At 33.5% G+C, this 144179-nt stretch overlaps 6 protein-coding genes and 2 long non-coding RNA genes across 22 annotated transcripts in view; 4 read left to right on the forward strand and 4 right to left on the reverse strand.

Moving 5' to 3' along the window:
• LOC103496949 (uncharacterized) overlaps positions 1–2972 on the forward strand; it is an 8631-nt gene extending 5659 nt beyond the window's left edge. For both annotated transcript variants that reach the window (XM_051084439.1, XM_051084438.1), the window contains 2 exons: positions 775–1780; positions 1905–2972. In XM_051084439.1, coding sequence (XP_050940396.1) covers positions 775–1780; positions 1905–2383 — 1485 coding nt within the window. In that variant the 3' untranslated portion in view covers positions 2384–2972. The remainder of the gene's footprint in view (positions 1–774; positions 1781–1904) is intronic.
• A 996-nt stretch (positions 2973–3968) lies between these two features.
• On the reverse strand, positions 3969–8497 carry LOC103496948 (protein ECERIFERUM 26-like). The gene is made up of 2 exons (XM_008458996.3): positions 7909–8497; positions 3969–5169 (listed from the first exon to the last, which is right to left on the reverse strand). The coding sequence occupies exons 1-2, from the start codon at positions 8344–8346 to the stop codon at positions 4255–4257; spliced, it is 1353 nt and encodes a 450-aa protein (XP_008457218.2). The 5' UTR covers positions 8347–8497; the 3' UTR covers positions 3969–4254.
• Positions 8498–35785: 27288 nt separating this feature from the next.
• Positions 35786–37645, reverse strand: LOC103496947 (chaperone protein dnaJ 20, chloroplastic-like). The gene is made up of 2 exons (XM_008458995.3): positions 36904–37645; positions 35786–36229 (listed from the first exon to the last, which is right to left on the reverse strand). The coding sequence occupies exons 1-2, from the start codon at positions 37354–37356 to the stop codon at positions 36077–36079; spliced, it is 606 nt and encodes a 201-aa protein (XP_008457217.2). The 5' UTR covers positions 37357–37645; the 3' UTR covers positions 35786–36076.
• Positions 37646–51354: 13709 nt separating this feature from the next.
• On the forward strand, positions 51355–73377 carry LOC103496945 (U3 small nucleolar RNA-associated protein 20). Its single transcript, XM_051084440.1, has 32 exons — positions 51355–51741; positions 51875–51998; positions 52399–52521; positions 52953–53110; positions 54736–54780; positions 56949–57027; positions 57140–57213; positions 57752–57858; positions 58072–58254; positions 58416–58619; positions 58982–59195; positions 59290–59364; positions 59446–59774; positions 60079–60271; positions 60383–60635; positions 60714–61041; positions 61373–61553; positions 61668–61808; positions 61970–62231; positions 62638–63096; positions 63547–64010; positions 64655–64791; positions 64892–65073; positions 65198–65587; positions 66056–66181; positions 66500–66565; positions 66653–68415; positions 68500–68779; positions 70211–70450; positions 71456–71977; positions 72062–72194; positions 72946–73377. Exons 2-32 carry the CDS (start codon positions 51930–51932, stop codon positions 73200–73202), a joined length of 8037 nt encoding a protein of 2678 aa, XP_050940397.1. The 5' UTR covers positions 51355–51741; positions 51875–51929; the 3' UTR covers positions 73203–73377.
• A 7217-nt stretch (positions 73378–80594) lies between these two features.
• On the forward strand, positions 80595–84860 carry LOC103496944 (uncharacterized). Of its 11 annotated transcripts, none has more exons than XR_539292.3 (7): positions 80595–80828; positions 80950–81887; positions 83035–83112; positions 83354–83818; positions 83919–84086; positions 84277–84374; positions 84493–84860. It is a non-coding gene; the product is annotated as an uncharacterized LOC103496944 (long non-coding RNA). The 11 variants fall into 11 exon arrangements; XR_001763656.2 differs by having other exon boundaries at positions 84277–84365; XR_539293.3 differs by having other exon boundaries at positions 84282–84374.
• Positions 84861–99872: 15012 nt separating this feature from the next.
• On the reverse strand, positions 99873–104891 carry LOC107991528 (uncharacterized). Of its 4 annotated transcripts, none has more exons than XR_007820703.1 (10): positions 104411–104891; positions 104113–104190; positions 103351–103371; positions 102389–102534; positions 101441–101557; positions 101097–101351; positions 100791–101006; positions 100524–100715; positions 100089–100442; positions 99873–100005 (listed from the first exon to the last, which is right to left on the reverse strand). XR_007820703.1 is itself a non-coding variant. In XM_051084441.1 (8 exons), the coding sequence occupies exons 2-6, from the start codon at positions 104154–104156 to the stop codon at positions 101149–101151; spliced, it is 531 nt and encodes a 176-aa protein (XP_050940398.1). In that variant the 5' UTR covers positions 104157–104193; positions 104411–104891; the 3' UTR covers positions 100453–100715; positions 100791–101006; positions 101097–101148. The 4 variants fall into 4 exon arrangements, 1 of the variants encoding a protein (XP_050940398.1); XR_007820701.1 differs by having other exon boundaries at positions 104113–104193; XR_007820702.1 differs by having other exon boundaries at positions 104108–104193.
• An 886-nt stretch (positions 104892–105777) lies between these two features.
• Positions 105778–107841, reverse strand: LOC127149284 (uncharacterized). Its single transcript, XR_007820704.1, has 6 exons — positions 107386–107841; positions 107232–107254; positions 107026–107082; positions 106878–106920; positions 106126–106190; positions 105778–105993 (listed from the first exon to the last, which is right to left on the reverse strand). It is a non-coding gene; the product is annotated as an uncharacterized LOC127149284 (long non-coding RNA).
• A 492-nt stretch (positions 107842–108333) lies between these two features.
• LOC127149285 (salicylate carboxymethyltransferase-like) lies at positions 108334–113739 on the forward strand. Its single transcript, XM_051084442.1, has 4 exons — positions 108334–108423; positions 108519–108938; positions 109466–109723; positions 113204–113739. The coding sequence occupies exons 1-4, from the start codon at positions 108364–108366 to the stop codon at positions 113537–113539; spliced, it is 1074 nt and encodes a 357-aa protein (XP_050940399.1). The 5' UTR covers positions 108334–108363; the 3' UTR covers positions 113540–113739.
• The last annotated feature ends 30440 nt before the right edge of the window (positions 113740–144179 follow it).

Consider the following 144179-nt stretch of genomic DNA (forward strand, 5'->3'; position numbering starts at 1 on the left):
CGCTAGGAAGGGTAGTTTGAGACTTTCTCAAACCTTTCTCTATTTTTCTTCAGGAAAGTTAAGGGAACTCACAGATAGAGATAGATAAACAAAGAAGGAAACAAAGTAGAATCAGAGAAGAAACCCCCAAATTTGCACACTTAGTAGACTCAAATCTCTGCACACATAAGAAGAGAGAATCTAGAGCTAGAAAGAGCTTTTTACCAGTAGACGTCAATGCCTTACCATAGTCCCATATTTGTAGCCTTCACAAGTTTACATATTTTTGTTTTGCTCTTCTTGTGTCATAAGCGTCAATTTGAACATTCATTGTGATGTGCTCCGTGCTTGAGCTGGAGTTGGTATTGAATAAAATTTTAGTCCTTTGGGAGATTCAAAGGATTTTATTTGAAGCAACACAGATGCTTGATGTTTTGTAAAATTGTAAGAGATGATTGGATATAGCACAAACGTCTGGTTATCTATTGTGCAGTAGTGATATCACTACTCCACTCTGATGAGGTGGTGTTCTGATTTTTAACAATTTTCCTTTAATCTTAACTTTTTTCTTTCCTTTTAAAAATTTCTTGTAGCTCCTTTTCATTTAAGTTAGACATGCAGAAAGGTTTCTATTTGATCTTGTTTCAAGTCCAATTTTTGTAACAATGGCAGCTATGTTTCATCATTTCACAAGTTATCAACATATCATATAGAAATGGAATGAAAAAACATGGTTTTCTACTCATTTTGAAATGTTTTTGCTCTGATAGTCCGACTTTTCTTTCTGATTGGCAGGAGAAGAGCAAAGAGAAAAAGCATAAAAAGGAGAAGAAAGAGAAGGAAAAGAGAGAGGGCAAAGAAAAAAGAGACAAGGATAAAAGTGATGAGAAACGCCGGGAAAAGAAAGACAAAAAGAAAGACAGGGACAAAAAGAAGGATAGGAATAAGGAGAAGGAGAAAGCACATGCTTCGGAGGAGAGTAAACATTCAGGGAAAATTGGGAGTCAAAATGGAGAAGAAGTTGTTAGAGTCAAACATAACAATGTCCAAGAGGAGAAGCATGCTGGGCAATTTGATTCTTACATTGGAAATAAGATTAGTCAGAATTCTTTTCACTCTAAGGAGACAAAGAACACAAAAATGGTGCTGGAGGTGGGGAGGAGAATTGAGGACAGTGGAACTGCAAAGGTCGAGAAGTTTGCTGTTGCACAACCAAGAAGGGATGATGGAATGGTCGCACAGGTGGGTAGGATTTCTGAGACCTTGCTTGAAAGTAAGGACCAAAGCAAGAACAAGAAAATTGATGAAAGAAAATACAATGGTCAAGGACTTAGACACGAGGAAAGATTCGGTGGCAGTTCTGCAGTCCCAAGTTCAGCCACAACTGCAGCTGCAGCTGCGACCGCAACTGCAACTGCGACTGTTGAACCTGGAGTTCCAGGAATGTTCAAACAATTGGAGAAAAGTGCCGAGAGAAGGAAAGAATCAAATGATAAAACTAGACAGAAAGAAGGTGAAGAAAAACGGAGCAAACACAAGGATAAAGATAAGGAGAAGAAAGGACGGTCAAATGATAAAGAGAGCGATAAAGAGAAGAAAAAAGAAAAGAAAGCAAAGGAGAAGGTGGAAGAGAAGAATGCCATGGTAGATAAAACAAAGGAGATCAATAAGGATAACCTATTAGGTAGACATTCTACAAATACGAATACATCACAACTTCCTGACAGCAATATAGGTGCTGCAGTTGAGGAAAACATAATTAAGAAACGGAAGGATTTTGAGCCTAATGGAGTCTTGCATGGTGAGTTAATTTGTATAAATGAACCACGTAATTATTTGGCTATGGATCTATTAATTGAACTTGGTTGTAGTTTATACTGGTAACTCTTTTAGCTCTCAAAATAGTTTTCTTAATTTTCTTTCAGCAATTGACAACAGATCCAGTAAGTTGTTGAGGCCTACTTCTCATTCATTGAAGGAAAATGGTAGGATACTGGAACCGTGCTTGACTTCCACCTTGCCTCCTTCAGAGAGACAGGCTGTGTCAAATGACCTTATTTTGGTTGGTAAAGAACGCAAGATTAATGGCATTATTGACGCTCACCACCCACCTGCCTCTTTGAAACACAAGTCTGGACAAGTCGATCATCCTCAACCTACTGCAATCCATAAAAAATCACCTCATCCAGATTCCAAGCACTTGAGTCAGGTATATTCAGTACCCAAAATGGAGGAATTGTCAGATTCTGATAGCCAAGATTGGCTATTTTGTGGCAATTCTTCCCTAGCGATGAAGCCCAAGTTGGAAGCTTCGGACGCCACAGAAATGCCAAACGTATGGGCCGATGCAATGCAGATAGAATCCGCTGATGTTTATGCTCTGCCTTATGTTCTTCCATACTGATGGTCTCACATGATTGGGCTTGATTTACCAACTTGACTCTATCTGACTCAGGGTAGGTGCCGCCTTGAAATTGTGTTGGAGTGGTGATTCACTGGCAGCCACGTCACAGCAACTCCCTTGATCACATGGAAGCACATATCCTTTCTTCTTCCACTGCTGCTCTTGCAGCTGGGGCTGGACGTGTGATTTGATAATCTTGCTATCAAATTGTTGATTGGAACAGCATCATCTGGATTGCTCTTGATCGTTGAGGGGTGGGGGGTAGGTATGGATGGTGGTTTTTGGCTTAGGACATTAAATAACTAATTCATTGAAATGAGAAAAATTCATAAAGGCTGCTGTGGGAGGTTTGCCTGCAGAGAGAGAGAGAGTGTGAGAGAGAGAGAGAGAGAGAGAGAGGAGGTGTGAGCTTGTGGTATTTTATTTAATTTGCTTGGAGCTGAAAAAAGCACTTTCTAATTGAGAATGTGAAAGGAATTAGATGTGGTCTTTACAACTCCACCACAATTTTGATTTGTATCATAGAACTTTTTTATTTACAGAAATGTAAGATAGAGGGAAAAGGAAAATTAGTGCAATTCATTTATAAGGCTGCGGATTGGTTTTCATATCTTCATTTTTCATTCCTAGATGGTGTGGTAAAAAGACTCTGGTTTGCTTTTTGAAGATACTAAAAGCTTACTACCCTTATTATTAGGCTCAAGAAATTTTCTCCTCTTTTTTACCTTCCTGTTCTTCTATCAAAACACTCATATGGTGGCCATTGAAGTGTGATTTGTTAGCTTTTAAGATCCTCTTCATAGATTAGTTTACTGTCAATTAGAATAAAACAGAGATGGAGGCTGTAGAAGTTGATAGGTAGCAGGTGTTGCTGTTCCTCACAATCATTGAAACCAATGTTGGCAAGTTGAAGAATCCTTTGTAAATCCTTCATCTTGATTCTTTCTGCCTTATCTTCTTTTAGTTTTATGACACTTTGATTTGGGAAGTTTGAGATTATTGGATACTTGATAACTATGAATCAATAGCATAGGAACTTTTTTCCCCCTCTTTAAGGTTGGGTAGATTTAGGGTTTGGTTTTAGTTATTTATTTGATGAATAGTTTTCTTAATTTCAATTGATCACAGAAAGGTGGTTAGTGTTGGAGGTAAAGATTCTTGGTCTATTTAAACAATTTTCTTTGAAAATATCAATTCAACCCAAACAAATCATTTATTAATCACTACTTGTTTGAGTAATAACTCTTTATTATTTTAAGAGTAAAAGTCAAACACCTGCATGAGTAATCAAAACAAGTTGGTGCTCAATGATTTCCATTTTCAATTGAAACTGGTATTTTCTTTTAATTATTATTATTATTTGTTTACCTTCTTTTTTCCACTTTCTACTCCAATTTTATTTTTAACTAAAATATTTAACCAGCAACTTGAAAACTTTTGCATGTACCAAAGCAATATTTTCTTAAATGGTTTAAGGTATGAAACTTTACCATGCAACCTTGAATACAAATCTTATTTATTTCTTCACGAATTCCTACATATGCATAGTGGGTAAAAGTTTCAAAGCACTTTCTAATAAGTCACATTTTCATCCAATAATATTTTTAAGTATTAGATACATCTAATAATGTATTACATTCCATTGAAATTAATTAACTTACTAGAAATGCACTATATGATGAGAATCTACTAAGAACTTTTGCTCATCATTATGTTGATGAGCATTATTCTTTCCAAGTATTTTTACTATTCTAGTACCTCTCTTAACACACAACGAAGTGAAAAATATCTCGATGTTTATCATCTTAACTTTGACACAAAAGAAAAGGATAACTTCTTTTCTTAATTTCGTTCCAAAATATCTTGTTGACTCATTCCTTGTGTTTCTCAAGGAACATTCCATTGGCCATCAACTCAGCTTTCAGCCCCACCACTTCATTTTCCGGCAGAATCACAGTCACAAACCTCCCGCGGTCGTCCCGGCCACTGATCCCATCGTCTACTGGCCCAGGAATGACCACCACTGCTCCACCGTCTCCCACGCCGTGCAAGGTGTAGTACACAAATTTGGGTTTCTCATGATCCAATTCCATGATCCCATCTCCGTACAAATTGGCTTCATCCCATTTCACAAATGTCAAATTCGCCCCGTAAACAATAAAATCACTCACTCCATCGTCCCTGTCCACAGCCTCTTCAATGAGCTCCCCTTCGTCCTTCGCCGCGCTATCTACCAACAGAGCCGCCAGATCCCTCTGGTCGACGTCGGAGACAGCGGCCGCGGAAGATCTAACTGTAGAGACCTTCTGGGTGTTCCCAATTACTTTCCCCTGTTGTTTAACTGAATCAAGTTTACAGAGAGTTACCGTCGTGGGTTCGGAGCCTCGCCGGAGCTTGGCTATAGAATGCCAGAGAACGGCGGAGATGGATTCGAAAGGTGGGGTTTGGTGGGGCATTTGGGTTTGTAAATTGGCCAATTGGGTTGGGTTTAATTTGAAGGAAAATGATTCCATTTTGTACTTGTTGGTGGGGATCCAGTGGTCGCCGACCGGGTCGACTCGACGGAGGGAAAGTGGGGGCTTGGCGGAGGCGGAGACTGGAGGTTTGGGCGGTGGGGTGGTTGTGATGGTGGCGAGGGAAGGTAGTGGGGGGGATGTAAGGGCGGTGGGGGCGCCGAAGAGCATATTGGTGAGGGAGTTCATGAAAGCGGCGGGGGAGAAGGCGTCACTGAGGACGTGGGCCCAGGTCAGCCCAATGGACATTCCTTTGCATTTGAATCTCGTTACCTGTAGTATACAAATACATTACATGGCACTATCAACTTCAAACAATGTTGATACATCACATGCTATAAATTCAAATTTACTAAACACAATGTTTTACTGTCATAACATGCAATTGTTTACAGAAAAATATTTCGTACAATATGATGATGACATGCACGTGACAGGCTCAAGAGATGGGAAAGGGACAATATATGTATCATCACACCAATTAATAAAATTATGGTGACATTATACTGGTTTTCATTCAATAATCTCACAACTCATACCCCCCCCCCCCCCCCCCATCATTTTCTACTTTTCTTAATAATTAATTTTACTTTACTAACTAATCAAAATTTTATGGCCATGATAATAGGACAATGACTGGGGTCGTACCTAGTCCAGCAATTCCTTTTCTTGCACACTGAAAATAGTTCAATTCAATTTAAACATTAAAAAAAAATAAAAAAAAAATTACTTCCTCCAACAGATTTTTATTGCAAGTAGTTTGTGTCGTGGGTGCACCAACTTATGTTGCACTTAAAAAGGTTTCTTTTTAAATAGTAATGATACAAATATAATTAACCTTCAATTTAGTCCCAATACTGGTCTTTCGTTTTTTTTTACTTTAATTGTTACCCATTAACGTTTATACTATATAATCATATATATTATATTCTTTTGGATGAAAATTATTATTATTGTTATTATTATTATTCAAACAATTTATCTGAAAAATTAATTATTTTTTTTAATAGAGCAAATTTTAAAGTATAGAAATGAAAATATTGAAACGCAACTAAAAAAAAAAGTTAAATGACCCACCTTCAACAAGAAACCACTCACCATTTACTACCGTCATTAAAGCAAAATTAAACTCTCTACTCTGTCTCAGAGCCATTTCTCCCCTTACTGACTTTCCAATAATTGATGAAAGAATGGGAGAATCAAAACTAGAGAAAAGTATCCAAAGCATAATTTTGTTAGATACAAATTTCAATCGATCGAGATATATGTTCTCGTTCATTTATTCTTATGATTATTGGACTCCAATTCCATAGACATGTTTCTTTTTTGTGATTCCAATAGTTTTATGTATATACAATGATCTTTTACGCATATAACTTTTGACCTAATTTTGTTTGGTAATTAAAATGTATATATTAGCTATCTAAGATTCATATTGAATTGTTTACAATTCTTTGAATCATGGTTCTAATGCTCCTTAGTTTTGTTGTATTTCATTCCTAGTTTTTTGTTGTTGGAAAAGAAATTTCATATGCAATAATAATGATAGATGAGTATATATGAAATATTTATTTATTTTTGAAAAAGATGAAAGGTTTACTTCACACCGTTGGAATGAAGCTTTCAATCTCTGGCAGAACAAGGTTTTTATACAAAAGAAAAAGTTACACTTACACCCATGCTTGCATTCATTTCTGAAATTGATATATACTTTTTTTATTAGTAAAAGATGAGGATAACACTTAACTAACGTGACACAAATATATAATACTTTATGTCATAGGTGAAACATTTTAGAGTCTAATTTGCGTTTGGTATATAATTCTAAAGCTTTACAAATTTATTTATGTTTCGAGTTTGGTTTTAAATTAATCTTTGATATATGTTAATTCAATTCTTAAATTTGTAGATTTATATTTTTAATATTGATTTCTCGTCCAATAGTCACTTTTTAAAATTAGTAGTGATATTTATTAATTTATTTTTAGCTAAAAAGCTTAATTAATTATAATTATTTAAACTAAACTCAAAATCAAAATCAAAGAACAAAATTGCTTTTTTCTTTCCATAATATTTGAATAACTAAACTAGGGGTTAGATGTTTGATTAAAAGAAAGATCTTTTAATAGGACTTACTATCTAGAGATAACTAAAAAGTAATTTTAAAGAGATTTATTAAGAGAATTATTGAAGAGGATAAAATTATTGAAAATATTCAATTATTATTATTATTATTAAAGTGGTGAGATGCAAAGCCACATTTTGATTAATATTTTCACATTTTTCTTTTATTTTTTTGGAGTTGGATCAATTATGTAAAAACTAAAAAGATAAATGAAAGAACTTTTATTAGTAAATATTATTCCTAATTAAGATTAAAAATGGTTATTTTCTGATACTTTTGCAGAGAGCCTGGAGGCTCTACTATTCACTTTTAAAATTCAATATCCACGTGAATCAACATTTTTCTTTTATTATACTTGTAAAACAAATCATGTACCACAACAAAAATATTTCTTTTTATAAACAATTATTGATATCTCTATATATTTTATCATTAATTCTCGACTTTAAAAACTGATTTAGTTAAATATTACTCACTTTTTAAAAGCTCAAGTGAAAAACATTTTGTTGTTACTATTGATTTATAAACTTTTGGAATTTCAAGAGAGCTAATCTATCCTAACTTTGTTTTCCCTTCTTAAGCTCTAATCAAACCATCTATTAACTATATAATTAACAACCAAAGGCTTAAATTGAAGCTTGAGATAATTAAACATTTTATAATAATAAAAAAAAAAAATCAAGAACATAAAAACCAATATAAACAATAAACAAGTTGACTACTTCCCTCTCTATTTAATATATATTTATTTCAAGCTTCTAAAATAAGTCAACCATGGGAGTGTTGTGTTATCTTGGAATTTTAATCCAATAAATTTTTTAAGTTTAGTAAAATTTTAAATGTCCATTTTTAATTTATAAATTAAAAATTAAAAGAAAGGGACGAACCTGCATATAAATGGGAGGAGAAAAGTGCAATTCAGGTCCGATGACCTTCTGCGAAACCAGCAATTTCATGGACGACCAATCGTCCCCTATCATCTCCAGCCATTCCGACACTGTACTATCACACTCTGCCTCAACAAACCTTGCGCCACAGTCGTTACATTTTATGAATGGCCGGCCCGAATCCTCTCGCCGGAGCCGACCGCAGGTGAAGTTGTAGTCGTTGAATATAACGAACGTGGCGGCCTTAATCTGCGGCAGTGTCACCCTCTGGCTGGCCTCCGAGTCGAAGAAGTAGATTCCGTTGATGTAATGGAGTTTCATGGCCAAATCGAGGCCGGTCAGGTGATAGGAGCTGTCGCATCCGAGTGTTTGGCCGGGACCGACGGAGGAGATTCTGAAGCTGTGGACGAGGCTCTGTTCGTTTTCGCCGGAAACCATGGCGGAAGGAGAAGGATGTGATCGGAGGGGTTGATTTGAGGGGAGGAGGAAGAAGAGAAGAGGGGTTTTATAAAGTGGGGAGTTATGTTTTCATTTGTCAAAGCCGGTGAGGTAATCAAATGCATTTAATTACGTGTGGGCTGCTTATTAGTCCTTCCTTTTAGTTCGTTGGTAGTTTTGAGTCAGATTAGCATTTATACTTCCATATTTCCTTCATTTGCCATCAAATAATAATAAAATTTCAAATATTTTTGTCATATGTTGCTAATGTTGCTATTTTTCGCCATTTTTCTAATAAATATTATTTTCTATAGTAAAATTTTGAAAAACATTTTCATGCATCCAAATTATATCATTATTACTTCACTAATTGCAATCAATATTCATTCTAAATGCCTAAATTTAATGTTTAAAAGTATCAATATTTTAATTTTTAATTAACATTTTACATTTTACATTTAATAATATATATTTTATAATTTCACAAGTCTTACTTTTATGTTTAAAATTTTTCTTTCTTTCTTTCCTTTTTTTTTTTTTTTTAATTACTCTAAATAATTTAACTTTCATAACATAATAAATTAAAATAAATTACCATATTAAAGGCTCAATATGACTCCACACTTTACTAAACTGCGTTTCTAAACATTAATCTTTTGCTTATTTGAATGTCTTTGTTTTTCGGTGTTCGGTTGTGACCATTTTTGTTTTTATGCTTCCAAATCTAAACACAAATTTCTTATATATAATGTTAGGACTATATTTTAAGATAAATCTAGTATCATGGGATCATTAGATAAATTCACAAAATGAATGTTTTGAGACAAAATTGACTAAAATGCATAAATAGGTGTTTAGAGTTGAGAATAGAGAGACTAGAATATAAATTTTATAAAGATATGACCTAACCTAAACAAAAGCTCATAAGAAAGTATACAAGGGTTAAAAAATTATTCCCACCAAGCAGAAAAAAAGGAGAGAGAGAAACGATCGATTTCAGTTTGGTTAGTTATTATAAAAATTGTATTTACAGTCCAAGGAGTTGACAAAAAAGAAAAAAAAAAATAGTATCTAAGTTTGTCCTTGAAAGCAAAAATAAACTTAAATTACATTTGATGGGATCATGGGAGAGTGATATATATCTTCGAACGAAATAACACTATGGTTCAAAAAAGAAGAGAAGGCGTGTGAGAAGATTATATTTTGTCAACTTTTATCGTTGTTTTATGTTATTATTAACTCTATTTATACCAATAATTTCGACCCACAATGAAAAATATAAAAAATGTTTTCTCAACCACACCGCCAACCATGCACGTAATATATATCAATTTGTATAGCCAAATTTGAACGATTTGTTTTTTTAATTCTATCATTTAATTTAGTTAGACGATGCTTTAGTTTTGTCATTTATATTTGGCTACTCCAAATCTAAATGGTTTAGATTTGTTTATTTTTTTAAATTATTTTACTGCACAATCTCATTATTTAGATTTGGTTATTCTAATTTAAAAAATTATTTTTCAAGATTATTTAAGAAGGAAAAGAAGAAAGATGATGGAAAGAAATGACAGATAAAAAAATAGAAAAAGAAAAAAGATGATAGAAAGAAATTATCAAAATCTAAACAACATAAAAGAAAGAAGAGAAAAAGAAGAAAGACGGGAGAAAGAAATCGCAATAAAAAAAGAAAAAAAAGATGAAAAAGACATAAAATGAAATTGCAGCAAAAAGAAAGAAGAAGAAATGAAAAAAGACCATAAAAAGAAATTCAACCAAGAGAAGAATAAAAATAGAAGGACAAACCTGAAATAATTAAAAAACATGGACTTTGTTAAAGGAGGACAGTCTGTTATATCTATGAAAATGTTCCAATAGTGTCCGCATCTAAGTTTAAATATATTTTTTTCTATAAATTCTTTTATTTAGATATTATTATAAAGAAGTCTTTTGATCCATTTTCAAGTGTACAAAAACTTCGTAATTTCTCGTTTAATCAAATGGCTTTCCTACAATTTATGCATTTTTTTTTCATTTTTGATTTTGTACATTATCAACTCCGAGCTTCTTTCTAACTCTTCCTTTCCATATATGTTGATGATAATATGTGTTTTACTTTTTCTGATATCCAAGTATGATCATAATACTAAACATAAATAAACTTTGCCATTTTATTAAGATCTAAGTATCATTTTGGCAAGGTTAATTGAGTAGTATTACAAACTCACCAAAAATTCTATCACATTATTATTTTGAAAATAAATATAATATCACATTAACCTAAAATAACCTAATAATGTACATATTCAGATTTATTATTTAAAAAAGATATATTGAGATTCGTTGACTTCATAATTTTAACAATTAAGTTAAAAAAATTAAATATATAACAACATTTTAAACAGAATTGCAAATATGTCAAAGTTTATCAATTATATACTTCATGTTGCAAATGTTAGTTTATCACTAATAAATCATAAGAATCCATCGGCAATAGGCTTTACTATATTTATGACTTTTAAAATGCTATACTTAATTATTATTTCTAAAATTACCTATTGCTTGTAATTTTATTTAACTTTTGGTTGGGTGGATGATTAAGAACTCTCGATATTAAATAAAACCACACTTACGCAAAGAAAAGAAGTTGGGAATATTTAATGCAAACTTCATAACCTATTTTAAACTGTACCATTTTAGGATTAATTGAATAGTGTTGAGGCTCAAAAGGCCTATGTCTATATCAATTATTTTTACATTTATTTATTATTTATAAAATGATCCTATAAATATAGAGATCAATATTTATATTAAATTTGCACATAAACTTTTGTACTTTTTCCTTAATTTAATCAAATCATGACTTTGGTTATTTTCTTTAACTTGATTGATTTAGTATTTATATACCAACCCAAATTAACAAAAGTCAAAGACAAGAGTGTTATTTCTCAACATTCGCAATAGAAGAGATATCTAAAAAAAAAAAAAAATAAATAAACATTTTGATTGTAACATTTTCAAATATTATACTCAGATGAAAGAAAGAAAATGAACATCATCCAAAAATATGTTTATTTCATTGTATATAATTTTATTTAAATTAATTTTAATAAATATAACAAAGATAAAATATTTATTGTCTATGTAATAAAAATGAAAAAACCCATAAATTAAGTTGTCTATCTTTTTAAATATTTTATGTTTGTCCTTTTTTTATCGTTTTCTTCTTTTTCTTTATGTGATTTTTTTCTTTCCATTGTTTCTTTTTTCTTTTCTTCTTCTGCAAACTTTTTAAACATTCCCGCTTTCCCTTCCTTTCCATCTTCTTTCTTCTATGATTTTTCTTTTCCTTTCCTTTCCATCGTCTTTTCCTCTTCTTCTACAATTTTCGTTTATTTTTTCTATTTATTTGGTTGTTTAAGATTTGTGTGCCAAATATTAAAAATTGTATAAAAATATTAAAAAAATCATTTAGATTTGGGTAGCCAAATTTAAACGAACAAAGCTAACGATTGTGTACAAAATATAAACGATTGCATATCAAAAAATCTTGAAAAAAATCATTGAAATTTGACTACTCAAATTTAAACGATCAAATCTAAACGATACTGTACCAAAAAATTTTTGAAAAAATTGTTTAGATTTGACTACCTAAATTTACACTACCAAAAAGTCTTGAAAAAAAATCATTTAGATTTGGTTACCCAAATCTAAACGATTAAATTTAAACGATCATATAAGAAAAAATAGTCAAATCTAAACAATCGTTTACCAAATATATTACTCTCTTTGGGTGCTAATTAATCATAGAGTATTTTTGGTTTTTTCTATTTTAAGCATATGAGTTTTTGGTTAGCTTTGTTATATTTTTGAAAAAATCCTTAAATATTTTTGACATATAAAATAACCTATAAAGTATTCCAAAAAGAAACGCTAAGACAAATATTTGGGTTGAACAACCTTCGATCAATCTTCTTTCTGTTTTCCAATAATAAAATCACACAACTCTTCGATATAAAACTTAAATGGACCGTCTAGTTATTTTAGAAAAATTATTTTAAATAAATTTTCTTTCGAAAATATTTACAAATATAACAAACTATCATAATCTATTTGCAAAAAAACGATGATAGACTAAAATATATAATTATTTGTGTCTATCATGATACAGATAGATACGTATAATAGTCTATCACAGTCTATCGTAGATAATATATGATATTTTGTAATACTAAGTAAAAATTTTGATGATTTAAAACGAATGTGAATGTGTATTCTAATCGTATATTTTTTGAAGGGATTTTTTTAAAAATAGAACAAAGCGCGAAAATATTTACACCATATAGAACAATTTTAAAAAAGGAAAAGCCCACTACCTGAAATAACAAAAATACCCCCACAATTAATCAGTCACACACGCGTGAAAAAAATGATTTTGTACCCAGTCTAAATGATCTCGTATCCAATCTAAGCGATCTCGTACCCAATGTAAGTGATCTCGTACCCAGTCTAAGTGATCTCGTATCCAGTCTAAATGATCTCTTAGTAACGATCTCTTAACAACGATCTCTTAGTAATGATCCCTTAGCAACGATCTCTTAGCAAGTCTAAACGATCTTGTACCATTGTACCAAGTCTAAACGATTTTGTACCCTTCTACTTGGTCTAAACGATCTCTTAACAAGTCTAAACGATTCCGTAGTAAGTCTAAATGATCTTGTAGCAAGTCTAAACGATATTGTATCCTCGTACTAAGTCTAAATGATCTTGTATCATTCTATCTAGTCTAAACGATCAATCTTGTGCTCTTGTACCTAGTCTAAAGAATCCGATCTTGTACCAAGAAGAAAAAGAAAAGAAGACGAAGAAGAAAGAAATTCTAGAAGAGGAAATGAAGAAATCGGTAAATTTTTACATAAATAACCAGAATATTGTAAAATGAAGAAGAAGTAATAATATGAAAAAATTAATAATATGAAGAGGAGATAAATAAATCGTAAAGAAGAACAAGAAAAAGAAGTAAAAAAATAGTCAACAATTTTTAAAAATAGTATGGACCTTCTAATTTTGTTACATGGTCGTAAATAATATTTTGGTGTTTTGTTATATTTACGAAAATTAACATTTTCCTGACCTACGTTATGTTAATAATATTTAATCTATGTAGGAACTAAAATTTAAATTTCATTTGAATAAAATTAGATAGAATCCAGATTAATAAGACTAGAATAAAATAAAATAGAAATGAGTAAGAGGATCCAAATGAAATGATAAAAGAAAAAAGGAGAATATAATTACTCTGAAAAGACGTTTCAAGGGAAACTTACAATAGAAGAGATGACATGGTGGGGTACCCTAAGTTACCACTTCCCATGCAGATGTTAGCTCAATGTCTTAAATTCCCGATCCATATATAATATCAAGATATAGTAATGGTCATAATTAGTTGTAGGTGGAAATGGTACGCAGTAGGGAGTAGGGATGGGATTAGCAAATTAGATATTTCAATGCTATGTTAGTTGTCTTACTTTTCTAGTTAGCGCCCACCCATACTACTCATATTCAATACAAGTAGATGGACATTTATAAGTAGAAAATAAACGTTTAAACTATTATCCAATTATATTAGAGAAAACCGTAGAAATAACAAAATCCTAGATAGAAAAAAGAACAATAGTAAATTAAAAAATTATTTTGATTTATGGCAAAACTACGTGTCACATGAATTTTTCCAATTTTTTTTGGCTCGAACGAAGGGCAATCGCTCACATACAAATATAACATATTTGTTGAGATCGAAAAATCAAACAAAATATCACATATCACGAATACAGTATATTTGTAAACACATTCACTTATAATAAATCTTAACTAAATAAAAATATATCCTGTTGTTGCAGAATATTGAACTAACAATCTCTAAAAATATGACTTTAGTTTCAACATCCCCTAATTATTATGATACAAAATCGAGTAATTAACAAATTTGTATATTTCATATTATTTATAAAAAATATATTAAATAATACATATTACAAAATTTTAATAATAATTTCAATCTATATAAGCCCCTAAAATTGTCGATTTGAATTCAAATTCCCTAAAATAAATTCAAAGATAACTTCAAATATAAATTCAACTATTTCGCATTTTTTATTTTTCAAATTATTTATGAAAAAATATACATAAACAATACATAATACATATTTGATATTCTAACATTATTTTTAACATTATTTTTCATCATATTTTAACCGTCAGTTTTAATTCAAATTTGTAACACTATTTTTAAATCCAAATTTTACACGTTAACTTTAGATTGTTATTTTGAATTTCTAAAATTATACCAAAGATAATAGATAATCCCTTAATTTTAGCGTTTTTTATTTTTTAAATTATTTATGAAAAACATACATACATACATACATATATTGAAAACATCTGAATGACCCTCAAACGAACATATATATTGTTATTTAAATCCAAAGATAAATTTAACTATTTAGCATTTTTTATTCTTCAGATTATTCATAAAAAATAAACATGAATAATACATAATACATATTTTATATTTAAACATTATTTTCCACCCTAAACCATTAATTTTAAATCAATTTTTTAACCCTATTTTAAAATCCAAATTCTACACGTTAATTTTAGATTGTTAGTTTGAATCCCTAAAATTATGCCAAAGATAATGTTTGATATATATCCCACCCTAATTTTACACGTTAGGCCACTGTTTTCTCTAGTTTTAATTCAAAATTTTGAAATTATTTTTAAATAAAAATTTTACACCTTAATTTTAGATTGTTTGTTTGAATCCCTAAAATCATTCCAAAAATAGTATTTGTTATATATCCCACCCTAAAATTACACTTTAGTTTTAATTTAATTTGAATTCCTAAGATTATGCCAAATATAATGTTTGAATCCCTAAAACTATTTTGTATAATTTATGAAACAATAATTTTATATACATCTGTCATATGCTATGATAAAGCTGAAAATCAAATCTTTGCAAATCAATAATATTTTAGCATATATTTCTTCACTTAATTATACCCATACATTTTAAATAATGTTGCCAATTTAAAAATATATTGGACAATAATTTAAGATACATCTGTCATATGCTATGATAAAACTGAAAAATCAAATATTTGTAATTTAATAATATTTTAACATATATCTCTTCACTTAATATTTTCACACATTTTAAATAATTTTGCCAATTTAAAAATATACTTGACTACTCAGTAAACATGTTCCCTTTGTAGACTATAACAGACGATGTGCCGGATGAAGGAGATGCTATGATGTGAAGCCAAAGATTAAAGATGCGAACGGACGATTGAAGATTGGAGATGTGCCGGATGAACTTAAAGATTGGAGATTGAAGTGAAACGGACGATTGAAGTTGTAAATAAGATTGAAGTGAAACGGACGAAGTTGAAGATTGGAGATGTGTCGGACGAAGGAGATGCAAAGGACGATCTGAAACAGACGATGTGTCAGACGAAGAAGATGCAAAACGAACGATGGGTTCTCTTCTGATGCGAAGGAAATGCAAAACGAACAATGTGAAGGATGAGAGATGCAAATGAAGTTTGGGTTTTTCGATTTGAAGTGGACGAAGTTAGGGTTTTCAAAGTAAGGGAAGGAAATGCTTGAAGATTCTTTGTTTCTAAATTCCAAATAATGGAAGATCTGAAACAGTGGCCTACATAAATTGAATGAGTCTGATAACTTGCAGAGTTTTGAGAATATGACTTCATGGGTTCTTTTCTGTTTTGGGGGGAAAGTAAGGAAGTAAATTATTAAATTGTGGGTACAAAATTTTATTTAATTATAGGGTATTTAGGGATGAGCAAACAAATTTATTTAGGAATCACATTTATTACTCAAGCAGGGATATTTAAGGCATTGTCCCCCAATTTTTATTTAAAATTCTTATGTTTTGCTATTTTGTCAATTTAAAAATAAATTTGTCATTTATACAAAGTAAACCTCTAATTTTGCCATTCTTCTTGTCAGCCAATTATATTATATAATAATTGCTAAATGACGATTAGTTATTAGTATATATTAAAGCCCATGATATATATATATATGTTTTGGACCATTTTATTTTGAGAGACAAAAACATACCTTTAGATAACTTTGTGCGTGGTTAGGTTTTCTCTTTTATTAGTTTCAATTTTTGGTTGGCATACCTTTTTCAGTTCATACACCAATTATTGATTGCTTGATAAATGACTAATGTTCGTAGCTTACCAATATTGTCAGCTAAAGGTATTGTCAATATGTTGCAAAAGTTTTCTTTTCTAAAAATAAATTAATTCTATCTAATTAACTTAAAACCTCATTTATATTTATTTTAAAACAAAACATTTTTATTAAACATTCCGAAAGGAAGCGATGGTAAAATACTCCAATTTTTTTAAAAAATGATTTATTTTTTAAATTAAACACTTGAAAAAAAAAATCCAAATACATCCATAACGTATATCTTACCATCAAAATCAACTTTTCTTAAAATCTGTCATATATTCTCTAACAAAAAGAGTAAAATTTAGTTATATCCTTCAATATATATTTTTTTTTGTAAATTGTACACTTGAAATTACTATTTGCACTATGGTATTATATTTTTTCTTTCGACTATCACACCCCGACCCGCCCCGCCCCAAAAATCAGTTAGGCAACCTAGTGGAGGTGTGTCACCTAAACACTCAATGCATATCACTTTGCGTTATGCGTGATAAACGTTGAAAGCCTAGTAAGCGAAACAACTTCTTAGACCGGTCTCAATGCAAAGATTCAACTTTGATCTCAAGAGACTTTTACAACACAAAGCAATGGAAAAATAATAACTTAACATCTCAATTCACTTATTATTCTTGGATTTGTAGCCTAGTCTTCAACACTTAGGGTGCGTTTGGGGGAAGGGTTGATTTAGGGAAGGGTTAGTGTTAAGATAAAACTAGTGTTAAGTTAAACCTAGTTTTATCATAACCCTTGTTTGGGGGAAGGGTTTAAAAAGGTAGTTTTATGATAATATGTGTTTGGGGGAAGGGTTAGGTGGGAAGAGTTAATGGGGATTTTATGATAAAATGTGTTTGGGGGAAGGGTTAGGTGGGGAGGATTAATGGGGATTTTATGATAAGATGTGTTTGGGGGAAGGGTTAGGTGGGTAGTTTAATGGGGATTTTATGATAAAATGTGTTTGGGGGAAGGGTTAGGTGGGTAGTTTTATGGGAATTTTATGATAAAATGTGTTTGGGGGAAGGGTTAAGTGGGTAGGTTTATGTGGATTTTGTGATAAATTTTATTTGGGAAAATTGTTAAATGGGGTGGGTTAATTAATTTTTTATGTTGTATAATATTTTTAAATTCAATTGTAAATATCATAAAAAAATTATTGCACATTTTTTTACGAAATCCTCGAATCCGTATTATTCTCCTATTTTATTTGTTGTATGTGTAATGTTATTAAATTAATATATACAGTTGGCCAAATTAAAATTAATTTCTGAACATATTGTGATAAATTTATTACAATTAATTTCTTATAAAGATAAAAAAATTATTCAATATTTCGAATGGCCGATAGCGAAGTCATCCAATTTTAAACCTATATAAATAGCCGTTATAACGCTTTTCGAAAATTCTGACTAGTTTCTTTCATTTAAAATAAACATTAGGAATGAACAAAAGAAGTTCTTCACAATACAAAATGCATAAACCATCGAATACATGATACAGAAAAATACGTAACGAAATAATATGCAACACAGGTGACTACAAACAGAAACTATCTCTCTATGTCTCGTAGGAGGACTCTACAGAAGCCCTCCCTTTCATCCTCAGGCATGAGTACGAAACCCCGGAGGTCGTCCATACGAGACAAAAGATGCCTTTGCAATAACGCCCTATCCAAACTCGTAAGTTCTGGCATCTCACGCAATATGCGGAAAAATTCCGTGCGCACGTGGTTGTCATTTGCAAGGTTGCGTGCTGGCCACTGCGCAATCTCCCTGAGTTGCTCGTTTGTTTGCTCGAGCGCCACATGTATCGCTTCAAGCTCGAAGTCTCGCTGACTTCCCCTCTTCCTCTTCGATCCACTTGATCCGGTCCTACCATCTGAAGCGCGAGAAGGTCGGGATGCACGTACATCGTCCTGCGAGATGTCAACTCCCTGGCTGTACACGGGCGGGAAGTCCTCGTTTCCATCCCCCATATCAAATCTGTCATATCCGCCACCTGGCTCGTTAGACCCCACGTCCGCAAATGTCTCAGCGAACCGACCGGTCGCCCTATCCCGACCAAATACATATGTAAGCTCGTCGTAATACGGGAATGGTTTGTTCAGGAGTCCTTTCGCTGCAGGATGCGACTGCGGGCAGAAAAAAAATATGACGTATGAGTACTAATTTAAAAATTGTTTACTAAATGTAAATTGTTAACGTTGTGTGACGTTTAAATTATATTCCATACCCTAACCCAATTATCGAATAATTCCTTCTCCGCAACAATGCATTTCTCTTCATCGTTCCACCCAAAGCCACTGCACGCTGGGCCCCGCATTTCGGCAATGGCCTGGAACGTTCGCTTAAGTGTCTTGATCCTACAATCAATTACAGTTGTTGCTCGTACCTGACATCCAGGTAGTTTCTCTGCCATCATGCGTACCAACTGCGCAAGGTATCCTGGGCGAAATGTACCATTATCTGATTTCCAGCCCCCCATTGACACTAGCTCCATTAAACATTCGACAAGAGTCCCCTCCTCCTCCCTCGTCCAAACATGTCTCGGTGCACGATTTGAGGTTGACATACTGAGAATCAGAAATTAGAAAAAATACATGCAGTACATAAGTAATTTCACCATTAAACTCCAAAGTAAAATAGGCATGATACAAATTATGGCACGCGTACAATACATATGCAACAGCCCATATTAGTTTTTACAGTACATGTTAGAGACGATAGAATTGCGACGAAGTCATAAAAAACTTGTTATCTAAATATGTCTTAGCTAAGCGTTACGGAACTGCCAATCGGTGAACATCGATGCGGCTAGGTTGTCGCGCCACTGAGACCACTCGTTTGTTGTCTCAATGTACTGAATGTCTTCTGAAGCGGTGGTCGTTGCGTACGTGGAGTCCCCCTCGTCCTCGTCCTCAACGTCGTCGCAATATGTCATTTCCCTGTTGATCAAATTGTGAAGCAACGCACATGCTAGAATGGTGCGACACTGGACTTGCAGGGGATAATACGACTTTCCACGAAGAATGGCCCAACGACCCTTTAGAACACCGAACGCGCGCTCAATAACATTCCTTGCCGAAGAGTGCTTCATGTTGAAGTACTCCTTTGCATTTGTTGGCGCATTTGCAGCACCACGCCACTCTTGCAAATGGTACCGCTGGCCTCTGTACGGGGCGAGAAACCCCTCCGCGTTTGGATATCCAGCATCGCACAGATAATAATATCCTGTTATTAAATGGTTTGTTTATGAACTTTAGATAGGTAAGTAAGAAGCGACGGTGTTTTATTATAAACATGATATACCCTTTGGCACTTGTAGTCCATTTTCTCGTGAAATCGCATCACGTAGGATCCGCGAGTCTGCTGCAGATCCTTCCCAACCGGCGAGGACATAAACGAAATCCCCTTTCGTGTCACAGACCCCAAGAACGTTTGTGGCAATTTCCCCCTTACGCGTTCTGAAAGTAGGCCGATCTCCTGCGGGGACGTTCACCTTTATGTACGTCCCGTCTAACGCGCCAAGGCAGTTCTGCAGGTTGAAAGGAACACAATGAATTAACTGCGATGTACCTAAAGGTCAATTATAGTGAACTTGTAGGATGCCCACCTCGAAACACTTCCAACGTTGATCATTGCAGTTACTTGTTACCGGAACAGGTCTTTTTATCAACTCCTCGTACAGTCGAAGAACAGCCAACAATACGATGTTGAAATGTCGCGATACTGTCTCACCGGAGCGTACAAATTCTCGTTGTATGACGCGGTTCTTCACGTCATGAGCGAGGACGTGCAAGAACATTGCTACCATTTCCTCAACATCGACAATTTCAGTTGAAGAAAGACCAGCGACATTTCTAAGTAAATGGCATAGAATTGCGAATGTTCGCCTATCCATCCGCGTGCTTTGCCGACACACAAGATCTGACTCGTGTATCATGCGAAAGTAAGCAAGCTCCCTAATTCTATGGCGTGTATCGGGCGGTGTATGTGGGAGACGCTTATTGTTGTTCATTAATAGCTCCAACGTTAGTAAAATCTGACGTTGGGCCAACGTGAATGCAGTTAGAACTCCAATAAGTGTTTGTTCATCCATTACAATGTATGTAAAGTTCCCTAAAAAGATGTACTATTTAAAATTAGTACAATATCGATATATTGTCAAAAAAAATGTAGACTTAGTAATATCCCTATTTAGTAAAACTATAAACATAGAACAAAAAAATTAGATTATTTGAACAATTGAAATCCAAACAATAAAGAAGGTTATTTCAACCATTTTTACAATCTATTTTAGTTGTAAAATAAGTATTTTAAAAATACAAATGAAATTTTGCACTACACAATTTACATCAAAGTCAATACTAACTTTAATATATATATGAATCTGTAATTACTACCCCTATTCATTATCATGGGAGTCTCCATTTTTCAAACTTAGAGCATTAAATATCTCCAAATGCACCTATTCTTTTTCCATTTCTCCTATTTTTCCACATCTGACTAAATCCACCTATACAACAAACCATCCTAATCATAATTAACTTTTAACTTAAATACCATTTGAATACTTCCAATTTGATCTTAAGTACTATCAAGAATAACCATTTTTTTTCTAGTTTTTTATTCTATGAGATTAGATTTCAAGGCTTCTATATTTTTAAGTATGAATTTCCATTAAATTCTCACTTTCCATCTCTATAATATTATTGTCCATCAAAAGAACTATTTCATTGTAACTAATTTAAATTAATTAATAAATATCTTTTTTAGTAAAAAAAAAAAACGAATAGAATGAATCCAAAATTTAAAAATCAAACTAGAACAAAATTCGAATTTGAAAAGTACAATTTGAAATAAATTTAAGACAAACTATAAATATAATAATGTTTCAAGTAAATTCATGCTTCTTTTTTTTTTTTTTTAAATTTTATAGGAATTATCCAAATTAATTTTGCATAAAACATAATTTTATACAATAGTTTTTATTACACTTTGTAATTATTTGTTGGTAGAAAAATAAAAGTTATAATTTATGTTTAAAACGGTTTGGAATAAATTACGAAAAAAAAATGTGATTAAACGTTGGAACGTGTGTACTAAATTTTGAAAGCGTCAAACACATTTGTACAAACTTTATTACTATATAGAAAAAAAAAATTGTTAAAAAATAGAAAATTAAAAGGATACATTATGTAACAAATTAACCGAATGTTCTATATACAAAATGTTTATTATAAAATTATACAAAACCGGAAATAAACGAAAAAAAAAAATACATTATCAAAGCCTACAAACGGCTATTACAAGAGTACCTCTTCAAATAATTTCGAACTCCTTCGTCGCAACGTCCTACATAAGAAAAGAATATGATTATTATTTCTAATTAAAACACAATAGAAAACGTATGAAAAAAAAATTAAATATACATACCTTTTTAGGACGATAAATTTAACTCGAAATGAAGATTGAATCGGGAAACCGTAAAAACAAGATTCATTTTAATTTAGTAGCCTCAGAGTTTTGATTCCATTCCAAAAAAATGAATGGAATTCCATCATAGTTATAGGAAAATAAATAAAGGACAGAAATGTATAGAAAACATATAGCAAAAAGCACAGAGATGTGATAAGTTACAAGCACATAGAGGGTACAAAAGACACATGGTAACAGTAAAGAAGAAGAGAACTTACAGAATGTAACTTAAAAGCACAGAGATGATACAAAGAGGAAGAAGAATGCAGTGAATGAAAAGAGGAAAGGTGCCAATATATAGGGGAAATATGGGGCAAGTTGATAGGACTTAGAGGGAGGTCAACAAAAATATAAAGACCAACTGACATAAAGCATAGCATAGTCAAAGCCTATATACTAAAACCTATAACAGAAGCATACCCTACAAAAACATGGAAGAGACAACACTGGACAGAAAGGAAGAAGAGACAACACTGGACAGAAAGGAAGAAGAGACAACACTGGACAGAAAGGAAGAAGAGACAACACTGGGCAGAAAGAATACAGAGAAGATTAAAATATATTTTGTAACAGAACAATTAAATAGAATAGAAGAGTGAAATTAATTTAGTAAGGAAATGTGAAGTCAAATCCATAGACTAAAAATACATGGAAGAGACAACAGAGAGCATATACAGAACAATAGATAGAAAGAATCCATATACTAAACATCCATATACAGAACAATAGAGAGCATAAAAATCCATAGACTAAAAATCCATAGAAAGAATACATATACAGAGAGCTAATACTAAAACAATTGTAAACAAAAAACAACAATTGTAAGAGTATTACAGAAATTTGAACTCATCATGGCCGGACAAAACAATACAGAAGACATAGGTAACAACAATTGTAAGAGTATTACAACAATACAGCTCAACAATTGTACAGAAATTTCAACTCATCATCAACAGAGAACAATTGTAAGAGTATTACAACAATAGAGGTAAACAATAGAGAACAACAGAGAACAATTGTAAGAGTATTACAACAATAGAGGTAAACAATACAGAACAACAGAGAACAATTGTAAGAGTATTACAACAATAGAGGTAAACAATACAGAACAACAGAGAACAATTGTAAGAGTATTACAACAATAGAGGTAAACAATACAGAACAACAGAGAACAATTGTAAGAGTATTACAACAATAGAGGTAAACAATACAGAACAACAGAGAACAATTGTAAGAGTATTACATAAGACATAGGTAACAATACAGAACACATAAGAAATTGGTAAACAATAGAGAACAATTCAGCAAAAAATATTACTCATCATCGGCTTTAAAAAAAAGTGGATTGAGAACTCCAAACCTCCCTACCAAGCTCCAATGGGTACGTGAAGAATCTGTCCTATTGCCAATCGAAGGACCCGAGAGCATACAGAACACCACGGCGGCAAGAAGGTTTCAAGGAGCCAAAAGCCACGATTCCAAAAAGGAAATCGTGTTCGGAGCCAACGAATTCGTCGGCTTCAACGAACACAGAAGCCCTTTCGGAGTGAGAGAGACGGATGAGAGAGATTTAGAGAGAGATTCGGCGTCACGAAATCCGGTTTCATCGCGAAAACGCAAGGGCATAATGGTTTAATCGAGGGAGAAGACGAAACCATCGAATGGATTAAAGGATTTCCACGGAAAAAACCCTAATCGACCGGACAAAATATTACGAACAGAAACCATACAAAAATTGAGGGAGAAACCCTTTCGGAACGAGTGTATTAGAGGATGAAAGGAAGAAAACAAAAATCGACCGGACATTAGTAAAATGTACAGAAACCCTAGAAGACATGAGGTAGAAGACGAAACGGTTCGTGGTTTCCATGCGGGAAATGACAGAAACAAAGAAAAAGGAAAAATATCGAGGACTTTGATGTTGAGAAGAAGATGAAATCGATTTCAACGAAAAATCGAAAACGGATTGCGCTGAAGGACGAAATGAAATCGGTTTGAGGATGAATCGAATCGAGGAATTTGATGTTGAGAAGAAGATGAAATCGATTTCAACGAAAAATCGAAGACGGATTGCGCTGAAGGACGAAATGAAATCGGTTTGAGAATGAATCGAAGACGGATTGCGCTGAAGGAGGAAACCGGATTCACGAAAACGCATTATCGGCGTTCGAAGGAGAAACGAAATCGTGTTAAGGAAACCCTAACACTAGGGTTTCCTTAACATTGGGCCCAAACGGGGGTTAGGGTTGGGCTAACCCAACCCCACAGCCCAAACCCTAACCCCAAACAGCCCCTTAAGCTCTTAAGCTCTAGGCGTGAGCACAATATAAAGCAGTGAAGTACAACAACACAGCTTTACTTTTTATTTACTTTAAAACATGCATTCTACAATCATAAAGCATAGATCCTCAACTAAATTAACTTTAACACAAAACTTTAGGCGACCCAGTCCAGCTTCTCCACTTTACTCGCTTAGCTTCTTAATACGAGGGCTTAACTCCTTTAAAACTGAGACACATCCCTTTACTAAATATAATAACTTCAAAGTAATTGAAAATAGATGACTTTGTTAGCTTTCTCGCGTTCCAACACATCTTACCCTTCTTTACTTGGCCTCAACACCTGATCAGCTAGGGAAGGGAGAACTTAAAATATAATATGAAGACTTAGTGAGTGAGATTTTAGAAATACCTTTTTGGGGAATACAATACAATCACATAAATTCATTTTCACTTCATAAACATAGGCTCACAACGCCTCATTTCATAAAATCACAGAAATTACACATTAGCTTCCTCTTATTCCTTTTCACCAAGAACATGAACCATTCCATACGCCAAGACTAATAGGATTCACTCTCGCCAGCACCCTACGTTTAGACTACTTTGATGTTCACTCCATCTACAGAATTCGAGAATTTTCTTGATTCATTTCTCATTGCACAAACTGTCTACACGATGCCTTTACACACTATGTGCACACCACATAATATCTGCTCACTTGATAGGAATAAGGCTAATGGTTTACTCACACACAAACAACACAATCATCATATAGAAATCAATAGTTTTCTCTTTTCAAATAACAACATCAACAACAACACAACAATATAGAGATATATAGAACGAGTTATGCATACTTACAAACTTGAAAGTAATGCTTTCAAATACATCTTTTCTTTAAGAAGATTATTTACAAAATGCTTATTCTACGCATAAAGGTCACTCACGTAAACACTTGATTCCCTTCTTCTCAAAACGCCTAGCTTTACTTCTCTTTTCGTCTAGCTTCTATAGCAAAAAACTCAACACTTAGCACTTCCTTGAAAACTTCTCAAAATGACAATACTTCCTTTAATCCTTTCAATCTTATTTATACTAATCCTTTAAATTGATTTTTCTCTTTCCTCGTCAGTTCCTGCTTACAATTTTACACGCGTCAACTTACTACTCGTTGAACCATGCAACCAACTAAAGCTCAACGTGTCGCCAACGCTCAACTCAGGATTATACATTTTCCTTGGAACACCAAGCTTATCATCTTGGAATGCTCAACTATGGATTAATCATTTTCCTAGAAATACTAAGCTTATCTTCATGGATTGTTCAACTCTTCCTCGCCTGCCTTCTCCTTGCGACAAACCTCAAATGCCCACTCCTTCTTGCCAAACTTCACCTCACGTTGCTATGCAAAATGTCTAACTCTTCAACAAAACGCCTGATACACAGCAACAACTTTTAGATGCAAGTACCTCTCCCTGCGTTGCCTTTTCCTTGAAACACAACCCCCTTCATAATTAAAGTCCTCTTTAGAATAATCATTAATTTATATTTAGAATAACCATTCCTTTCCGAAGCATATTTCTCAACAGGACTCGCTTTTCAGATCTGGCCCTTACAACTCTTCGCTCCTTTTTGGAATTTCGAAATTCTATTTTGCAACTCCTTTTCCTTTATCAACCACAGGGCTCCTCGCGTAGTCTGTTGGACTAAGTGAGATGCTACTCTTTTTCGCGTTGTTTCCTTGCCAACTTTGGCCTATAAATCAATCAGTCGCTCCTATATGGCTTCATTGTTCCAATAGAGTTGTTTAAGAATTGAAAGATGAATATTCTGGTTCTTTGGCAAACACAAATTACCCAAGAAAATCGTAAGTGCAATTTCCAACAAGATGTAACTAAGCCAAAAACATACAAATACATGATCATATGAACAGTCTAGAGTATTTTAAAGCCTCTTGTAATTTGTATTTCTTTTACATGGGGGGAAGAATACGGTCAAGCAAAGTTAAAGAATAAAGAGCATCCAAAAAGCCAAGCCCAGAAAAAGGAATCCCACCAAAGAAAGAGATAGAGCTTTATGGTTAAATGTGATTTAAATACTAAAAATATGAATGCAAATTCATATTCGTAAGCTCGAAATTGATAGAAATGGTCAAAGTTGTAAAAAGTCAAAATGTTGACTTTTGACTTTAAAAAGTCAAACTTTTACTGGTTTTATATTCAAATGTGATTTGAATATTTGAAAAATGAATGTGGATTTATGCTCGGGAAGTCTGAACAACTCAAGACAGACAAAATGGTAAAAAGTCAAAATGTTGACTTTAAAAAGTCAAACTTCACTTTGACTTGAATGGTCAAAATTCAAATGACCATATTGTCGTTGGACTAAAGTTAGTGGGAAGATCCAAAATTTTGTTAGATAATGAGATATAAACACCTAGCTCGCTATATTTCACTAATGGTTAGTGGAATGTTAGGTGTTGAGATTTTATGAATTATATTAATTACATGCATTTTTGCATGTAAAGGTTATTTAAAGGATTCATATCAATGGTTTTAAGAGCCTTTTGCAAAATTTATAATTTTGAATTAAAAATTATTTACCAACTTAATTTTCTCTCTCAAATCTCAAACCTAAATTCTTCCTCCAATTTCCATAACTCTCTCAATTTTGTACACGCATCGGGTCCTACCACTTAGTTCTAAGTTCAAAGAATAGTGGGTCAACTCTAGTGGTGGTTCTGACTTCAAGTTTGTAAGGAGATTACGAGGATCGGAAGACTTCAAAGGTACATATTCAATAAATCTTGATTTATACATTTAGGGTAATTTTTGCATGTTAATTTTTAATTGCTTAGATATAATTAGACTAAAATTGTTCTTGTTTTTCACTGTGCATGTCTTGTTTTCCTTCACCAAAGACATGCAAGAAGTTCTTAATGTGATATAGATCATTTAAACATCTTATATTTAAGGCGAGCAACCTCTTAGCGCCTAAACACCACATTTGTTCTCCTTTCTGGACACAAATGGTAAAGATATATCTAGGCTTTATTTATAAGCTTCATATTTCCCTTGCTATTTAAGGCGAGTAACCTTTCGGCACCTAAACATCACACTTGCTCTCCTTTTGGGACACGAATGATTGGAGGAAAAATGCCAGAACGAAGTTCGTTTCCAAACTCCTTTCTACGCGTGTTTAGTGAGATCCTTGCTACTTACTCTCTCGAGCAGTTGGCAACAAGCGCTAATCAGACGATGAGTTAAGCTCAACCTAAACACGATGAGTCTTATAATTAAAGAAACCTTATCGAGCACATAACATACAGTTAAACTACTTAAAATACTTCAACAAGATGAATATGAAAGAAACGAGAGAAAGACAGTGGATATACATGCATTGTATTGATAATGTAAGCCTCTCAACCATGAAAATAAGAACATTCATACAACACATTACAAAATACACAAATGGAAAGTAAAAAGATGAGCCAAGCCACAAAATGTATTAATATGCATTCCTTGACCCTTTCACAATTTAGGGGAATGGTGGATAAGCTTCTCTCTCTAATCTCTCTTTAAGCTTTCACTCAGAAGTTGACTGGAGAAGAGGTAGAAGAAGAAGAACTACTATAGATGAGGAAGGACTCTAAAACTCATCCTTCTTTCATCGTCCTTAAGGGATAGCCTCCTCAGATACTTGTTCAAGGTGGGTTGGAGATACTTATAGGCATACTTGGGCGGAAATTAATTATGTTATGCTACACATCCTTCCTTCCTATGTTGCACCTACAAATGTCTGCATAGAAATTAGTCGTTTCTCATTACATCAGCTATAACTATCACTCTTGTCTTTTATCGAATCATCTCTGTGATGTGTTGGCGTCTTGCCTCACGATGTAAATCACGAGGCTTCTTGCTCCTCGTTGAGTTTTTGCATGCAATTTTCCTTGCGATTTGCTTTATTTCTTCTTTTCGCCATCTTGCGTGGAAAAACACTTAAAAACATAGTTAAATCAGGTGTGATGACTTATGTAAGGTGCATTCTCTGAATATTATAAATTTTTCGTAAAAGTTATGTGTTTCGGTCCCTTATCTTGCGTTTGGACTTTATTGTTTTACCTAAAAGGCCACAATAACTTATATTTCTACATGTTATCAATTGTAATGAGAGAATATTTGACTATACCAAATCCATTGAAGGGCAAAATATACTTTAAATCAAGCAATAAATAATATCAATGAAGTCCTTGTCAACTTGTTTGTATGATCATGAGAAAAAATAAGTCTCTTTTTCATTATTTTAGTTTTGTTTTTATTTGTTTTTGTACTTTGAATTTAAAACCTTGGTTGTGGTAGGAGCATTCAACAATAAAAAAATGTTGTGTCTTCCTCTAGATACACACATATTAATGGGACCATTAAGCTTCTAAATGTACATGTCGTAAACAAGATGATTCATATAAAAATGAATGAGTGTATATTTGGAAGAGACAATTTTGTTTATTTAGCTTGTGAAAACTTGTTGTGGTATGATTGAAATTGGTTACATGTGTATACTCATATATATTATGTAAGTATAAGACATCTACTACTCATCTTTATCTCCAATATTGTCGTTATACTTATTTTTTTCTTCATGTTTTAACTAAGGTTGCTTTTATGTAGGTATTTTTAGGATGAATGTGACCATGAGATAACAAGAAAGTTTTTTGTTATTAAATAATAAAAAGTATCGCCACATGAAAGGTTTTGACAAGAAAGTTTTTTGTTATTGACCAAGGCTCTTGATCTTCGATCTAGGAAATTTAGTCAACCAATTAGAAAAGCCTAACTAGGAACAAGTAGTTCTCATTCAATATAACACAAGGTAAATAAAGAAAAAACTAATTATTTTTAATTTTAGGTAAAATGCATACTAGCGTTAAAGATGTTGCTTATTGTTGTTTTCATTGGATGTTGATTGTAATCAATCTTCGAGAAAATTGTGTTTATGTATTAGACTCTCTTCGAAGCAAAGTTCAAGAAGATATTCATGGAGTTATGAATGTGTAAGTGTATTGAACTTCCTTAGTTCTTATTTCACTTTATTATTTTTATTCTAATATTTCGATTTCACTTGTATATGTTTTTTTTTTTTTTGTCTCGATGAGAGTTAAGCTAGATTTTCATTGTAGTTTGTGCAGGAACATGTGATTGTCCATGTATTTTAGAAGTGCTTTGGGTATTTCTGCTGTAGCTTTTGTAAGGGCGGGGTTCGTGTAGGTAATATAGTTAAGTGTCGAATCTTGGCAAGTTTTTGGAGGGACGGGCATTCTCATAGTTTTTGACCGAGGGGTGGGCAGTTCTATACTAATTGTTGTTTCTAGATAGAGAATTATTATCTAACCATGATCTTCTATTGGAAGATTTTGTGTATTGCTTCTTTGTTGCAAAGTATTTGGTGTAATTATTCACGTGGAGGGACTAATGGTCATTAATATCATAGAAGTGTTTGATATTTCTGATTGTAGGTTTGGAGGGGTAGTGGAAATATGTGATATAAGAGTGTTTGATGGGATGTTTTTAACTATTGATTTATGGGAGTGTGTAACCGAGGTAGAAGTGTTAGATATAGTGTGTTTATTGATATGTAATTATATATATATTTAGGTATTTGATGTAGTTTTGAGTAAATAATCAAGTTTTTGTTGGAAAATTTGTATAGAATTTCTTGTCTAGGAGCATTTGATGATGTAAGTATTTGTAGAATGAAAGTACTATATATATGTTGTTTGTGGAGGGTTAAATGATTATCGATATTATAGTAGTGCTTTCGTATTTATGATTGTAGTTTCGAAGGGGTTGGGGGTTCCATATGTGATATAGATCAAAGTGTTAAATATGATTTTTTTTTTTATTGTAGTACTATATGGCCTTGTGCTAGTGGTTGAGGAAATGTTGTCTATTGTTGTATTTTAGGTCGGATCTTGGGCATGACAAGTGAAATATAAACATTTTTGGCTTGCCATGAACAACAACACTTATGCATATAGTACGCATTAAACAAATTTTTTATGTTTTTAAGCAATATACGAAAGTTGATATTTTCTAGTGTATATCGAGATAATTACTGTCGACTTTTAACTATTTGTTGTCAAAAAAAAATGGACAATGCAGTAATTATATAAAAAAAAATATGGCTTATTGAAAAGAATTGGTAAAAACTGATACAGAAGACAATGTACAATGTCAGTTTTAAGCTGACATTGAACTGGTCTACAATGTCAGTTTTCAATTGACATCGAAGTGATCTACAATGTTGGTTTTCAATTGATATTGTTAGCATCTATAATGTCAGTTTAAGACGGATATCAAAGAAAAAGCGACATTAAAAGCCTTTAATAACACGTTCTTCAATGTTGATTGAGAATCGACAACATACATCTATAATGTCGGTTTTAAACGACATTGTTGAGCATCTATAACGTTGGTTTAAAACTGACATCAAAGCAAAAATGACATTAAAGCCTTTAATAACACTTTCTTAGATGTTGGTTGACAACCGACACCGTACTTCTATAATGTCAGTTTTAAACTGACATTAAAGCTCAGTTTTGTTGCAGTGTTTGTATGAGAAAAAATGTAGCGAGTGTATGATAATCTATGTACATTGTTATTATTGTTGATATTTGATGTATTGAGTTGAATTCTAAAATTATTGTTTTTTTACTAGGTCTTCCCTCAAGTCCATTAAAGCAAGGAAAATGTCTCACCAAGCAAGTGATTTATATGTGTGTGTTTTCTTAAATTTACAGTCTCAATATTTGGTTGTAATTTTTTGTTTTGAAATAACTTAACCAAAGTTTGATTACCAATTTTGTTGTCTATATAGCTCCTTGTATAAATAAAAGAAACTCTGTTGTTATATATGAAAATTCATATTTATGTTTGTGTATATGTTTGATGTCAAAATCGAAACAATCGTAGGTGCAATAACATATATGCAACAAATAGGTATATATCCATAATTAAAAATAGGTTTTTGACATTTAATAAATGTTGTGAGAAGTAGTTATATGACATTAGCATACTATCAACTATCGCAATTTAATGATGTATTGGTAATGTCACAATTACGATATTATTGACACTGTAAATATGTCAACGTTAATATTTTTGTAACATATTTTCAATGTCAAGGTAAATGTTTTGACAGAAAAACTTTTGAGATATTTATTGACAATATTGACAATGTAAATTTGTCATACAAAATAGTATCATGATAGATATTAAATGTCACTAAATGTTTACTATTGATCGAAATGAACTGTCATGAAACAACCAGTTATGGCATTTTCTTCTCGAGTCATCTATATATTCTTACCTTGATCGTAGACTACATAACTAAAAAAAGAGTCATAAAAAGTGATGATGACATTTTTTAGAGTCATGATATGATAGTGGATATATCTATACAATATTAAAAAAAAGATTTCCATAAAACAATTTTAGATTATACTATCCTTTTTACTTTTACTTTATTACATTTATGACACTTCAAATTATTTTGGCCACTAGGAGCATGAAAATTGCATTAAAAAATAAAACCACTCATTTGATCAATTTAATTATATTAAACAGTTAAACTTCGACTTGTGTGTAAATAATAAAAATATAAATAAATAAATTATTTACAAAATATAGCAAAAAAAACTTAAATTGACTAGAAAGAATGGAGTGATTTTTGTTACATTTTATAAAGGAAAATTTTTATAAATATTCTAAATTTTTCCTATCCTTTTACGGTCTTTCTTCTCCTTTTTGTTTGCAAATTTTTTTCTTTCTTTCTATTGTCTTTCTTCTTTTCCTCTTTTTTTTTTCCAAACTATTATTTAGTTTAAGATCGTGTATCAAATATAAAATATCTATCTTTTTCAAACTTATTTAGTGTTTAACATCATATACTAAATATAAAAGACTTGAACAAAACGTCATTTAAATTTAGGTAGTCAAATATAAACGATTGTTTAAAAAAATAGCCAAATCTAAATGATCGTGTACAAATAATCCTTAAAAAATGGTTTAGATTGGGGTAGCCAAATCTAAGCGATTGTGTACAGAAAAAATAAACGAGACAAATGTAAACGATCATGTACCAAATAATCTTGAAAAAAATCATTTAGTCAAATTAAAACAATCGTGTGCCAAATTTTGAAAGAAAAAAAATCGTTTAGATTTGACTACCAAAATCTAAACGATGATGTAACCAAATTTAAACGATATTTATATTTGGTTATCCAAATATAAACGACCAAATCTAAATGATCGTGTATGAAACAATAGTTAAATCTAAACGATCGTGTACCAAATATATTACTCACGTTGTTGACAGCGTGGTTGATGAGACATTTTTTGTCTTTTCGATCGTAGGCCTATGACCTTCTTCTATTTTCAAAATTGTTCTATATGTAAATATTTTGTCGTTTTGTTATATTTTTTAAAAATTTTCTTTTACAGATAGTTTAAATATTTTGTTATTTTTTAAGATGTCCATACTTTTTACTTTATTATTATATAAAAAGAACTCAATTGAACCGATCTAAAGAAATTTGAGATTAAATTGAAAATAAAAATGTAACAATCATAAAGACATTACACAATAAAATCATACAAATCTTGAACAAACTAAGACTCAAACCTATCAAAAGAATGTATAAAGTTAATATTTAAGTCATTAGAAAATGTTTATATATATTAAACAATATTTCACTTAAACTATTTAAAATTAGCAAACAGATGTTTATCAAAATACTAGTATATTAAAAAGAATAAGCTTATTATTTAACCTTAAGATACACCATATATATTAATCTAGAAAAGAACTAGAAACAAGCAAGTTTAAAATAATAGGTCTCTTCAAAGAAAAATAATCGATGTCAATGAAAATATCGATCTCTTAATTTTATCGAAATATTGATAAAATGTTGATCTCATGATATTTCAAAAAAAATTATAAAAAATAAAAAAGTTAATTTATTAATAAAAATTTCGTGTGATTTTCTTTTAAAATTAACGTGTTTATTATTATTTATATTATACGTACATTAGTAACATTTTGTTGTTTATTTTTTATGCTCAATTATTTTTTCTACGATAAAGTGGAAATATCGACCCACCAATTGTGAATATTGAAACGATAGAAATGTGAAAACATTGATGAAAATACCGACATGTTGACAAAAATTTACTTCTATAGATCTAAAGAGGGTTTTAAAGTAACACATATGATACACCGTACATTCAAGAAACAAACTTAAAAACCTCTTCAACTCCCTCACGTAAAGGAACGAGGAACTACCAAAAGAAAAAAAGTAGGTCCATTCAAGTTCTATTACAAAAAGAAAACCTCAAAACATTCGAACCGAGTAAAAACTTGTTGTTAGTACTTTTAACTTATAGGATGAATACAATGATTTTGTAAGGCTAGCAAACGGCGATTAAATTAGTAAGAATAAGTAACCACGATAGATGGTTGGCTCTTTTCTTATTATATAACTACAAAACAAGGAAGGTAGGCCACATAAATGATTTACAATTAAACACTTTTTAATTTAACCAAATTATTTGTATAAAAAGTACTCAAATTTCTCCATAATTTACAATAAACCACAAATAATCAATCCAAACCATTTTTTCTCACTTTTAATAGTAAGGGGTATTTTTAAATTAAAGCGTTGGGAATGGAAAGAGAAGTGGGCAAATTAAAGCCCCAGCGAAAAGGGCGAAACTGCGGCTTTGGGTTGGTCTGCTCCTCTCGCTACGCTCCCAAACTCAGAATGCTCTTTACTCACAAACCCACCAACCCACGCCTCCATTTGCTTACCTCCTTATATATTCTACTCTTTCTTTTTTTTTTTTTTTTCCCTTCTTTTTTCTCATTTATTTTTTATTTTTATTTTTTTCTCATTTATTTATTAATTAATGCCTTTACATCACAGTGATTCTGCAACAATTGGAACAAAATTCTTAATCCTTTTCATAATACAAAAATCTTGAATTTTACTTTTTAAATTGACGGTAATTTGTGTTATATGCGATAATTTTAATTTTAAATAGTTAATTACAAAACGTAGTAATTCAATTTAAAATCTTGAAAGATATGAAACAAAATGGTGGAAAGACTATCCACATAATTATCTCCAATTTTTTTAAGGAAAACTTGCTGTAAATTATAAAAGCTTAATTGATGAATAAATAAATAAATAAATTTGTGATACTTAAATAAATAGTAATGTTCTATGTGTACAGTAGAACTGCTCTTTAGAAGTTTAAACCAATGATTTTAGAAGTGACAATAAACATGAGAACAGTCCAGTACATCATACTAAAATCAGTAACAAAAAGAGAAATATATTCTTATATTTTTCCAAAAAAGAAAAATTGTCTTGTTTATCTAATGCATTTCCTTGAAACAAAACCAAAAATAGAAATCACTTTCCCATGCACCTACTTAATTTAAGTGTAAATTATATTGTTAATGATCTGATTTGATGAAGTAAATAAGTATGAATAATAATAGATGTTAATATCAAAGGAGGGGCCCCCAAAAGACAAAAGGACGAAAATGCACAAATCAACCCAAGATTTAAACCCATCTATTTGTATAGGTGGCTAAAGGTTAATGTTGAAACCCAGTTTGGTTGGATAGCCTTCCTGAAAATGACTTTCAATAATGAATGAACATAATCACACAGTTTTGCTGCCACCCACTTGTTATTGGTCCCTTCTTTTTCCCCTTCTCACCACTTATCTTCCACACACAATCACTCACTTTCACTCTCATCTTCAGTGGTAACATCCTCATTCCCTCCACCCCCTTCATTATTGACCTGTTGTATTATTAATACCCATTTTTTTCGGCCTTCTCGACTATTCTTATAACGACATTTTGTTGTCAAGGTAGGATGTACATCCTAAAAGATTGGTCGTGGTGAGAATAACTTAATTCACCGATGCTGCTGCCATGGTGTGCTTGTTCGAATCTCCTGGTTCTGGTTCCAACCAATTGCCTCTAAACACTTCTCTTTCTCCATGCATCTTACTTATCTAAGGCTAGTAATCTACAAATCATGGTGACCCCCTCCAAAAGAGAAGTCAAGTTGGTGTCTATTTTAGTATGAGTTATAGTAGTTTGGTAGGAAATGGTTAATACAGTAACAAGAAGGCTTTCAAATAGCGGTAAATATGGGTTAGCCTACCCCACCAACTTCAAGTTGGAGGACCAAACAACATCACGAAGAGAAAAGTTAAATCATGTTCGTTTAGTAGAAAAGAAAACAGAGGAATTATTGGTAAACAAAACCGTGTTTTAAGAAAAGCAATATACACATTCAGAAACTAAACTGTAATCTACAGGACAAAACAGGAACGATTAAAATAAACATTGATAGATTTATTCTAAGATACTATACTTACCATATATATATATATATATATATATACACATTCACTACTAAGTTCGTTTCTAGTGATTTACATTTGGAACAACTTACTTCCTAATATGCAGACTCTAAGCAACTGAGTTTCATAGAGGAAGAAGAAGTTCCAGTTATTAGTGAACCAAGCGTTTAAAGAGTGCTAAGGTATTGTATCTAGCTATTCTATATTATTATCTTAGCTATGTGCAGGGAGGTTGAAAGTTTAGAGCAGGTTAAGAACCGAATTACGCATCCTCCTTGTGAATCTCGTCCCTTTCCCTGCGCATTCGAGCTCCCCACGACATGTTTGCTTTTGAATCTCTGTTCATGCTTCTTCTCTTCAATCCTGATAGCTGATCCTGCCAACGGTTCCTCCACCCACTTTTTTCTTCCATTTCCTGAGAAATGGAAGGCAAAGAAGATAAGTTCACATTTAATATAGGAAATATGGCAGATATTGCCATACGAGTTACATGCAGGACTCACAATTTGGTCCAGATTATGCATGTTTTAATGCCCATAAGACATCTAAAGATTAGATTTAATTTTCATAAATGGATGGTGAAATGAAGAAGAAAAGGCCATGAAATGTCGATTTCCCCATGTTGGAAAGAATTTAAGAGGCATGCAGCAATCTTAAGAAAGTGAGAAAGAAGAAGAATTAGAAGAGCCACAAATTATGATTAATCTATTTAAAAAAAAAAATCTCAAAAGTATTTGTACATCGAAAATCGAACTTTTTAGTTAGTAACTTCTGTTCAATTGAAGGTAGCAAAAGGAGATAAAACAAATAAAAGGATTTTTGCAGCTCAATTCCTCCGCCGATTCATGCAGAAGCAGAATGCGTAGGTAAATGAGGAATGCACAGAAGTAATTAAAAAAAATGAAAATCAAGATTGGATGATTGAGAAATCCAGGTTGAATAAACGAATAGGTCAGAGAAATTAACAAGAATTGAGAATCAGGAGGCGAAATTGTTCAAAACAGGTAAGAAAGCAATTCAATAAAACAAAATAAATTGCAATAAATATCCTAATCGATTCCGCAACCAATTTTGAGCTAAGAAACGCACCTCATGGTCGTAGCAGCGTTTTCGAGAAGAGAAAGCAAATTGAAGACCTCTGGCCAAGTCTCTATCATACAAAGCTCTCATGTTAGGATCGGACAACGTCTCATACGCCTCCTGAAGCTTGATGAACTTCCTAGTATACTCCTCGATCCGGCCCGGGGGTGAAACGTCCGGATGATATTTGAGAGCCATCTGCTTGTAGGCCTGCTTAATCTCCAGCATCGATCCGGACTCCGGTACTCCTAAAAGCTCATAGAAGCTCACCTCAACGGCGTCGGAGACTACCGCATCGTTTATGAAAGCGGCCTTTACTCTGACGCAAGCAGAAGGAGGTCGTGGCGATTTAAGGAAGGAAACCTGCGAATTTGAGGCTCTTCTTGGAGAGAAAATCGGAGGCGTCGCCGGAAAATAGCAACGTGAATCGGTGCCTGATAAAGCCAAGCCGCAGCTACGCATGTTTTCGGTGATTTCTCCTTACGATTACAAGGATGTAAGCTTGGTGTATTAAACCTTCTATTCGCAGCTTGGTGTTTCAATTCACTCTGTTCTTGTTTTATACGCAGAATTTTTCTTGTCACTTGGCGGTGTAATCTGATGAGTTAGGATTGTTGGCGTTGAGAGAACTCTTTTCTATGAACAAAAATATAATAATAACGATGATTGATAATAAGTTATGAGAATTTCTTGTTTGAATCGGTTTCGCCGTTTAGGTTTAAATGCCTACTTCATCTGAGTTATACAAATATATATATATATATATATATATATATATATATATATATACCATCTTGGTCCTGCAATAAATAGATAGACTTTGGTAAATATATCATTCAAATCTACTTTTATTCTATCTTCTTTTTCTTTCTTACAGCTCTTATTCTAGATTATCAAGATCATTTAAATATTACTTTGATATGATCCAAACGACTGCTTACCTAATCAACACAATCATTTAGATTTGAAGCCATTGTTTCATCGTTTAAAAAGAACTACGTGATCGTGTGGATATAATTTAAACGATCGTTTACCTAATCAACATGATCACTTAGTATGGTCAACACGATCGTTTAGATTTGAAGCCATTTTCCATTGTTTAAGAAGACCTACATGATCGTGTACGATACGATCTAAAAGATTCGAAGCATTTTTTCCATCGTTGAAAAGAACTATACTATCGTGTTGATACTATCTAAACAATCGATGGAAGGATTTTCCAAACCGGCCCTTCCTTTGACAGCACTCACAAAGATATCGATGAAATTTGAGAGGTCACATGACTGTAAGAAGAGTTTCCAGGAGTTAAAATGAAGACTTACAGCACCTATTATAGCGTTGCCTACACTTGAGAAGAAATACGAGGTCTTTTGTGACGATTTGCACCAAGGCCTAGGATGCGTTTTGATGCAAGAAGGGAAAGTAATAGTCTACACATCTAGACAACTGAAATTGCACGAACACAATTACCCCACACATGACTTACAATTGGCAATTATTGTTCATATGTCGAAAATTTGGCGACACTATCTAATGGGAGAAAAGTGTAGCATTTTCACGGATCACAACAGTCTAAAGTATATCTTTGATCAAAAGGAATTAAACTTAAGACAGTGATGTTGGATGGAACTCATTAAAGATTATGACTGCACCATCACATACCACCTTGGGAAAGTCAACAACATAGTCGATGTGTTGAGTAGAAAGAGCCCCAACCCAAGAAGTGGAGGGAGAATAGCCCTACAAAAAGAATTAACAGGCTTAAAGGCAGTTTTAAGTGCAAGAACATCTAGGAACTTGATGGCACGCTTTTCAGGTGAAACCCACACTTGAACAAAAAATTGTTAGATCATAATCTGAAGACCCTGAGTTAAGAAAGTTAGTCGAGGAAGTGAGATACGAAAGGTGGATCAGATTACGTTTTCACAAAGATGGCACATTGTTAAAAAACAAGAGGCTATGCGTCCTACAAAATAAGGTGTTGAGGTATAGTATTTAAGCGGAAGCTCATAGTTCGACCTATGCAATGCACCTCGAAAGTACTAAGATGTACAGGACTTTGAAAGCCTATTATTGGTGGCTAGGCATGAGGTGAGAGATAGTCGAGTTTGTAGTCAAATGTTTGATTTGTTAACAAGTCAAACCTCAACGACAAAAGACTAGTGGGTTGTTATATCCTTTACCAAGCCCCAAATGGAAATGGGAACATATAACCATGAACTTCTTGTTCAGATTGCCCAGAATGTCAAATGGCTGCAACGAGATTTAGGTAATTGTAGATAGATTCACTAAGACGGCACGCTTCATCCTTATTAGCAATCCCTTCCATTAGACAAATTGGCTAAGTAATATATTGACAAAATTGTAAGTCAATACAAGACCCTAGTGTCTATAGTCTCAAACCGAGATTCATGATTTACTTTCAAGTTTTGGCCAAAATTGCAAAACGTGTTAGGAACTAAGTTACGTTTCAGCATCGTGTTCCATCTAGAAATGGATGGTCAATCTGAAAGAACCATTCAGACATTGGAAGACAAGTTGAGAGCCTACATTCTACAATTCAAAAGAAGTTGGGACAATCATTTTTCTTTGATTGAATTTTCCTATAACAACAATTATCATTTCAACATTGGAATGGCTTCTGAGGCATTATATAAAAGGCGTTGTAGAATGTCAGCTTGCTAGGAAGAAGTTATCGAGAGAAGATTATACGGACTAGAGTTAGTCTAGGCGACGACGGAGAGCATAAGAGTAATTAAGGAAAATTTTGAAGACTGCCCGCAATAGACAAAAGTGTTACGCAGACAACTGTCACAAAGCATTGGAATTTGAGATGGGAAACAAAATTTTCTTGAAACTATCACCATGAAAAGAAGTAATCAGATTTAGGAGGAAGGGAAAGCTAAGCCCATGATACATTGGACCCTGTGAGGTTCTAAAATGTGTAGAGCCAATGGCCTATAAGTTAAGGTTGCCTGCAGAGCTGTCTAGAATCCATAATGTCTTTTATGTTTTCATGCTGAGGAAGTACGTGCCAGATTCCTCACATATCCTCAAAGACTAACCTTTAGAAGTATAAGAAAACTTGACTTGCAAAGAGAGACCTCTACGCGTCTTAGATAGAAAAGAGCAAGTACTGAGGACGAAGGTGATTCTCATGGTTAAGATTGTATGGAACAATTATGGCATTGAGGAAGCCACTTGGAAACATGAAGGATTGATGAAGGCTAAGTATCGACAACTATTTTCATTAGATTGCTGAATTTTAGGGACGAAATTTCAATAAGAAGGTAGTAGTTGTTAAACCTCGATCACATACCGCTAATGCGACGAAGGCCCTACGGTAAGGATACTGTGTGAAGGAAATTATGGTGGAAGAGTTCTTTTAGCGAAGGGATTAGACGATGAAAGCCTCTACGCGAAGAGAATCACACGAGGAGCAATTGGGCAAGTTGAGTTGCTGCATCTCGGAACAGTGATGTGACCCTAATGTTAGTAAGTCGGTAATTGATTAGACTCTGCCACCCTATATGGATTCAAAACAAGGGTTAACAGAAACACATGGCATTTTGAGATTGGACAATTTCTCGTTGCAAGCAAGGGTAATCGTTCCATAATGGGAAAACTCACTAGAGAGATCTATAAATTAGGGAATCCATGTCATTTTGAAGTTGCATTTACCTTGAATTTGTTAAGAAATAACCGAGGGGTGTATCCAACAAGGATTCAAGTCGAGGAACTAACTCATTTTCAGTCAGGATTCTGAAGAGTGAAAAGGAGACTCTTGATCGAGGAAGTTAGGCTAAGGAGCTAGCTGACTGACTGTGAGTAGTTCTCCTTACAAATGTTTTTCAAAAAGAAAAGAATTTCTAAAAGATATTAGAACCCTTAACACTATTTCTATAGAAACCATGATGACGTGAATTTCCTTTTATTATCAAATTTTCGAAATATGTGTGACATACAAAGGAATAGAAAATCTCAGATGAGATAATAAACTACTCATGTAGTATAAATGGTGAACTTCCAAAAGAAAGAAATGTTTGAAAACCATTTCCTCTTAATCTTATATGGTAAATGTGTTGTAACATGTGACTTGTGACGTATATTATTTATGAGGTTAGTATTATTTGGAATACTAAAAATGCTTTGAGCTATTAAATAGCTAATGAGAATATCTTTGTACCCTATGTGAGTAATGCTCTATTCTTGCTGTGTGATCATAAAATGTCCAATTCATGTTGTGTGACTTTTGAATATGTTAGGTTTTATGTCCTAAAACTTGTAAATAGTAAATATAATCTATTGACAAGTTATTAATAAAGTGTTATTATTATAATGTCAATAAGTGTTATTTATTATATTATTACTTTTGTCTTAATAACTTAAATCTAATAAACTAACATCCTTAGTTGTTTAATGAGTTTTGAATAGTATGTAAAAACATATAGGGATCAAAACATATAGGGATCAATGTTTGAGATACAGCTGAAAGGGTCCATAGTATAGGGATAAGATTGGGTATCTTATTCTTGTAACAATATGGATACGACTCAATTTGTATTTGATATAAACATAATGATTCAACACGTTCGTGTAAATTTTTGGGTTTATTGGGTTTCTTTTTCACTAACAAAATCGAAAAAAAATAAAATTGGACTGACTAGAAAAATAACAAATCTACAGATTTATTTTGGATAAATGATAATAATTAATTAAATTTTTTGATATAACAAAATCGTAAAATTGGAAAAAAGGCGGCTGAAAAAATGTCTTAAATGTCTCTATCCTAGTAAAAATACTTACATCTCAAATACAATTGTTCCAAAACCCAAAATACCCCATAATTGAATCTCCCCAACCCAATTATTTTAGTTCTCCCCTATTTTACCCTACCAAAACAATCAAAGCATTTAAAAGCCATCATATCCTCCATTTCTCCCAAACTCGTTCATCTTCTTCATGTCCATTGAAGCCAATTTCAAAACCTTCCTTTGTTCGTCTTCTTCATCTCCATTGACGTAAATTACCCTCAAAAGAGCAACAGTCGTTCACAAAAAATCCTTCAACCGAAAGAAAGACCTTCACCTTCAATCTCTTCAGAAACAAAGTTTGTTTTGTTTCTTCTTTCATTCAAATTCAATTCCTACAACTTAGTTAAAATGATGATTAATAAAACATGGCCAATTACCTTGACGACATCCTCAATCCTTGTCGATTTTGACATGCAAAGGTGATAGATTGAAGGACAAAAAAAAGTTTATTTTGATAGACAAATGCAAATGGTCATTCACCACCATGAATTGGTTACGGTAGTATTTAGATTTTCTCCTCTAAAAAAATATCAATATACTTAAAAAAATTTAAAAAGCCAAAAAAGACATTTTTAATAAAAATTCAAATTAAAATCTCAATTTTTTTAAAAACAACAAATTCAAATCCTAACAACTTCAATTGAATAACAAATCAAATTATTAATAAATAAATAAATAATTTGATGATATAAATTATTAATAAATAGATAATAAATTACGATTTGATTAAGAAAAATCTCAAATTAAAAAAGTATATCAAATTTCAAATCTCAACAATTTCAATTGAATATTAAATAATTTTAAAATTTATAAAATAATTTTTTTCCATATTAGAAATTCAATAACATATATTTTTTCTTAAATATGCTATTACTTTACATTTAAAAAACACACACATACTCATTTAACAAAAAAAAAAAATCCTTATCATCTAAAAATTATACCACGTGTAAATTGGTTTACAAATCTACAAAAGTGAAAGTTTGAGTATATTCAAACTTTAAAGAATTTAATAAAACTTAACCATTTAAAAAATAAAAAATATGAATACAAAATAGATTGTATTTACCACAAAAATAGAATTTTTAAAAATAAAAAGTAATAAAAAAATATAAATAGTTGTAATCAGTACATAAATTAAGAAATTTAGTATAAAATTAATTTTAAATTGTTATTAAAATAGATATTATGTATTATTTAATAATAATTATCGATATCGTTAATAAAATCTAACAAACTTTATAAACATATTTGGGAAACTTTCGTAAATTTAACAAAATACCAAACTATTTATGACGTTAGCAATTTTTTAAATATTCCAAGTTTGCTCTCCATCTTTCTTCTCTTATTAAATGATCAAATCGTCTTCTCCATGCGATTTCTTTCATCTTTCTCCTACGATTTCTTTCATCGTCTTTCTTCTCTCTTTTTTTTTTCTGCGATTTCTTTCTATCATCTTTTTTATTTTTCAATTCTTTATTTATATCATTTAATCTGTCTTCCTTATTTTCCTCTTCTTTTTTCGATTTATTTCTATCGTCTTTCTACTTTTCCTGTGTTATATTTATTCTTAAATATAATATTATCATTAATGTGGCCCAATTGCATTATTTATTATTTATTCTTTTTGGGCTTATTATTTTATTAGGTTAAAAGATAATGCCCTAATTTAACCCCATGATGGGTGGTGTCTATAAATAGAACCTTAAGGATTGGTCCTCTCACTGCCTCATTAACTAGTTTATTCTTTCCATCAAGAAACTTAAATTAAGTCTAAAGGAAGACAAGTGAGAGAAACACAATTCCTCATGAAAATTATTCATGGATCAAGGTATGTTGTTTTTTAACTATTTTAATTTGTAAAGTTATCTAATTCAAAGATCTTGACATTTATCGTTATATACAATGTTAGGGTTTATTGTATATTCATGAAACTAAAGTTTATATGTGGTATCAGAGCCTTGATTGAGAACTTGTAATTTTACATGGATGATTAATGATTTGTTTTAATGTTTCCGCTGCATGTTTTTCTTTTAAATTTAAATCAAGATTCTTCGATTATTGATTATCATTTGAATTAAAGATTCTTTGATTAAAGATTATGAATTTGAAAATTTGTTTTTATGGAAAGCCGGAAGAAGAAAAGAAAATTATAAAAGTTTTTTAAATTCACCGTTTTTTCTTCAAGGGATTAATTCATCCACTGCCGGCAACCTCCTTTTCCTTTGATAAAATTCATTGAGCCACTTATTAATGATTAAAGTGTTACGAAGATTTGATATTTTTAAAGATTGAAGATATTGATTTTGATATAAATTTCAATTATCTATTTGAAATACTACGAATTAAGTTAATATTCTAATCCTTGATTAAAGGAATTAAAATCTAATAAAGATTTACGATATTGTCCAAAATCTAATTCATCATAAATCTAATTAAATTTTAGATTTTAATGATTTTCGAAATATTACATATATTTAGTTTATGTTGAAATTGATAATCATGTGTTAATTATATTTTATGTGTTATGTTTAAGGTATCCATTTATCTCTAAAATTTAAATTATACAATTAAATTTTTGGAGAATAATGTATGAATGTATGAATTTTTTACGAAATTCATGTATCTAACCGTAAATTATGAAGTAAATCACTTGGAATTATGTTGTTCAATATCTATATATTAGGAATCATTTGTTAGTCACCAAAGTGACCAGATTAGTAAGTTTTATAGATATTCTATTAATAGTGTTTTGCAAATTAAGAAAATAATTATTTGTGATTATTTTAATATGATATCTATATTATGAATAATTTGTTAGTCACCAAAGTGGCCAAATTAGTAAGTTCAATAGATATCAAATTGAGGTTAAACTCAATTACTCATATTTATGTATTGATGATGAATTATTTTATATTATGAAAAATAAAGATATTATTATGAGTATTTTGATTTTCATTATTATAAAACTTTTAAATTGGCCAAAGGTAATTAGTAGTTTTATAATTTTGAATCTTATTATGGTTAATTGGAATTGTTTTATCATGATGCCTATGTTATGAACAATTTGTTAGTCACCAAAGTGGCCAAATTGATAGATCTTTAGACATCAAATTAAGATTGATTCAATTACTCATGTCTATTTGATGCTAATGAATGAGATAATATTATGAAACATTAATGATTTGTCATGAGTATATTGATTTTCGTTATTATATAACATTTAATTTGCCCAAAGGTAATTAGCAGTTTTATAATTTTGAAGCTTATTGTGGTTAATTGAGATGTTTGGTTAGATATTGTTAGTATATCCAAATATAACTAATGTATCTAATTTGAGCATTTAAATTACCAATTATATGAAACTAAATCTAGCATCAGTTAAGTGTAAATGTTGTACATTGTTGGCCCTTCCAAAGAAGAACTTCAATGTATAAATTAATGGTTATTTAATATTATCTGAACATATGTCAATATCTTTAAGTTTATTTCTCAAAGCAATAATGTATAAGCATATTTATTTTGTAATTGCAGCATCTGCTCCTGTTTCTCTTTATTCGCATGCTACATCTATAATAAAATTTAATGGACTCAATTTCTCTGATTGGTGCGAACAAATCCGATTCCATCTTGAAGTTTTGGATCTTGATTTAGCACTTTTAAATGAGAAACCTGCTAGCAGTGATGAGGATAGATCTTTCTATAAAGCTTGGGAAAGATCAAATAGATTGAGCTTAATGTTTATGCGAATGACTGTAGCAAACAATATTAAGTCCACAATTAAGAACACTGAAGATGCTCAGGAATTTATGAAATATGTGGAAAATGTTCTCAGTCAGAGTCGGCTGACAAGTCACTTGCTGGAACACTTATGAGTACTTTAACCAACCTCAAGTTTGATGGTTCTCGTACTATACATGAGCATATCCTTGAAATGACGAACTTGGCAGCAAGGTTAAAGACCATGGGAATGGAAGTTAATGAGAATTTTTTGGTAACGTTCATCCTGAATTCCTTACCTTCAGAGTATGGTCCATTTCACATGAACTATAACACTCTGAAAGATAAATGGAATGTGCATGAATTACAAAGTATGCTCATTCAAGAGGAAGCGAATTCACTCTGCCAATCTCATGGGTCATAAAGGAGCTGGAAAGAAACCTGGAAAAAAGAATGGCAAGGGCAATCGTGGACATTTAAAGGTAAAACAGTCATCTGCCCCAATCCACAAAAAGGGACAAATTAAGGATAAGTGTCGTTTTTGCAACAAACCTGGACACTATAAAAAAAATTGTCTAAAACGTAAGGCATGGTTCGAGAATAAAGGTAAGCATAATGCTTTAGTATGTTTCGAATCAAACTTAACTGAAGTTCCTTATAATACATGGTGGATTGATTCTGGTTGTACGATTCATGTTTCCAATACGATGCATGGATTCCTTACGACCCGAACCACAAACCCAAATGAGAGATTCATTTTTATGGGAAACAGAGTCAAAGTTTCAGTTGAAGCTGTGAGAACCTATTGTTTAACTTTAGATACTGGACATCATTTAGACCTTTTTGATACCTTTTATGTTCCTTCTATTTCTCGTAATTTGATTTCCTTGTCAAAACTTGATACTTCAGGTTATTACTTTAAATTTGGGAATGGATGTTTTAGTTTATTCAAACAGAACATTTTTATTGGTTCCGGTATTCTTTGTGATGGCTTATATAAATTAAAGCTTGATAATGTTTTTGCTGAGAGTTTGTTAACCTTGCATCATAATGTTGGTACTAAACGTGGTCAAACTAATGAATCGTCAGCTTACTTGTGGCATAAACGTTTAGATCACATATCCAAAGAAAGAATTAAAAGATTGATAAAGAATGAAATTCTTCCAGATTTGGATTTTACTGACCTTGGAATTAGTGTGGATTGTATTAAAGGAAAACAAACAAAACACACAGTTAATAAAGAAGCCACAAGAAGCTCACAACTCCTTGAAATTATACACACTGATATTTGTAGGTCTTTTGATGTTCGATCTTTTGGTGGAGAAAAGTATTTTATCACCTTTATTGAGGATTTCTCACGTTATGGTTATATCTATTTATTGCATGAGAAATCTCAAGCAATAGATGCCTTAAAAGTATTTATAAATGAAGTTGAAAGGCAATTAGATAGAAATGTGAAAATCTTAAGATCTGATAGAGGTGGTGAGTATTATGGAAAATATGACGAGAATGGACAATGCCCCGCTCCATTCGCTAAATTCCTAGAAAGCCATGGCAGATGTGCTCAATACACAATGCCAGGAACACCACAACAAAATGGTGTTGCAGAAATGTGAAATCGTACATTAATGAATATGGTTAGAAGCATGTTAATTAATTCATCTTTACCTGTTTCCTTGTGGATGTATGCATTAAGAACCGCTCAATATTTATTAAACAGGGTTCCTAGTAAGTCAGTTCCAAAGACACTTTTGAACTATGGACAGGAAGGAAACTTAGTTTAAGACACCTACATGTTTGGGTTGTCAAGCGGAAGTAAGAATTTATAATCCACATGAAAAGAAACTGGATTCAAGAAAAACCAGTGGTTTCTTCATTGGTTATTCAGAAAAATCAAAAAGGGTATAGATTTTATTATCCTAACCACAATACGAGAATAGTTGAAACTGAAAATGTAAGGTTCATTGAGAATGACATAATTAGTGGGAGTTTGGAACCACGAAAAATGGAAATTCAAAAAGTTAGGGTGGAAATTCCTTCATCTATAACTTCTTCTCAAGTTGTTGTTTCTGTAGTTGTTGACTCTGTTAACAATCCACAAGAACAACAAATTAGTGGTCAAACACCACATAATGATATCGTAACAAATGAACCTGTAACTGAAGGACCACAAGAAATAGAATTAAGAAGATCTGTAAGATCAAGAAGATCAGCTATTTCTGATGACTATTTGGTTTATTTAACATGAGTCAGAATTTGACTTAAGCATTGATAATGATCCGGTTTCGTTTTCACAAGTCATTAAAGGAGATAATTCTACCAAATGGTTAGATGCCATGAAAGAAGAGTTAAAATCTATGAATGATAATGAAGTCTGGAATCTTGTAGAATTGTCTAAAGAAAGTAAAAGAGTTGGGTGTAAATGGGTCTTTAAGACCAAACGTGACTCAAATGGCAATATTGAATGATACAAAGGCTAGACTTGTTGCCAAAGGTTATACTCAGAAAGATGGCATTGACTACGAAGAGACATTTTCTCCTGTCTCGAAAAAGGACTCATTAAGAATTATTATGGCTTTGGTAGCTCATTATGATTTAGAGCTTCATCAAATGGATGTGAAAACTGCCTTTCTAAATGGAAATTTAGATGAAGAAGTGTTCATGGATCAACCAGAAGGTTTTATGGTTGAAGGAAAGGAACATATGGTGTGTAAATTAAAGAGGTCAATATATGGACTCAAACAAGCTTCCAGACAGTGCTATCTTAAGTTTAATGATACCATCACATCTTTTGGTTTTAAAGAAAACATCGTTGATCGATGTATATACCTAAAGATAGTGGGAGTAAGTTTATAGTTCTTGTTCTATATGTTGATGACATCTTGCTTGCTACAAATGACTTTGGTTTATTATGTCAAACCAAAGAATTTCTTTCTAAAAACTTTGAAATGAAAGATATGGGTGAGGCATCCTATGTGATTAGAATTGAAATATTCCGTGACCGAGCACATGGATTGTTAGGATTGTCTCAAAAGGCCTATATTAATAAAGTTTTAAAGAAATTTAAGATGGACAAATGCTCTTCAAGTGTAGTTCCAATTCAGAAGGGAGATAAATTTAATCTCATGCAATGTCCAAAAAATGAATTGGAACGAAATCAAATGGAAACTATTCCTTATGCATCTATTGTTGGAAGCTTATTGTATGCACAAATTTGCACTAGACCAGACATCAGTTTTGCTGTGGGTATGCTAGGCAGGTATCAAAGTAATCCAGGAATGGATCATTGGAAAGCTGTAAAGAAAGTTTCAAGGTATCTGCAAGGAACAAAAGATTATATGCTTACTTACAAGAGATCTGATCATCTTGAAGTGATTGGATATTCATATTCAGATTTTTTTCGGATGTGTGGATACAAGAAAATCCACTTTTGGTTATTTGTTTCTGTTAGCTGAAGGAGCAATTTCATGGAAAAGTGCAAACAGTCTATTATCGCTGCATCCACTATGGAAGCTGAATTTGTAGCATGCTTTGAGGCTACAGTTCATGGTTTATGGCTGCAGAACTTTATCTCAGGACTTGAAATTGTCGATAGTATTGCCAAGCCGCTGAGAATTTATTGTGATAATTCTGCAGCAGTTTTCTTCTCAAAAAACGACAAGTATTCTAAAGGTGCTAAACATATGGAATTAAAATACTTTGTCGTTAAAGAAAAAGTCCAGAAATAGAGGGTGTCAATTGAACACATTAGCACTAAACTTACGATTGCGGATCCACTGACTAAAGGATTGCCACCAAAAACGTTCAATGATCACGTTGAACAAATGGGCATCAGTAGATATCATCATTGAGATCAAGATTATGTTATTTGACACTTTGAGCTCATTTATTTATTGTTTCTAATTTTATCTTATGGTTCTGTTCTTATGATTAGTATATACATACAAGAATTATGTAAACCAAACAGGACATCGTCTTTGATAAAGACACTTATTGTTGGACCATTATTGATTATCTTTATTATAGATCATGTTAATAGAAGAACTATTTCAGTAATTCATGGAAGGGAGTATGTTAATGCAATGATGTATGACCGCCATGATCCTTTAGTAGTTTCTTTGACTTGACACGATATGTTATGAAGTTTAATTTTGCGCATTATGTCTATGAATGTATATGGTAAATAATGTCAATGGGCCAAGTGGGAGAATGTTAGATTTATTCTTAACTATAATATTATCATTAATGTGACCAAATTGCATTATTTATTATTTATTCTTTTTGGGCTTATTATTTTATTAGGCCATTAGGTTAAAAGATAATGCCCTAATTTAACCCCACGATGGATGGTGTCTATAAATAGAACCTTAGGGATTGGTCTTCTCACTGCCTCATTAACTAGTTTATTCTTCCCATCAAGAAACTTAAATTAAGTCTAAAGGAAGACAAGTGAGAGAAACACAATTCCTCAAGAAGATTATTCATGGATCAAGGTATGTTGTTCTTTAACTAATTTTAATTTGTAAAGTTATCTAGTTCAAAGATCTTAGCATTTTATAGTTATATACAATGTTAAGGCTTATTGTATAATCATGAAACTAAAGTTTACATCCTCTACTTTTTTTTTAATTTCTTTCCATTGTCTTTTTCTTTTTTTTTTTTTTATGTCGTTTCATTTGGTTAACAAAATCTAAATGAGTGTGTACAAAAAAATACATTTCTTGAAAAAATCATTTAGATTGGAGTAGCCAAATGGAAACGATCAGTGTAAAAAAGTAAACGATCGTGTAAAAAGAATCTTGAAAAAAATCATTTAAATTGGAGCCAAATGTAAATGATTGTTTAAAAAAAGTAAACGATCATATGAAAAAAATATCGTGTATAAAGAATCTAAAAAAAATTATTTGGATTAGAGTAGCCAAATGTAAAAAACATAAATTATCAAATCTAAAAAATAGTGTACCAAATATTATCGATTAGAGAAATCTAATACCAAAGTTTGAAAAAAAAAATTTGAGTCCCAAATCTAATAACCAAATCTATAAAAAAAATCATTTTGGATTCGAGTAGCCAAATGTAAACAAGTAAACGTTTCGATTGTAAACAAGTAAACGTTTCGATTGTAAACAAGTAAAAAAAAAAAGAATTTCTGTTGTAAACAAGTAAACGTGTAAAAAAAATTTCTGTAAACGATTGTGGAACAAAAGAATTAAAAAAATAGTGTACCAAATTTTTTTTTAAAAAATTATTTAGATTACCCAAATCTAAATGATAACGATCCTGTAACAAAATTAAACGAAAAGATAATTTGACATATCTAAACGATCGCCTACCAAACAATAACCAAATGCCGTATTTGGGTTTTTACACGGTGAGTCTTTAGTTTTTTTTTTTTTTTTTTTTTTTTTTTTTTTTTTTATTTCAGAATTATTCTATGTAAATATTTTGCCGTTTTTTTTTTTGAAAAGACCCCAATATATTTTGTATTTTATAAAGGAGGTTCTTGGTCCAGCAACAAAATAACATATTTAGTGATTCACCATTTTTTAAAAATATTTTTGGCCTTCCATCTTTTTCTCCTTGCTTTGTACTAATGTCTTCCTCTTTCTTTTTTAGTATACCAAATTTTTGAAAGGATCGTGTAGCCAAATGACCAAATTAATTAAACGATCGTGTAACAAATTAGTCAAATCTAAACGTGTAACAAATAGCGTTACCAAATATAAGCGATATCTTATACGGTAGGCCTTTGTACCTTTTTCTTATTTTCGAAATTGTTCGCAAATACTTTATCGCTTTTATATATATATTTTTAGAAGAACCCTTTATTGAATTTGGAGGGTTATCAAAATACACCATGGTTTAATATAATTAAAAAAAAATAGGTTTGCTATTTCCAACCGTTATCTTTTTTTTCTTCTTCTTTTTACGTGTGTTGGGACAGATTTTCACCTAAAATCCGTGCTAAACCCTAAACCATTCCCGCCTTCTCTCTTCTTCTCGTTAGTCCCTTCCCCTGTTCTCATATTCTTCCCTTTCCTCTCCCATTCTCACCTTCGTCTCCCCTTCGCTAGTCCTCCATCGCCCCGAAACCCAGTTGCACGCCAACACCCGAATCCCAGTTTTGCCTCCCACATGCTCGTCGTCAGTCCTGCTGGACTGACCTGATTTGTCGGCATCGGAGCCACTGTCAGAGACTCGAACAAATTGGAGATTGGACGCAGGCTGGAACTGAAACCACTGGACAGGTCGGCGAATCGCCGGCGTCTCATCGGTTTTCGTCAGAGTGGTTGTGTGAGACGACGACAACTAGGTAAAAAAGTCCTTGCTTTGATGCATGTGGAGGCTTGAATTTATTATTTAACAAAGGAAATAATTAACGTTTAATTATTTTTTTATTCTCAGCAATTTGGACTCTTATTTATTTATTTTTTCTTTTTCTCAAGCTATTTCGATTTGAAGTTCATCAAGTTCTGATAAGCTCAAAGAGTTTGATATTCTATGGCGACGGCTTCTCACGCACAAGCTGTCAAGTCTCTCAACAAGTCCCCTGGTCGCCGACGTTTTGTCGTAAGCATTTTCTTCGCTGATAATTTATTGGTGCTTAAATATGGCTACTGTGAAACCACTACAATTGAGTGTGTGTAATATCTTAGTAGTCTTACTGATCCCTCCTCTCAAAGGCAGTGAGTTTATTGGGGGATAGCTATTCTGGGGTGGTTTTTTTGATTCTGCCTTGAATTTTATAATTGTGCATATTTGTCTACTGGCTAAGTGCTAACATCTGAAGCATAATTTGTTTGGTTTGGTCTTTCTCTTTGCTTATATTAATACGAAGTTTATACTATTTTTCTGAAAAGTAGAGAGTTATTGGTTATTATCTAATATTTCTTTTTCTCCAAATACTTTATGATATTTTCTTTGTACATATTTTTGAGTTATCGGTCCTTTTCTCTTTCCTGCTTTACAGTTCCAGACGTTCTCCCAGAGAGTACAAGAAATTGACATTGACGTATACAGAAGCCTTGATAAAGTTAAGTCTGAGCCGTCCGAGGGATCCTCCTTCTTTCGAGACTGCCTTATAGAATGGAGGGTATGTCTATTCTAACTTTCTTTTTTGAGGGTGGGGGTTTTCTTTCTCTTTTTAGTTGCCAATAACCTAACGATATTTATCTGATCTGGTATGGTATAAACTTATTAATCGGTTGTCATTTCAATTACTGTTTGAGTGCTTTGATTGCTATTTTTCTCTTTCGTCCGAGATAGTTTATTGAAAATGATTTGGATAAGTCAGGGGAGTTTAGAAAGGAAAAAGATAACTATCATATTTATTAGCGATAGCGTATATATTGTTATTAACAGTAAATATGGGTGCCTTGTGTAACATTTTTGTCACGGACTCAATTTGGCAAACAAAGTAGTTTTGTATGATTATTTATCCTTCTCGTCTGCTAGTATTTTTATTATCTTTTTCCAGTAAAAATATGTTAACATTTCATTTTTAAATGTATTTCACCAATGCAGGAATTAAATACTGCTGAGGATTTTATTTCTTGTTACGAGGAAATTATTCCATTGGTACAAACATTACCACTGGTGATACTGCACAAGGAGTCTATATTCTCAAATCTTCTTTCTAGAGTACAGATAAAAGCAAGGTTATCTCTTGAGCCTATATTGAGGTATGCCCAGTTTATTTGTTAATCATCTTTGTGTTGGATACCATACCTTAGATTTTAACTTGTTTTTTAACTTTTTATACTTATTTTAAAAAAAAATCTGAACGTTTAAAAACTAAGGTATAGTATTTCACTCTTATTTCAGTTTCTGTATTCAATGCCATGCAGATTGACCATAAAGCTATGCTAAATTCCAATCCTTATTCTTTATTTTTTGTTTCAGTTTGTTCTATTTACTTTTAAATTTTTTTGTTAGTTTATATATTTTTGTTAGGGAAGTTAGTTATAAATAAAGGATAGGAGAATGGGGAAGGGGAGGAATATTTGGTATGTGATCTAGGGGTTGAGAGTTATCTCAAGATAGGCTTGAGTGTGATCACAAGAAGGGAAGGGTTTAAAGTGTATTTTTTGTTTGGTTCTCACACCTTGAGGCAAGGTGTGTTTTAGTGGCCGGTATTGATAGGATTGGTATTAGAAGAATATTAGGAGTACTGTTAGGTACTTAAACACCTTGGAGAATCTCACCCAAAAGTCAGTGGTTCGGGTGAGAGAGGCGGAGAGCCCGGTCATTTAAGTACTACATTGGTCATCCCATTCTGACCAACGTAGGGCAAAGGTATCCCAAACTCCCTTGGTTCCTAGCAGGTACTTTAGTAATTAGTTAGGGAGTTTGTTAGAGAAGTTGGTTATAAATAGAGGAGTAGGGAATGGAGAAGGGCAGGAATATTTGGTTTGTTAACTAGGGCTTGAGTGTCATCTCAAGAAGGGAGGGTCGAAGTACCTTGAATCATTTGGTTTATCTTGTATTTCTGTTATCTTTTATATTCAATATTTTCGGGTTCTATCAAATACATGATTAAATAGAGAAATTAAAGGCACTAATTCAAACTAATATCCTGAATAGAATAATGAGAAAAAGCTTGAGAGAGAAAATGCCAAAAATGGGCAAGAAGACGAGTTGAAACCAGGCATGCAATCCAAGGGAGAGATTCATCATGAAAAACTCTTTGATTATATTCAAACCAGATCTCAAACAAGAGAGCTTAGTTGCATTTGACCATAAAATCTGAAAGCTATTGGCCAAAAGAGGACCAACCAACATTTGAGTGGTATTTTCCGAAAGTGTCGCTGAACAGCCACTAAATCTGTAAATATGAGAACTCAATCAAAAAACAGATGTTACATGTCCTCACTCTGAGCCATACACAATGGGCAAATTGTGTGGATCTGCAATTGCAATTTGCTTTTAGGAATGCAGTTACAATTGAGTTCAAATAATATTTTAAAGATACACCAACGTGATATTTTAAAGATACACCAACGTGCTTACTTTGTTTATACTTAAATTTTCTGTTATTGACATCATATACTAAATAAATGCATAATTGCTAAACAATAAACTTAAGTTTTAGAACCAAATAATCCACATAAATGAGTATAATCGGTTGCTCATTTTTCATTGCCTCATTGCTCATAGGCCAGCCACGGTAATGATTTTATTTGCTTTACTGTATTAGCAAACTGATTAGACCCTCTTTTTGTCAGTTTTTCTGAAATTTTCTTGTATCAAATGTTGATTCTTATGCTCTCTTCTTGTATGGTACGAATTTTGTGACTTTCCATTTCAGGTTGATTGCGGCTTTAGCAAGAGATCTGTTGGAGGACTTTTTGCCGTTAGTTCTTTCTCCCTTGGACTTAAAATCTTGTTTGTATTTATTTGCACATCATTCATTCATTTTTCTTTTCTTTTCATCCTGTGCCAATTTTTTCTTTTTATTTTTTCTTTTCCCTAAGATTATAGATAATCGAATTTGTTTTTTAAATCAGACCATATATATTACAATATGCAATGGTATAAATGATATTGATGTTGCTTAAATGACACGGGGAATTCTCCAGGAAATGTAACAAAAGAAATTCTGATGATTCTGAAGTGTCCAATGCATGAGATTAACCCTCCATTTATATCGGATCTAAGTACAATCTATGTATTAAAAAAAACCAGAAACAATTTAATCATAACTATTAGACTAACTCACTATGTCAATTCCTTTCCTCGTGGTACACATTCTAACTTCACTAGATCTCTTAATGATGAATGATCTCTTATCTAATTGTTTTATTAATGCATGACATAAATTTAAATGTGTGACATCTGAACCATGTGGTTGAAGGTTGAATATCTTTGACATTTGATATTGAACTGATTCAAATTTTAGGATACTGAAGTTAGGCTGTGTCTCTGTATATATATGGCAGGCATTAATTAATCTTAAAAAAGCATCAATAGCTTCCCTTTCTAAAAAAAAAGGAAATTCATCCTGAAAAATAAACTTTTCTTTTGTTTAGAAACATTTCAATTGAAAATGTTTTCAATCAAGTGAAGGACCGATGTCTTATTGAATGTGGCTTGCTGAAAACTCTTCCCGAATTAATATGCTTTTCTTGATAGCATCTTCAGAAACTTATTAAATTTGGCTTAACCATGAAAAACCAAAACAGAGCTATCACCAAAACTCCTTACTCCTTAGCCTTTCAATCATGATCGGGAAAACTAGAGGAAAGTGTGTTTCTTCTACATTGTTTTGTGGCTTGATTGTTTCATATAGTTCTTCAGATGTAATTGGACTATGATAAATTGGGTAAATTCATATTAATCTTGGTTTAGTGCTGGATTAATCATCCTTTTTAGTTTCTTGTTTGGCTTTTAGTTCTCCTTTTAGTTTCCCTTTAGTATTTTATTTAGTTTCTCTATAAATATAGACGATCCCCTCTGATGTATTTCTAGAAAGTTTCATTCATCTGTAAATAAATCCTCTCTTTGATCTACTGTCTACACCATTTTCCTAAGCTCTAATTCCTTACTTTCAGCAATGAGATTTTCATAAAAAATAAAAACTCCTTGTTTCCATCAAAATATGAGTCAATGCCAAAAAGAATTCCTCCTCCACAGTTCATGACATTACTCGACTTAATCATATTCAGCATGCCCATAAGGAACTTCTTCCTCCAAATTCTTTGGTACTGTCTGAATGCTCTCATCTTCAAGATAATGAATGAAGGCATGCAAAAAATTATTTTCTTAATATGTGGACCAAAATTGAGCTTTATTTGCTCGAGAATTTTCATTGTAAGTGAAATGTTTGACGAAACATGGATAAATTTTCTTATCATGATTTGAAATTAACTATTAACCTTCAATTTCTTCTTTCCTTTCACTTCCTCTAAATCTTGAATTTCTTGTATTAGACTTAGGTTTTCCATAACACTATCTATGTTCATTTATCTATTCTTTTGAAGTGTGCACTCTAAAAGGCACCCTCTTGTGATTTGGTGTGCTTTGTTGAATATCGAGCACAACACTACCTCTTGCAAACTATGTCGACCAGGCCTTGAGGAGAAAGTAATGATTGACTTTGTAGAGAGTTTGAGAGGGTTTTAAAAGAGATTTGGACCATTTGGTTTAGTTTTTTGTTTTGCTTTGTTTGTTTTTAAAATTTAAAATTTTAATATTTATATTTATATTTTTAATTTAAAATATTCATTAGGTCTTATTTTGTTGGATTCAAGGCAATTTCAGTAGGAAAAGAACTTTTTGGAGCAAATGTTGGTCGAAATGATTGCTTTGATTCCAATTTGTTTGACTAAATGACAAATCGGATAATGATCCATGAAATCTAATTACAAGGATTTTATCATGTAATTCAAAAGAATTTAACCAAAACTATTAAACTAAAAACTAACTCACTACATCAACTTTGTTATGTGAATGATCGTGAGTCTTGTAACTTTGCTATTTTTTTTAATTCTTCTACTGCCTTATGATACCGTTATTTGACAGATTTCTGTCTCAATTAGCTGATGCATTGGTGTCTCTTCTAGAAGGTGGTGCAGCTAGGGAGCCAGAAATTATTGAGCAGGTATATATACACTATGCCTTCAGTTTTTACATACCAGGTTACTGATATAATACTTGATGTTTTATTCCAATACTTGATGTTTCATTCGAAGGCTGGTCCATGTTTCTTGCAGATTTTTACATCATGGTCATATATAATGATGTACTTGCAAAAATATCTTACACGAAATATTACCGATTTGCTAAGGTAGGTCTTCTTCCCTTGTTCTTATTCTTCATTGTGGTGTAAGAAAAGAATGTATCTGTATTCTTATCAAGGCCCCATATCTATGCCAAGGATGTATGGATTTTTTAATGTCTTCTCTTGTGTAAGCCTGTATATTAGTTTGAATTACATAAATATCATAGCACAAATTTCTCTTGTTTGGCCATTGGTCTAAGAAGGCCTTCTTCTGTGGTGGTGGTGGGACTTGTTCTACTTAATTAGAGGTAATGTTTACATGGCGAGGACAGAATAATCATACATTTTTCAGTTGATTGAAAACCATGAGCTTAGTAGTGTGATTATTTAAAGAAAGAAAGAATAGCAGATAAGGTGAAAAGCAGGCACTATGGTACTTTAATGTTTATGCGATTTAGTCATTTTACCCCAATATTTGTTGAAGAAGATTTGAAAACAAAGCTCGTAGATATTTTGTGATTTCTCCTTGATTATTTATGGAAATCATGAATATTTCTAAATGTATGCCTGTGCGTGCTCATGCATGTTTATTTGAATTTTCAAGGGTTACAGTGTCCTTGAGATATTACTCTAAAGATTACATTCAAGATTTCATGGCCGAGGCGACATCATTCTTGCTAAGGAATGCACCAGTTGATCAGCTAAAAAATGGTAGGACTTTTCAATATTAAGCCTTTTAGATGCTACTGTGTTAGTATTTTATAGGTATTCTGCTAATTTTTGGATGTTGGTATATACAGTATATTAATGTCATGGGTAATTGTCTTGAAAGATCTTGACACATGCGTGCACACACTTTTTAATCTGTAAAGCCACATAACTTCCCAACATCTTTTTACCCTTTTGGCCTTTCAATTGATGCAGGAATTAAACGGATAATATTGGAAGTTGTTAAAAAACCTCTTGCTACAAGAGAATATGGCACTAGTGCTCTGCTATTTCACACCATGAGAGGAACCTCATCAAGGTTTCATTCAAGAGCAGAGCTGGTGTTTCGCTTTTTGATTAGTGGTCCAACATTTGAAATTGGCCGAGACTCCAGTCAAGGTGAATTTATTTCTATCAAATATACTAGTTCCATCTATTGCTTCTTGTTTGTAAATTTATTAATTGATCTCAATAAGCATGTCAATGACTATCCGTACTTTGATTACCAGTTACTGCAATTTCTATTGCTCTTATTGTTTCTGTCCGTCTCTCTATTCCAGGTTCAGACACCATTTTAGAAGTGTTAAAGTGTGTGTGTCAGAGATTATGCGAAGAAATGGATCCCAAGGAATTGGAGGTGATATGGAAATGCTTGTTTGAGGAAATAACAGCTGCCATTTCTACTGATTACATGGTTTATATAAATCACCTGTTGATGCTTCTTGCTTCAGTAGCTCAGAATTTGGATTGGAAAAAACTTCATGGTTAGATATACCACAAGTACTCTTCCAATTTTCTAGTGTTAGCCATGTTCTTAAAATTCTATTATTTTCAAAATTCTATTGTTGTCTTTGAAGCCTAAATCTCACAGTTCATGGACTTATGTTGTCTAAGAATTCCTCACATAATTTTGGTTTGAAAGGATTTATTGAGTTATCTCTCATGTATAATATTTTCCATGAAGATGTGATTGCTCACATTTTTGTTTTATTACATCTATTCTCGAATTTTCAGTTTCCTTGTATTTTGAGCATTAGTTTTTTTCATTGTATCAATGAAATTTTTGTTTCCTCTTTTAAAAAATTCTATTGTTCTACGGAAGCTGCTGATCTGTTATGTTTCACAGATTATAAACCAATGCTCGAACTTGTAGACTTACTTGTGATGAAGTTTGCCACAACTCCAAGCCTTCCGGTGGATGATGATTTATCCAGTATCATTGATACAATTTTGCAGTTAATGTTAGTTATCCTTGAAGGTCTTAAAAATTCTGAGGACTTTCTATGTATTTCTGGTTGCTCATTGCGTTGGGCTCCAATATTTCAATTAAACAACAGTAGGTATGAGCAGCATGGCCTTGATAGAGTGTGACACTTGGTGTATATTACCTTGTATTTTAAATTCTAATAACACATTTGAGGTTTTTGTTTTTAGTTTATTAATTTTTGTACGAGAAGTAATGGAGAAGGACTCTAGGGTACTATGTGCATTCAGAACTAACATTTTAAGGTATATATATCATTTTTTTAATATTCTATTGCAAAATAGGTGAAAATGGGACATCTAACGGGTCTGCTATTGCATTTTCAGAGTGATGAATGAATTGTTAGAATCTTCACCTGAAGAAGTTATTTATCTTCTGCTTTCCTTTTGTGAGAGATTACCAACAGAAGTGTTATGTACATCTGAAGAGGAAATTCCAAGGATTAATAGTTTTATTCTAAAAATCCTTCGGCAGTGGATTAAAGAGATCACTGATCTTTTGCAATGCAGTTCGTCAACGATTGATATTAATGAATCTAAATTGGCTATTTTTTGGGGTGTTGTTCGTTGTTGCCCATATATTTTAAAATTTCAAGCCAGTTCATCCTTACTAGTGGAGTTGATTAATGCACTTGACCGGCTTTGTACTCTTGAAGGTAAAGTTTAATCATCTAACATCAGATTGGTTTATTTCATCTTATTTTCTTTATGGCAGTGATATAGATTTGGTCTCTAATAATTACCTATTGCTCTTATACAACAAGTGGAAAGGTGATTCATGTAGTTGAAGTTTATACTCTGTTTATTTTTGCATGTGCATACGCAAAATTGATGTGTACAATATGGCTACACGGTTATTTTTATTGCACTAGTTATGAATGCTACTACTTATATGCTCTGTTTTCTTTTCCCTCTTTTGGAGTTTCTTATTTATAGTTTAATTTACTCACGCTCTTTTAGGTGACATTTTTGGAATCCCTAAGGAAAAGTTGGAAAGCATAATTGGTGCCACCATAGGTTCTTATCTTAAGTTGCTCTCTAGTGAGAAGGCTGGGCTTGAAGAATTAAGCAGACTTGTGTACCTTGCCAAAAGATATAGCTCATGTTCACAAGTCTTGGTAGCTGTAGCTGATTATTTGGATTTTATTTATGGGTGGGTGAGAATTTTGCATTCTAGACCCTTTTTTCTATCTTCTAATCATGATTTTATCTCTAACTTCAGTTGTTGGAAGCATGTAGTATCCATTAACCGTGTTAATTGTAGGCCCGCATTGGAAGCTGACATCAGCAAAAGAATCTATTCTGAAGAGTTTCAAGCAGACAAGGTTGAGGATGCAGTACAGGTGTTTGCAGATAATTTGCGTCACTCAGATAAAGGGGTTCGTTTATCTACTCTCAGAATATTGTGTCACTATGAGCCTTTGCAGTCTGCTAACCTTGCAAAGGAATCTTCCATTGATAATGAGATGGAAGCTGAAAATTTTGCATTGTATTCTGATGATTTAGTAGGCAGTGAGGTAAGTTTGTCCATGTTCGTTTATTTGTTGTTGGACTTTGTGCTTGAGAGCTATGGATTCACTCTCAAATTGTATCAGGTCCTTCGTCTACTTCTCTCTGTTGAATCGACATCTACTTCAATATCTACCAGCCGAAAGATTATATTATTGATCTCTGGAGTGCAGAAGGCCTTGTTGGCTGAAAGGATACCTGAGGCTTACTTATTGGTTGCTTTAAATGGGATTATTGGCATTTTCCAAAATCGCTTTAGCTATATTTGGGATCAAGCATCTGAATGTCTTGCCTCTTTAATCAGAAAACACTCGGGATTTGTGTGGGATAAACTGATCTGTTATTTTCAGAAGTGGTTATGTCTACTTGATCAACCAGGCAGAGATACTTCTGAATCATCTGATGAATTAAATGGTATGCTTGTGTGTGCCATTAGGATTTTTTTAGCATCATAATTTCTTTTAGAATAATCGTGCTACTGATGCTCTTTTTGTTGGTTATGAAATTTGGATGCATAGTTAAGTTCCTTGTTTCCGTAGAAGAGCTGGTTTTCATTTTATGGTTAAACGAAAAGTTCTTTTTTCATACGTCAAATTCTTGCTTAAGTAGTGCCGTTTCTGAGCTCTTATACCCCCCCTCAAAAAAAAAGATACTTGTTTCTGTGCAACAAAGAGTGACCTATTCTCTCTGTGTTGGGGTTCAGAAAAATTTGTTGAACTTTAGTTTCACACTTTTTGTCTTTCAGATCTAGTCAGATGTTTCCGCTCATTCGTTGTTCCTTCACCAGACAGTACACCACTCTTTACTCTGTTATCCTTGGTGCTTCAATCATTACAAAAGATTCCGACCATTGTTGAATCTCAGTCTCAACGGATGTTGCCTTTGTTCTTAACATTTTTAGGCTACAGCATTGGTCATGTGGATAGGTGATCTATAAATGGTTTCATACCTCATATTTTATTTGTACAGGTCCAATGTTTACTCCACTCCTGTAGTTTTCTTATTTACTACATTCTTTTGCATGTCCTTTGAAATTACAGTGTGGATTCGTTCAAACAATATGCATGCAAAAGCAAAGAGTGGAAATGTGTTCTGAAGGAGTGGTTAAACTTGCTGAGGAAAATCCGGAACCTGAAGTCTTTTCACAAGAGTGACTTTCTTAAAGAAGTTTTGGAGCAAAGGTCTGTATCATAATTAGTGAAATGCCTCTACTCTTCTATTCCATGCGATATATTTCTGTTGAATATTTTTTTTTGCTTCTGCGTATTTCTAACACAGGCGAGTCTGCTGTTTCTTTACTCTAATGCCCCTACTTATACGTGCTTTGGTTGAATGTTTCTAGGCTTTTGGACGATAATGATGCTGAAATACAAAGCAAGGTCCTTGATTGCCTCTTAATGTGGAAAGATGATTTCTTGATCCCACATGAACAACATCTAAAAAACATGATCTCCCCCAAGACTTTGAGAGAAGAACTTACAAGGTGGAGCTTGTCAAAAGAAAAGAATCAAATTGATGAAAGTCACAGACCTAAGCTTGTACCTTTAGTTACTCGCTTATTGATGCCAAAAGTTAGAAAATTGAAGGTTCTTGGTTCCCGCAAGGTATATTCTTTATCGGGTACAGTATATATTGTTTATGATGGTACTCGGAATACCATCTCTGTAACTGTTTGTAGGTATTCTTCCGTCATTGTATGTATGGGTTATTCGGGTTGATTGATTACTAATCACTATGCCATATTGGGCTCATTGTTTGCCGCCGAAGCATTAGTTGCTGGCTTAGGTTGTTTGGTTTGATTAATTGACTGGTTTAAAATGTTTTCTTAATCTTAGACATTCCCAGTGGTTTTAGTTAAGAGACTTGAGCATTTGGTTGTTTATTATGAATGAAGTTGTCATGAAGGATGGCTCGTCTTCAATTTGATAGTATGGGTGGCTTAATCTTATTTATTAAATTAAAGTAATTAAAATCACAAAGAATATGAGTTTAATATTTCTTTTATGGCAGCAAGCGAGTGTAAATCTTCGAAAAGCCGTCCTTCAGTTCATTGCACAACTTGATACAGTAGAGCTTCCACTTTTCTTTGCTCTGTTATTGAAGCCTTTGAACATTATTCCAAGGGAAGCTGATGCAAGTGCTAACTGGTTTTCTAACTTGCACCTAGTTTCAATGAAAGCGTCGGCAACTAACATCTTGAAGTACTTCTCAACAGAAAGTATAGTAGCATTGTCATGGAAGAAGAAATATGGTTTTATGCATGTTGTTGAAGAAATTCTTGCTGTTTTTGATGAAATGCTTATCAGTCCATTTCTCAATGTAATATTGGGCTGTGTTGTCCGAATTTTGGCAAGTTGCACATCAAGTCTTCATGCGGCAAGGAAAAATGAAGCGTCTTTATCTGAAATTGGAAAGACATACAACAAGAATTCACTTGATATGAATAAAGAAGCAGCACTCCCCAGTCTGGTAATTCTTCCATTCAGATTAGTTGTTAACTTTTTCATATAACGTTCTTGTCACCCTGTTTTTTCCTCCTATCATAAAAGTGACTATCTATCTGCGTTAGTGACATACTACGACCCCTTCTTTACCCAGTTTTGAAACATGGACGATGTTTAAATTACCTATACTTGGTTCGATCATCTGAACAGTGTGTTATTAATTTCTGGTCAAAATAATTTTTACTGGGTGTTGAGATCTGTACTGGTGGGGAAGTCTTCTCATTTACCTTGTAGTCAAGGCCATCAAATTTCTAGTTCTTCTGGCACTGTCTTATTTGCTTCAGAGAAGCAAAATGTTAATTTTTCTCCTCTTCCATTTATTTTCTTGTATTCTTTATTGGTTACATGAGATTGCTGATTAATTATGGACCCCGAAGCTTTAGATACTAACAATTTTTTCTTTTCTTCTAAGCAGACCTGTACAGCTGTGAAGCAGCACAAAGATTTAAGGTCTTTATGTCTCAGAGTCATTTCATTTGTTCTTTACAAGTACGAGGATTTTGATTTTGAAATGGAATTCTGGGACCTATTTTTTACGTCTGTGAAATCTTCAATCGAAAGTTTCAAGCATGAGGGCTCAAGCAGTGAAAAGCCAAGTTCACTTTTCTCTTGCTTTCTTGCCATGAGTAGAAGCCACAAACTTGTGCCACTGTTGGCTAGAGAGAGGAATCTAGTTCCTGATATTTTCTTCATCCTCACTATCTCGACAGCATCTCAACCCATCATATTGTTTGTACTTCAGTTTATTGAAAACTTGTTGACTATTGATGGTGAGTTGGATGGCAATGATAGTGCGGTGAGAAGCATTTTACTTCCGAATCTTGATTCCCTTATTCAAAGCTTGCATGTTCTTTTCCAAAGTGGTGATGCGAAAAAGAGGTATGTGTTTTTCCTATGATGATGTGATTTATTGTTTGTTCTGTTAAGTATTATCTACTGTGTTGCACACTAGGAAAAATCTTAATAACTGGTGTCTGCATTCTTTTCTTTTTTGTATTAGAAGATGGTATCGGCTTTCTGAAATTTATCAATGGAATAATAAATTGACTTGTAATACCCTGTTCTATAAAGTGTTAAAAGCCAAGGCATGCATTCTGCGTGATTTTCTGTTTATTATGTGAATAGTTTTCCATATGGTAGGATTAAAAGGCTTTTAAGGCGTAGAGGCAAGACTCTAACTTATACCACAGAAACTTATGCTTTCTTTGACCATAAGTGGCTTTGCTTCAATGTAAACACCCTTAAACTTAATGTCACTATCCCTCATGTAGTTATCAGAAGAACAATATTTGCATGTATATTCAAAATGTTTCTATAAGAAATAAATAATAATAAATATTAATTTGCCTTAAATCTTGAAAGCGCTTTTGCTCTCCACACTTCTAAGAACATGATCATAATGTAGTTTTGTGACTTGTAGCTGTTTGTTATGTTTCAGGTACTTGTGCTAAATTTTATATCGGTGGAAAATAAAATTATATTCCATAACAGACGTGTAATAATTTCCCGTTTCATCATTTCAGGAAATTGGTAGAACACCTCAATGGACCAATGATAAGAATTTTCAAATTACTCTCGAAGCTCGTAAGGGACCAATTGCATGCTAAGAAGTTTGTAGAAATCATACTCCCATGCTTATCTCAGGCTGGTCGTAGTTCTGGTGGGAATATTCTCCTTTTTATTTTTACCAGGAAAATGCTATAGGATTTGACTCATCAAATTAGAGTTTTGTAAATGGAATCCCTTAATTTGCCTTTCAGAATCTCATGCTGATACTCTGCAAGTGGTACAAAATGTGGTTCCCCTTCTAGGGAGCGAGAGTACAACAAAAATCTTGAAAGCAGTTTCTCCGTTACTGATTTCTGTTGAGCAAGATCTGCGTTTGCTTGTATGCGATCTTATCAATGCTCTTGCAGAAGTTGATTCTTCCATCCTCTGTGTGGTAAAGTTCAAATTTTCTATATGCATTCAAGTTCTTCAATTGGTGATTCTATTTTTATTGTGATTCCTTATCCAAAACGAATGATCCTGTTGTGATTATTCTATCTTTTTTTCATATTCTGTAGGCTCAAATCATCCGTGGTTTAAATGCAACCTCTGCTACGGAAATTGGTGGACTTGATTTTGACACAATTGTCAATAGTTATGAAAAAATTAGTGTTGATTTTTTCTGTGCTACCCCAGAAGAACATGCATTAGTTGTTCTATCGCAGTGCATGCATGATATGTCATCGGAGGAACTAATCCTAAGACATAGTGCTTATAGGTGTTTGCTCTCTTTTGTCGAATTTTCTTCTTCAGTTCTTGGTCAAGGAGGGATCAGTCACCAAGAAACAATTGACAATATCACATTGTACGACAGTAGTTGGTCAAAAGAAAGTGTCATGCGGCTAACAAACAAATTTATTTTTAAGCACATGGGGGAAGCAATGAACAGGGAGACCTCGGTTAAAAAGGTAGAGAGTTAAGTTATATTTTATTGTTCTTATTGCCCTGATAGTCTGTTGAATCCGAAACTTTACTTTTTTGTTAATTCATTAATCTGTGAAAGATGTAAATACTCAGCTGATACATTGAGGAATAAAATGTTTGTTAAGCATTGGTTATGTTATGGTCTATATTTTACAATAAGAACAGTTTATTGTAGGTAGTAATGTAAGAAGTTGGAGGTATTTGCTCATCTCTGTCATTTATGTCTAAGATTTTTGAATAGACTCTTTAGTTAAGATAACACGGATGTCTTACATTGGAACAACGAAAAGGAAATGGAAAAAAAGGAACGAATTAAAATATGTTACATTCTCATATAGTATTTTGTTGATTAAAATGTGTTGCACACTTTGCCTTAGAAGTTCAATGCTACCAATTACCATTCACATTTGCAGATTTGCTTTTCTCATCTTTTATGAATTACCTGGTTACAGGAGTGGATAAATTTATTGCGAGAAATGGTGTTGAAATTTCCTGATGTAGCAAACTTAAGTTCGCTGAAGGCTTTATACAGTAAAGATGCTGAAGTTGATTTTTTCAGTAACATTACCCACTTGCAGGTGAATTTCTGCTTCTTATGTTTGTAAAATGTGTCGGCCTAAAAGTATAACCTTGTGCCTGACAGTAGCATTCCTTAGTTTTCATATAAACTGTCACCACAATTTGTCACTTATTATCATCCGTAGCAAAAATATTTTATTTCTCCAAATACCAACGTGGCTTCTTTCTAAATTACAAAGCATGCACACAAATACTTCTTTGGATGAATGAAGTATAAGTTTTGAAGGGAATAAAAGTATCACCTTATGCCCGAGAGTAGCATTCCTTATTATCCCCATTTCATATTTATTTTTCAAGAAATTAATTTTATGTTGCAGAAACTTAGAAGAGCAAAGGCATTAATTCGCTTCAAAAATACAATTCCTACTGTCAACATGCCTGAGGTATTTTCTATATTCTTAATGCTGATTTTACTATGAAATGATTGATTGGGAAGCTGCTTAAGTTTTCCTCACTCCCTTTTCTATAAGGTTATCACAAAGAATGTCTTTCTGTCACTGTTCTTCAATATGCTGTTTGATTTACAAGAGGGTAAAGCAGAGAATATTAGAGTTGCTTGCATAGAGGCGCTTGCTTCAATTTCTGGTCAAATGGAATGGAAGTCATATTTTGCTCTATTAAGAAGATGCTTACGGGACATTACTAAACATCCTGATAAAAAAAAGGTTCTGATGAGATTGATATGCTCTATTTTGGACAACTTCCATTTTCAAGAGAATATTTCAGAAGTTGGGTCAACACAATTATATGGCAGTATGGTTGTGATGAACAATATGCAAGCATGCCTTAGTAAAGATGTGTTCCCAAAGATACAAAAATTTATGAACTCTCAGTCGGAAAGAGTTGATATTTATGTCCATCTTGCTGCCGTAAAGCTGTTGAAATTACTTCCTGAAAATGCTATGGATTCACAACTTTTGAGTATCATCCAGCATATTGTGAACTTTTTGAAGAATCGCTTAGAAAGTGTACGTGATGAAGCTAGATCTGCGCTGGCTGCTTGTTTGAAGGAACTTGGATCTGAATACTTGCAGGTTGTAGTGAAGGTTTTGAGAGGATCCTTAAAACGTGGTTACGAGATGCATGTGCTAGGGTATACACTCAATTTTTTATTGTCTAAGCTCTTTACTGGCCCAGCCACTGGGAAGATAGATTATCTTTTGGATGATCTCATTTCTGTAGCAGAGAAAGACATCCTTGGAGAGGTTGCCGAGGAAAAAGAGGTTGAAAAGTTGGCCTCGAAAATGAAAGAGACAAGGAAACAGAAGTCCTTTGAAACCCTGAAATTGGTAGCTCAAAGCATAACATTTAAAAGTCACGCACTTAAGCTCCTTAAACCTGTTACTGATCATATGAAGAAGCATCTGACCCCAAAAGCTAAAACCAAATTGGAAAATATGCTATCTAGTGTAGCTGCTGGTTTTGAAAGTAATCCTTCCGTCAATCAAACTGACCTGTTAATCTTCAACTATGGTCTCATTGAAGATGGAATAAAAGTTGAAAATGGACAGGGTGGAATCTCCTCGTTGGTTGATGCAAACAAACATTCAAGAGATGTCTCTAGGGGGAAGAATTTTTCGTGTCAGACAATACTTGCTAAGGCACCATGTTCACACCTTATTATGGTGTTTGCACTTAAGCTTCTGCATGGGTACATGAAGAAGATGCAACTTGGGAAAGGTGATGCTCAGTTGCTAGCAATGCTCGACCCTTTTGTTCCCTTGTTAGGAGACTGCTTGACTTCTAAATATGAGGATGTTTTATCATTAACTCTTCGATGTCTCACCCTATTGCTAAGATTGCCTTTGCCATCTGTCAAATCCCAAGCTGACAAAATCAAGGGAGTAGTGTTGCTTATTGCTCAGAGTTCAGTAGACCCATGCAATCCGTTGGTGGAATCATGTTTGAGATTGTTAACTGTGCTTCTGCGAAATGAGAAAGTTACACTCTCCACAGATCAGCTACACTTATTAATTCAGTTTCCGCTGTTTGTTGATATTGACAAGAATCCATCTTTTGTTGCCCTTTCACTTCTGAAGGCAATTGTACGTCGCAAGCTTGTTGTCTCTGAGATATATGATCTTGCTATTCGGGTAGCAGAATTGATGGTGACAAGTCAAGTCGAACCAATTCGGAAGAAATGCAGCAAAATCTTACTACAATTCCTGCTTGATTACCATCTTTCAGAAAAGCGGTTGCAGCAACATTTACATTTTTTGCTCTCAAATTTAAGGTGACCAATGTTGTTACGCTGATTTCTTTACCTATCCTTTTTATTCTTTTATTCTGTCTTTAGAAGATCTTCCTATTATTGCAGGTATGAGCATTCAACAGGTAGAGAAGCTGTTTTGGAGATGCTTCACGCAACTGTGGTTAAATTTTCAAAAAGTGTGGTGGATAGTATTTCTGAGACATTATTTTTTCATTTGGTGGCTTGCTTGGCTAATGATCAGGATCATCATGTTCGGTCTATGGCTGGTCTTGTAATAAAGTGCCTGATAGATCGCATAAGCCCAGGTCCTCAACATAATATACTTGAATCCAGTCTATCCTGGTACTTGGAAGGAAAGCAGCAACTATGGAGTGTCGCAGCACAGGTGAATTTCCTAAACTTATTTTCTTTTAGAGAGATTTGAAACTTTTCAATCAACTTGCCAAATCGATTTTCAATTTCTCAGTTAACATAAGAATGTGTTACGCCTTCGTGGGCAACGTGCCCAAACTAATACTATATTTATTGAAAGTATGCTCTTTTAAAGTAGTGCAAGTGCTATGTTTACAATTACACTCTTTTAAACTTGACAGAACTTTTCTTCTACGAATGTAGATAGTGATAAATGTTAATCCCTGATTGAGGACAAAGCTTTAGCTCGGGTACTGCTTTTGAATTAGATAGCCATTCACATGAAGTTTGGATATTCCATTTGTGGGCTGATTTTTTGTGGGATTTGTGTATGCCCTTATACGTTCTTTGAGGAAAATTGGTTTCTAATCCAAGAGAAACAAACTAAACAATAGGTTTGGATATTCTAGTTCTTTTGCTTCCAAGATGCATATTGGGGCCGGGAGTTGAAGTTGATTGTTTGGACTTGAATTGCTACCACATCAAATATTAAAGCAAATTAATTGGTATTCAGAGATATTAAATGACAAATCAGCCAAAAAGCCCAAGTGATAAGTTATGGTAAATTTAATTATGTTACTTCAACAGTCCCATTCACCTGTGAGTTTAAAAATTTGTAGATGACCCAATGAGCAGAAATAAATATTAATTGGAGAGAATGATATTACATTGCTCTAATAACATGTTGACCCAACAGGCCAACACTTTTAAAACACGCAAGAGTATTGACTTGAAAAAACTAGGAGAGGAGGGGAGGTTGCATATTTTGTATAGGGCTGTATTCTTGCTTTGTCCGGTTGAATGTGCTTTTAATAACTGATTGACCCAAAAGCTTAAGTTAGTAGATGAAGATAAATTTATTATCATATCATTAACACTCCCCCTGAATTGTTGGGCTTGAAATATGAATATGACCTACCAATGGAAATCAATATTAATTGGAAAGGAAATAACATTGCAAGGGCTTGAATACAAAACCTACTGAACCACTTGGTCTGATCCAATCTAGATTTGAAATGAATAGAATATTTTGTATTTCAATAATTGAATTGTAAGATACCTAACCTTTGTATATGGGGGAAGGCTCAATATATAAAAGGACAAAATTATAATGAGAATAGAATGAAGTCGTAGAGGATTTTACAGCTTATTATCTTATCTACAACCAACAATATTTTTTTCTTGTTTTATTTATTATTAATATCTTTTGTAATAATTACTCTGCCACGATTTGTGCCAGCTGTTCATTCTCTCTTTTTGAGTAAGCTTTGGACTTTAGGATTTGAGTCTCATTCAGCCGATTAATTTTCTTCATATTCATCTCTTTCATCTGGGGGAAAAAAGTTTAAGTGGAAGATAAACATATTGAAGTGTGAAAGGAATTGACATTATTTTTTGTACACAGGTGTTGGGATTACTAGTTGAAGTTGAAGCTTTAAAGGAAGCTTTTGAAAGACGTATCCAAACTGTGTTGCTTGTTGCCAGGGGAATTTTGCAGTGTGTTGTTGATGTTACCATGAATGAGCAAATAGACATTTCCGCAGAGAGTACCATTACCTTTTGGAAGGAGGCATATTATTCCTTAGTGATGCTAGAGAAGTTGATGCACCAATTCCCTCAGTTATTCTTTGAGAATGATTTTGAAGTATGCTGCTCTCAGTTTCTTCTATCTATTAAATGTCTTTATATTTTGTAATGTTTCTATTGCATGGAGGGGCTCTCTCCTTTGTATTCTATCGATGCTGAATTACTGGAAAACTTATATCAGCCATGATTTTTTATGGTTGGTCTACAACCTTTTGGTTTCATTGTCTTCCGAACCTAAAAAATGCTAAACCAGGAGACCCTAGTTTCGTAGGAAAAAATGCCTTGGACCACCTAGTTATCTAATGTCTATATGAGCATTAATTGTAGGAAGTAGCTTCAATTGATAAATGGAATAAAGTCCCATAAAGGGCTCTCCATCACCTAAAGTTTAGTTGCAAAAGAGCCAATTTCACAGATTTACAGTTCCTGATATGGAAGTACTCTAAAGGATTCCACTTGTAATTAGGTGTTTTGTTGGGCAACGAGTACTGTACACAGAACTACCCCTTAATTTGCATTGACTAGAATTTTTATTTTTAACCATGTTAGCCAGTGCTGGACCCAGCCTGGTGGTCCAGTACCGAAGTGGTGTAGTCTAAGAGAAACTAAAGGAGAAGTATCCAAGAATCAAACAATAAGAAATTTTATTATGATTAAGATGTAAAATATATGAAGTGGACTCCCTGGACATAAAGGAATTATCACACGAAAGAGAGCAAAGAAGGTTAACCTAGGATCTCATGAATTATCTAATTTCCTTAATTCTCTCTTTATCACATATCAGAATGTTCCTTCAATCCTCTTGTTCTAGTATATATGTAATATGTGAACATTTGAACTTGTTATTGTCTCGTCCTTTAGGTTAATTTTGCCTATAGGGTAAATTTTATTCCCACACTTGGTCTTATATTAACGTCTTTCATTGAATGTGTAGTGGAAACCTAAATTGCTGATGCATGTAGTTGCAAACCATTAATGTTGCTTGAGAATACGTTAAGTTTACCCTTCACGTATCTTTGTATGACTGATATTATGCTGTATTAATTCTTTGTATTACTCTCAGGATATATGGGAAATGATTAGTCACCTGCTTCTTTATCCACACATGTGGATACGTAGCATCTCAAATCGCATGATAGCATCATATTTCAGGAAGATTGTGATTGAGAATAGTGGAAGGACATCAGAAAGATCGCTTGGAGCCTATACTCTTATGAAGCCAAGTAGACTCTTCTTTATTGCTACCTCCTTTTGCTGCCAGTTGAAGTCACAACTTACGGATAAAGATGCTGATTTGATCGAACAAAACCTTGTTTTTGCTATTCGTGGTTTGCATTCTGTCATCGGAGAAGTGGAGAATGTTGACTCCTGTCCATTCTGGTCTACGCTGGAAGAATCCGAGCAACGACTTTTTCTCAAAGCATTCCAATTGCTTGACTCTGAAAAAGGAAAAAGCATGCTTTTACCTCATATGACTGGGGTATTTAACCAAAATGATGCCGGTCCTGAGCAGATCCGTCGCCTTCTCATCTCAAACTTGATCAAACAGATGGGGAAGGTTGCTCTTCAAACGGATACTATACAGGTTCTCTCCAAGTGGTCTCGAGTTTATTTAACATTATTATTATTGTTTTTTTAACATTAATCATAAGTATCGTGTTTCATGCAGATGAAAGCTGTTTTCAATGTCTTTCGGAATATATCATCACAAATCAGTGTAGAAGATTGTGAACGATATGTTTTCGAAATCTTGTTGCCTTTATATAGAGTCCGTGAAGGATTTTCTGGAAAAGTGATCCCAGGTAAGATTTATTTCCAATCCGAACCATTTTGTGCGCATTTTCTTTTTATCATGTTCATTGTTTTCTGTGTTTAAACGTGTTAAGCAAATATAGTGCGATGAACTAATGCAGTTGTGCATCAAAATTTTGCTTATTGTTTATAGATCTTATCATTCATTATTCATCATGCTCCTTTAAGAAAAATTTCTCGTAGATTTTTGAGATTCTTGAGCAATATAATCTTTTTCTTTAATGATGGGATCTTTTATATTCTCGAGCAATCCAATCTTTTTCTTTAGTGAAGGGGATTTTTGATATTCTTGAGCTATCTAATCTTTCTCTTTAGTGATTTTTAAGCTTCTAATGTTTGGGGGGCTTGTGCAATAGAATCCGTGTTATTCTACTCGGAAACGGTCACTGTATATTTAAGTTTTATTTCTCAAATGGGAGAAATTGGATGTGGTTTTGAATAGTTATCAGCCTTTTTCTTGTGGGAGACATTGGTTTTGACTTTCAGCAGGACAGGCGAAGTTATGATTCTTGTATGAGCAAATTGGGTGCATACTGAGCTGCACCCATTTTTCCTGCAGCAAATTTTGTTTAGTCATGGGCTGCAAATAGATTGAGGCTCTTGAATTTTTTTTTTTTCTCTTACTAAATATGGCGACTCTTCTTGACCCATCGAGCTATTCAACATGATCTACATTTTTAGGATGAAGAGAATGGAGATAAAAATGTAGCAATGACCCCTGTTTTTTCCTTGTTTCTGTAGAATCAATGGTACAGTTGGCCCAAGAAGTGTGTGATAAAATACAGAATTGTTTGGGGATTCAGAAATTTGTACAGGTGTACAGCCAGATCAAGAAGAGTCTGAAGACCAAAAGGGACAAGAGGAAGCAAGAAGAGAAGCGGATGGCTGTCATTAATCCTATGCGAAATGCGAAAAGGAAACTACGAATTGCGGAAAAGCAACGTGCCAGCAAGAGAAGGAAGATAACAACAATGAGAATGTCAAGAAGAATGTTGTAGCCTTGAAGATTAGTTGAGATGATATTAGATGAGCTAATATATTTGTTGTTAATCCTGGCGTCAGAAAGATGCTGACTTCACAATTTTGTATTCTTCTATAGTATATATCTTTATTTACTGTGTATATTATTCAATTTTATCTAATTATAATTATAGTAGGAATACAAGTTCTTCATGTAGCTTCCTTGTAATAGTTATTCATGCAGCTTATCTGATTATAATTATAATAGGAATACAAGCTCTTCATGTAGTTTCCTTGTAATCCATATAGTTTCTCTTACTAGGATCCTAGTTAGCCATCAAAGCTATTAGGGGTTTGGTAGGATTCTTTTAAGAATATTCAAGACTGGTGATTTATTTTAAAGGACTATACAAAGTCATTCTAAACAGGTTATTAATTATAAATGGGATGGTTAAACCATCGGTTGGATCAAATCTTAAAAAGAATGTGAAATTATGATAAAATAAATCAAAATATTTATAAATATAAATATGATAAAATGTATCAAAATATTTTTCATATAATTTTAGTCTATTAATTATAGACATTAAAAGACGGCTAGATTATTGAAGTGATCCCTTTTCTTTCTTTGTTAATTCATTTGTGGTACTCAACCTATTGAGCATCAACCAAGCCACTTTAGTATCCCTATGCTCCTTCGTTTCCAACAACCAAAAAAATCTTTTTTTTTTAAAATGTATTTTAAAAAATAATGTCAAAAATAGGTGGGAGGCAAATTTTTGACAAAAATAGAGATTTTGTGGAAAAAAAATAGAGTGATTTAGAGTGATTTTGTGGAAGTCGTGCACGACTTTGTTTAGAAATTGTAGACGGGGTCCATTTGACTTCAATGAGTGGACCTTGCTCCCTTCATTTTAAATTTAAAGATATTCAATATATATTTATTTATTCAATATTTAGTACGTGGGTCCTACACGTATTAAATATATATTTATCTATTTATTATTTAATACATGGGCTCCACAAATTATTTATTTTTAAATTTAAAGATATTATATATATATATATATATATATATATATATATATATATATATATATATATATATATATATATAATATTTGTGTGGTGAGGCGAGGAGGAAATTGAAAAGAGATTGGGTGGAGGACGGCGGCGAGCGACGGGGTAGGAAAATGGAGACGACGACGATTGATGGGGTAGGGTGGAGCGACGATGGCGTATGGGGATTTATCGTTCGTCGACCCAAGTGGGAAAATGTAGACAGATGAAGAGAAGATGACGGGGTAGAGTGGACGGCGAGGAGAAGATGACGAGGTAGGGTGCGGCGACGGGGTAGGTTCCGACATTTTCTTCCCACTGCGGTGATTGAATTAGAGGATTAGAAATTAAAAAATAAAAACCGAAGGCGTCTTCTCCATTTTCCTACTTGTCGCTCGCTGCCATCCTCTGCCCAATCTCTTTTCGATTTCCTCCTCGCCTCAATCACCACACAAATAATATATATATATATATATATAATATCTTTAAATTTAAAAATAAATAACTTATGGGGCCCACGTATTAAATAATAAATAGATAAATAGATATTTAATACGTGTCGGGACCACATATTAAATATTAAATAAATAAATATATATCGAATATCTTTAAATTTAAATGAAGGGAGTGGGGTCCACTCATCGAAGTCGTGGACCCCGTCTACAATTTTCAAGCAAAGTCATGTACGGGGTACACGACTTCCACAAAATCACTCTATTTTTGTCGATAGTTTGTCTCCTACTCTATTTTTGACATTATTTTTTTAAAAATGCATTATTAAAGAAAAAAGATTCAAAAGAAAGAAGAAAGAAATAAAGAAACCTTTCCTTTCGCTTCTGCTGCCCTGTCTTCAGTCCTATCGTCGACTCTTATTGTTCGTCATTCATAGCTGTCATTGATCTAAGGTCTAAAGTTCTTATATATGTATATACATACACGTTTTGGTTTTAAATATTGGTATGATTTATTTGAGACTCATCATTTTTAGCACTATAAATGTGTTGCACTACGAAGAAACATTATAAAATTGTATGTATTGATTATTTGAGTTTGAGCTTGATGTATTGTTATGTAAAATTTTAAAAGAGTTAACTAGAAGAATAACAATTTTAAAGTTGTCATTTTGGAAAATAACAAAATCGTTTTTTTTTTCAAAAATGGAAAGATGAAAAAAAAAAATCACATTAAATAAGAATTTTCAAAGCCCCAAAATAAGCCTATACACGAAGAGTAAGCTAAAACAAATTTTGAAACATAGTTATAGCGATTTACTTGTCCAATTAAAATTAGAACCCTTCATCTTCATTTTCCACATGGTTGCAATGATCTTCATTTTTTATTTTTGTTTTTCGATTCTCCATCTTCCTTTGTCTCCGTTTTCCATTTTTCTTTTTTGATCTCATCTTCTTCAAGCGACAAAGCCTAATCTTTCCACCTTGAAGCGGGCAAACCCCACTGTCCGAGTTACCATTCCATTTGAAGTTTCAATCTCATCTTCAACTTTATCATGCATTTTCAAGAAGAATATAAACATTTGAAGCACTAAATACTATCTTCATTTTTCTTTTCCATCTTTGATTTTCAAGTCTATAAACTGCAATCACGCTTGAGGTGAAAGAACAAAAACCTTCATTCGGAAGAAGAAAGATACAAAAGTTGGATCTTCTTTGTCTCTTAAGGGAAATTTTAGCTGATTTTTTAAAAATTATTTATATTATTTACTTAATAAAATGTAGATGGAATTTGGGGGATTTTATCTAAAAAAACACAATATCTTACCCTACTTTGTTGGAAATAATTAGAGTTTTAAATGTAAATTAAGATCTAATATAAAAACTAATTTTAATTTTCAAATTATTAAGGGGTGAAAGGTTTAAGTTATTTTAAAATAAAAAAGGTTTGAGATTTAGCCAATAAAATTAATAATATGGTTATTTTGAAATAAAAAAAGTTATTAAAATCTTCAAAACATCGAAATTAATTACAGACTCATAAGTGAATATCACAAATTAATTATTCTGGGGTTCTATATGTTATTAACACGTCGAAATTAGTTACAGACTTATAAATACTTATCACAAATTAATTATATTAGATAAACTTTTGATAAAAACGCATATATTGAAATAATTACAGTTTGCTAATGTAGGTATTTTGGTATTGTATGAAATACCATGCATGTGTGGCACTCCCAAAATCATGTTAGTTGGTACGTTATTTCTTCAATGACATGAATATTATAATTTAATTAATGTTATTCAGTCAAATGAACATGTTTTGCTTTAAAAGTCATTCGAAACACAATTAATGCAATGATTATATATATATATATATATATATATATATATATATATATAATATGTTATATTTTTAGAATAAGTTAATTTGAATTTAATAAGAAACATTGAGAAACAAATAAGCTGGTTCTCACTTAAACAAAAAGGGCATGAAAAGAATTGATAAAAAAAAAATAATAATTTGGTTATTTTGAAATAAAATCAATGGTCGAGATTCTTCCAAATTTAAAATAATAATTTTGTTATTTGATATTCAACGAATTATTGTTATTTTGATATGAAATTTATGTTGTGATTTTCCAATTTTGAAAAATAATAATTTTGTTATTTTGAAATTCAATTAAAGTTATTTTGAAATAATATCTATGGTTGAGATTCTCCAAAATGAAAGTTAATAATTTGGTTATTTTGAAATTAGTAAGATTGAATAAAGTTGTTAAAATGTTGAATCAATTAGTTGAGTCTCGAGATGTTAGAAAAAAGTTATGCTATATCTTTACCAAGTCGAAAAATAATTAAAAGGCTTACATAGATTAATTACACTCTAGAGATGAAATAATTACAATTTGAGAATGTGAGTATTTTGGTATTTTATAAAATATCATGCATGTACATAAAATATCATTTGCTAAAAATCAAAAGAAAAATGGTTTTGTCATTTTTCTAAAATGACCCCTAAAAATTATGCTATATCCCTTATTTTTTTTAAAACAATATAAATGCTTGATACTTCATTCGAGATTGTTTAAATTTGGACTTCATCTGGATGGAGTAGCTATTAGAGACTAAATTAAATTTGGATTTGGACTGATTGGGTTTAGAATGAAAATGAATTGAGTTGTCTCTATTAAGATTTTATTGGATTGATTAGACAATATGTTGACGTGTCTTAAAGATATAGTTATTCTTGAACCTAACAATAACGGGAATAGTGATATTGATAAATTATTTGGAAATAAAGGAAGAACATGGAAATGAATTGCTACCATATGAGATATTTACCCAACTAGATTGGGGCATTATTGATCTTATTTGTGAACAAGTGTCAACATTGGGAAATAGAAGTATGCAAACAGTTCTTGTTTAATGAAAAAAGGAATGTTATTTGTCAGTAAAGAAGATCTTCAATCGACTATTAAAAAAAATTGCATGACAAAATATACTATCAGATTGTTGTATTAGAATGGAATCAAAATATTTGGTATGTGAGATCTAAACGGTGGAAGGAGGGTTGCGATTGAAGATTACGTGAAAATAAGTGTAAGAGTCACAAAATATTTGAAATTACTAGACTTGAGGGGAACACACATGTTTGTATTCAAAATTAACACACGATCATTGTCATCTTGATTCCAATTTTATGAGTATTGAAATTTAAAATATGGTTAGAGTTGATTTTTGTTTTACTGTTGTATTGCTTCAAGAAATAATTAAAAAACAATATGATTATAATGTCAAGTATTGACTTGTGAATGAACAATTTTTTTTAATTCATACAAATTTCAATTTTTAATTAAAAGTTATATGAAATTGCATTCTATTTTACACCAAAATCATAGTCATATTGCAAACTGGCAGAGAAAATCCTTAGAAGCTTAAAAGAAGCAAGAAACACGATGGAAAAAAAAAAAGAAATCAATTGGTGTTGCATTCCTCATAATTGTTCTTGCAATTTAGTCTATTTATGATTTCATTATTAACTAAAATACTTATCAAACAAATAATTAAAAAATATATATTAAAGACAACTAAACAACGATACATTAGTCCAGGTTAGCAAATATGCACTCTATCTTTTTCTAGTTGCTTGTCTGCTGTTATCAAACAAGAGCAATCTCTTTCTTGTCATGAACAAAATTAAAAGGAAAAAAAAAATAAGTGTGCTATTAATATGCCTTAAATAACAAAAAGAAAATGCACTACTTCAACTTAATAATTAAAAAAATTAAACAAAATAATAAAGTCTTGTACTCGGTACACGACTCTTGTTATAATATTTGACCAATCTTTAACTACAAAGGTTGTGACTGGATTGAAGAGAATTGTGTACCAAGTATTTCATGCTACTCTATTTTGGTGATTAGTTTAAAAAAAAAACATTATTCTTGATTGTATGGTTTTGTTTTGCACTCCACCAAGAATATCCTCTCTCACGTAAATTCGATTATATCTTTTTGTGGGATATTTTCAAATATATGAAAGTTGGCTAACTTATAAATATAGTAAAATTAGTTCTTATAATTCTTTGTCACATACACTAGTAGAAAAAGGACCTACAATGACAGTTAAATACTGTCATTAAAGTTTTTCGTGACAGTTTTTTGCAGTCATTGATGCAGGAGTTATGGAAAGTATTTTATGACAGTTGTAAAAAATTGTCACGAAATGCGGTTTTCTTGACATATAATAAGTGTCACGAATGAAATATTTTATGACAGATTATAACTGTCATTATTTAGTTATGATGACAATTAACTATCACAGTTTACATTTTATGACAGGTTGTAACTGTCATTATTTATTTTCGATGACAGTTAATAACTATCATTGTTTATATTTTATGACGGAGGATAACTGTCATAGTTTACATTTTATGACGGAGGATAACTGTTATTGTTAATATTATATGATTGATATTAAATGTCATTATTTATGATTTATGACACTTTTTAACTGTCATTATTTAACTTACCATGACTTTAATTAAATGTCAATAAAACTTTTTCAATGACAGTTTTATTTTTCAATTTAAATGTCATATTTGTGTTTTTAGTCACTGTTTTCAACAGCCCTCTTTCTTATTGAATCCTGTATTTTTTGTCGCCTGCCATTACACATACCATTACAGACCAATACAATCACATATGGAAAAACGGTGAACGCTTTAATAGAAAGAAACACACTTTGTAATATTACTTTAATTGTTGGTACAAATGTGTTTTGGTATGAACAAACTATTTAAATAACTACATTTAAACAAAAAAAAAAAAATCCTACCAAACCTACAAAAAAGCTTATACATCAATGAATTGAACAAGACAACACATTCACCCACATAAACACATCACATTCACTTCATGATGAACAACACATTTCAACAACATAGAGCACATACACACTTCAAGAATAATAACTTCTAAGCCTAGCTAAATTCATCCCACAAACTAAACTAAATTACATACACACTTCAACAACACTTCATGATCAACAAAACACTTTAACAACACTTCATAATCAACAACACACTTGAACAACATTTTTTTTTTATCAACAACACTTTTCAAGAACACTTCATGATCAACAACACATTTCAACAACACTTTTTTATCAACAACACACTTCAACAACACTTCATGATCAACAACACACATCAACAACACACTTCAACAACATAGAACACATACTTAGCTAAATTACATACACTTTAACAACATTTTTTTTTATCAACAACACTTTTCAAGAACACTTCAAACTCAACAACACACTTCAACAACACTTTTTTATCAACAACACACTTCAACAACACTTCATGATCAACAATACACTTCAACAACATAGAGCACATACTTAGCTAAATTACATACACACTTCAACAACACTTTTTTTTTTTATCAACAACACACTTCAACAACACTTCATGATCAACAACACACTTCAACAACATAGAGCACATACTTAGCTAAATTACATACACTTCAACAACATATACGCACAAACATCAAAATCAGCCCACGAACTTACCTAAATTACATACACATTTCAACAATACATAATCGCAAACACCACATTCAACCCACAAACTTAGCTAAATTCATTACGGAACTTCAACAACACTTCAAGAATAATAACTTTTAAGCTTAGCTAAATTCAGCCCACAAACTAAGCTAAATTACATACACACTTCAACAACACTTCATGTTAACATAAGAAAAGAAGATACAATAAACGGTGCAATAGGTAAAGACAGTCGGAACATAAGACATTGTTAACCCACACTACAACAAATGAGCTAGTCTTTTAATAGCATCCAAGCATAGCATTTTAATGTTAATGTTATAATAAATAGAAGGAAAAAAACAGGAGAAAACAAAAATAAAAGCAGGGAAAAGAAAACCCAAATGCCCTTTTTCATTTTTCAATCTTCCCCCGAATTTCCTTCTCTTACAGATCCCCTCTCCCGATTTTTCTCTTCTTGCAGACCCCTCCCTCAACGCGGCTACCACCCGAACATGGCCGCCGACTTATCGCACTCCTCGCCCAACGGCTCCCTGCTCGTCGAACTAGTCGCCGGCTCCTTGCACCGAACAGGTAACGTTCTTTTAAGGTTTTCTTCTTCTAACTTTACCTTTCGTCTCTTCCTTTTCTCTTCCTTTCACCTTTTAGTAGGTTTAATCTACTATTTTTTGTTCACTTGAACTGCAAATGGCAGATCTGCCAGGAATTCGCTTTCTTGATGCATTTTCTGGTTTTCGTGAAGCTGTGAGTGTTTTCGATTTCTCTTCTATGTCGTGTTGTGTCGATTGACAAGAGGAAAGTATGCTAAGCGTGGTATATTTGATCTCAATTCTAATTTTTACATTTAGAAGGCTCAAAACTGTATTCCTTTAAATATTGAAGGTACTTTTTTTTATTTCATTTTCATCTCAATGCAAGTTGTCATCATTCTATTGAGGTATGCATTCTGTTTTGCTTCCTAAAAGAATAATGTATCTTCTGGAAGATTTTAATTAGGGACTTGAACCATCCTTTGTGTAGGCATTCAAAAATCATCATCACTATTTGTGTTAGATTATTGTGTGTGCAAAATGGACCACAATTATATTATGTGACAGATTTTTTGTTGTTGATGATGATCATTTAGCTATTGAGCTTTTTGCTATTGGGTCGAATTAGTTGTTAAAAATTGAGAGTGTGTTTGGAAATTTTTGTACTTGGGATATCCTTTAGATAAGCATTTGTCTATTGGGGTTCTTTAGAGTTTCTAAAAAGTCCTTAGTCCTTTTCTTTTTTTTGTTTCTTTAGTTTTATTGTTTTGGTGGGTTGGCTGTAGTCAATGAGCAAAATAAACTTTTACAGCATGCCACAATCATAATTCTTTTTCTAAACATTTTGTTACTTAAAATTGTTTTTTTAATTTAAATCCAATCGAAATGTGTTTTTGTGGACTCCCTTTGCTATGGGACTTTCTTATTTTGTATACAACTCACATTTTCAATGAAGAGTTTACTCTATGCATGCTATATTTGTTTCGTAATGTATGTATAACCTGCCATGGTTTTGTTATAACAAGGAATGACATGAATAGTTTATGCTGCTAGTGAAAGGGTATGACCATCTTTGCACCAGGAATGATCAACAATGATCAAGGTAAATTTTCTCACGTATTTTTTTTATTTCTATTTCCAAATTATGGTTTTGATGTGGTTTTCTGGGTTTTACTTGGGTTTTTATATATGGATTGTTTAAGTGGAAATGAAAAATTTCTCTTTATCAAGTAAATAAAAGTACAATTTTGTTACAATGAAATTCTGCTTCACTTATTACAATGGTTGTACTTGGAGTTTGGTATTTGGTGAGTGGAGTTTTTTAAGCTTACTCTTCTTTGTTAATGAATACTTATGGGTATGTTTCTCTTGCATCTTCCTTCTTTTTTATCTTTTGATTTTTTGGTGATCAATAGGTATTAGTATGTTTCCCTTCCAAAATTATTTAATCACCTCCTTTGTATTAGGGGTGTAAATGGGTTGGGTTGGATTGGGTTGAGGGACATTTCCAACCCAACTCATATTTTCGAGTTGGTTGAGTTGACAACCCGAATAACCCATATTATATTTCTAACCCAACCCAACCCAACCCTTAAAATATGGGTTGGGTTGTCAGGTTGTATTATTATTTTTTCATTCTTGATGTTTGTCGGTTTAAAATTGTTGTACGATGTCGATAAACACTCATATCCAAAATTTCAAACATCTATAAATTCAAAGTTTCAAATATCCATAAAAGTTCAACATTTTAAACATTATCCATAAATATTAGATAAATAATAAAATATCTATAATATAAATATAAATAAATATATAAAAATTATTAATTCGGGTTGGGTTGGGTTGACCCGAATTTTTCAACCTCCAACCCGAAAAAAATCAAAATTTTCAACCCAACCCATATAATATGAGTTGGATAGTCCGGGTTATTCTTACACCCCTACTTTGTATTGTCACTCTTATTGTACTCTATGGTGGCATATTTTTGTTTAGAGATTTTCAAGAATGTTGCTACATTTGAGAATACACGCTAGTAAAACAGAATGATTCTATAAATAAATGGCTGATTCTGTAAATAAATGGTTGATTATGTAAATAAATGGCTGATTATATGAAAATATCAATTATGTAAGATTATTCAGTTATATTTCACATCCATGGCTGATTCTGATCTTCTCTTCAACTTTAGCTTCAACTACTCACTTTCTCTTCTTACTCTATATCATGCATCTTCTCCTCTTTCTTTCTAGGTTTTCAATTTTCTTAGATGTATCAGTTCAGACTTTGATAAAGTCAAGGCCACTCTCAAAGGTTCTATGAAATTAAAGGTATAATTGTTTTTCCAGTGAAGATTCTATGAGTTGAATATGATAGCAAATGATGTTTTTCATAATTAAAGTTGCTTAGATAAACAAGGACAATAAAAAAGTTAAGGCTAAATCATATATTTCTTTGTCTTTAAACCTGTGTGCTAATTTAATATATAGGAAGATTTAATCGTTGTCTCTAAACCTGTGCGTCATTTATGTGTCTAACCTACATCCCTTCTTTCATGATGATTTTGCACAGATAGTGGCTTCTAGTTTGACTGGATCGACGGTGAGGGACTCCCTTTCAGAGAATCTTATGGGCTACTAAGTATTCTAGTTGTAGCAGTAGTTAGTAAAATTTGCAAATGTGGCTTTGAGAATCTTTTATTTTACTGGCCATTGATATTTTTCTGTTCATACTAATGCATGGCTTATTAATTGAAGTTTTCCATAGCTGAGCAATAAGTTCCATTCATACTAAACTAAGGAAGCTGGCTATTTTCACTTTGGTCTGTGCTTAAATTTTTAAGCAGTTTTAGTACTTATTCATTTTCTATTGAACAGTCTCCTAGGGCATATGATCAACTGGAAATGGCATCTTTTTTTAATTTTGAAGTGTTTTTTTTACTGAATGTGTTGACAAATATGTTAGAATGAAGGAAAAGCTAGGAAAGTTCTGGATAAGGCAGTTGAGCATGGTGAATTATCCAAACCACTTATTTAGGTACTCCCTTTTCTCTATTTGAAACATTTAAATTTTTCTCTTATAAGCGTTGTTTTCATGTGGTCAAATGTATACCTTTTTGCCTCCATGATTCATCCAGACCTTGATACATTTTGAGGCAATTCAGTCTACGGCAAAGAGAATTGATTATTTAGATTCATTAGTTGAAAAGGTCATAGTGCACAACATAGAGAAAGCAACGGTCGTGAGTGCTTCAACGAGGGAGGAGTTATCGAGCATTTTCTTTGAGGTACATTATGAGACTTCGGTATGTATCTTCTTGTTGGTTGTTTTTGTTTCTTTGCTTGATGGGATTGTACGTTTAGGTTTATCTAAACTTAAACACCTTAGATTTGGTTTTTGTTTCTTTACTTGGTGGCATTGCAAGTAGTTGAGATTCCTATTTGGTTGCTGGTTTTTTTTCCTTATTTCTTGCTGGTTTTGGTTCATTATACTAGTGCAGAATTGGTGGCATTTCTCTACTTGGTTTCTTCTCTTATTTGGAATGAGTATGTTCAATTATTTCGATTATATGATTTATACTTTGGTATGTAAGGTATATATAATTTCTTCTCCCTTTAGCTCCATTGATTTAAGTTCCTTATGAAGCTAAGATACCGATATTAGTTATGATAATGTTTGTTGCTCTACTAATGTTATGATAATGTTTTCAGAGGGAAGTTGAAATGCAAGGAATGTACTCAAGGCAGTCACAGGCAAGGGAAGAGGTAGGGACGTGTGAAGAAGATGAAGACGAGCACGGTGACACCTTATGTGGGGCATGTTGTGAGAACTATGCTTCAGATGAATTTTGGATTTGCTGTGATATTTGTGAGAAATAGTTCCATGGAAAATTTGTTGTATGAAGAAATAATTTAGTTTATCAGTTTTCTTGTGATGTATTGAGCTTTCTAAAACAGGCTAGTTGGTTTTTGTTTAGGTTTGTTCTCAAAGGATTTTTTTCCTTTATAAATAAAATTGTAATGGATAGAAGATAACATATATTATTCAATGGGATATTATATGTATAGTTCTAAGGTAATTCTTCTATTAATAATGTGATTATGAAATGTTAATAAGGCCAAATGGTTTTAAAATAGCTAGTGAGACTTTTTTATAACCTTTTTTGAACGCAAAAAAAAAAAAAAAAAAAAAAAAATATATATATATATATATTAGCGTTTTTCCAATGTTATTGAAAATGCTATTTAAACATTTTACAGTGCTTTTCCAACGCAATAAAAAACGCTATCAAAGTGTTTCGATAACGTTTTTCTCACGTTATAAAAGTATTTATAGCATCATATTTGTGCTATCGCTAGGAACATATTATAGCATTTTGCATAGCGGCAACAAAACGCTATGAAAAGTCATGGACTTTCAATAACATTGGCTACGACAACATTTCGAAAACGCTATAAAAAATCAATGATAGCGTTTTTTTTTTATGCTATCGTAACTGATATTTCTTGTAGTGCCAGTTTAATGACACAACATCTACGTTTGGGGGGGTCCTTGACCCACGATCAAAGATTTTATTATTTTGGTATATGAATTACAAATACAATCTTAGGATCTTAAGTACAGAGGTTAAAACACATAATCTTCACCTTAAGTAAATCTATCCTAATATATTTTCTAAGGTATATTGAATATAAATCTCCCCCCTAATCTTGTATCTATTAATCAATAGATTAAGGAATTGTTGACGAAGATCTCCCCATTAATCAAGTTTCTCATCATTCATTTGATTAAGGTTAAGTGTTTCTTCATCATAATTAAGCTTTTGATCTTCTTACTGAAGTCAAGTTTGTCGTTCCTCACAAAACTAAAAAGATAATTCTGAGCAATCTCATTTACTTACTTTGTTGATGATTGTTTTATTGCTTCACAGACTTTTACGTCCTAACTTTTTTGATTTTTCGCGCACGCAAAATACCAATCAAGGAGAAATATATAAAAACCCAAGATCTTGCCATATTTCACGAAAGAAGGGAATATAAGATCTTGATCCAACAAATTTTTCTTTAACAATAATATCTTAAGATGAACTATTTAATTAAAAGAATATCTTTTATATTAAATATATTCTTTTAATAAAATATTGGCTTCAAATATGGAGGTCTTCTTAAAGAAAAACTCTGAACAAATATTTTATAGATTTCTAAAGATGAGCCCACAAATATTCTAACAAACTCTTCCTTGGGACCAACTTCCTTTATTTGTTCGACATGTAGACAAAAAGAGACAGAGACACTGAGAAGCAACGTGAACCAATAATTAGAAATTCATATTGAAGAGTGAAGAATCAAATCAACACAAAGAGTTACAATTCACATAACCCACTCACTCAAGAGAATTACACAAAAGTTTCAGGGAACAAAAAAAAAAAAAAAAAAACCCATATCAGATCAACAACATATCGCTAGCCTCATATTTCCATCTAAAGCACACTAGCACATGCACACACCTATACACACCACACTCCTCCTTGCATGCTGTCAAATAACTAGGCAGTAGGTGGTGAAGATCCCGAGAGCTCTTCAGATTCAATCAAAGATTGCACAACATGAAGAACATAATCAATGACAAGCCTTTTACTAGTGAGCCAACAATAACCCCAGTCAGGTCTTAAATAAAGACACTTCGGAATCGCGATTCGTTAGACAAAAAGTTAAACCATCCGAGATGCTAACTCATGAGAGAAATGAGGATCAGTGGAAGGAATACTCAAATTAGAAGATAAGGTCTGAGAGCTAGCCCGAGGAGGTCTAAAGCTAGATGGGAGGTTTGAGACATGAGATCCCTAAAAGAGCTTGTAGCTGAGAGATAACTTTTTAGGAGTAGAACTAGCCACATCCGATTCAGTAGGAATATCATGATGTTGAAATAGAAGAAAGACACTTAACAACCAAGGGAAGTATTTGAGAATATTGATCCTAAAAGTATTAACATGTCTTAAAACATGTTGATAGACCAGGTTGCCAATATTAATCTTAGCCCCAGTTTTAACCAAGTATATTGGATTTGCCAGAGTTATGAAGATAGTGGATAGATGAAAAGTAGGATGCCAATTAGTGATACCTATCTTATGAAGTATGACATATTTAACGCTGAGCTTCATGACAGAGAACTACCTGTCAAAAGGCCATTGACGAACAGAGCCACCTGAGAGCTCCAAGGCTAACTATTCTGGAGAAAGTAGAGTGACAAAGAACCCAGTAGAAAAAGAAATCTTCGAAAACACATTTATCAGAGCTGGTGAGACATTAAAACACTGACCTCGAACATGAACTTTATGATATTCTAGAGTTCCATGATCATTTAAATCAACAGGGAGATTTACAATAAATTTCCTGATAAGCTTTGGATAAAATGGTCTAACATCTGTGACAGTGGGTAATAAACCAACAACAGAAATAAGATCGATGATAATAGTGCACAGGTGGTGTTGATTGGAGATAATAGATTCATCAAGATTGTGCCTTTGAACCATATATTTCCACTTATGAACACAGTCTTCAAAGTGGAAAGATATTCAATCAATGGGCAGGACAAAAATGTTAGGTGGAAGCTTGCATCTAATTTTATGGTGATAACCTTCTGACCTCTAAAGGCACTCGAAATTGCATTTTTGTGGTAGCAGTAAGAGCCACAAGAACATACTTAGTAATAGTAGGAGGAACATCAGATGTAGTGCTTTTACGTGCCTCATGCTAAGTAGGAACAAATGTTCGTGCAGGTGGAGCATCAGAAGTTGTAGAAGTAGGAGGCGAAATAGACTTAAAAACAGGTTCATCCTGGGACGAATTCTAAGGAACACTAGACTCAGGCATATCAAAGTCATGGTAAAACTTAGCAAATAAATCCTCAATGGTATCATCAACTGAGGGAGGAGCTTTAGACGATGATGGAGCACATTTCGAAGTGGATGTAGAAGAGCCTTGCTCGAAGGAGGATTTACATGATCAGCACAGGGAATATCGCAAAGCTCTTCATAAAGTTCATCAACAGTGGAAGGCTTTAAAAATCAAGGTTTCTTATAATGTTTAGGACTATTATTTTTAGAAGAATTAACAACCTTTTGCTTGGTTGTTGTTTGTGTTGGACTTAGTGAGGTAAACTATACTTCATCCTTCATAATGTGTCATTGATTCAATATGATTGCATACAAAATGCTTCTTGTGAATCTCTTCATTATGCGTTCGAACATGATCATTGCTTGTAAAATGCTCTCAATGTCTCTATTCATTGCATTAAAGCTAAGTCCTTGTCGTGTACAAGTTTTCCTATTACTTGCCCAAGTATAAGCGAAACAATAAATTTATCCGAATGATCTAGAGTCAAACACGAGGAACTGATAACAAAAGCTAGTTCTAGGATTTACTCATCAATTAGGCGGCATAAAAGAATAATGAATAATGAATAAATGAATATAAGCGGAACTAAAACTACTTATGTACTCTAGAGATTCTGTTAAAGGGGAATTAGATGGATGCGAAATGGAGATGCAAACTAACTTGTATGAAGAATGAGTGAAAGAATGTCTATGCATGACTAGGCAATTAGACCATGAAAGCCTTGATGCGATATGGCTCTCATAACTAGTTGATAATTGAGGCGAGCTCCTCTAAGAGTTTTTAAATGTCACAATTGTCCTTTTTTTTGGGGTACAAATGACTCAACCTAGTTAGGTGAGATATATCAAGAAGGATTTACTTATAAAACATATAGAGTTTTACGATTAAGAACAACAACCTCTCGATGCTTATTGCCCGAACTTGTCCTTCTTTCGGGGTACAAATGATGGAAGTTATCTTGCCAAGGTGAAGTTTGTCTATAAACTCCTCCTTGCGCACGTTAGCCATATCCTTCCTGTTGGGTTTTATGTCTTAAAACTCGTAGATAGTAAATATAATCCATTGACCATTATTAATAAAATGTTTTATTATTATAATTTTAATAAGTTTTATTGATTATATTATTAGTTTTGTCTTAATAACCTAAATCCAATAAACTAACATCCTAAGTTGTTTAATGAGTCTTGAACAGTATGTAGAGACATACGGGGATCATTGTTCAAGATCAACTTAAAAGGTCTATAGTATAGAGTTAAAGCTGGTTATTTTATCCTGGTAACACTATGGATACGACTCACTTTGTATTTGATACAAACACATTAATCCAATGCGTTCATGTATGTGACATGCGAGTGAGAATATTCTATGCAATGAGTTTGCATAAGACCATACCAAGAAATAGTAATCACTAGATGTAACTCTGTTAACTAGTTGGGTTTCTATTTCATTAGGATGATCTAGGTAACTTAGTCTTAATCCTAAGTGTATTATGAACTTCTGTTTGCGAGGGATTGTCTTTTGATTTGTACGAGTGAGAGTGACCAGATTGCCGACTCAATATGCTTATCATTTTTAAGACAAGACAGAGTGAGGAGCTGGAAACATAATCACACAAGATGAAATTCACTCCTTCCCGCCTTTAGGGTAAGTAGATAAGTGTTCCCTTAAATGGTATCTCCGAGATTTGAACTAATGACCCTACCCTCTTTATGGCACGAGAGGGATTTTTGTTTAGTGGTTGGACCATAAACAGGTTGTTCTTTAGAGGAACACTGGTATTTAAGTACTGGAAGTAACCTAGGTTGTTCTTTAGAGGAACACTGGTGTTATGAACACTTGTGAAGGACTAGCTTACTGATATTGGTCTATATCCGTGGATACAAAAATATATCCATAGTGAGAAGAGTTCAACTGTGAGTCTTTAGTGGAGTGTACACACAGTTAATGAATATTGATTAATGTGGTTAATGAGTTTAGCCAATTAATCTTATATCGTTGTAGCTTCTGATCTGTAGGTCCATTAGGTCCCCTTCCTAGCTCGTACATGGTAATGAGATTTATTTATATTGGTTGTAATTTGCTTTGAGAATGAATATAATGTATGATGATACATTATAATATAAAGTTTATATTTTAATTAGACTTTAATATATATAAATTTAATTTTGGATATGATTCAAAATTAATTTATGAGAGAATAAAATATTTGAATAAGTTCAAAGATTAATTTATTGTGAATTAGATTCATACTAAAACTATAGGGTAAAATTGAATGTGTATATGATACATATTAAAACTATAGGTTATGAGAGAAATTCATATTTGAATATGATTCAAATTTGGATTAAATTAAATATAAGATATTTAATTTAGAAATTAATTAATTGAATTAATTAATAGTTTAGTTTATTTTGATTTAATTAAATTAAAACTATAGGTTATGCATGAGATATTCATTTAAACATGATTTAAATGAAATATTAATTAAATATGATTTAATTAATTATTAAATTAATAAGGAACGTGGGTGGTTTTTCCATGTCCCAATTTTTCTCTCAAATTTCGTGAAGAAAAGGGAGTTACTGGTACATTCATAGAACTCTTCTGTGATTTTTATGTACGTACGTTTCTCCCATTTCTCTCTGAAAGTATTTTCTCTCTGGAAAAATTTCCTCTTCCAATTTAGTTCCCACAAACCATCTCAATCCAGAGAATGGAAGGTTTCCAAGTGGTGGTGCCCCAAATTGGCGTTTAGTAGATTCAGAGTCGTCAACGTGCGGTAAGTTCTTCTATGTAATTTTTTTAAAAACATGTTTAGCCATAATTAAATTAAGTTTTGCCAATATAATGACATTCGTAGGTTCCAATTAAAATTGGGTTAAGGTCTCTGTAATTCTTCTGCTATGCAAAGGGCTTTCATCCCTTCACTTGCTACTTGTCCTCTTGGGTAGTTGGCGATATACACTGGCTAAGTAATGAAAATGGGTAAACTAACACGATAAGAGTTATAAGTAAAGCAACTTATCAAGAACTTATCATAGGACTAAACTACAAATAATACATTGACAAAAGAACAATAAAGAGACGAGTGGATCGAAGAGATATAAGCGTGTAATATATATGAAAGAATGTAGGACTTCAACCATTGTACAATACTGAACAACATATATTACAAAGAATAAAAAAATGAGAAGAAAAGAAAATGGAAAATATTTACAAGTTAGGGGAAGTGGAAAATGGACTTCCTTTCCTTCAAACTCTAAGCTCTTACTCACAGCTTGGTTGGAGAAAAAGAAGATGACTTTTACAGACGGTGGAAAGGCTACTCCTTTCTATCACTCTCTAGGTTTTTAGCCTATTTGGGCTCCCTTTGGATCCATTCAGACTTTTTTTTTTCTTTTTATGGTGATGGGGTCCTTTATATAGGTAACTTTCAGCGGAAAACTTCTATTCTTCTGATCATGTCAACATTGAAAGCCGCCATTGTCAAGTCACATCATCATCAACTACCATTCTTGTCTTCTAATGAATTGTCCTTGCGTAGTAATGAAGCTCCTCGTCTAGCATTCGTTTTTGCCAGATAGGCTCTTCTCGTGTTACTCTTGTACGATATCCTCTATGATTCACTAATCTCTTCTTTTGCTTTTATTTATGTGTTAAGACACTTAAACGCAGTAAAATAGACATAAATACTTATGTAAAATGTATTTTTAAATACTTATGCTTTTTCAACATAATTAAAGCATTTTGGATAAACTTCTTCTACATTTTGGCCTTGTTATTTTATAAACAAGGGTACAATAACTTGTATTTCTACAAGTTATCACCTCTCTTCTATACATTTAACAAGACTACATTGTCATCATCAGAGGATTCTAAGTCTATGGCAATAGTATCTACTGACTCAGAATCAGAAACATGAACCATAGCCTTTCTTTTAGATGAAAAACGAGAAACTCTAAGGAGATTATCAATAGTACCAGTAGCAGCAGAGGACTGAATGGAGACACGAAAGCAGCCTTGCTCGATGCAACAGTAACATCTTCATGAAAAGATTTTGAAGAGTCAAATGAAGAAGATTCAGGAATCTCACTTATTCGACGCAACCTTTGGAGCGGTTTCGTGTAGGAATCATCTTGTACCCTTTAGGTTTTGGAGCAGGATTACCTGATGAAGATGAGGTAGTTAATAGAGAAAATGTAGACTAATAATGAGTTTTTCGTGTAGACACCATTGAAGATGCAACAAGAATAATAAAGAGCAGAAGAAGCAGATGAAACGATGAATGTAGATGTTGAGGTTAGTAAAGATGAAGAGACAAATATAAATGCTTATTCAAATTCAAATAACTTTCTTATGAGTTGGGCAACTCTAACTAGGCCCAAAGATATCAACTAGATGACCCATTTAGAAATATCAATAATTGCTATTTGTTAAATTGACATACTTCAAGCCCATCTTAAAGCTCCTCCAACAAATTGACTTCTAACGATTTTGTTAACATATCAGCCAACTGAATAGAGCTATAAACATGCTTAAGAGAAATTTCCTTAGCTTCAACAAGCTCACGATTAAAATGGTTTCGAATATCAATATGCTTGGTTCGACTATGCGGAACAGGATTCTTAGAGATGTTGAGAGCACTCATATTGTCGCAGTATAGAATCATTGTGTCTTGAGTAATATCATATCCAGATAACATTTATTTTATTTATAGGAGATGGGTACAGCTACTACTAGCAGCTATGTATTTAGCCTCGACTGTGGATAGAGAGATGCTATTCTGTTTCTTCCTAAACCACATAATAAGATTATTTCCTAGAAAGAAACAACCACATGAAGTACTCTTACTATCTTCAGCACACCCAGCCCAATCAGCATCACAATATCCTACCAACACAGAGGTAGTATTAAAAGAATACCATAGACCAAAATCAAAATACCTGATACATATTTTAGAATGTGTTTCGTATAGTGTAGAAGAGACTCTCGAGGATCAGCTTGATATCTGGTGCAAACACCTATTGTAAAGGCAATATCAGGGCGATTGGCCGTCAGATATAACAGACTCCCTATAATACTTCGATACAATCTTTCATCATTTTCCTCACTAGAGCTATCCTTGGAAACTTTGAGATGTGTTGTAGTAGGAGTTTGTTTTGACTTGGTTTTGTCAAGAGAAAATTTCTTATTAAATTTCGAGTATATTTTTCTTGTGAAAGAAAAATTCTAGATTCACTATGATAAATTTGGAGCCCTAGAAAGAACGATAATTCTTCCACCATACTCATAACAATTCTATGTTCATTTGCCTTACAAATGTTGCTATCATAGAATGAGGTTGGCCTCCAAATATGATATTATCTACATATATACTTAAGCAACTAAAACTCTTGACCCTTCTTTTTGATAAACATGGATTTGTCAGTACCCCCTTGAGAAAATCCTTGAGCTAAAAGAAAAATAGAAAGTCTTTCATATTAGGCCCAGGAGCCTGCTTGAGTCCAAATAAAGCCTTGTGAATTTTATACACATAGTTTGGATTAACTAGATCAATAAAACCTTTTGGTTGAGCAACATAAATTTCTTCTAAAATATATCCATTTAGGAATGCACTTTTGACATCCCTTTAATATAATTTGATATTCCGAACACATGCAAAACCAAGTAACAAACGAATGGCCTCCAAACGGAATATTAGAGCAAAAGTTTCTATGAAATCAGCTCCTTCAATCTGAGCATATCTCTGAGCAACAAGGCGATGTCTTGTTTTTAAAGATCCATTTTGTGCCAATGATATTGGTGTTTAAAGGCTTTGAAGTTAATTCCTAGACCTTGTTCCGTTCAAACTGAAGAAGTTTCTCCTATATAGCTTTTATCCACTGATCATCTTTTAAAGCTTCAGTAACGTTTGTAAGTTCCAATGCAGATGTAAAACAAATGTTAGCAATCATCTTGGCATAGTCACATCTATCTTTCTTTCGAGTAGTAACTCCACGTTGATTTCTCTATTGATGCTACTAGTTGGATGTTTTTTCTTAACATAAGCAGAAGGTATAAGACACTGATTATCCGAGAATTCAATCACAACAGAATCTGCATTGCTGGTTTCTGAACAAGCTTCAAAGCTGATACTGTCACACCCTGTCCCGTACAAGACCTAAATTGCATGCGAGACGTGGTATGACTTTGAGTATCTTGACGTGTTAAACACCAAAACACTCAGCCTTGAGGTCCTTAAGCTTTGCTTAATCGTCCAATGGCTTTCCTTTGTCTTAACTTTATAACTTTACAAGTACTTTTTAGGCGATATAAACACTTAACAGAGAAGTAAACCAAACTAAAACTTTTTTATACTTTGGCTAAGTGTTTTACAATAACCTTACAACATTACAAATACACAACTCCTAAAACTTAAAGAGGTAAAATGCCTTGGTAGCCTTCTCGCCTAGCAAGCCCTTCTCATTTCCTTACTTAGCCTTAACGCCTGGTTCTGAAAAGTAAACCTTAAAACGTAAGTCTAAAAGACTCAATGAGGTTTTAAGAAATCCTCTTTGAAAAATATCATTTGTAAACATCATTTTATCAAACATCAACTTGCATAAATTCACCTCTTCATATAATCACAACATTTATCATAAACACACATTAGTCAACAATCATCCCTTTCACCAAGAATCCCTAATCATTCTCCATGTATAGTTTCATTACTTCGCATTTAGATGAATTACTGTAACAACAACATTCGAGAATATTCTGATTCGATTTTGTTACTCAAGCTACTATACACAATGAAATCCTTTTCTACATTAGCTAGCTTCACTCCACCAAGTAATCCTTTTCCACATGGCTGCCTTTACTCCTTATGTGCACATAAAAGTTAGCTCATTGATAGGAAAATAGACTAATGGTTTGTACATCATTTCCTCAATCATTGAAATCACATAGAACATGCTTTCTACATAACATAAACTTTTCATGGAAATCTTTTTGAAAACATGCATATTGAAATCATTATTTCAAATCATTAAACATTTTATAAAAGAAGCTTGAAATCATGTAAATCACTTTGAAGAAACACTCACTACACTTGGAAAAAATAAACTTCAAAGGCTTTTCTTCTTCTTCTCGCGTAGACAAATTAACAGCACCTCAACACTTAAACTTTTCTCTTCAAATTCTCAGAATAAGAATACTTAACATTCTGATCTCATCCTCTATTTATGCTTCTCCTTAAACAAGCTTAGTCACCTTCAGCTCTTGGTTAACCATCACCTCCTGCTTCTTAGTGGTACACCTGTGATCTTAAGATTTAACTTAATCATGCTTAACTTAAACCTTACATGTGGCCCATTACAACACTTAGGAACTTTCTAAGAAGTTTCCTTACTTTTTCTCGCCTAGTCTTTATCTCATGAAGAACCTTAATCGCGTAAAATATAACTTTCAAAAGTCTTCTCGTATAACCTTTGTCGCAGAGTAACCCACCTCTTCTTCCATAGACCACCCAAAACGCCTATTTCAGAACACTTAGTCAATTTTTATTTCTTCTCTTAACTACAAATCTTACAAATACAAATTTCACTTATATATAGAATAATTATTAGACGTTGCAGCTGTAGGTACAAGCTGTATTCTCATATGGTTCAGAAGTTAAGGAATGATCCAGAGACAGTAGTCTTGTATCCTCATCATCATATTTTCTTCAAAAAAGGTCTTCAGTGTCATACATAATGACATTTATAGATTTTTAACAGTTTTAGTACACTTGTTGAAAACTCGAAATGCTCTGTTATTCATGGAATATCCGAGAAAGATACCTTCGTCAGACTTGAATCCCATTTTTTATTATATTCTCTATCATTAAGTATATGACACTTGTTGGGAAAAACATGGGAATATTTAACATTTGGTTTGCGGCCTTTTCATAGTTGATAGTTGGTATACATAGTCCCAGGGCAAAGAACAACTCGATTATGTATGTGACATGGAGTCTTTACTGCTTCTGCCTAGAAATATAGAGGGAGAGATTTGACATGAAACATAACTCGAGCCATTTCTTGAATTGTTCAAATATTCCTTTCAATGACTCCATTCTGCTGAGGAGTCAAAGGGGCGGAAAACTCATGGAGAATTCCCTCAGACTGACAAAACTCATTAAACATAGAGTTTTCAAATTCTTGACCATGATTGATTCTAATTCTTTGGACGTTCTTGTCTTGTTCATGTTGAAGTTAAAAGAATAGAGATCGAAAAACCTTGAAAGTGTCAGATTTTTCTCTAATAAACCTTACCCATGTAAATCTAGAGTAGTCATCAACAATTACAAACACATATCTTTTTCCTCCAAAACTTTCAACTTGCATGGGACCCACCAAATCCAAATGGAGAAGCTCCAATACTTGATTTGAAATGTTGTGATCCCTACACTTGTGAGAAGCTTTCGCTTGCTTTCCAACAGGGCATTCATAACAGAAGTTATTAATAGACTGTTTTATCAAGGGTACCCTATGAATAACTTCACCTGTCAAACTTCTGCAGATTTTAGGTATACTCACGTGTCCAAGACGTTTATACCATAACATATTTCGTCAAATTTAGACAGATTACACTTGAGATTCTTGAGATTATTACCCCAATGATAACAATTATTTGAGAGCCGAGTACCGGTCATAACAACATTTTTCTTTGTATCTAGCACTTCACACTTATCTTTCAAAAGTGTATAATAAAGCCTTGATCACACAGCTGACTAATTTTGATTAAGTTAGCAGACAATCTTTCTACTAATCTGACATCACTCAGAATTGGAGGACCAAACTGGCTAATATTTCCTCTGCTAACAACATTACCTTTTACACCATCGCCAAAGGTAACCTCGTCTGTTCACACTCTTTTAATTCAGTAAAGAGAAGAGAATTTTCTATCATGTGTCTAGAGTAGCCACTGTCAAAATGCCAATCTTCAAAATTAGAAATATGCACAAAAGTGAAAGCTACATTGCGCTTATTTTTGTTGCTCATTTCTTTAACTCTCCACACAGTCTTACTAGGAGCAGAAATATTTGAAATACTACTTCTTTTATAATTATTGTTTCTAATTTTCAGACCTATCTTGCTGAATCCGTATAATTTGTAACAAAAAGGTCTAATGTGACATGGTTTTCACAAAAATGACAAACCCGCCTTTTTTATGAATTAGTCATTCTTCTAGAAAATACTTTTGTAGAACCCTGATTTATTGAGATACAACTGTGATCCTTGCATTTTGAGGCATGGATAACACTGTAGATCTTGTTTTAGATGTCGAATTTCTTTTGAAAAAACCAAGACCCTTTTTTATCATTTCATTATTTTCTCCCTGCTCAGAATCTTATCAAGACTGTTAGTTCCAGAAGATAGAAGTCTAACAGATTTAGATAAAGAGTCAGCTCAGATTTCCTTTTAGCTCAAAAATTAATTTCCATCAATCGGTGATTGTCCTCAGTAAGAATTAATATACGATCATACTGATGTTTAAGTACTTCCTGATCCTCTTTCCACATAGACAAGAATTCTTCTATTTCAGATGAGTAGCTTTAACTTTTTTTTTTCTAGATACAACCAGCAATTCTTCCTTGATACCTTCTTGATTAGAGCTCTCTCAAAGTTTTCATAGTCACTATCTGAAGATGATTCCTCATCAGACAAGGTCGCATCAAGTCCTTTTTTTTCATACATTTCAAATAAGTAGCACATTTAGCTTGATAATGTCTAAATCCTTCAGATTAATGACATTTGATACTTCTATTAGTCTGAACATTACTTTGATCACTATCTCTTCATCTTGATGCAGAAAACGAACTAGAGGATCCTAAACTAGAGTTGCTGGAGTTGTTAAAGTCTTTGTTGGACTGAGTTCCAAATCCCTTGGACTTCTTATAAAACTTACTTTTACATTTTGAGAATTGTCTTGACAGTAAAGCAACTATCTCTGCTAAATTCTCTTACTGAGACTGTTTTGGATTTGATCTTGACATATCCTCACTTACCCCTTGAAATACAATACTACTTTTCTTTCTTTAACACATTATCATCGAGTGATAGTTCAAATGTTCTTAAGAATTTGAATAACTGATCAAGTTTCATGGTAGTGATATCGTGTGCGTCCTCTATTGCAGTGATTTTCATGTTGAAACAAGAAGGAAGTGATCTCAAAACTTTCCTCACCAATTTTGTATTAGAAAGATTTTCCCCAAATGAAAAAGATTTGTTCGCCAAATCCATTACATGAACATTAAGTTCTACAATCGTTTTATCTTCAACCATCTTGAGAGCTTCAAATTTTTAAGGATAAAATCCAAAGTCTAGATATTGTAACTTCAGATGTCCCTTCATAAGCCATTTCTAAAATATTTTAATGCTTCTTTAACCGATGTACCTGTATTTATCAGTTTAAATACATTCTGATCTATACCATTAAATAGTACATTTAAAGCTCGAGAGTTTCCAAGAGATGCTTCATCCTCTTCTTTAGACCAGGATATCTTTGGTTTGAGAGTGACTTTACTAGCAGCATCCTTAGTAGATAGATGTTCCCATCCGATGATCACAACTTTCCAACACTTACTATCGATAGATTTTAGAAACACTATCATTCTAGCTTTCCAGCAAGCATAGTTTACCCCATCCAGAATTGTGAGTCTTGTTGTTGATGTTCCTTCATGCACAGAATCAATTGAATGCAGAAAACCCACTATAATATCAAATGATAAAATAATGTAAGAGGCAACTGGATTTTGAGAAGATCCCTCAGTTAAGAACAAAGGATACAACAAACGGTGCAATAAGTAAAGACAGTAGGAACACAAGACATTGTTAACCTAGTTCGATGACACAACATCTACGCTTGGGGGATCTTTGACCCACGATTAGAGATTTCATTACTTTGATATATGAATCATAAGTACACTCTTAGGATCTAAAGTACGAGGGTTTAAACAAAAAATCTTCACCCTGTACTTTGAGTATAACTTTACTGTAAGAAAATCTATCACTAATATATTTCAAAGATAAATTGAATAGAAATCTCCCCTTTAATCATGTATCTCATCAATTAGCAGATTAAGGAATTGTTGACGAAGATCTCCCCCTTAATCAAGTTTCTCATCAATCATCTGACTGTGGTCTAGTGTTCCTTCATTATAATGAAGCTTTTGATCTATTTACTGAAGTCGAGTTTGACGTTCTTCACAAAACTAAAAAGATAATTCCAAGCAATCTCATTTACTTACTTTGTTGATCCTTGTTTTATTGCTTCACAAATTTTTAGGTCGTAACTTCTTTGATTTTCCATGCACACAAAAATGCCAATCAAGGGGAAATATATAAAAACCCAAGATATTCCATAAAAGAAGGGAAGATAAGATCTTGATCCACCAAATCTTTCTTTACCAATAATATCTTGAGATAAACTATTTAACCAAAAGAATATCTTTTATATTAAATATATTCTTTTAATAAAATATTGGCTCAAACACGAGGTCTTCTTGAAGAAAAACTCTGAACAAATATTATATAGATTTTCGAAAATACTTAAGAGATGTAAAAATTTGATTTTGGAACACATATTAAAAGTTTGGAATGTACGAGATGTGTGCGAGATAATACACATGTACTTGAAAGACTTTCTAAACATGAGTAAAAGCATTCCAAAGGACTTATGAGAGGTAGAAATTCAATTTTGGAACGCATAGTAAAAGTTTGGAATGTGCTAGATAATACATAATATACCCAAAAAGCTTCCTAAACATGCGTAGAAGCATTCCAAAGGACTTAACACTACAAGAGACGGGGGTACTCCCGACGCCAAAAAACGTCGGCGAAAATGAAAAGTACGTCGGGATAACCTTTCCCGACGTACAAAATGGCGTCGGGAAGGACGTCGGGAGAGGCTTTCCCGACGCCATACCAACACGGCGTCGGGAAAGCCTCTCCCGACGCCTGAGTAAGCGTCAGCATAGCCTGCGTCGGGAAAAAGGCATTCCTTTTTATATATATTTTTTTAATATTTTGTTTCTACTTTTTTCCTTATAATATTTTGCTCAAACATTCACAATGATGTTCAGATTGCTGAAAAAAAATTTCTGACGTTTTGGATTAAATTAAAACAAATTGAATATAAATTAAAATAAATTAAGAAATATACAAACACAAATTTAAAAAATAGAATTAAAATTAATAATACGAATAAGTTCACTACAATAAATATAGTTCTCAAAATAGAAAAACATAAACATAAGAAAAAGTCTTCCAACGAGGTGCTGCGCGTCATTCTACACTTTCGATCCTAAAAATGATATAAAAATAACTAAATTTAGTACATAATCATATATTTGCAAAAAATTAAGAATAATAGAGACATATACGTACCGCAGAGCTAGGGATCATGTGGTGGTCCCTGTTGTGCACGAGTAAATTCTTCTATCATCTTTTTCATACTTTCCACTTGTGAAGCTAATGCTTGGTGATTTCTATCTTGTACTTCAATCCGTTCCAAAGCTTCTTGAAGTTTAGCTTGTAATTCAATCTCTTTTCTATGGACTGCGAACAAGATGTCGACGAACTGCTTGCACTCGCCGTTCTGCAAACCTTCGGCTTGGGTCCCCAACCAAGACCTTTTGAGTAGCCTGGTCGTCTACCCAACACCTGATCGCATATCTCATCCTCAGAGAGTGGCTAACTACCCTCTGGGATAGGCTGGGATTGGAGTTCCAGCATTTGATTCTACAACAAATTTAAAAACTATGTTAGGTAACGCGCAAAAATATATAATGAAAGTGGATAATTAATAAGGGCATAACTTACATGCGCATCCTCGGCGGCCTGCGACACGAATGTCCCAGCTCGAACGTGTGTTTCCCGAAACAATTCCACACGATCGACCGACTCCCCTTTTCTTTCAGCAAGCTCATACTGTCGTTGTAGAAACGACTTGGACCCGCTACTATGATTGTAAGGCTGCTTCTGTCTAGCAGTCTTGTTCGTCTGTGATTGCTCCTGCATTAAAACAATTATATTGTTTATTTCGTATACATATTAAAACTTGTTATCATAATTAATCATGACAAATACCTGGAATGCACGGCTGATATAATGGTCGCAGAGGAAGTGCCAATCCTCATCACGTCCAACCAATGCGTTTGGTGGGTTGGCACGAGCCTCCTCTGGGTCGCTGTACTTTTTGAAATGTCTATGACAGTCGGCCCAGAACTCTTTAAAGGTCGTGAGCATCTGATGCTCAACAAACCTATTCATCGCTTGATCATTGAAATGAAGCACAAACAATCGCTACACATTACAAACATAACACATTAGATTGGTTAAAGTTAGATATGTTTCAAATGAAATCATATATAAATGTGTAGTGCATTTAATTACCTGGAGGTCGCCCTTGATGACCTCAATGTATTCTCTCCCAACGTCCGCCCACTTAAGACAGCGGACGGGAAATGTCTTTCGCACGCACACGCCTATCGCCTGGCTGAAGCAAAGCGTGTGGAGAAATAGGCTTCTCCGCTCCAGGGGCGATCGTCATCGGAATGCGCCAATTTATTGCAACGTGGCGCTCTAACTCCAAGAGTCGAGACTGCGCACGTCTCCTAGGAGTCGGAGTCGCTTGTTGAGAAGAAGACTCTGCTCAATAAATCGATAATAACATATAAAGTTAGAAAAAAGAACATGAAATATTTGTAAGTTAAAATGAAGAAAATTCTTAGACTCACCTGTATTGTCGCCCACAGATGATGACTCTCCCACGATGTTATTATCTAAATCGTCCTCAAACTGAAGGAACATATCGTCCGTCTCCATAAAATTTGACCGTCGATATGACATAATGGCTATGGACATAGAAAACAAACATTTTCAATTTAACTTAAACCTCCCTCTCCCCAGATAAGTAGTAATTCCATTTCATAATAATTATTGTTGTAGTTGTTGTTGAAAATGAAATAGAGAGCATTTTGGACAAATTATATCTTGGCTTCTAGTTTATTATTGAATTGAATAATGGAAGGATATCAAAAAGAAGTTTATATTATACATAAAGAAACAAAATGATAGAACGAGCATGAAGACACTTTGTTGGCATGACAAAGATATATATATATATATATATACAAACCCCTAAAACTCTTGAGATCTCTCTTCATATCAATGAATTTGTTTATCTGAATTCATACAGACACTCTGACCAATGGCCAAAACCAAAGCATGTAAAACCCTAAAACATGGTCCTTGATTCTTGGATATTATAAATGTTAGATTATACAAATCTCAAATGGGATAAATCAATCAACATTTATGTGCAAACCAAAATCAACACAATAGTACTGCTGATTCAATTCTCTTCAAACAAAAAAATGTGCATAAAATTTCTCTATATGATTTTTTTTTCCTTTTTAATAAAAGAATTATATATATATATATATATATATATATATATATATATATATATATATATATATATATATATATATATATTTATACACACAAATATATGTTTATAAGAATGGACAACCATGTGTTTTTGTATCCCTTCTACAGAAACTCCTCACCCTCTCTTCACTGTTTTCTCTCTTTGTCAGTTTCCTAATTTATCTTCATTTTCATTTTCTTTTAACAAACAAAAATCTAAATTTAAACTAAATAAAATTTAAACTTCCACTTACCTAAAGTGGTAGATGACGGCTGAATGGCGGCAAGGACGGTGGCAAGGGACAGCGGCGAGCGACGGCGGCAGAACACGGAACAGCGAAGACGATTCTCTCTTCTCCCCTCTCGGCTTCTCCTCTCGTTTTCCCTCTCGGTTTCGGTTCTGTAAATTACATAATGGAAACGATTAAAAGGGGGATTTCCCGATACAGTGCCGCGGCGTCGGGAAAAGGGGCATTCCCGATGCTCACTAAAACGGTTTTCCCGACGCTTAATAATGCGTCGGGAAAAACCCCTTTTCCCGACGCCGTTCCCGACGCATTGTGCACGGCGTCGGGAATAGTTTGTTTTTAAAATTTAATTTACCCTTCTCCCGACGAATTCTTGCCGACGCTTACTTGGTGCGTCGGAAAATAGTGTTTTCCCGATGCTTTGCCCGACGCGGTGTTCACGGCGTCGGGAAAACCCTTATTCCCGACGTTCCTTATGCCGACGTCATTTTTTGCGTCGGGAATAATCCATTTTCTTGTAGTGTAAGAGAGATAAAAATTTGATTTTGGAACCTTAAAAATTCTAGCATAATTATCCTCCTCTTTGCCTTAAAAAGTTTAGACGTCTTAAAGATCCTTGTGATATGTTTGCAAAATTAGAAAAATAACTAAATCATTAAACAAAAACTCACTATAGTTTTTTCCATACTCTACTATATAACAAACAAAAATAATTTGATATGAAAATCAATACATTCAATCAAAATAATCAACTTATTGTTACATACTAATGTCACTTATTCAAGGAAAAAGAAATTTGTTTAATGAATGAAAATTTTAATCTGCCCGTGTTACACATCGAAAAACTCATATGAATCATGATCCAACGTCATACTAGAAGATATATATGAAGAAGCAAATTCCAAATCTTCCTTTAAACGATAACACACAAAGAGTCCACAACCTATACAATTTTCATGTGGTATTACCTTTCATGTTTCCTTTCAGTCCTGAAAAACAATTATACGCAACATAGGAGTTAGTTCAACAAATTTTCATATTTTTTCAACTTATAAACAATAAATATTTATTTTATTTTATTTAAAAACACATAGAATAGAACAAAAACAAACAATGAAATAAACTCATATCTAGAATCTATTGTTAGAGTAATATTATCAAGGAGATACATACATGAAACTCTACTCTTTCCAAATTATCAATCTCATGCTTATTCTTCCTACTTAAAGTAGGCCAACTTCACAAGTTATCTTTCTACATGCAGAATGCAACTAAATTTCTTGACTCAAGTTTAGTTTAACAAGTAAAATAGAGAGTCTACTCTAGATTTCAATTATGCACGCATCCTTAAGATAGAATGAGTATTTTTCATCGGATCAAGTTTCACATAACCTTATGACGAACCTCAATTTGTCAATGTAGTCATAAATTTCATTTGGTTACATTGTCCCATTGTCCAATAAATATCAGTTTTAGACCATCTAAAGGACAAACATTTTATCAATTCAAAAGTGAAATCATGTAAGTGAGACAATCTAACTCCTAGGGAACTTTTTTTAAGAAAAAAAATCTAGATATATGCAAGGATGGAATGATCAAATGAAAAGAATTTTTCTCCCAAATTTTCACACAAAATCTAGATCTAAACAACAATGGAGCAAAAATCAATAAACAAAATTTTTGAACTAACTAAAAATTTATCACTACTAACTAAAAAAAAGTTACCTTACCACATTGTTCGAACTCCATCGTCACATTGCACTATCTTTCGCATGACTTCTTAGTTCTTCTTCTTCCCTAAAAATTTTCTCCTAAAGCCAAAATAAAGGATGAACTAGTTGCACCCAAGAAGAGAGTTTAATTTTAAGGTTTTTTTTAACTGAAGGATAATGTAGACATTTTCCAGCTTAATTGTCCGAAAAATCATCTTTTTTTTAAAAAAGTCATCTCAGAACACTTTATAGCCTTGAAAAATAATCCTCGGTAATTTTCCAATTATATTGAACCAACGTAAGATTGAATACTCACAAAAATATGAAGAAACAGATGACAATGAGAATGGAAAAGCAGTGGACAACTTCAATGGTGGACGATTTTAGTAGAGATAGACGACTTCGAACGGAATCAACTTCGACGGCTGACAATATTGACAACGAATGATTCAGACTTAATCGATTGTGGATGACTTCAACGTTCGTACGATCAATGAAATTGGTAGCTGACTTCGACAAAGACAACGTAACTTTTGCAGTGACCGGACGATTTCGACGACGTGCCGACGATTTCGATGAGAAGAGTAGAGGTTTTGGAACAACTTGACGGTGTTGTGTTGTACAAGGAAAGATGGTGAAAATATACGGGAAAGATAACGATTGAAAACTTTGACAAGGTGGGGCTTTAAAAAAGGGTTAATCGAGAAAGAGTTCTGCGAATACGACCGAAGACGACGAATAATTAGGGAAAAACCCATTAGGGATTGGGAAGGTCCCAAAACGACATAGTTTTAACAATTAATAATTGAACTTTTCTTGATGGGCACAGGGATCAAGAAAACCCAAATAAAAAGACGTCGTTTTTTTTTACTTTTTATTTTTTTTCATATTTCTTTTTTTGACGGTACAAATTTTCCTAGTAAAATAATTATTTTGGCTCAAATTTATTATTGAGGTTATGGGGTAGATTCATTGATATACAACCAAGTTATGTCTTTCTTGACAAGCAGTATCAATTAACATAGGTTTTTCTCGATGTTTTTGGGCCATTAATAAATTAAAAAACTGAAAATTCATTATTTTGACGGACTTTACCTAATTACGTATGTGATTGTCAATAAAGATATTTTTCTTGGTGTACATGAATGCCAAGGTAAATATTAAGTTTTATTGTGACGATATTTTTCTTAATGGTAGTTTGACATGTTACCATAGAAGGAACTAAATTTGTATGGACCAAGAAAAATCAAAATTGTAATAATATAACATAAAATATAATATAGAGGCACTACTACAAAACTGGGTTTACTTGACGCTTTTCAATGTGTTATCTAATCTAGTGTCAAGAATAAGGGAGATTTACTTGAAAGTTTCTAAGTGTCAAGTATAATTATACTTAAAATTGAAAAAGCGTCAAATATAAAATTATACTTGACAGTTTTTATGCGTCAACTAATACAGTGTCAAGAATGAGGGGGTTTTATTTTTGACAGGTTTTACACGTAAAGTGAAATTATACTTAACAGTTTATATGTATCAACTATATAAGATTTGTTCAAATAAAAAATTATATATTTTATCATTCACCTGTTTTGAAGTCCAACAATATTGAAATACACATCAATTGAAAAATTGAAATCAACTCAAACTTTCCATCAAAGAAATTGCATATATATATATATATATATATCAATGAACCATATATAAGTTGGTCATTACATACTTAATTACAACATATATGTGTAGCCCAAACTTTTCATCTATGTTTAATTATATAAACAAAATATACATGTCTATGCTACAATATGAACCTTTCCATGTCCTCTTGAACTAAGATTTATATCATCAATAGAAATTCCTTTCCTGGAAGCATGTTTCACAAATTCATTGAGATTGTGCCTGAAATTTCAAAATTTCAAAAGAATAAGTTAGAGCTCAAAGGAAAAATGAAGATAACCTATCCATTAATTCCCAACAATATAATATCCAAATCAGTCAAATATCATAAAACATATAATGCTTAAGGTCAACCTGCTGACCAACCCAAACAAAGAATGTTGTAAATCATCTTGGCCAAAGTTGTAGATCCCAGCAACCTGCAATAACATAGAGTTTTGAAGAAGATTTAGGAAATAACATATATGAAATGAAATCATGCTGAAGCATAAGACCCTTGACCATATACTACTATAAGACATTTTTAATAACCTTTTATTCTCCAAAACTATTTCCCTTTTATTCTTCTTCTTAATAACCTTTCCCACAAATATTAACTCATAAACAAGAAGAAGCGGAGTTACCTTCTTCTTCTCCAAAGCCTCCTAAACTCTGAAGAACATGAACCCAATTGAACGATGATGACATTATAAAAGGAGCGACGATGAAGCTTAAGATAAGAATCCTAACTTCAAAGTGAATGTTTTATAAATAGATTAAAAACTCGAAATAAAGCCACAGAGACTAACATTCGAAGGAAAATAAAGATGTGTGGAATTTATTAAAAACTTGAAATAAACCCAAAGAGCTTTTGGCATCAGAGGTTGCATAATGGCGGAGCATAACTTGAGCACATTGTCAAGCCGTATACATGAGAAAACAAAGGAAAAATCCTAACCAGCGGAGCACAACTTCAAGAGCTAATAAGCTTAAATACAATACAAGTTAAACAAGAGACAAAGCTAATAAGTTAACCAAATCCTAACCAAAACACGTTTAGGAACAAATGATCATTTAAGCACACATAAAAGTATAAAACTTAATATTAATAAAATGATAGAAATAACATTTCCATATTGGCTGCTCCGTGTCACAGACTGCACAGACGACCTGATTCAGGTTTGGGAAAGATATCAATCGACTGCCATTGAACACTTACAGATAATATTACAAAACCAATGGAAGGAATGGGAAAAAGATTAAAGAAAACCATACTTGTTTAACGTCAAAACGATTGAGCTAATGACGATCAGAGAGTCTGCTCATCTCACTCTAATCCATCAACAACAAGGAATGAAATACATAAGTAAGAGTAAACGAGAAGGATAATAACATGAATAGACAACAAGAACAAACTGTAGCTTCGTTATGACAAAGGCGATAGGGGTAGATTTCATTATAGCAAGGGGCTCGAATCTTACATCTCTTACGGTAATGCTGGCATCTATAAACAGCTCCCACAAATTAAAAACAGAACACAAATCGAAAAACAAAAAAGACCCAGTTCAGAATCTTTACATAGAGCATCAAAACGAAAGGAGCAATGAAAAAGGAATGAAAATCTGGGGTTTTTACCCATAACCCATCTTCCCAAAATCAAGACGATTATGAGCTGAGACTTCCATGAAGGCTCTCATATGGATAGGGAAGGAAGGCGACGGAAGAGCTTCTTAAAAGGCAGAAACAAATTGAAAAAGGGCTTGAGCGGCGACAGCTTGTGTGGACGAACCTGTTGCAGCAAACGAACCTATTGTGGCAACGAACTTGTTGCGGTGGCAGACGAACTGTTGCAGCGACGGATGAACTGTTGCGGCGGCGGATGAACTGTTGGAGACGAACCTGTTCTGAATGATGGCGGACGAACACGATGTCTTCAACGGCAGCGACTGATGAACACGATTTCTTCAACGGTGGCGGCGATGAATCTATTGTGGTGGTTTGCGATCGAGCAGACGAAAGGAGACGTGGGGGGCTTGTGATCGAGCAGACGAAAGGAGACGTGGGGGGCTTGTGATCGAGCAGACGAAAAGGGGCGTGGGGTTGCAATCTAGAAGAGAAATATGGGAGGGGAAAAAGTTAGGATTTAATTTTTTTTTACAAAATTTGGGGGAGAAGAGAGTAAATTTGGGAAAGTAAATTAAAAGAGGAAAAAAATTATTTGAAATATTGAAAATGATATATTATTTGACATTTCTTAAATGTCAAGTAATTAAAAATAATTTTGACACTTTTAACCTGTCAAGTATTTAAAACAAAAAAACAAAAATTGTGGTTTTTTTTACTCTTTCTTATTCTTGATGTTTTTTTATGTTACTTGAGAGTTTTTATTAAAACTGTCAAGTATATCAATTATAAAAGCGTCAAATAAACCCAATTTTATAGTAGTGAGGAGGGATGCAACCAACAAAGTAATCATTAATTTATGAAGAACTTAGAGGGCTAACTTTAAAAAATTAAATAAACAATAAAGCAAAATGGTTTATAAATAGAAACGGGTCTCTCTTGGTTTGCCATAATGAAAACCGCAAAGAATCATATAAGTAGTGTGTGAAAATGTTGCATGTAAATGGAGGAGAGGGAGAAATGAGCTATGCCAACAACTCCTTACTTTCGGTAGTACTACTCATGGCTTTGTAATAATACAATCAAATATTTTATAATTGTTTTTGAATTTTTCTCTTGTAATTAAGACTTCTGGTTTGGAACAGAGAAAGGTGTTGTCCTCAACATGGCTAATAGCAAAGGAAGCCATTTCCAAATTTTGTCATCAAAGCAACTTTCCAACGACCACTTTCACCATGGCGGAGTTGGGATGTTCTTGTGGCCCAAACGCTCTGTTGATTGCTTCCAATTTAGTGGAGCGAGTGGAGGAGATTCGTAAAAGGCTTCAAAAAAATGCTTTGGAGTATCAAATTCTGCTGAATGATCTACATGGAAATGACTTCAATGCTATATTTAGATCCTTACCAAGTTTCTTGGAAGAGTTGAAAACCAAAATTGGAGCTCATGATTCTGATTTTGGTCCATGTTTTTTTAATGGGGTGCCTGGTTCTTTCTATTTCAGACTTTTTCCAACAAATTCTGTCCATTTCTTTCATTCCACATACACCCTCCATTGGCTCTCTCGGGTTAGTTTTTGTTTAAGTCTCTTCTTTCTTCTCTCCATTCATCAATACTGCTTTTTTATAAACTACACCCACTTAAGGCCTTGACCCCAACTTCCACTACTAATGATTATATTGGAAAATACTTTCACCACACACTACATGTTGGGAACATTTCAAGTTGCAATGCATGTAACCAAATCTCTTGTATGTACTTTTCAAAAATTGGACTTTACGATTTTTAGAGACTAATTAAAACATTCATTGAAGTAGCTATAAGATTTATTAAAACAAGCTAGACCGTATTTTAACAACCGACTATTGTCTATTTGTGTTTCTTGCATCTCAAAAAAAAAAAAAAAAAAGGTTTGTTTTCGTTCTGTTGAAATATTCATAATTAACTTTGTACACAAGATTTGTATCTATAGTTTACCTTATATTAAGACTTTTGTAACACTGACAAAATTAACGATAGTTTAGATTAAAACGTTTGAAATTGGTTTTGCAGTTTGAAATTGTAAAATAGATTTAAGAGAAATTGATATATACAGGTCCCTGAAGGAATAGAGAATAAAAACAAAGGGAAGATATTCATAAGCAGTACAAGTCCAAAGAGTGTGGTTGAAGCTTATTACAAACAATTTCAAATGGACTTTTCCATGTTCTTAAAGTGCCGTGCTGAAGAACTAGTAATTGATGGACATATGATTCTCACAATGTTAGGAAGAACAAGTGAAGAACCATGGAGCAAAGAATGTACTTCTTTTTGGGAGTTCTTGTCTTTGGCTCTAAACACCATGGTGGCCGAGGTAATTAATTACTAAATAGTCCTTATTTTCAAATTTACCAAAATTAACCAAATTATTTTAAAATATACCAAATAATGTTACTCGATAAAAACTACTATCATTTATCATTGTTGATAGATCAAATTGGTAACAGTCCTATATTTACTTTTTATCACTTTAAACAACGACATGTTACCATATTTTCAACTGTTTTGTCATTTAAAATAATTTTTAAATTCTTAAAGTTACAGTTTTTTTTTTCTCTTTACCCCTAGACTCAGTAAGGTATATATCAATTTTTTTTAAATAGGTGAATCTAATAAAATAATTCCCAAGTTAAACAAGATGTGAGATAAAGAGTTGAGAAGAAAAACACCTAGATTTAAGAGACAATATGCCCGGTGGAAAGAACAAATAGAGATTGGTGACCTAGTTTGATGTAGTTACGCTTAGGTTTAGAGGCAATATGCCTAGGGTAAAGAAACTTCACCGGTAAAAGTTAATTGATTTACAATGTAATACTTATATGATAGTTTACTCTATCTAGACTCACAACAACCTTACTAATGATGAGTTTTGGCTTTCCTTAGACATGGAACGACTCATTTGATCTTGACGAACTTCACGTTTAGGCTTCTCTTTAACTTGAGACTTTCCTCTTCAAAGCAAACCACTGTTCTCTACCCTCTTTATGTTGAAACATTCTCAAACAATGCTAAGGTCCCCTAAGATATAGTTTTCCTTCTATACAACACTATACCATTCAACATAGTGTATTATAGTTCGTTAACTTTTAGGCTAACAGACAAATGAACAGAACATCCAAACAAGACTGTGCAACAATGTCAACAAATTAAACTAATTCTCTCAAAGAACAATCTAAATATATAAAATTCACAAGGCATAAGATCTTCGTGGTAGACATAAAACAAAAAACTTCTGCTGAAAATCTGCAACAGAAAAAAGGAAACAATATTCTCCATAGAGAGAAAAAAAAAAAAAAAAAAACAGCTTGGATGAACAAAATCTCTTGACAAGAGTAAAGACAGGAGCTCGACAAAAGACCTAAAGAAAAAAGACGAGCCAACACCACTCGACAACAATTTTAAAGTAGTATCTTAGAAAGATCTTTCAATATATTAAAGCTAAATTCTTTTTCCTATCTAATCGATGTGGGGGTGTGTGTATATATTTTTCATAATGGGTTCACTGTTCTCTTTTCGTAATAATGACTAAATGACAAAAATACCCTAATTTTCTATCATATTTTAATCCACATTATCTTTAAATCATTGGAATGACTTAAAAGTACCCTAATTTTCTATTAATCAATCCATGGCACATTTGAAATGCTTATTCCTTACCAACTTAAGAATATATGCTTCTTTTTTAAAATGTTTTTACCTAATAGTTTTGACATTTTATATATTAAAAACACTTTTATTAATTTTAAATTATTGTAATAAACATTTTTTAAAGAGTATGGTTGGAGTTAGCTGACCGGCATCTGGATGGTGGTTAGAAGTGGTCGATGGCAATCATTATAAAAAAACGACCACGAGAAGTTTGCTAGCAATGGTCACTGGAAAACAGTGATCGGAGGTTTGCCAACAATGACATTCACTGAAAAACTGTTGAACAATAAATTTTAAAACCAATCACAAATTGCCACATCATTTACTAAAATAATTGTAGTTGGAATTAACTAAAACTTGGCATGTGTTCCAAATTAAATTTAAAGACAAATTGGACAATTCTAATGATGTCACGTGTCTTTATTATGACAATTGGATTAAATTAATTATTTTGGTTCAATTAAATATTATTTACTTGGGCTAAAATTCAACTAAGCCAAAAAAAAAGCTTAATTTAGCCCAAAATAAAATATGACCCAAATCCATGTGATAGAGCCCATGGGTACGGTCCATGGACCAGATCAGGCTCAAGTCCATAAAAGCCCACCAGGAACTCTATAAATAGAGGAGTTCTCTTCATTTGTGGGGAGGAAAATTTTTGACTTCAGAAAGTCCATAAAGAATTATCCCAAGAGATAGAAGACTCTTCAGCTTTTGAAGTCGAATACCCTCGAAGATTGAAGCTCCTTTGAAGACACGAGCTTTCTTCCAAGACTCCAACTTCAAGAACACCCTCAAAGATTAAACTCCTTTAAAGATACAAGCTTTCTTCCAAGACTCCAACTTCAAGAACATCACGTGCTTCGTTTCCTCAAATCAAGTATAAGCATCCAGCGGAGAGAAAATCAGAGGACCAAATTCTAAAGATCGAACTACATCGCATCAAATCAACGTAAATACAACATCAACACAAGTTCAACTCCATGAATCAAATTTCTCCAGAAATCTTGTGTGAACAACGATCATCGAAAGTTAGCATGTGATGGTTGACGAAAAGAGATAGTAGGAGGTTGGTTGGTGATGGTCGATAGAAAACAATGATTAGAGGTTGGCGACAGCGATTAATGGAAGTTCGCTGATGGCAATCACTGAAAAATGACCGTCAGAAGTTGACCAATAGTAGTTGTAACAAAGCAGTCGCCAGAGGTTACTAGCAACATTTGCGAGGAAAACGGTCGTCGAAAGTTATTGGCCGTTAGGTAGTTGTCGGAGACGTTGGTCATCAATCACTGGGAGCAGTGGTTGAAAGTTGACCAACGTCAATCATTGAAAAACAGTCATAGGAGCTAAAATGACAACATTCACAAAAGATGGTCATTGGAAGTTGGTCGATGACAATTGTAGGAAAGTGGTCATCGAAGGATGGTGACCAAAGCTTGCCAATGATAGAGGTCACTGAAGGTGGTGACAGATGGTGATCACCAGAGATAGTACTCGTAGTTTTTCATGTAAATTAAGAGTGACTAACCACTAAGTTACTTTTAAGTTTTTATTTTAAAACCACTAATTTTATAAACTCATTCTTTCAAAATTCATTTTAATCCGTTATAAATTACATAATTATTTTTTTTTTCACAACAAGCAATTAAAAAGGAATTCCAAGCACACAGATGATTAATAAACCAATTATTAATACAAATTTTTTTCAAAGTTTTGCTACCTTGGTAAAGTTTAGGATAAAACAACAAGCAAACTAAGATGTTCTATGTGTAAAAGGTTAAGCTAAAAAAAAAATATCACTGCAATTTGTCTTTTGCTTTAAAGTATTTCTTTTGAAAAGTGCAACATTACCCTTTACCCAAATAAAAAGTTTCAAAATCTCCTGAAATATCTTTTATAATTACTTAGCTGAAACCTTCGATACTTTTGAATAGAAGTCACAGGACATTGAATCTATGTGGCAATGGCTTTTAAAATGATATGTATGGTGATCCAAATTTTCATTACAAGACATTGTCATGCTACCCTAATATTTGAATTTTCATATGAAATCGCGAGAGTTCTCTACTTAGAGAGTAATTTTGAAACATGATATTCTAACTTTTGAAAGTTTATATATATATATATATATAAATTCACATTGCAGGGACTTGTGGAAGAGGAAAAAGTGGACTTGTTCAATATACCAAATTATATGCCATCTTGGAAAGAAGTAGAAGCGGAAGTGTTAGAGGAAGGAAGGTTTGGTATCAGTCATCTTCAAGTTTCAAAAATTGATTGGGACTTTTCCGATGATGCAGAAACAAAATATGATTTTGCAAAATGTGTTCGATCTGTGATTGAATCACTTCTAATTTCTCATTTTGGAGAAGCCATTATTGACGAACTATTTCGTAGATATAAAAAGATTATCGTCGAGAAGAGATCAGAAGAACGACTTCAGATTACCAACCTAACTATTTCTCTAATCAAAATAAAATAAACGAAGCTTTATATTAATCATTATGAGATATGATCATGTGAAAAAAAACACGATACGGTTGTAGTCATATCTAATGCATGTCCAAAATTGTTCTAGCTATTCTATATGAACTCAAATGGTCCTTTTAGTGTTTATTTACAAATTCTTGTCCATGTGGTATGAAATGGTGTGTGAATTAATAAAATGGTTATGTTATGCAATTTGGTTATTGTGAACAAAAAACACAAAGTAGTTCTCCTTACTCCTCAATTTACTCCCATTTCTTCTCGAATTACTCTCATTGTTGTTTTGTCTTTTCTGATGTGTTTGTATATTTGAGTTTCTATTCCTTTATGTAAAATACACAACAATATCAATTAATCAACATGTTATCATAAATTGGTTTTTAGTTTTTCTCTGCTGTCAATTTCGATCTCTATCTTTGTTAATTTAACTAGACATCGACAAAGACCTACGTGTAGATTTGAACGCTTAGATCGAACCCTCTCATGAAGCTCTTTTTGGATCTGTGTGCCAGCTGACCATTAGATATACTACCTAACTATCTTCTCCACTAGGGATGTAGAGATCCACGTTCTAAAATCTATATCTTTCAATAACGGCTCATATATACTCCTTAAAGTGTCATGCTAAAGAACTAGTAATTGGTGGACATATGATTCTCACAAGGATAGGAATAAGTACAAGTGAAGAACTATGGAGAAAAGAATGTACTTCTTTTTGGGAGCTTTTGTCTTTTAGCTCTAAATACCATGGTGGTTGAGGTAATTAATTGTTAGATAGTCGTTATTTTTAAATATATCAAATTAACCAAAAATTTTAAAATATAGCAAATAATGTTACTTGATACACCTTAGACAACTATCATTTATCAATAATCATCATGGCTGATTGGCCTACGGGTATAAAATGAGGCATTGTCTCAATAACAAACTAGGAGGTCATGGGTTCATTCAGATACTTGGGTCCATTCAGACCAAGATTGGACAAATATTTGACTTTTCACACAATCGGCCTCCTTTTCTTAATGTTGTGGAGTTCTTTATTTAGGCAAAAAATCTAATATTCTAAACATGTTAGTGCCGAAAGCTTCTTTGCACTTTTGTCTTCTAGGGAACCTCTTCTTGCTTACTGATATGGTCTTTTCACCTAGTCTTCACACTAGTTCCTCTGCAATTTGCTAGCTTCTTCTTTTGTTCATAATCCTGCATTAAGATACTAAAAACAGGGCATGAAATAGGCTTAGATGCTAATGTAAAGTGTATTTTTGAATATTTATGAATTTACAATATTAGCTATGCGTTTTGACACATTTCTTATGTATTTTGGTCTCATTATTCTATCTAAAAGGCTATAATAACTTGTATTTTTACAAGTTATTAGTTATTCTATGAGTTTATTCGAGGTGTAGGTAGATTTAGACACTCACAAGAACCTTACTAATGATGAGTTCAGGCTTCTCTTAGACTTGATGAACTTTCTATTCACATCATAGTTTAGTTTATTTTGTTATGTATTTGGAAATTCATCGATCTATTCACATCATATTTTAATCAACATTATCATTAAATCATTGATACGACTTAAAAGTACTACAATTTTCTATTAATAAACCAATTAGCATATTTGGAATGCTTATTCCTTACCATAAAAATACATTAGAAGTGCTTTTATCTTTGGAATGAGTATTGACTTGTTATATATCAAAAGTTTTTTTAATTAATTTCAAATTACTATAGAAAAACAATTTTTTTAAAGAGATTATGGTTGGAGATAACTGAAGGTCATTTGGGATGTGGTTAGTGGCAGTCGTTAAAAAATGGCCATGGGAAGTTTTCTGGTGACGATCATTGAAAAACAATGATCGTAGGTTTTCCAACAATGGCATGCACTAAAAGACGATCATCGAAAGTTGGCAAATGATGATTGATGGAAAGAGTGGTAGGAGGAGGTTGGCTCAAGAGGTCGATAGAAAACAATGATTTGAGGTTGGCGGCAACAGTCAACGGAAGCTTGCTAATGGAAATCACCGAAAAATGATCATTAGAAGCTGGCCAACAGTAGTTGCAAAAAAGCAATTGCCAGAGGTTACCAGCAACGTTTACGAGGGAAATGGTTGTCAAAAGTTATTGGCTGCTAGGTAATCGTTGGAGACATTGGCCGTCAATCACTAGAAGCAATGGTTGAAGGTCGACGAATGACGATGTAAGAAAGTGAATACCGAAAGATGGTGACCAAAGGTTTCAATTGATAAAGGTCACTGAAGGTGGTGACCGTTAGTGATTACAAGAAATGGTACTCAAAATTTTTATTAAGAGTGATTAACCACTAAAGTTTGTTTTAAAGTTTTACTCTAAAACCATTAATTTTATAAATTCATTTTTTCAAAATTTCATTTTAAGCCATCAGGAAATACATGTTTTTTTTTTCTTTCAAAACAAGCCCTCATTTTAAATTTAATCAATTAAAAAGGGATTCCAAGCATTAAACTAGTTATTAATATACACAAAGAATTTTTCAAAGTAAAGTTAAGTTAAAAAAAAAAAAAAAATTCTAATGCCCCAGGTTCAGGATATGAAATTCGGATCCTCGACATTTTCCTATGACTTGGCAACATAATCCTTACTTAACTTAAAGGCTTAATAGAGTGGAAGTTGTTGGAATTTATGTCATAAAACTCGTATTTTTGATTCAATAAATTTGTTATTGAATGCTATAATCTTAAAACCAATAAATTAAGGTCCTGAGGCTATTTTACTAAGTTTGTCAATAAACTTGAACTTTATGTAGAGACATAAACATGGATTAAGATCAAGTTAATAGCCCAAATAGTCTACAATGTATGAATAAGGTTGGGAGCCTTATTCTAGAAAAACACTATGGATGCAGCCCGCTCCGTAGTTAGTACAAACGATGTAATCTTGAATCGTTCATGCGAAGACATGGGAATGGGGGCATACTATGTAAATGGTTTGCATAAGACTAGAACCACGAAATAGTCACTTTTAGTTATATCTTCGTAAACTATATAAAATGACTATTTCAATTATGATGACCTAAGTAACTTGATCTTAATCCTGAGCTAACTATGAACTTCTGTTCAGATTTGCATAGGTGAGGGCAGCTCATCATCACTGGCCCAATAAGCCTCCAATTTCAGGGATAAGACCGAATGGATAGCTAGAGACATAGGGTGCAAGACGAAATTCACTCCTATCCACTTCTGGGATAGTAGATAGGTTGTTCTCTTAAGGACTGAATCCAAGTCTTGAACAAGGGGCTTCACATTCTCTTTGGCTTGAGAAAGATTAAGGTTTATAGGTTGGACCTTAAACCAATTGTTCAATAGTGGATCAGTGGGTCTTAAGGAGAAAGATGTAATCTCGGGAGTAAAACGGTATTTTGACCCAACCAAGATTACGAACAACCTGTGAAGGATCAACTTACCCATCATGGTTATATCAGGTGGACAGAAATATATCTATAGTGAGGGGAGTGCAACTACGAGTTTTTAGTGGAATGATTCATTAGTTAATGAATGTTGATTAAGCTTGGTCTAAAAGAGTTTAGCCAATTAATCTCGAATTGTTGGAGCCCATGATCTATAGGTCCATTAGGTTCCCCTACTAGCTCATATGGATTCAACTTTGAACAATATGTTGGAATAACTCGAATTGTTCGAATTAGGTAAAGAGAGAGAAACCGACAAGTATATATGATATAAGTTAGTAAATATAAACTTTAAGCTTTATGTTTAAATATGATTTAAATATGAATATGGATTCATATTTAGAAGCTTGGAAAGTTTTGAAACGGTAAAAGTTGTAAAAGTCAACATGTTGACTTTTGACTTTGAAAAACAAAACTTTGACATGATTTATATTCAAATATGATTTCAATTTTAGAAAAATGAATGTGGATTCATACTCTGGAGGTTGAAATTAGTCAAGACGGATAAAATAGTAAAAAGTTGACTTTTGACTAAGAAAAGTCCAAGTTTGACTTTGACTTAATTGGTCAAATGACCAAATTGTCCTTTGACTAATATATTTATTACTAAATGTTAGTGGGAAATGTGGCAGCTTATAATGCAATTATAAGCCACTAATTCCATTAATATAGTTAATTGATTAATTAGGTGTTGAGATTTCATGAAGTAAATTGCATGCATTTTGCATGTAATTTTCTTTATAAACTTCCATTTACAGAATGAGAAAGAGATGACGAAAATTTCATGAAAAATATCTAAACGATACACCTTCCTCCATCCATCTCTCTAAGTTGTCCTTCATAAAAATGAGTCCCACAGCTCAGTTCTTAGTCCTGAGATTAGTAGGTCAACATAGTGGTTATCCTTTGCTCGTGATCTTCAGGCAAGAAAAAGTTTTGGAACGAAGAAGAAGTTAAGAACTACAATGGTAAGCTCATCGTTTACCTTCTCTATTCTTCGTTTAGGTCTGTCGTTTAGTTGCAGCATGTTAATATATAAATCGTTTAGATGCATATAGAGTAAATCATGATCCTAGTCTTCCGCTGTGCATGCTCTCTTTGTTTTTGGTCCATCAGAAGTTGTCCCTACAAATGAACATGAATCCTTTCATCATGCTTTGTCCTCACTCACAGGCATCTAAGGAAAATTTCTAAGAGATCATCCAACGTAGAATTGCTCCAAGCTAAGCACGCTTAACTTCAGAGTTCCTATAATAGATCTACTGAAAAGGAAGGTGCACATTGTTGGTATATATAGTAACTTTTTAACTCTTTTAAGTGTTTCTTAACCTCACTTTTATGTCCTTTTGATCCTTCTCATTCAAATATGATATTGATTCATTCATATCCTCCTCCTAAACTCGAGGCGTTACAAAAATATATATCACTCAATTTTTTTTAAAAGGTATTGTAATAAAAGCAGGGTTAAGAGATTTGAATCTCGGATCTCTTATCCATGAATACATACAAGTTCCAGTTGAGTTGAGTTCATGTTGGCATATCACTATAATTTATCTTTTACTTTAAAGTATTTCTTTAGAAAATTGCAACATTACCCTTTACTTAAATAAAGTTTCAAAATCTTAAAATCTTTTGAAGTTTTTTTTTTATATATATATAATTTACTTAGTTGAAACCTTCTATATATTTGAATAGAAGTTATGACATTAAAACCAGGTAGGAATGACTTTTAAAATGATACGGTGATCTAACTTTTTGTCACAAGACATTGTCATGCTATTCTAGTGTTTGAATTTTTAAATGAAATCTTAAGAGTTTTCTACTGATCTCATAGTAATTTTGAAACGTGATATTGCAACTTTTGAAAGTTTGTATATATCTATATATTTATATATAAATTCACATTACATGGACTTGTGGAAGAGGAAAAAGTGGACTCGTCCAAGATACCAAACTATATGTCGTCTTAGGAAGAAGTAGAAGTGGAAGTGTTAGAGGACGGAAGGTTTGGTATCAGTTATCTTCAAGTTTCAAGAATTGATTGGGACTTTTGTGATGATGCAGAAACAAGTCATGATTTTGTCAAATGTGTTCGATTTTTTGTTGTTAGTAAATGGTTCCACCTACTTTATTTATCACATGCAAATTAATTAATTGATTGGTTATGGAGTTGGTAAAGAATATGTTGAGATTTTCTTTTCAAGAATGGGCACACAGGTTGTTAGGATTTATTCCTTATATATTGATAAAATCATGTGTGAGAAGTTATGTGGTTTTGAAGCAAGGAAGAAAAAGTATAAAAGCTTTTGACAGTGAGTTTTTCGTAGTAGTTCTTTATGGAAAATAATATGAAAAACCGATAGAAGAAACATCAAGTCATTCGGGGCTTGAGTTGAATATATCATCCATAGTTTTGAGATTAAGGAGGAGATATTTTGTCCTTCTTATGAGTTATGACTATTATGTTCTCACATATTTAGTTATGATGAATCAGTTCTAGGACATCACCATGATAAATGTGTAGAATGATGTACCTCCGATCATAACTATGTATTCAACAATTTTGCATGCACAATATATAAAATCTTCTATCTTGGGCAAACAACCCCCTAGATGTAGATGTGTAATCATCGAGCTGAATTAATAAATGTTTATGTTTTATGTTTTCCTTCCTAGTACTTTAATTTCTCTGATTGCGTATAACTGTGTTTACAACTACTATTCATAATTAAGAACCGTCCATTTCTCATTTGTGATTGAATCGCTTCTAATTTCTCATTTTGGAGAAGTCATTACTAAAGAACTATTTTGTAGATACAAAAAGATTATTATCGAGAAGATGTCAAAAAGAGATTTCAGCTTATCAACTTAACTATTTCTCTGATCAAAATAAAATGAACAAAGCTTTGTATTAATTATTATGAGATGTGATCTTGTGAAAAAGAAAACACGAAATGGCTGTAATCGTATCTAATGCAAGTCCAAAGTTTTTCTAGCTATTCTATATGAACTCAAATGGCCCTTTAGTGGGTATTTACAAATTCTAGTCCATGTGGTATGAAATGATGTGTGGATTAATAAAATGGTTATGTTATGCAATTTGGTTGTTGTGAATAAAAAAACAAAAAATAAAAAACAAAACAAAATAGTCCTCCTTATTCATCAATTTACTCCTGATTCTCTTTAAATATTACTCTGATTGTTGTTTTGTCTTTTCTGATGTGTTTGTATGTTTAAGCTTCTATTCCTCCATGTAAAATACACAACAATATCAATTAATCAACCTAGTATCAAAGATGGGTTTCTAGTTTTCCTCCACTTCCAATTTCGATCTTTGCCTTCGTCAATCTAACTAGACATTGACAAAGACCCACTTGTAGATGTGAACACTCAGATCCAATCCTCTCATTAAATTTCTTTTGGATCTATGTGCCAGCTCACCGTTAGATCTGCCACCTCCACCATCTTCTCCACTAGCTAGATACTTTGAGATTCACGCTCCAAAATCTATATTTGTCAATCGTTGCTCAGATCTAAGCCTTCTTGTCACTATTACCGCTTGAACTTTATCCTCTACCGCCTTTGAACACCTATCCACGCCTAGACCTATCGCTTGGTGGGTTGTTGCCTGTTTCTTTATTCCAGTTGTGGCCTTAGTGACTTGTGACTTCAATGTCCAGATTGTCCTTTGCATTGACCTTAATTAGCCACACACACCTTAAATTTCTTACATTAAATAAATTACAACTGAAATTTCCCACAACGCCTAACCATGAATGCATGTACAAAAATAAAAAGAAAACCCCAATATTTTATCAGCATGCAACAAATTTAACACAATGCACTTAACGGATCAATTATATACGCAGAGGGGAAAATGAAAAGAAGGAGGGAAAAGAAAATATAAGGAAAAAAGATGGAAAATGAAAAGAGATGAAAAATTGAACCACACAATTACTTAAATGCTCAATATTTAAAATATTGATTTTATTTCTCAATTTTAACCAAAGATGTTGGATTTAATTTTGATCCCGACGAATTATGGATTTCATAATTAACCGTGAACCACAATTACTCAAATACCCAATTAAAACTCTCTCTCGCTCTCTTTTTTTCTTTTTCCAATTTTAACCAGAGATGTCAATAAAAAATGTTGGATTTTAAATATTAATAATTTTTTTTTGAACATTTTCAAATATACAGTAAAATAAATTAAAATGATTATAACATATAGTAAAATTTTGGTTTCTATCGATTATATAAAATGATAAACTTCTATCACTGTCTATCAATGTTATTGATAAAATATATCAGTGTCTATCAATATCTATTATCGATAGAATATGAAATAGTTTGTCAAATTTACTATTTTTGATAATTTTTCATTTCTTTTGTCAATTTAAAAAGAAAATTATTTGATTTTAATTTTAGGGATGGTTACACAGATTTAAATAACAGTTTAAAATTTTTAAATTCCTCACAAATCCTAATCATGGAGCATATATGAGACATTAATTCGTCTATAGAAGACTAAAAATTTTCATTCATTTTCATATTTGAAAAACTGAACAAAGTAAAATTTCTTTTCTTGATTGCTTCTGAATGAACTTGAAGAAAGTATTGTTTTCAACCAAGAGAGAGTTTTACAATTTAATGAGTTTGATGAAGCGTCACAGTTTGCAGTGTCACTATTTAATGACATTTTTTAATAATTGTTAAATGATCAATAAAAGTATCGTAGAATTGGTAAAGTTTAGAATCGACTATTTTTTCTAGTAAAAAATGGTGTTTTTATTTCCTGAACTCCTTTTTTTAAACATGAATTTATGGTACATAAAAACAGTCAATTTTTTTTTATGAAAAATCTGAAAACCTCAACTTTTTTCTTAAAAAGAAACATTTGAAATGGATTTTAATGATTCATTTCTACTCCATCTGTTTTTTTTTTTTTTTTTGCAACTATTCATCCGTTATGAAAGCAAAAGAGAATTTCTTTTTTGTAGTGAAAGTTTTTCAAGGTGAACTTCATGCAAATACATCACACTCGAATCAAGGGGAACTGAAATTGACAGTAGGAAGAAGCTATTGATAGTGATCGAGTTGGATACGTAGACGTAGCAAAAGAGGTCAAAGTGTCAGATGTGAACTTGAGCTGTTCCAAATTTAGGCATGGCAAAGAGGTAGAAGGTTGTGTGGGGATCTAGGTGGACCTGTTACATATAGAACGGATACGTTGATAAGGTTGACTTCAAAACTGATGGTGGTGTGTCTCCAACCAAAAGTAGGATGCACCCGTGAAGTCGACGACTAGGATGCTAGTGGTAGCAATATCGAACGAAAATATGTCAAAGATGACAAATTTCACCAAAGATAGATAATAGCTAAGGGTGTCAATGACTGCAGGTGGTAGACTGTTGATGGACATTAAAATTTTTTTTAAACCACACTGATCTGATACCAACTTAACTTTTAAGAATGATGTTATTGTATTTCTCATACTCATACAACTATTTTTCTTATATAAGAGACATACCATCAAATAAGGAGAAAGTATTACAAATATAAATAATAAGTATAGACATAATACACAATAAATATTTAAGAAAATCCAACAAATATATCTTTAGGAGGATAAAAAACAACCACAATCCCAAGCCTTAATCATCCATATATTAAACGGATTAGGTTAAGAGTGATTTTAAAACATATTAATAGTAAAGCTATTAGAATCAACAACTTTTAAAACACACCTCCATTTCCAATAATAAAAAAAATTTAATTGTTTTTCTGCTAATAAAAATATATGTCACCTTTTACAAATTTCAATCGTAAATTTTATTCTTTCAAAATTAAGAAACATATATACATAACAAACATTATGTTGAACTTAGTACTACCAAAAAGCCTCATACACATAGTTGTATTTACAAATATATCCATGATTATTTTCTTATCTAATCGATATGGGATTTTTAGTCACATTTCCAACATGTTACACATACATTCGTACATGCTTACGTATATACATACATACATACATTATATTTCTTACTGTAACCAAAATGCAGTTCATAATTCAAGTTCATTTCTAATACTAGTATAAAACTAGGCTTTAATGTCGATTTTAAACCGACATTAATGACCTTTTAATGTAGGTTGGCAACCGACATCTATGATAGTGTTATTAAAGACCTTTAATATCGATTGGGCTCTGATGTCGATTCAAAATCGACATTAAAGAGGTATGTCGGTTTTATATCGACATCTATGATCATGTTACTAAGGCCCTTTAATGTCGGTTTAAACCGACAACAAAAAGGCCAACAATTTCGGTTTAAAACTGACATCATAGATCCCCAATAATGTCAATTTAAAGCTGACATTAAAGCCTTGTATTTAATGGAATACAATACATGCACATCAACGTTACAGATAAAAAATTACTCTATGCATCTAAACATTTTAGAGATTAACATGCAAAATCTATCCTAATTAAAACAAAATTAGGGTTAAATAAAAACTTACCTTTGTTAGCTTCCAATTCCTTGTAATTTTCTTACGAACTCAAATCGGGGGCCACCACTAGAGTTTACCCGCTATTCTTCAGACTTAAAACCGGGTTGTGGGATGCGTTTAGTGAAGGAAATTAATAGGGAGAGCAAGATGAAAATTGAAAGGTGAGATTTTATTAGAGTTGAGATTTGGAAGAGATGAAAATTTTTGTAAAATTTGTTGTAAACAAATTGTTTTTTAACTTGGCCAAAAGCTCCAACTAACTTTAGTCCAAGGGCAATATGGTCATTTGACCATTTAAGTCAAAGTCAAACTTTAACTTTTTACCATTTCGTCCATCTTGACTAATCTCGACCTTCCGAGCATGAATCTGCATTCATTTTTTCAAAATTCAAATCACATTTCAATATAATGCCAGTCAAAGTTTGACTTATCAAAGTAAAAAAAATCAATAATTTGGCTTTTTACAACTTTGACCAATTCCGTCAATTTCGAGCTTCCAGATCTGCCAGAGCCGCGACAGCCACGGAGACGGGGGGCTAGATCTGCCGCCGCTCGTCGTCTCTTCACGAAGCAGTCGGCCGTCGCTCCTCCGTGCGTCGTCTGCAAAACGCCACTACCGTCGAGCACCCGAAAACCTATCGCTCGTGGTTGCCCCAACTTTAAGCTGACCAGGCTCGAGCCATCCTCTTTCAATCTAACCTGCAAACCGAGTCGCGAGCCTAGAGCGAAGCCATATCCGAGTCGAGCCGAGCCGAGGACTGAGCTGAGCCGCGAGCCTAGCCGAGTCGAGGACTGAGCCGAGCTGAGCCGCAAGCCGCGAGCCGAGAGTCAAGCTGAGCTGAGCTGCGAGCCACGAGCCGCGAGCCGAGAGTTGAGTCGAGCCGAGTCGAGCCACCTAAGCCATTTTCTCTCCACTTCGGGTCACGGTGAGTCTTCGGTAAGGATCATTTAGTGAGTTTCCTAATGTTACTATAGCTGATTTGAGTTTAGATATTGGAATAATACATGGTACTACCTTTCGTTTCTTGAAGGTATTAGAGAGTTGACACTCAAGTTCTCGGGTTTCATGGCAGGCTTATTTGGAGATAGCTCTCTTTTACTCGGGTAAGTCGACGGATGATGTTTAGAACGACTTAAAAGTGTTTTCTTATAGTGTCATGGATTAAATCCTTATGATTTCGTAGGTGGATTCGTTGGACGCGGACTCGATCAAGGAGTATAACCAAATTTCAGGTAAGGGATTTCTTACTACTGGACCTCGGATCGAGGCTGGAAACGTAGTAACCCACATGGGAATTATACGTTAGTAACGATATTGAATGGATTGACGCACGTTTGACTAATACATATCACTTGTATGCTCTTGACTGATTAAAGGTAACGTGACCGTTAGTTGTAGCTTATGTGCTATCATATGTAATGAGTTGTTTACGGATAGACACCGATGCCCGGATGTTCTGTGTATTGTAGTTATGTTGGTAGGCTACGTTGTGAACTGGAATAGTATGTTGATGGACTATAAAGTCTTAATGTTATGTAAGTTGAAGTCTGTTGTCGGGATATTGGTTATGGAGTTATGACGTGGAAGGATTAAGAGTCCGAGAACCTCTCGTGTACATTTAGTATACGCTGTTGAACTATGCTATAAACTGTATATGATTGTCAGGTATAATGTGGGCGTTACGCATAACATAGATTACCTGGGGATACACTAGAGTTTGAACTGAGTCGAAGTATCGTCAGGTAACTTTACAAAGTGAGGATTTGACTGGTTGACTGGATTTAAAGAAATGTCACAATGATGTGTGAATTGGATATGCATATAGCAACTGAGGAGATAGTTGTTTAAACCTATATTGTCTGACTGGCTAAGCCTATGACGGAATTGTTAGTTTGAACGTTATCGTGGTGTGACTGTTGTAGATGGTTTATTATAGGCTGTGGGGTAACGGTTAGCTTCATCTATGGGGTAGTGTACCTTACTGATATGTGTATCCTTCGGGATCACTAGACTGATATGTGCATCCTTCGGGATCACTAGACTGATATGTGCATCCATCGGGATCACTAGACTGATATGTGCATCCTTCGGGATCACTAGACTGATAGGTGCATCCTTCGGGATCACTAAACTGATACGTGCATCCTCCGGGATCATGAGACTGATGTGTGCGTTCTACGGAACCACTAGACGGTTTATGTAGGGTACCCCTGAATAGGAAGTTAACTGTTATTACCCCAGCGGGCCTAGTAGTGGGTCCCTTACTGGGTATATCTTATACTCACTCTTTTTCTCTTTAACTTTTCAGATAAGGGTACAGCGAGGGGCAGACCGACGAGGGGCGAGAAGGATGCGTTAAGGCCATATGGACGCGTCTGGTTTTCTTTATGCTTCCGCTGATGTATTTTGTTACTCGTTATTTTCATTGTCAGATCGAGTCATCGTTAGAACATTTGGTTTGTGGTTTTGCGTTTGATGATTTGAGCACTATATTTTGGAACTCTCGGGAATGTGATTTAAAATAGGGCCCGAAATTATTTTTATGATATTTTAAACATTTTTAATGAATCGTAATGGGTCTTTTATGAGCTTATGTGTTTTACTGTCGAGTCTTAGTACTAGTAGTGACCTCAGCTTAGTCCGAAAAGTTGGGTCGTTACAGTTGGTATCAGAGCCTAAGTTTTAGGTTTTGTAGACTGACTTATGATGTGAGTCTGTGTTTTTGTGTCCTTATGGCTAAAACGATCCTTGTCACTCGTCAGGTATGCTTTCATGAAATTATATGTATAACTCTATATGCATTACATTATCTAAGTTAAACTGTGAAGTTAATTATCATTCTAGACTAAAGGAATCATTAGTGGTTGTTAGGGAAATGCCGCCAAGGAGAGGTGCACGTAGGGGTGGCCAATGAGGCCGAGGAAGGGGAGCAGGACGTGTCCAACCTGAAGTACAGCCTGTAGCTCAAGCCACCGACCCTACTGCACCAGTTACTCATGCGGACCTTACTGCTATGGAACAGAGGTTCAGGGATTTGATTATGTAGATGCAGGAGCAGTAGTAGCCTACCCCGCCAGCTCCTGCTCCAGCTTTAGTTGTATCCGAGGTCGTGCCGGATCAGTTGTCGGCAGAGGCCAAGCACTTGAGGGATTTCAGGAGTACAACCCCACGACATTCGATGGGTCTTTGGAGGACCCCACCAAGGCTCAGATGTGGTTATCTTCGTTAAAGACCATATTTCGGTATATGAAGTGCCCTGAGGATCAGAAAGTTCAGTGCGCCATTTTCATGTTGACAGACAGAGGTACTGCCTAGTGGGAGACGACAGAGAGAATGCTAGGGGGTGACGTGGGTCAGATCACTAGGAGAGTTTCTATGCGAAATTCTTCTCTGCCAGTTTGAGAGATGCCAAGCGGCAGAAGTTCCTGAACTTGGAGCAAGGCGATAGGACAGTGGAACAGTATGATGCGGAGTTTGATATGTTATCCCGCTTCGCTCTCGAGATGATAGCGACCGAGGCGGCCAGAGCTGATAAGTTTGTTAGAGGCCTCAGGCTAGACATCCAGGGTTTGGTTCGAGCCTTCTGACCTGCCACTCATGCCGATGCACTGCGCCTGGCAGTGGATCTCAGTTTACAGGAGAGGGCTAACTCGTCCAAGGTTGCAGGTAGAGGTTCGACCTCAGGACAGAAAAGGAAGGCTGAGCAGCAGCCTATTTCAGTGCCATAGCGGAACTTCAGATCGGGTGGTGAGTTTCGCCGATTCCAGCAGAAACCTTTTGAGGCAGGGGAAGCTGACAGAGGGAAGCCTTTGTGTACCATTTGTGGGAAGCACCATCTGGGCCATTGTTTATTTGGGACGAGAACTTGCTTCAAGTGTAGACAAGAGGGGCATACAGCTGACAAATGCCTGATGAGACTTGCCGGGAGTGCACAGAATCAGGGAGTAGGTGCTCCACATCAGGGTAAGGTCTTTGCTACAAATAAGACTGAGGCTGAGAGAGCAAGCATGGTGGTGACAGGTACGCTTCCAGTGTTGGGGCATTATGCCTTAGTTTTGTTTGATTCGGGTTCGTCACATTCCTAACTCTTCTGCATTTGTGTTGCATGCCCGCTTAGAGGTAAAGCCCCTACACCATGTTTTAACAGTATCTACTCCTTCTAGGGAGAATATGTTGTCGAAAGAAAAGGTGAATGCATGCCAGATTGAGATAGCAGGTCATGTGATTGAAGTAATGTTGTTAGTCCTTGACATGCTCGACTTTGATGTAATTCTGGGTATGGATTGGCTAGCTGCTAACCATGCTAGCATAGATTGTTCCCGTAAGGAGGTAGCGTTTAACCCTCCTTCGATGGCCAGTTTTAAGTGTAAGGGAGAAGGATCAAGGTCGTTACCTAAGGTAATCTCAGCCATGAGGGCTAGCAAACTGCTTAGTCAGGGTACTTCAAGTATCTTAGCGAGTGTGGTGGATACTAGAGAGGTTGATGTGTCCCTGTCATCAGAACCAGTGGTGAGGGACTATCCGGATGTCCTTCATAAAGAACTTCCAAGATTACCTCCTCACAGAGAGATTGAGTTTGCCATAGAGCTGGAGCCGGGTACGGTTCCTATATCCAGAGCTCCATACAGAATGGCCCCAACAGAATTGAAAGGGCTGAAAGTGCAGTTACAGGAGTTGCTTGATAAAGGCTTCATTCGACCGAGTGTGTCACCTTGGGGTGCACCAGTTTTATTTGTTAAGAAGAAGGATGGATCGATGCGTCTATGTATTGACTATAGGGAGTTGAATAAGGTAACCGTTAAGAACAAATATCACTTGCCCAGGATCGACGATCTGTTTGACCAGTTATAGGGAGCTACAGTGTTCTCTAAGATCAACCTTCGGTCGGGATATCATCAGCTGAGGATTAAGGATAGGGATGTACCGAAGACAGCCTTTCGTTCCAGATATGGACACTATGAGTTTATTGTGATGTCTTTTGGTTTGACGAATGCTCCGGCAGTGTTTATGGATTTGATGAACAGAGTGTTTAGGGAGTTCCTAGACACTTTTATGATCGTATTTATTGATGATATTTTGATATATTCCAAGACAGAGGTCGAGCATGAGGAGCATTTACGTATGGTTCTACAAACCCTTAGAGATAATAAATTGTATGCAAAGTTCTCAAAATGTGAGTTTTGGTTGAAGCAGGTATCCTTTCAAGGCCATGTGGTTTCTAAGGCTGGAGTTTCTGTGGATCCAGCTAAGATAGAGGCAGTCACCCGTTGGCCCCGACCTTCCACGGTCGGTGAGGTTCGTAACTTTCTGGGTTTAGCAGGTTATTATCGACGGTTTGTAGAGAACATTTCCCGTATAGCTACTCCTCTTACTCAGTTGACCAGGAAAGGAGCTCCTTTTGTTTGGAGCAAGGCATGTGAGGATAGTTTCCAAAACCTTAAACAGAAGCTAGTTACTGCACCGGTTCTTACTGTACCTTATGGTTCAGGGAGTTTTGTGATTTACAGTGATGCTTTTAAGAAAGGTTTGGGTTGTGTATTGATGCAACAAGGTAAGGTAGTAACTTATGCTTCTCGTTAGTTGAAGAGTCATGAGTAGAATTACCCTACACATGATTTAGAGTTGGCAGCAGTAGTTTTTGCACTGAAGATATGGAGGAATTACTTGTATGGTGAAAAGATACAGATCTTCACGGATCATAAGAGCTTGAAATACTTCTTCACTTAGAAGGAATTGAACATGAGACAACGAAGATGGCTTGAATTAGTGAAGGATTACGATTGTGAGATATTATATCATCCAGGCAAGGCGAATGTGGTAGCTGATGCTCTTAGTAGGAAGGTATGACATTCAGCAGCACTTATTACCCAACAGGCCCCATTGCATCGAGATTTTGAGAGGGCTGAGATTGCAGTGTCAGTAGGGGCAGTCACTTTGCAGTTAGCCCAGTTGACGGTGTAGCCGACTTTGAGGTAGAAGATCATTGATGCTCAGAGTAACGATCCTTACTTGGTTAAGAAGCGTTGCCTAGCAGAAGCAGGGCAAGCTGTTGAGTTCTGCATATCCTCTGATGGTGGACTTTTGTTTGTGAGGCGCCTCTGTGTGCCATCAGATAGTGCGGTTAAAACAGAATTATTATCTAAGGCTCACAATTCCCCATTTTCCATTCACTCGGGTAGTACGAAGATGTATCAGGACCTGAAACGGGTTTACTGGTGGCGTAATATGAAGAGAGAGGTGGCAGAATTTGTTAGTAAATGCTTAGTGTGTCAGCAGGTTGAAGCACCAAGGCAGAAACCAACAGGTTTATTACAACCCTTGAGCGTACCGGAATGGAAGTGGGAGAACGTGTCCATGGATTTCATTACAAGACTGCCTAGAACTCTGAGGGGTTTTACAGTGATTTGGGTTGTGGTTGACAGGCTTACCAAATCAGCACACTTCATTCCGGGGAAATCCACTTATACTGCTAGTAAGTGGGCACAGTTCTACATGTCTGAGATAGTGAGACTACATGGAGTGCCAGTGTCGATTGTTTCTGATAGAGATGGCCGTTTCACTTCCAAATTCTGGAAGGGTTTGCACGCTGCTATGGACACGAGGTTAGACTTTAGTACGACTTTCCACCCACAGACAGATGGTCAGACTGAGCGTCTGAACCAAGTTTTAGAGGATATGTTGCGAGCTTGTGCATTAGAATTCCCAGGTAGTTGGGATTCCCACTTACATTTGATGGAATTCGCTTATAATAACAATTTTCAGGCTACCATTAGCATTGAACTATTTGAGGCCTTGTACTGCAAATGTTGTAGATCCCCTGTTTGCTGGGGTGAGGTGGGTGAGCAGAGATTGATGGGTCCTGAGTTAGTTCAGTCTACTAACGAAGCGATACAGAAAATTAGATCACGTATGCATACCGCACAGAGTAGGCAAAAGAGTTATGCTGATGTGAAACGGAAAGATCTTGAGTTTGATGTGGGTGACAAAGTGTTCTTGAAAGTAGCACCTATGAAAGGTGTCTTACGATTTGAAAGGAGAGGAAAGCTGAGTCCCCGTTTTGTTGGGCCGTTTGAGATTCTAGAGCGAATTAGCCCTGTAGCGTATTGCTTGGCGTTGCCACCATCACTCTCGGCAGTTCATGATGTGTTCCATGTTTCTATGTTAAGGAAGTACGTGTCAAATCCATCCCATGTAGTGGATTACGAGCCACTAGAGATTGATGAAAACTTGAGCTATACAGAACAACCCGTTGAGGTGTTGGCTAAGGAGGTGAAAATGTTGAGGAATAGAGAGATTTCTTTGGTTAAGGTCTTATGGCGGAATCACAGGGTTGAAGAAGCTACATGGGAGAGAGAAGATGACATGAGAGCTCGTTATCCAGAATTGTTCGAGGAATAAAACTTTCGAGGACGAAAGTTTCTTAAGGAGGGAAGAATGTAACGCCCTAAAATTTCGAGGTAAATTTTATCATTTTATGTTAATTTTTGGGATTTAAAATTCTTTCAATGTTAATTTTTGGTTGGTTTAAAAGAGGAAAGAAAAATAAATTTAAGGGTATGAATTTTTTTTATATAATATAGTATAAATTAATATAATAAAAATATAATATAAATTATATTATTATTATTATTATTAATTATATTATTATTATTATTATTATTATTTTATTATTATATATATAATATATTTTTTAAAATTAAAACCCTAAACACCCCCTCCTACGCCCCCCCTCCCCCGTGTTTTTTTTTTCTTCTTCTTCTTCCTTCCTCACCCGACAACATCTCCGCCTACATTCCGACAGCCGCCGCTCCTTCGTGTGCCTTCCACAAAACCAAGTCAATTGTTTCTGCCTCAACCGAATGTCGTCAGCCGCACAACGCCGACGTACGACAGCTTTCCTTTCCCCGGCCCCCTTTCGACTTCGACCGGCCTCCAGATCTGCCAGAGCCGCGACAGCCACAGAGACGCAGGGCTAGATCTGCCGTCGCTCGTCGTCTCTCCACGAAGCAGTCGGTCATCGCTCCTCCGTGCGTCGTCTACAAAACGCCACTGCCGTCGAGTGCCCGAAAACCCATCGCTCGTGGTTACCCTGACTTTAAGCTAACCCGACCCGAGCCATCCTCTTTCAATCTGACCTGCAAACTGAGTCGCGAGCCTAGAGCGAAGCCGTATCCGAGCTGCGAATCCAAGTCGAGCTAAGTCGAGGATTGAGCCGAGCCGTGAGTCGAGTCGAGCCGACCTGAGCTGTAAGCCGCGAGCCAAGAGTCAAGCTGAACTGAGCCGCGAGCCGAGAGTTGAGCCGAGCCGAGCCGAGCCACCTAAGCCATTTTCTCTCCACTTCGGCTCACGGTGAGTCTTCGGTAAGGATCATTTGGTGAGTTTCCTAATGTTACTATAGCCGATTCGAGTTTAGATATTGGAATAATACATGGTAGTACTTTTCGTTCCTTGAAGGTATTAGAGAGTTGACACTCAAGTTCTCGAGTTTCACGACAGGCTTATTTGGTGATAGCTCTCTTTTACTCGGGTAAGTTGACGGATGATGTTTAGAACGACTTAAAAGTGACTTCTTCTAGTGTCATGGATTAAATCCTTATGATTTCGTAGGTGGATTCGTTGGACGCGGACTCGATTAAGGAGTATAGCCAAATTTCAGGTAAGGGATTTCTTACTACTGGACCTCGGATCGAGGCTGGAAACGTAGTAACCCACATGGGAATTATACGTTAGTAACGGTATTGAATGGATTGACGCATGTTTGACTAATACATATCACTTGTATGCTCTTGACTGATTAAAGGTAACGTGACCATTAGTTGTAGCTTATGTGCTATCATATGTAATGAGTTGTTTACGGATAGACACCGATGCCCGGATGTTCTGTGTATTGTAGTTATGTTGGTAGGCTACGTTGTGAACTGGAGTAGTATGTTAATGGACTATAAAGTCTTAATGCTATGTGTGAATTGGATATGCATATAGCAACTGAGGAGATAGTTGTTTAAACCTATATTGTTTGACTGGCTAAGCTTATGACGGAACTGTTAGTTTGAACGTTATCGGGGTGTGACTGTTGTAGATGGTTTAGTATAGGTTGTGGAGTAACAGTTAACTTCATCTATGGGGTAGTGTACCTTACTGATATGTGTATCTTTCGGGATCACTAGACTGATATGTGCATCCTTCGGGATCACTAGACTGATATGTGCATCCTTCGGGATCACTAGACTGATATGTGTGACTGATATGTGCATCCTTCGGGATCACTAGACTGATAGGTGCATCCTTCGGGATCACTAGATTGATATGTGTATCCTTCGAGATCACTAGACTGATACGTGCATCCTCCGAGATCACGAGACTGATGTGTGCGTTCTACAGACCACTAGACGGTTTATGTAGGGTACCCCTGAATAGGAAGTTAACTGTTATTACCCCAGCGGGCCCAGTAGTGGGTCCCTTACTGGGTATATCTTATACTCACCCTTTTTCTCTTTAACTTTTCAGGTAAGGGTACAGCGAGGGGCAGACCGACGAGGGGCAAGAAGGATGCGTGAAGGCCATTTGGACGCGTCTGGTTTTCTTTATGCTTCCGCGGATGTATTTTGTTACTCGTTATTTTCATTGTGAGATCGAGTCATGGTTAGAACATTTGGTTTGTGGTTTTGCGTTTGATGATTTGAGCACTATATTTTGGAACTCTCGGGAATGTGATTTAAAATAGGGCCCGAAATTGTTTTTGTGATATTTTAAACATTTTTAATGAATCGTAACCGGTCTTTTATGAGCTTGTGTGTTTTACTATCGAGTCTTAGTACTACGTAGTGACCTCAGCTTAGTCCGAAAAGTTGGGTCGTTACAGTTAAGAACATTTCATCTTGGTTCTAAAAAAAAGGTGAACAACTATTCCCTGGACTCAGTTCTTATTTTTGGGTCAGAAGTGATCCTTTAACGGTTTCTTTGTTTTATCTTGGTCCTTACCCTTTCCATCTAAAAGATTCCAGAACCAAGGAATTCTGTTTACATTCTTTGCATGGTTCCTTCCACATTTTCCTAAAGTAGGTCATGAAGCAAGCTCGTTGGAAGAGTCCTAGGGTGCCCACTAAAACGGTCGAAAATGTGACCAATGCAAACATTTTCTTAGTCTCAGAAACCACTAAAAATGCATTCCCCATAAAGAAAATGGGCCAAGTTTAAGAACTTTTTGTGTTGGTCTAAAAAACAAGCAAACGGATATGCCTTAAACTTAGTTCTTATTTTGGGTTAAAAGTGATCCTTTAATTGTTTGGTTGTTTTGTCTTGGTCCTAAGCCTTCCCAACTCATTATTCCAGGACCAAGGACTTCTATCTACATTCCTTGCATGGTCGCTTACATATTTATCCAAGGTAAAGGTCGAAAATCGAGCTCGTCAGGGGAGTACTAAGGTACCAACCAAAACGATCGAAAAGGTAGTCAATGCTTCCAAAGAGGGGCGAACGTTTGGCAGGTGTCAAAAATAACCAAAATACATTTTCTGCAAAAAAAAAAAGGGCTAAGTTTAAGAACTCCGGGTGTCGAACCCCAAAAAAGGCGAACAACTATGCTTCAGACTCAGTTCTTATTTTGGGGTCTGCAGTGATTCTTCAACGGTTTATTTATTTAGATTTGGTACAAGATCATGTACAAAGATCGTTTAGATATCGGTGCAAGATCGTAAATCGTGTACCAAAGTGTAAATGATCGGTCATCTATCTTAGATAGATAGAGATAGACCACAATCATTGTCTGTCCCAAATAGGTAATGATAGATTCAAACGATCGTTTATTAATATCTAAAAGATTTTAGACTATATTATACGTTCATCTAAATTAGAAGCTTTTCGCGTACGTGTATTGTCGATTAATCACGTGGTATTTTTGTTATTTCACATTTTCGGCCTGTGAGCATTTTCTTTTTTCAAAATTATTTTATACGGTGTAAATGTTTTACCGATTTGTTATGTTTTTGAAAAAAAAAAATAAAACTATATTTTTTATTAAAATTGTTAGAAAATAAAATATAAGAAACTATCAAAAGGTTAAAAATGTTCTAAACATGAAATAATGTAAAGTAGGTCATTTCCATCAAACTTTTTATCTATGGATCGATGCATGGACAATTATGAGTTCAAAGTCAGATATGCCCAAGCTTTAATCCAGTTAGAGTGTGCAAAAAAAAAAATTGAGTAATTATAACAGATAGCAATTTTATGAATAATAATTAAGTATATATGGTAACATTTTTAAAAAATTGTAAATGTAGCAAATTTTATTAGTGATAAACTTCCATCGCTGATAGATTCTAAAGATTTATCAGTGACAGACCAATATTCGCAATATGGTCTATTAATGATGATTGGCTTCTATCATTTATAGACTTTGATAGATTTCGTTGTATTTGTAATTTTTTTAAAGATGTAATATTTGTAATCTTTTAAAAATGTTGTTACTTAATTAATTATTTGGAAGGGATCTTTTAAAAAATATAACAAAATGGCAAAATATTTACACTGTATGAAATAATTCCAAAAACGGAAAAGGCCACAGGCCCACAATGGAAAATACCAAAAATATCTCATTAACCACGCACATAATATATTCGGTACACAATGGTACACGATCATTTAGATTTGGCTATTGTTTGGTACATGATTGTCTAGATTTGGCCGTTTAGGATTTATTTTTTCAATTATATCGTTTAATTTGGTTACACGATTGTTTAGATTTGATCGTTTAGATTTGGCTATCAAATCTAAACAGTTTTTTTTCAAAATTTGGTACACGATCGTTTAGATTTGGCTAAACAAATTTTTTTAAGATTCTTTTGATATACGATTGTTTAGATTTTGTTTATCCGATTGTTTATTTTTTAAGATTATTTTTGGTACACGATCGTTTAGATTTGGTTAAACGATTTTTTTCTAATTATTTTGGTACACGATCATTTAGATTTGTCTACGTTTATTTTTTTTACCCCATCGTTTAGATTGGCTATTTTTTGGCTACCTCAATCTAAACGATTTTTTTCAATATTCTTTATACACACTCCAAATCTAAACAATGTTTTTTTTGCCTCTACACAATCTGAAGAAAAGAAAAGAAGAAAGACGATGAAAAGAAATCGCAGCGAAGAGGAGAATAAAAACGAGAGGGTAAACCTAGAACATTTAAAAAATAGTTAACTTCATGTGTTTTGTTATACGCGCCATAAATATTTCAGTGGTTTGTTATATTTATGAAAATTTCTCTATTTTGAATCTAATTGTTATAATTGCAATTATCCTACAAAATTTATATAAGTAAGGAATGGTTGATTCAAAAATTAAAAATTTAGAGAGAAATCCCTTGAAGTTATGACTATTTTGGAGTATTATATATATATATATATATATATATATATATATCTATAAAAGATTCTTGGAAAGATCAAAGCTTTTAAAACCACAAGAGTTTGAAGATAAAAATATCACTTAAGAATTGAATACCTAGAAGAATAATTTTTTTTATTTCTCCTCTCCTTACCACGTGGTTGTTTTATTCTGCGACTATTTTTGTCCGTACCTGTAGAAATATTGGCGAACCTACATTTACCCATTTCCTCACCACTTCTAAAACTTGGTTAGAGCCCAAACCTACAAGTGAATGGATGGATTTATAACGGAGGGAATACAAGTTTTGATTAAAATAATAATAAATATTTTGTTGGCCGAATTTTTCATATACAGTAGCTACTACACACCTGAACAAAATAAAATGTCATTCATTCTGTTTATAATGGTAATAAAACATATATTTGATTATTATAATATTATGTGATTGACAAACTCAGACCACCGCGGCCTTGCAGGAAAAGAAGCCACACAGTGTACACAAAACCACTGTGTGATAAAATATATATTTCATCATAAAGAAAAATGCTAAGCTAGATTGATCATAATACATATTTTTGCATCTTGAATTGAAATTTTGTGTCGTTTATTCTTTCAAAAGGTATACATAATTTGATCATCCACTTTGTAATCTTTGAATTAATTAAAACAAAAAAGATAAAGAAATAAGGAATAAGTTCTTAATGAAGACTAGTATTTGAGATCAATAAACTTTTTAGAGTTTACAAGAAAAACGAACTTGAATTAAACTATTTGTTTTTATATATAGATGAGAAATTTGAATATTGACATGTTGTATGTTAAAGATTATGTATTTATTAAAGTTGATGATACAGATGGATGTGAAACGACAATGGTAGAGTTTAACAATCCTCAAATTGGAGAAGACTTTTTGATGTTATGTGTGAGGAAAGATGATGAAGCAAGCTACTAAATTATGTTGATCATGAAAATGGAATTACTTGGAATTTTCTAGGAAAAATCATTATTTTTTGGAAAGGGTGGAATGTGTCAAATATAGTTGGCTGTTGCATTGAATATGTTCCAACAAATTTGTTCCCATTCACAATAATGTCTAGGAATTATCACCACATTCGATTTCTTCATCATATTTGAGATCGAAAACACCCAAACCTAAGTTATATTTAAAATATAATATGCTTTCAAAACTTCTTTGAAACTTACACTAATTTTAAAATAAGTTAATGTTTGGAAGAAAAAAATCTCATATAAATGTATAACAAATACAAGAATATGGCTGAAAGAATCTAAAAACTAAAAAAAAAAACCTTGAATAATTACTATTATGTTGATGTAAGAATTAGGTCCGGGACAACACATTGAATGTAGCTTGCAAAAGAGAAAACTTGGAGACCAGTGTAGTGTTTTGTCACACATACTCCAATGTTTAAGTTAGGGAATGAACGTATGTGAAGGTTAAAAAACTTGAGAGTAAGAATCAATCGACTTTAAACTATATAATCATGCATTTATGAAAGATAATAATAACTTATATCATTTTCTTTTGAAAGCTCGTAATACGATAAGATTACGATTCCAATGAAAAATTAGTTTGTTAAGAGATTCTATCACGTCTTACAACAATGGAATCATTCTATCCTAATTTTCCAACCAGCGTACGCGGAAATGGAATTGCTGAAGGCAGCCCAATTTGCAAAGTATTGACGTTATGTATTTCCTTTTTAAAGTTAGTTAGAATCGTCACCTGCAGCCATTTCAATTTCTCGAGAAATGATTGACTATAGGCTCTTACCTTTCCTTAATTCAAAACTTATCATTGTCCAACGGATTTCAATATATGATGAACTTTATATAAATTTTGTTGTTTGTTGCGGTAGAAAAGAGGATGATTTAAAAATTTTAAATGATTTTAGATTTTTTTCTACTTTGGAAATAAACTTTTAGATCGTTCTTGCATATTAGAAAGATTTAAAAGTAAAATGCTTAATTATATGTAAAAAACCTTAATCATATCCAAAGTTTCTTCGATTAATAGTAAAAAAGTTTCTCTTACTTTTTTTCTCAATTATAATCCAACCACAAATTTTTAAGGTTAGTTTTTCATAAATATAACAAAACACCAAAATACTTACGATATATGTAATAAAATTGAAAAGCCTATGAAGCCGACCATTTTTTCTTTAAATATTTCAAATTTGCCCTAACCGTTTTTGAATTTCACACGACTCCAATTTCTTTCTTCTTCCTTCTCTTCTTCTTTTGCAATTCTTTCTTTTATATTTTCTTGAAATCATGATCATTGTTCTACAATTATTATTATTCTTTCTTTTATATATTTCTTTTTTCACTTCTTCAAATTCCCACTTGGTAAACGATCTTCGTCATCTCTCATATATTTCATCTTCTAGATCTAAATGATCTGTACCAAAACTAAACGATCTTGGTTCAAGATCATGTACCAAATATAAAAGATCTTAGTACATGAACTTGAACAAAAATCGTTTAGATCTTGGTACACGGTCGTTGAGAGCTCTTGGTACACGATCGTATATACAAAGTCTAAACGATATTGGTACACAATCTTATACTAAATATAAATGATCTTGGTACACGATCATGAACGAAGATCGTTTAGATTTTTTACACAATCGTTTTGCTCTAGGTACATGACCGTGTACCAATATTTTAATAATCTTGGTTCACGATCATTTAAAAGAAGAATTACACGCACTTATGTGACCAGTACGTATTGATACTACCTACACAATCGTGTAACATTTCCTACATGATCGTGTGTCATTTCCTAGACAATCATGTATCATGATCGTTTAAAAAAAGAATTACACGTGCGAATGTGTACAATTAATCGCATGTTGACTGTGACAGTTTTGGTAACTTGCATCGTGGGCCGTAGGCTTTTTCCGTTTTCAAAATTGTTCTATATAGTTAAATATTTTGATGATTTGTTATATTTTTTAAAAACTCTCAATTTTGAAATACATTCATTTCAAATATTTCTCGTACAAACCAATATATATAATCTTACACATAAGATGAAAATTGAAATATCGATGATAGGTCCAACGTTAGTTCTAACATGTTTTGACATGCAAAGAAGAGACTAAATGACGATTTCAAAACCTGTGAGCCTAGATGGTTGAAAATTACGAAGGTTGGAGATAAAAGATGAAAGAAAAAGGAGCTTGAAAAACAGTGTGAGATAATCAAATAAACCTATAGCTAATTCAAAAGTAAATAACTGTTGTAATAGCTAGAGGGACAATATAAGAGAATAACATAAGAAACTTTGGTAACCCAATACGGCCAATGGGAGCTACGCACAGCCCTGATGAGCAATATTATTATGATTCACACTTAGTCAATATACATCGATACAGCATATGAACTCTGTTCAATTATATGACTATTTAACATGCTTATTAGCTTCAGATTTTAGGCTCTTCCTAATTGCACGAGTAATTTTTCTCAATGATATCTGACTTCAGGCTCCCCTTGAATGCATGAGTGAATCTCTTCGACGATATCTTCATACACTTTTGAAGATTACTGTGATCACTCGAATCATACTTCGTCCTTTTCATTACTCATCATAAGATTCAACTTAGATTAACATACTGATCCCATTGACAACAGATCGCGATACTTTTTCATACCTATAGCGCTTTTCAACTATGTTTGATTTGTAGTCCCAGAAAACAAGACAACATCAACTATGCTCATCTTAAATTCTGATTTCATGATATCAATAAAGTTATCAACAAGTTCTTTAGGGAATCCCCCAAATATGATATCATCAATATAGATTTGTGCCACAATTAGGTCATTGTCAGTTATGTTAATAAACAACGTCTTGTCAACCCCACCTCTGGAATATCCTTTACAACCCAGATAAATTGTTAAACATTCGTACAAGACTTTAAGAGCATGCTTTAGCCCATATAGAGCTTTATTGAGCTTATACACATGCTGAAGAAATTCAGAATCAATAAACCTTTTAGGTTGCGCAACATAGAGTTCTTCATTCAAGTAACTATCCAGAAAGGCGCTCTTGACATCCATTTGATATAATTTAAACTTTCGGAAACAAGATATACCGGGCAAGAGGCGAATAGCTTCAAGTCTGACAAGAGGTGCAAATGTTTCATCAAAATCAACTCCTTCGACCTGAGCATAACCCTAAGCCACCAACGTGCCTTGTTCCTGGTTACATACCCTACTTCATCAGTTTTATTTTTAAAAATCCACTTGGTTCCTATAATATTTGCTCATTCAGGTTTAGGAACCAAAGTCCATAATTATTACATCTAAATTGGAGTAGCTCCTCTTGCATTGCATTTATCCAATATTCATCCTTAAGAGCAGCATCAACAGATGTGGGTTTAATAAGAAAAGTGTAACATAGATCAATGATCATTTTCAAATAATCTACTTTATCCTTCTTTTTTGTGGTAATTCCAGTTGAAGGATCACCGATAATCGAGCTTGATGGATGATTCTTCCTAACATGTGATGATGGAATAGGTTCAGTTTCTTCAACTGTTATTTCCTTAGGTGTTGATTTGGAGCTTATGTCAAAACTATTTGTCTGAGTATCAACTTTAGGTGCATCAGCAAAAGTAGTATTAAGAACTATAGTCACTGTAGGTACTTCATCATCCTCATCAACAGTTCGTTTGTTAGTATATTCAGAATCATTTACCACAACATTAATTGTTTCCATAACTGTTCCACTTCTATTGTTGAAAACTTTGTAAGCTTTGCTATTCTCTGCCGATATTGAGAATATCCAAGAAAGAGTCCCTGTTCTGATTTAGCATCCCACTTTCGATGATATTCTCTGTCAGTAAGAATGTAACAAGTACTTTTGAAAACATGAAAATACTTAACGTTAGGCTTTCTTCCATTCCATAGTTAATACAGAGTAACAGTAGTTCCAGATCGAGTGATAATTCTGTTATGAATGTGACAAACTATGTTATCAGCTTCTGCCCAAAGGTGCAATGTCAAATCTTTGGCATGTATCATGACTCGAGTCAACTCTTGTAAAGTTCTATTTTTTCTTTCAACTACTTCATTCTGCTGAGGACTTATAGAAGCAAAATATTCATGATGTATTCCTTCCGATTCATAGAAGTTATTGAGATCTTCATTTTCAAATTCCCTACCATGATCACTTATGATTCTAACAATCTTCCCCATTTTTCTCGTTGCAAACTTAAACATAGGCTGATGCAAGCTTTAGTAGTATCAAATTTACCTTTCAAAAAACGAACCCATGTAAATCGGGAAAAGTCATCCAAAGCAAAAAACACATACTTCTTTCCTCCAAGACTTTCAGTTTGCATTAGATCCATAAGATCCATATGTAGAAGTTCAAAAACTCTATTTGTGGAACATTTCTTTAGATTCTTGTGAGGTGCTTTAGTTTTCTTTCCTATTAGACAATCTCTATAGAAGAATCTGCTTTTGACGTCAATATTTGGGTTTAGTTTTATAGCTCTATCTATGCTCTTTAAGTTGATGTGCCTTAACTTCCTATGCCACAACTAGGTTTGATCTTCTTTAGTTGAATGAAAAACATTCGAATTATTAAAGATCCAATGGTAGCAATTATTCGTATGTCGACAGCCATTCATAAGAACTCGATTATCTTTACCAATTACTACACAACTATCTTTGCTAAAATTTACAGTGTAACCTTGATCACATAGCTAACTTACACTAATCAGATTGGCTTTTAATCCATCCACATATCTAACATCATTTAGACATGGTAGATTATCTTTAGCAATATTTCCTTTTGCTATGATTCTACCTCTTACACCGTCTCCAAAAGTAACGTGACCCGAAGTACATTCCTTCAACTCAGAGAAAAATGATCTGTTTCCAGTCATGTGTCTAGAACATCCACTGTCAAAGTACCAAGCATCAATCGTGGCTTGAATAGTTGTGAAAGTGATATTACATTGTCCAGACTGTTTAACTCTCCAGACCATACGACTTTTTTTTCCTCTATTGTGATTTACAGAATTAGATTTATGCTTCTGGCCACCATATTTTCCCTCCTACTGATACAATTTGTCTCTTTGTAGCCTATAGTAGAATGGCCTAATATGGCCTTTCTGACCACAGTAATGACAAACTCATCTAGTAGTTTTAGCTGAAGGGCTAACAACTCTCGTTGTAGTGACTGTATCTGACTTGTCCTTTACTGAAGCACGAACAAACTTTATTTCAGTTTTAGGATTAATATTTCTAACTGAGGCATTAAAACGAAGACCATATTTACTTGAACTAATATGTCCTGAATTTAATATTAAGTCTTAGTTCTCAGCCCCTGAACTTAGCATCTTTACAGGTTTTATCGTCTGGTCCTATTCATTCTCGACTTCTTTCAATTTTAGCTTCAGGGTTGATATGACAGACATTAATCGTTCATTTTTTTCATAAGGTCTTGAATTCTTTCTTTTTGCATTGCTCTGGCTTTAGAATCTTCCTTCCACAGTACCTTAAGCTCCTCAAAACATGAAATCTTTATCGCAATTTTCTTCAAAATATTCACTTTCATCTCCAAAATCGATTTCTGTGATTTGTACTATGAATGCATTCATGTCATTATCTTCTTCACTATCATCAGTTTCCTCATCTGACAAAGTAGCACGAAACTTTTTCTTTTATCTTCTTAAAAATGTGGGACATTCAGCCTGATAATGGTCAACTCCCCCATATTCTCTACATCTGAAAAACCTTCCTTCACCCTTCTTTTTCCTTCCATAGTCACTGTCCCTCCTGTTTGAAACTTCATTATACCTTCTTGTATTGTTCTCACGATCTTATCTTTGATAGTTAGTCGAATTTTAAGCATTCGATCCTCTAGTATTCAAAATTTTGAATTTCTTGATCACTTTAGAGAACTGTTTTGTCATAAAAGCTATTGATTCATTCATGTTTGCTTCATTATCAAACTGATTTACTGTTGTCTCTTCTTCATAAACGGACTTAAAAGTGATCCCCTTGCCTTTCTTGTTCTCTCTGTGAGATATGATCATCTCAAACATAAGTAGAGACCCAAATAACTCATCTAGTTTTAATTTGGTTATATTGTGTGCTTCCTTTATAGTAGTGACCTTCATGTCAAATTTTCCTAACAACGATCGTAGTACCTTGCACACTATCTTACGTTCAGGAATTTTCTCACCAAGCAACAGTGATTCATTAGCAATTTCCAGAACTCTCTCATTGTAATCTGAAACAGATTCATCTTTAACCATTTTCAAGGTTTCAAACTTTGAAGTTATTAACTGCCAGTCTGGATGTCTTGACTATTGTAGTACCTTCATAAGCAACATCCAATATTTTTCATGCTTCTTTAGCTGTACTACAAGAGTTTATAAGTTTGAATACATTTAGATCGACACCATTAAATATTGCATTTAAAGCTCTAGCATTCCCAACTGATGCTTGTTCTTCAACATCAGTCCAGTCAACTTCTGATTTTAGAACAGATACACCATCCACAGTAATCATTGGAGGTTCATATCCAGACACAAGAGCTCTCCATGCTCTCCCATCTAATGTTTTAATGAAGAATATCATGTGAGGCTTCCAGTATGAGTAATTTTTACCATTCAGTATAGGAGATCGTGATGCTGAAGGTTCATATCTGATTATCTCCATGATCTTGCAACCTGCTCTGCTACCAATTGAAAAACAGTATTAGATAATCAAATAAACCTTTAGCTAATTCAAAAGTAAATAACTATTGTAATAACTAAAGGGACGGCAAAAGAGAATAACACAAGAAACTTTGGTAACCTAGTTCGGCCAATGTTGCCTACGTCAAGGGAGCTGCGCACAGCCCTGATGAGCAATATTATTATGATTCACACTTAGTCAATATACATCAATACAACATATAAAATCTGTTCAACTATATAACTATTTAACATGCTTATTAGCTTCAAACTTCAGGCTCCCCCTAAATGCACGAGTAATCCTTCTCAATGATATCTGACTTCAGGCCCCCCTGAATGCATGAGTGAATCTCTTCGACGATATCTTCATACACTTCTTAAGATTACTATGATCACTCAAATCACTGCTTCGTCCTTTTCATTGCTCATCATAAGATTCAACTTAGATTAACATACTGACCCCATAGACAACATATCGCAATACTTTTGCGTACCAGTAGCTTCTGCAATCAATTTCACTGTCAATCTTCCACAGAGAATACTATAACGTTTTTCGCTGAAAAAACTT

Source organism: Cucumis melo, chromosome 5 (genome assembly GCF_025177605.1).
Source record: "Cucumis melo cultivar AY chromosome 5, USDA_Cmelo_AY_1.0, whole genome shotgun sequence".
NCBI classification, from domain to species: Eukaryota; Viridiplantae; Streptophyta; class Magnoliopsida; order Cucurbitales; family Cucurbitaceae; genus Cucumis; species Cucumis melo.

What these genes read in the sequence shown, in the direction of transcription:
- LOC103496948 (XM_008458996.3), bottom strand. Translation starts at nt 8,346, where the DNA reads ATGGTTTCCGGCGAAAACGAACAGAGCCTCGTCCACAGCTTCAGAATC. An exon ending in CTCCTCCCATTTATATGCAG is followed by an intron (nt 5,170 to 7,908) that starts GTTCGTCCCTTT and finishes TGTATACTACAG; the next exon opens with GTAACGAGATTCAAATGCAA.
- LOC103496947 (XM_008458995.3), bottom strand. Translation starts at nt 37,356, where the DNA reads ATGCGTAGCTGCGGCTTGGCTTTATCAGGCACCGATTCACGTTGCTAT. An exon ending in AACGCTGCTACGACCATGAG is followed by an intron (nt 36,230 to 36,903) that starts GTGCGTTTCTTA and finishes TCCATTTCTCAG; the next exon opens with GAAATGGAAGAAAAAAGTGG.
- LOC103496945 (XM_051084440.1), top strand. Translation starts at nt 51,930, where the DNA reads ATGGCGACGGCTTCTCACGCACAAGCTGTCAAGTCTCTCAACAAGTCC. An exon ending in TTCAGAACTAACATTTTAAG is followed by an intron (nt 59,365 to 59,445) that starts GTATATATATCA and finishes TTGCATTTTCAG; the next exon opens with AGTGATGAATGAATTGTTAG. An exon ending in TCTTTGAGAATGATTTTGAA is followed by an intron (nt 70,451 to 71,455) that starts GTATGCTGCTCT and finishes TATTACTCTCAG; the next exon opens with GATATATGGGAAATGATTAG.
- LOC107991528 (XM_051084441.1), bottom strand. Translation starts at nt 104,156, where the DNA reads ATGCGAAAGATAGTGCAATGTGACGATGGAGTTCGAACAATGTG. An exon ending in GATGGAGTTCGAACAATGTG is followed by an intron (nt 103,372 to 104,112) that starts GTAAGGTAACTT and finishes ATTGTTTTTCAG; the next exon opens with GACTGAAAGGAAACATGAAA. An exon ending in GCCGTCATCTACCACTTTAG is followed by an intron (nt 101,558 to 102,388) that starts GTAAGTGGAAGT and finishes CTATGTCCATAG; the next exon opens with CCATTATGTCATATCGACGG.
- LOC127149285 (XM_051084442.1), top strand. Translation starts at nt 108,364, where the DNA reads ATGTTGCATGTAAATGGAGGAGAGGGAGAAATGAGCTATGCCAACAAC. An exon ending in CCAACAACTCCTTACTTTCG is followed by an intron (nt 108,424 to 108,518) that starts GTAGTACTACTC and finishes GGTTTGGAACAG; the next exon opens with AGAAAGGTGTTGTCCTCAAC. An exon ending in CCCTCCATTGGCTCTCTCGG is followed by an intron (nt 108,939 to 109,465) that starts GTTAGTTTTTGT and finishes TGATATATACAG; the next exon opens with GTCCCTGAAGGAATAGAGAA.